The sequence below is a fragment of the Leucopleurus acutus genome (genome assembly GCF_964270905.1).
Source record: "Leucopleurus acutus genome assembly, chromosome: 18".
Lineage (NCBI taxonomy): Eukaryota > Metazoa > Chordata > Mammalia > Artiodactyla > Delphinidae > Leucopleurus > Leucopleurus acutus.
In genome coordinates this window covers 20,030,656-20,174,834 of record NC_139160.1, presented here as the reverse complement: position 1 = coordinate 20,174,834, position 144,179 = coordinate 20,030,656, and the positions used below count along the sequence as shown (strand labels likewise).

Genomic DNA, 144,179 nt, shown 5'->3' with positions numbered 1-144,179 from the left:
CCAGCAAGTAAAACAAAACTCTGTCCTGAGTGAATTAAAAGTACAGCTTGTCATGGGGAAATTTTGAAGTTTAGTACTTCTTTTCTCTCCAACACATCTTTAAATTTTCATAAATAATTTTAAACTTAAATGTTAAAATACCACACATTATTAATTTTTAATAATAAATACCCAAAAAACTGGAACACCATCTTTATGGTAAATACCTGTTGAGCAAAGAGAAACCAGACTGATTCTGATTTGTATCTCTCGAGGAAGGATTCCCTTCCCCTCCTTATTACAAATCACTAAATCGTACACACTAAATAAAAAATCCTCAGATACCAGGCACAAGTATTACCTCTCTGGTGGTCTTCTCAGTGAAATGTTCTACTGTACGCTAATCAGTTGTGGTGTTAAGGTTACTCTAAAAAGATACGTAGCAATAATCTTAGGAAGCTTATTTTGGAAACGCCTTTGCGAAATTCTAAATAAGATTAGTTTCAATCCTACGTTTAAGTAATCTCCTCAATAAATCCAAATACTGAGCTTTGCATTGGAAACGTGGGATGTGAACCAGAAAGTCTGACATCAGAGCCCCTACTCTCCTGTTATGCTTTCCTGCCTCCTGAGAGGGTTTTTAAATACTCACAAAAAAATTTTTTTTCAGAAAAGACTGACTAATTTTATAGCATTAGGGTATTACAATTATACACAGAGGTAGAATTACCTTCTATTCACAGGTGTATGCTTTTAACCTTTAAAAGACCAATTTTTAAACAAACTGCCCACAAAATGTTATTAATTACTGAATATTAACTTCAGCTATTCTTGTTTATGACACTATCTTAAATAATGAATTAACAGAGATAGATGTATACTTTTAAAATATATACACATGAGACCAAGGAAAAAAATTTACCTGAATTATTCTTAAAGGAAATCCTATTTTTTTAGATCTAGCAGGGACTATGTCTGCTTTCCCAAAACATGGTACACTGAGCATATATCTAGTACGTGAGAGGTACCTAATAATTATTTGTTGAATTAATGAATAAATTTTTAACTTCTAACTACCAATTATGTGAAAGTTTTTAAAATTAGCTTATTCTTTACCTCTATTGTTTTTATACTTTGTTATTCATCTATTTTGGTAATCCGTAAGTAGTCTATTTCTTCTGCTCTTTGAATGTTCTTAATTAAAATTCAAAATCAAACACTTTGCATTGGGCCAGAGAAAACAAAGTTAAAATACTGTTTTTTAAATTGGTAGAATGAATTAATAAAAATAAAATCAAAGCTTTTAAAGTTTTTTTTCCCCCTAACTACCCATTTTAGGAACTATCTTCAATTGTCAATTAAGAAAGTTAGGCTCAATAAAAAATAAGACATAAGCTAAGAACTAGATATGATATACTATGATATAAGAAATGATATACTAGGTGATTACATTTTTCACTAAAATTTTTCTATGTAAAAAATAGCATATTTTAAACCAAGTTACTAGATTTTTCATTCAACTTCCAAAGTAATACATAAAAATAAAACTTTAATGTACCTGTCCAATTGCTACTTGCTTTTTTATCTGCACCAAAGGGTAGATGATCCTGAAAAAAAGATCAAATGGTATAGAAATGGGACATACTTTTCACAACAAAGGTTATACAAACATGTATAGTACACTACACATTCTCAACAGAGACATTTTCCTCTTGTGAGGTAGATGACTACCTACTCTGGGTATGGCAGTGTCAAAAGGGCAGCTGATGGGACAGCACCATCGCTTTACCTCGGCCCATAATCTAAGTACCTTAACACCTATTTTGCCACAAGGCCTTGTGTTTGGTTAAAAACTCCTGGAATAAGAGTCCTATGAAGAAAGTTTTTTTTTTCTTTTAAATAAATAGAAAAAGTTTTAGATTGTAATTTGAAAGTACGAGATACAGTCAACTGCTGAGAGTGAAGAAAACAGGAGTGGAGACTAGAAAAGTAGAGAAAGATAAAAAGAAGCCTAGACTCATCAGCTAAGAGCTGTAGGTCAAACGTGTAATGCAGGGAGAATAAAGAAGGGAAGAGATGACGGCTTAAGGACTACTGGGCTGACTGGCTAGAAAGGATGAACTGGTGAGAAAACTGACTGGGCTTATGAATGATGGTGAAGTTACTGATACACAGAAATAAACAAACAAATAAATAGAAATGTACGTAGTAGTGTGCACCAAATGACACCAAATGTGTCATTTGTCTGACACGTTTCATTTCGGTTCTAGAACATATTTTGGGGGAGAAACGAAGTTACAGAGTAGAATAGAATAATAAAAAACACCCTCCCCCAAGAAAAACCAAAAACAAAGGCAAAAAAATTTCACAGTGCCAGTCTTCCTAGAAAGTCAATGAAATGTACATCAATATTCTTCAGAGAACAAAGTTTCTCTCAATGCATGGTGCATGGAAAGCCAATGAGGTAAAAAGTATCAAAGTCATCTTTATTCACAAAGCATCCATTTCCCCAAAAGGCTAAACTGTCAAATCTTACTTTTCTTCCCTTTACTTACTGAAGTTAAGTGTTATTTATCTCCAGCAATCTGTGTTCTTCGTATTTCACCCATTCTTTCCTTCTTTCCATGAGCCTCAAAAGTTTTCTATCTATCTCTACCTGGGTTTTTGTTCTCATTCTCTCATGGACTTTGATCCATTTCTCCATCTGCAATGTGTCCCACCCCACTGGCTCTCAATGACCTACACAGGTCTTCCCAACATCACCCGATTATGGAACTGCTGACCATCACTTCCTTGTTCAAATTCTCTCCTCCATGAAAAAACAGGATTTCATTCCCTAAGTTTCCGCTCTATTTTTGCGTTGAAACAATATAAATCTGCCTCTCTTTCTCAGGCATTGGTGCCAGAATTTAAATTTCTTGCTGGACCCTTCTCACAGGATGTGCCACAGGCTAGTAAAACTCAACGCATCTAAAGTCAAGCTTCTGTCTCCTACCTTCAAACCAAGTGTTTCTATTCCTTTTTTGCTTCTCTTTTCATCTATGCCTGTCTTGCCCAACCTACATTTGAAATGTCTTAGTTACCCCGTCCCTGAATTCCCACTGCCACCATCCTAATTATACACAAGAAATTAAATTTTCCTTCCTACTTTGTTTCCTTCTTGTGTGTCTCACTAAAATCAATCCTGCATTGGAGGCCTAGGGCTTTAATCCATTTAACTTACTGCTCAATGGATCCCTATACACGACACATCTTCAGGCCTAACATGGTCTACTTGGAATTACTAGTCATTTAAATTTATTTTTAATTTTATTTTAAAAATTGTGTTTAAAAAACACATAACATAAACTTTACTGTCTTAACCATTTTTAAGTGTATAGTTCAGTAGTGTTAAGCACATTGTCAATTTTAAAACATGGTTAGCTTGCCCACATTAACTAGCAGATGAAAAATGCTTGCCCACTTCCAGGATGCTGCTACAGGTTTCCAGAACTAATCCCACTCTGCTGTCAGGGCAGTAGTTGAAAACCAATAAGTCATTGAAATGGAAGATAGTGTCAGTAATTATGCAATTTTTTAAAAGCTTGATGCCATTAAAACTTCACAAAATTGAAACTATGAACTGACAAAAAGGATGAACAGAACTCCATATATACTTTGGTCACATTATTAACTGTACTATGCATAATCGCTTTTCCTTCATAATTCACATGGCTTGTCCATACATGAATTTTTAATCCACCCTGGGGAAAAACATAGCACCCATGAACTCCAAGCACCTTAACTTAGCTCTCAAAATTGTCTTCAGTGGTCCCACAGTGTTTTTCTGGACTTGTTTTCTGTTATCTTAATTTAGTCAAACTCAATTATGTATAATTCTAGCATAGCCTGGATGTTTCTACTGGGTGCCAAGGTACAATGGTTTTAGAGCAGGTTGTGGAGCCAGACCCTCCAGGTTCAAATTCTGGCTTCACCACGTACTATACACGGTAGTTCTTTGGTAGTGGTCGTGACTTCGGGCAAACTATGTCATCTTTCTATGCCTCATTTCCCCATCTGTAAAGTAAGGATATTAAAAGGATCAGTTTGATAGGGTTGTTCCCGGGACTGAGTTAATTCACGTACTTCGAACACTGCTGGCCATGATACGCACACAAATGTTAGCTATTATTATTCTTGCAACCTCGAATGCCCTCCAAGGTCCGCGCAAATGCCATCGCCCTGACGACCCACTCACAGACGACCGCCAGACCCGTACACAACTGACAGCGCATTTACAAATACGATCAGCCTTCCAAAGTGCTTGCAAGCGTGTGCGGAGAAGCGGGATCCCCAGGTGCCCGGCCCCCTGACCCAGGCGCCCGTGGAGGCTGCGAACGCTTTGGGGTCTGTTTCCTCCATGAGCGAGGTATCCATCCACCGGACGCAGGAACAGCTACGCAAACGTAGTGGGGTATTTGATAAACCGGCAGATGCCCTCAGAGACCGCACGCCCGAGCGCCCCGAGTTACACATTCTTGGAAGCTCAATGAGGAAAAGGGATCCGGGAAGAGGCCGAGCCTCGGGACAAAGTCCTCGGCTCAGCGCCCCTCCCTCGGCCTCCTGCCACGGCTCGTCGCGCTCTGGGCCCGGGTCCGCGTTCTTCGCGATCGCACCCACGCGACTCGCCGCAGGCCTCAGCGTGCGCCCCGACCGGGCCCCGCCGTGTCACCGGGGCAGCACGAGACCCAGACGGGCCGAGGACATCCGGGCCTCTGTCCAGACCTAGTCTTACCTCGGGCCGCGTAGGGAAGTGGAGCAGCAGCCGTAAGGGAAAGGCGTGGCCTCATCATGGCCGCCAGGGCCACGGCCTCGGCCCCGCCCCCCTAGGGTCCGCCCCCTCTAGGCCCGCCCACTCCTGGATCCTAACTCCCGAGTCCCTTCTCCTCAGCCCCGCCCTTCATCGGCCCCGCCCCCACTGTCCCCGCCCCCTCCCTCGCCTCGCACTTCCCCGCAGCGCTTTGTGAGCGGCTCGTCCTTTTCTTGACGCGAGTCCTACGTCAGGGAGCCGCCAGCCGCCTTGGCCCAGACTCTTACCAGCGGGCGCGGGATAAGGCGCAGCCTAGAATGAACGTGAGCTCTGGCCCCGCTTAACTCGTGGAAAATGTTTCCACGTAGTCTTTTGAAGTTACTTAGCGACCAGGACATAATTTCAAACCTCCTCCCCCTCGCCTCCCCAGTCGTTCCAGTTCACCTACTTGGTAGCTGGAGTGAAATAGGAGCCATTTAAAAATCTCCTGTGCTGGAAACGTAGAAGCTTCCCCAGTGTCCTCTTTTCTCCCTTCTCTCAATGTTAGTTGAATTGAGCAATACAGTTGTTGGTTGCTGACTTACAACAGATGCTTGCCCTTTTGCTTCTGTTGCTTGATTTAACGAAATTGTTAGTGTACTTTGACTGTTGAGAAAATTAAACATGATTACCAAAAAAAATTTTTTTAACCAACAGCTAGATAGACATATTGTAAATGACATCTTCTGAAAGACAAGGCTGGTTTTGTGGGCATGCGACCTGTCCAGTGGAACAGGACCTCAGAAGGACTCTGAGGTCCTAGTTTCTTTCCTGTGCCGCATTATTAATAAATTCTGAAAAAGCCCACATATTTCCGTTTTGCACTGGGCCCTGCAAATGATGTGGGCGATCTTCTGAAAGGAGTGGTAGGGTAAGTGACCTCTATTGGAACCTATGTTGTAAATATAGATGCCACTCAGGAGACTACCTGTCAGCATTTGTCCCCGTGGCCCAGGCCTATTTGGCCATAGTGATCTATGGACTGAACTAATCTGTGGAGCTGTGGATCGACTGGAATTCGGGCTGAAGGTAGCATTTATTTAATCAAAATAGTATTTTTATTCTGAGGAAGCATTGAAATGAAAAATTCATTTTACTTTCTACTATTTTTTAAAATTAATTATTTAAAAAAATTTATTTTATTTATTTTTGGCTGCGTTGGGTCTTGGTTGCTGCCTGCGGGCTTTCTCTAGTTGCAGCGATCCGGGGCTACTCTTCCTTGCGGTGTACTATTTTTTAATACAAGTCACTGAAAATGGAATTTTCTTCAAACTGAGTTTCACAACTAAAATAGAATACTCAAGTTTGCAAGTTATTTAGAACTGATAGGAAATATTTGGAGAAGCTTAAAGGGGATTTATTTAATAAATTGATTGCTCTGGGGTGCAGACTAGCCTAAGAACTGTGAGATCAAGTCTTTTACTGAATGGTTCTTATGTTGATACAGTGTGATGATAACCGGAAGTAAAATTTAAAATTTATTTTACTCAACATAAATACAATTATAATATATAGCTCCAATAAATTTCTGTTTCTTCTTTAATATTATATATATAATTTTGTAATATATAATTTGAAAAGATATAAGTATGCACCCCCCCCATATTCATTGCAACATTATTTACAATAGACAAGACATGAGAACATCCTAAGTGTCCATCGATGGGTGAATGGATGAAAAATGTGAGATTTTATGTATATTTGCACAATGGGATATTACTTAGGGATATTACTTTCTTATCCTTAAGAAAGAAGAAAACCTTGCCATTGGTTACAAGATGAATGAACCTGAGGGCATTATGCTAAATGAAATAAATCAAAGACAAATAGTGAATGATTGCATTTATATGTAGGCTCTGAAAAGCAGTTCAACATGATGACATAAGAAGAGCTTAAACTCACCTCCTCCTCACTCCTTTCGGAGTGCAGTTCACTCCGAAAAAGACGTGAAAATTAGCTGAGTAACTCCTTCACGTCAGCAAACACATCAAAGCAGGTAGGAAAGGCTGAGACAGAGTCTCGCCATAAACCCAACCCCGGCATGGCAGCCCGCAATCCCAAGGGACCTCACAGACCCTGAGCTTCTCCCCAGGAATGAAGGGTTATCCCCTGCTTCAGGCACTCCAACTTTTAAGACCTGCATCTGAAAAATGAATCTCTCAAACATCTGGCTTAGAAAACCATGAGAGCCAAAAGGCTGTTCTCCTCTCTTTCTTAATATCGCAACATCCCCAAATTGATACCACTTTCACCTTACTTGTCTTTCACTAATTTCAAAGCTTCACAAAGTAAAAATTACGTATTCCCACTTTCATGATTTCAGTTAGATTCATCCCAAGGTCTAATAAATTTTAATTATATTATTAAATACAGTATTGATTATATTAATACAAATATATATTTGAAAAGAACACTTAAAATATAGAAATTAATAAAAATTAAATCACCAATAATCCTACTATTTAAGAGAGAACTTCATTTAATTTTTCTGATAGGTTATTTTGTTACGGACCAGGTTTCTTGGTCTTCTTTTTTTTTTTTTTTTTTTTGCGGTACGCGGGCCTCTCACTGCCGTGGCCTCTCCCGGTGCGGAGCACAGGAATGAGAACATACTGTTGAGCATAGGGAACTCTACTTAATGCACTGTGGTGACCTGACTGGGAAGGAAGTCCAGAAGGGAAGGGATATATGTATATTTATGGCTGATTCATTTTGCTGTACAGTAGAAACTAACACAACATTGTAAAGTGACTATACTCCAGTGAAAAAATAATTTTAAAAAGTTAGAGTGTGAGTTATTTTGCTATTCACCTTTCTGTGCCTGGCAAAAGAATATAGGAATTTGGGATTAATAAAAGGCTTTATTTTAGGTTTAATCTAATTTTGTTTTCATAAACTGTATTTAATAAAACATCTAATGGATTCTTTTATAACACAAAACTATCTGTAGAAGAAAGTTTTGCACATTTTAACATTTTGCATTTATAACAGTGATAGATCTAGCAACCCTAGGTTGACATCTTGAAATATATATTTTTGAAACATTACTGTGTTTGGAATTTTATCTTTCTATTAGTATGTATTAGCTTGGAGCAGACCAAGATCTACAAGAAAGGCAAAATCAATCCCACAGAATGAAACCTGCTAAGTGTTTGTAAATGACCATTGCTTTCAGCCCAGACTAGCTCAGTTGAATTTGAGAAGACATAGCCAGTATCTCCTGATTCTTTTAAATTCTGATTTTTTCCAGTCTACCTCCAACTAAATTAAACCATAGAATATGGAAGTCAACAATGTTATATAAACACTCTAGGAACATTATGTTGTGAATAGGAAACGGGGATTGAGCCAGTTCTAAAAATGTTTTTATTGGGATCAACAAGGGAAGAAGAGAGGAGTTTTTAAAACTGTGAGTAAAATAGGTGAGTGGAGAATAAGAATAATAGGAGAATAAGACGTGTGAATAGGAGAGATTTTTATAGATTGAAACCTGATTCAAAATGAAAGAACTAGAAAAATGCCAGGACCATTTTGAACTTATTATAAGTAGTAAGGAAAACAGTGATAATTTTATTATTACATTTGGATTGCCTGGTATAGAAAAGACTATTCCTGCAAATCTGACAGATTTCTGGTATTTTCACAAACCAGTTATATAAAATTATAGGCTAGGATGTTTCAGGAATACACTTAGGTGAAGTCAGAGCTGACATAAGAATTTATATCTCACTTTAAATTTTATCATCACTTGATAAAACTTGGTTAATAAACAGACTTTCTTTATAAATCTGGTCCCACATTTCTCAAAGTGACATTAAGAAACTCTAATTCTATAGGATTTTATTTAGATTCATGTTTCTATGATTAACTATGTGAATGGTAGGCTAGACAAGGGAGGCTTCCCTGAAAAGTTGAGGTGCTAGTGTGCGTTATGAATCTCCCATTGAGAGCTATGGGACCATTTTTGTCGCAGAGCATTCTGACAGATTTGTGTCATCTGGAACACAGTTTGGGAAATATTGATCTAGTTTAGGGTTGGTCATTTTTCCATTGAATTAGACCCAATCATAATCTTTTTCTGTTAATAAAGTCCTTAACTCTTTACGTTCCCTTAATCATTTGAGGTCTCTATCTTAGTTTTCAATACCATAGTATCACCCATTTCTCAAACAAGAAACTCCAAGCAATTTTACATTTGACTGCTTTTGATTCTATCAATACCTCCCCCATCAATTGCCAAGTCATGATGCATTTTTTTTCACAGAATTTCACAAATATTTCTCACTTTTTATTTTTCTGGACTTACATCCTCATCTGGGGGCTTTGATCAACACATGCTTAGGCTGTTTCAGCCTTTTCAATAAGCCTAACTTCTCTGCATGGAAATTTGTTTTTGTTACTGTTAAATGTGTCACCCTTCCTTCTTCTTTCAACCATGCTGCTGTCCTTGGTTTCCTTAGAGGAAACACTTGTTACCTTATAGTACTTCCCATGTAATTTTAAGAAGGTTATGTGCATGATTCCTATACAAATAAAAACTGCACATGAATCAAAGATTTTATTCAACTCATTAAATGAGGGACCAGTAAGATGTTAAAACTGTTCAAATGGGAGCTTGAGTTACAGAGATTTATGTTTTCTGCTAGATAAAATCAATCATATTAATTACTATGAACAGAAATCATTTGCATTGCTATTAACTGGAATTCTTTGCATTGCTATAAGTTTTTTATAATTTAACTTCTACCTCTATAGGGTTAACCTCTACTCTACAGTGTAGTCAAGAGAACATCAATCACAGATGCACATCCCCATGAAATAGGATAATACCCAGAGTGTCCTTAGACAATACCCAGTTCCCCTGGGTTTAGCTTGCCAGGGAAAAGGCCTAGCACAGTACCACTAGATTTAAGAGTTTTAAGGCTTTTAATGAGAACTCGCAAGAAAAGACTTTTTCTAGTTAAACAAAATTAAAAATAAATTTCCATGTAGATTTAAATAGTCTATGATTTTAACCTCTGAACAGTACCCCACTTCCCATTCCTCAGGCCCCCAAATACTGAGCTAAGTATACAGTCCCCTGATAATAACTGCATATGGCTGTAGAGGTGTGCGTACATTTTGTGGTCTTGAACGATATCTCTGTGAGCAAGGGTAGCTGATCCTTTCAAAGATGAAACCCGGCACTTCCCTGGTGGCACAGTGGTTAAGAACCCGCCTGCCAATGCAATGGGACACGGGGTTGAACCCTGGTCCAGGAAGATCCCACGTGCCGTGGAGCAACTAAGCCCGTGTGCCACAACTACCGAGCCCATGTGACACAACTACTGAAGCCCATGCGCCTAAGCCTGTGCTCCGCAACAAAGAGAAGCCACCGCAATGAGAAACCTGTGCACCGCAAGGAAGAGTAGCTCCCAGTCGCTGCAACTAGAGAAAGCCCGTGTGCAGCAATGAAGACCCAATACAGCCAAAAATAAATAAATAAAATTAATTAATTAATTTTTAAAAAAGCATGAAACCCACACATTTGAGCTCTTTTAGCACCACTGTTTAAAATGGACACTACTGACAGCATAATTCAGTTATAGTGGGGATACTTGTTCAAATCAAGCAAATAAACAAATAAAAATCCTTACCAATTCATTGGATGCTTTGTCCTTTTAGTGAATGAGATCAGGTCCTTTCAGAAAGCAAATACCCCTGAGAGCCTGGCTTGTTTATGCATTAATCAGCCGTTTAACCAACCAGTACCTCTGAAACTGTCTGTGGTTAACTATGCATATATAACTTCCAGTGTCATTGACCAATATAATAAAAATGACTTTCTAGTAAAATGAGACCAAAAACCCCACAAAGGCCAAAATACATGGTCCAATTTTTAATTATTATATTCAACGATGTAAATTACATTTCAGTAAATATAATTAGAACAACGAAGAGCCCAAAAGAAAATAATCATGAAAAATGGTTTTTTTTGAATGTTGCTATAGGTGGATAATAGAGAGAATCACTAATAACTTTTTTTTATTCCACAATCATAAGTAAATTAAAAGTTGAGGGCTTCCCTGGTGGCGCAGTGGTTGAGAGTCCGCCTGCCGATGCAGGGGACACGGGTTCGTGCCCCGGTCCGGGAAGATCCCACATGCGGCGGAGCGGCTGGGCCCGTGAGCCATGGCCGCTGAGCCTGCGCGTCCGGAGCCTGTGCTCCGCAACGGGAGAGGCCACAACAGTGAGAGGCCCGCGTACCGCAAAAAAAAAAAAAAGTTGAATCAAATAGTGATTTCCATATATAAAATGCTTATATGCATACTTTGAATGAACATAATGCATATCAATACTAAAAGTTTCAATGTGGCAAGTGAGTTTGCTTCTTGTGTGTTACCTTATTAATCTAGGAATTGATAACCATGTTACCCACAGGGGATAGTGGATGTCTAAACTATTTCTGCGTTTTGTTTTAATGGCACCATGCCGGGGAAACCAGTCTCAAGGAGGTGCATTGCAAAAGTGGCAGAAGAGATTTTAAAAGAATTTTAGCAACTTGGGATATTCATTTTTGGGTAATATTTTGTTATGATATAATTTAAAAGTTACAGAAAAATTGCAAAATTAATATAAGAAACCCCTGTGTATCATTTACTCCTTTTGCTTTATCAAGGACACTTAGCACTTAAATTCTGAAATAACCTAGTACCATTATTGAAATCAAGAAATTAACACTGATAATAACTCTATTATCTGATCCACAGTTCACATCTAAATTTTGTCAGTTTTCCCTTTGATTATTCAAAGTGTGTATGCATGTACGTATGTGAGTGTGTGTGTGTGAGTGTGTATCTACCCTTTGATTTTTTTTCCCTTTGATTATTCAAAGTGTGTATGCATGTACGTATGTGAGTGTGTGTGTGTGAGTGTGTATCTACCCCTCTCTATCCAGTATCATGCATTTAGCTGCCACATCTCTGTAGTATCCTTTAATCTAGAGCTGTTCCTTAGGTTTGTCTTTTCTGATCCTGATACTTTTGAAAAATACAGACCAGTTACTTTAGTCTTAGAATATCCTGTAATTTTGATTTTTTGATGATATCTCATGATTATACTCAGGCTTTTTTTCTTCTTATTTTCAGCAGAACTCTGAAATAATGTTGTATCCTCAGAGCATCATACCAGAAGGCACAGAGGCACATAGTGTTTGTTTATTCCAAACAATGTGATTAATGTTGATCATGTCGTTAAGTTGGTGTTCTCCAAGTTTCTCGATTGTAAAGTTAATAATTTTACCTTTGTAATTAAGAAATAATGTATGCCTTGTGACTATGTAAATGTCAAAGATTGAGTTCCCCAGGGAGCAGATTCTGAGATGGACACTAGCCTGCAAAAGTTTAACAGAGAATGCTCTTGGGATAATACTTGTGGAAAGGAAGGGAAGTATACAGGACTGGGCAGAGAGAAGTCAAACTGCAGTGCAGTCTCAAATGGGCCTCAGTGGATCCTACAGGATATTCTGAAGATGCGATGACTGTTAAGTGCTGTCCTGAGTTGATGAGAGGGCTGGGCTTTTATACACTTGCATTGAGTAGATATTGATTGTCAGGTGCCCAAAATAAAAGGTATGACCTTGGGTGAGATGGGTCTCTTTGGTTCGAGCAGTTTCCAAAAAGGGCTAATTGACAGCTGGAGTCGGGCCTGCCCACAGACCTCCAGCAGCTGGGGTAAAAAGTCCTTCACACCTGAAGTAGGATCTGAGAGGCACATCACAGCATCCACCAGAGTAGCTTTCCTCTTATTAAGCTTTTAGTCACTAGTTTTAGTACTCACTGATGCTTTTCTAACTCTGTTGCTTCTTCTCTATTTATTAGGTGGCATTCTACTGTAAAGAAAAGCTTTCCCTTCTCCCTTGTTTGTTTATTCATTCATTCACTATTTTTTATCATATTGTACTCATTAATTTTTATTTTTCAGTGGATTATGTAATCCACAACTAAGATTATTTATTTTAATGCTTGAATTGTGCCAGATTTTGCAAGCAGCTCCCATGTCTTTTTGATATGTTCCCATCAGTCTTTAAGCAATTCCTTACTTTCTGGAGTAACAAGATGTTATAGGCTTATCCCTGTCCCAGAGCTAGAATTAGACTTTTCTCCAAGGAGGCCTGTATCTATAAACTAAGATCTGGAAACTAAGTGTGCTTGTTGCTTCCGGTATGTAATAGCTTCTGGGTCCTTTCAGGAGACCAAACTAGGATGGACACACACACACACACACACACACACACACACACACACACTTTCCTGTACGTATATAGTCCTATATTTATTTCTATATTTTTCTCTATACATATTAAAATTAATGGGTTCATACTGAGATCCCCAATTCCTATCCGACATCATAGGTCTAGTCTTCTCCCCTTTCTGTACTTGTAATTCTCCTTTTCATCTTCTCTATTGTCATTGATTTTTAGTTTAATTCCCTTGCAGTCAGAGAACATACTGTGAAAAACTGCAATCTTTTGAAATTTACTGAGACATTTTTGTGACCCAGCATAATGTCTATCTTCATGAATATTCCATCTGCTCTTGAAAATAATATGTATCATTGGGTTGTTGATTGTACAGTTTATAAATATTCATGCAGTCAAGTTAGTTGATAATGTTGTTCAGATATTACATATCTTTACTAACTTTTGTCTAGTCTTAAAAGTGTCCTATTAATTATTCAGAAAAGAGTGTTTAAATGTATAACCGTGATTGTGGATTTATCTACTTTTTCCTATAGTTCTGTCAGTTTTTGCTTCATGTATTTTGAAACTCTGGTCTTAAGCATGTAAGCATCTCTTATTATTATACTTTCCTGATATTATTATTACACCTTCTTTGTCATTATGAAGTATCTTTGTCCTTTAATTGGAAGGTTTAGTCTATTTATATTTAATGTAAGTATTGATGTGATTAGATTTTGGTCTTCAGCTATCTATTTTCTATTTGTCCTGTTTTATTATTTCTCTAATTCTTCTTTCTAGATTTCTTTTGGGTTTGTTAAATATTTTTCAGTTTTCCATTTTCAGTATTTGGTCAGTATTCCTCTACTGGTCCTTTAGTTTTACCTCTTTATATTTTTCAAGTGGCTTTTCTAGGAATCACAGTATGCATTCTTTTTTTTTTTTTTTTTTGCTGTACACGGGCCTCTCACTGTTGTGGCCTCTCCCATTGTGGAGCACAGGCTCTGGATGTGCAGGCCTAGCGGCCATGGCTCACAGGCCCAGCCGCTCCACGGCATGTGGCATCTTCCCGGACCAGGGCACGAACCCGTGTCCCCTGCATCGGCAGGCGGACTCTCAACCACTGCGCCACCAGGGAAGCCCAGCCAGGTCTTTTATTCTCTTGACTCTTGAACCCTTTTGAATGAATTGTTCTTCTGCATGTTAGGTTAGCAAGAGAGTAAATAAATATACCAAGAAACTTGTCTTTTCTTATGCATAAGTTAACAATGGACTGTTGAGAAGAATGCTGGTTTGTGTGTAGAGACTCTCCTCCTCAACTCAGCCTTGCAGCTGGAAGCACTTTTACCACTTGTGTGTAGAAGGAGTGCTTTTTGTGACTACTATGAAATGAAGGGAGATTATGTATTAGCTTCTTATTACTTATGTAACAAATTACCATAAATTTAGTGGCTTAAACAACACAAATTTATTATTTTCCTGTTCTGGCAGTCAGACATCTGCAATGAGTCCCCCAGGGCTAACATCAAGGTGTTGGCGGAGATACATTATTCTGGAGACCCTAAATGGGTTCAGACCCTAAGCGGATTCGGACCCAGACCAGCAGGGAAGCCAGTGTTGCTGGACAGAGCCAGGAGAGTTACAGGAGATGAGCTCAGAGAGTCAGGGCTGGGGCAGATTGTACAGGAATTTCTAGGCCCCAAAGGACTGGGCCTTTTAGTCTGCATGAGGTGGGGAGCCATTGGACACTTGAGAGCAGAAGACTGTTTCCAGAAGGATCCCTCTCACTGTTGTGTGTGAACAGATGTTTAGGGTGGAGTAAGAACAGAAGCCAGGAGACCAGGAAGCAGATTATTGCAGTCATCCAGGTGACAGATGATGGTTTGGGCAAAGGTGGTAGCAGTGTGGGGTGATGGATATATTTTGAAGATTGAGCCAACGGTATTGCCTGATGGAGAAGATATTAAATGTATTCTTCTCTTTCTCTCTCTCTCTCTAAATGTAAATATAAAAGGAAAAACAATTGAATTCTCCCTTTGAACTACTCCTGGAGCATAGGAACAGGTGTGGAGGGCGTGGAGACTTGCACAAAACTATTGTCAATGGCGTGAAGTAGGAGAGCCTCAACAGCTGTAAAAGGAACCTTCCCATTTTGCTGTGTGCGGCTGTATATTTGAATCTTTTACAACAGTATAGCTTTATGTTACTCGCATAGGTTTTTTAAAAGTTACGGGTAAGACGGACAACTTTTACCAAGGACACATTTCTCTTCCTTTATGCAACATGTATGCCATTTTAACATGAGCTTTACAGAGATGCTGGTTAATCAAGAGAAATAGTTTGCATCTACAGTTAGCAAGGGCACTGCAAAGTGCCATCGAACCATCTGATAAATACAGCATTAGAAAGAAAAATTCAATCAAGAATGGAACAACTATATTTGTTATTGACTCAGGAGATTGAGATGTAAATACAATTGAGGTTAACAGGTACATGATTATAGATCGTGGTGCATTTGTTTAGAAGGGAGAAAAGTTTACTGATTGAAAAGAAAATAGTGGTCAAACCATACTGTTAGAATGCTTGAAGGGAGAGAGGTACAGGCTGCCCCTCCCCTTTTTTTTTTACAGCAGTCCCATAGTGCAGTATTATTTGATAAATTCAGTATAGATTTCCACATTTTTCATATTGATGTGGAAGGACAACTAATTAGAATGAGTGTGGCTCTGTAGATGCTTTTTCCCAGAATATCAAGCCTTTCTTTGAACAGAGAGCCTTTTCTGGTATTGAATATATTTTTTGAAACATATGTAAAAATAAACTGAATGCTTTTTTTGAAATTAAGATTTACCTAAGTGTGAGCACATGCATACAAAAATGCCTTGTGGTTCAGAGGACTCAGTGCAATAATTATAGGAAAGTGCTCCGTAAGTTCTAAAGCACTACAGTGATATAAGGCATTGTTTTCCTTCTCACTTATCTGCTTTTGAAGAGGTTTGAGATATTCCAGACGCGGTTTTCTAGATATGTATAATGATGCATTTAAACACTGTTTTTAAAAAAATGAATAATTTGAATTGGAAAATTCCTAAACTCCAGTGGAAGTTTCCTTAATTTTGGGAGCTCCTTCTTCCTCATTCTGGATAGTGATAATCTTTATTGTCTTAAACCCAAACCAGAAACAAAATTTCTTCCTCTCCATCATGTTCATGGCTAAGTCTTGTTGATCTCCTCTTCTCTCTGATGCTATGTATTTGTAAACTCAGATTGTTTTGGTTTTAGAAAGGTAATCTAAACCCTATAATTCCAGAACATATGTCTCCAGCAGGGTCTAGAACAGCTCCCAGGAATCATATACTTTAATATTTCTTCAGTGAAACATATGAATAGTCACACCAAGTGGGTAACTAAAAATTACGCATAGTTTCATAGCTCAGGGCAGATTTTGCCACAAAAGACTTTAGATCAGGTCAGGTATTGTTACCAAATCAGTTATTAAGAATTATTTTTTAGTGTCCAGAACTTTGGGGCTTTGGAATTGAGGATAAAGGATTTTGGAATTGAGGTTAAAAGATTGTGAGCCTGTTGTGTAATGGTTTCTGGAGGGCTTGATACTACAGTTCTCCCATCTCTGATTCATCCCTTATATTAGCAAACAAGTTCCACATTTTGTGCTTCTTCACTTCTGCTACCATTGTTTTTGATAAAACTGGGCTGTTCAGTTGTAACCATCATCAACTCCACCTTCCACAGAGGGCTTTCCACTGGCACCAATGTGTAGTTTCTCTGCCTACTTTTTTCAATGGCAGTCCCATACCTCAACTGTTCTTTATTATTATTATTTTTTAAATTTTTCTTTGAATTTTATTTTATTTATTTTTGTATACAGCAGGTTCTTATTAGTTATCCATTTTATACATATTAGTGTATATATGTCAATCCCAGTCTCCCAATTCATCAACTGTTCTTTAGATCCGACTTCCTCTCTATTTCCCAATCTCTTGTTTCTTACCTATTTTGTAACAAGGGACCAGTGGACTGTGACTATCCCCTGATCTTCACAACAATCTCGAGGTGCCTGAGACTTCAAGTTGTGGGTGAGAGAATTTTGCTCATTATCTCGATCGAGTGACTCTGCTTCAGGGTTTGAGGGCATTTTCTATGGAATAAAGGACAGAGTTGGTCTATGGCTACTCAGAAGTTCTTTTTAGTCATTTCTATTCATAGCCCTGTTCTAGAATGATGAGATTGCTGGACAGCCGATGCTAAGAAAGTGTCAGCCATGGTGTAAGAATTTCCTTGTTAGAACAGGATCGTTCTGCCCAGGGAAGGCTTACCTAGAACACAATGAGGCCGCCTTCTGCGCGGGCATGCAGGACTGATAGTCTATCATCAAAAGGCAGATCTGAAAAGGAAATGTAACTTTCCCTCATTCTTCCTTCTTATTACCGCTCTATACAATAACATTTGAGAGAAAAATATCACCTATTTTTCTAAATAAAAATAAATCTGGGCCTGATTTCCCCTGTCAGAAGTTGGTGAAAGTCCAGTTTTGTCACTGATGCCAGGAAGCAACAATCCCCGTACTTTAGAAGAATCCAGGTCCTAGTCCAGAAACTTTAAGATGCTCGTGTCTACGGCTGTGCAGTGGAGGGAGGCTGGGAAGCTCACTCGCTCTATGCCAGCATCAGGCTTGGAGTGCTCTTGGCAAGGTGCCTAACAGAGGCCTTACTAACTGGCAGATCTTTCGCACTTGTAGAAGTACTCACGCCTTTACTTTCTGAATCTCAGGAAAACCTTGGCATAAGCCATCACTCCCAACTGCAGTTTAAAGCATTCGTTCCCAGCCTCTCTGCATGTGACGTGACACACCCTCAGTGCTCCTGAAACAGGCCTGTGGACCAGCCCCTTTTGGAAGGAACCTCTAGACCTTTAGAGACAGGTGCAGGTAAGGAAAGGAGATGCCTCCTTTTTAAGTCCATATTGGTAAAAGAGTCCCAAACAATAGTAGATTGTTCTTGTTTTTTTCCTATTATATGACCACCAAGGGAAAACCAAGATGGGGATAGATTAGTTTGACAGGCTGCCAGACCTCACATGTAAATTTTGCCTATTTTTTTTTTAATTTATTTATTTTTGGCTGCGTTGGGTCTTCGTTGCTGTGCACAGGCTTTCTCTAGTTGCAGCAAGTGGGGGCTGCTCTTTGTTGTGGTGCGTGGGCTTCTCATTGCAGTGCCTTCTCTTTCTGTGGAGCACAGGCTCTAGGTGCACGGGCTTCAGTAGTTGTGGCTCGCAGGCTCTAGAGCGCAGGCTCAGTAGTTGTGGCACATGGGCTCAGTAGTTGTGGCTCGTGGGCTCTAGAGCGCAGGCTCAGCAGCTGTGGCACACGGGCTTAGTTTCTCCGTGGCATGTGGGATCTTCCCGGACTGGGGCTCGAACCTGTGTCCCCTGCATTGACAGGCAGATTCTTAACCACTGCACCACCAGAGAAGTTCTGCCTATGGTTTTTAACTCTGGAGGTTCCTTTGCCTACATTTTTCTCCCCCTTTCTGTGGGATATAGTCACGCAGTTCCTCCTAACAAGCAGTTACCTCTTTGCTCTTTAGCTAATAATGTTAATATTTGTCACGTGTTCTATAATTGGCCAAATCCTGTTCAAGGATCTACCTCTAATTCTCACAACTCCACAAGATATTATTGTCTCTGTTTAACAGATGAGGCTCAAAAAGTTTAAGTAAGTTTTTCATTTTAATATTTCCAGTAAATAGCAGGGGAATAATTTGTTCTTTTTAAATAAATATTTATTTATTTATGGCTGTGTTCGGTCTTAGTTGTGGCATACGGGATCTTTCCTTGCTACGTGTGGGCTCTTCGTTGTAGCACATGGGCTTCTCTCTAGTTGTGGCACTCCAGAGCCCGTGGGCTCTGTAATTGTGGCACAGGGGTTCAGTAGTTGTGGCATGCAGGCTTAGTTGCCCCACAGCATGTGGGATCTTAGTTCCCTGACTAAGGATTGAACCTGCGTCCCCTGCATTGGAAGACAGATTCTTAACCACTGGACCACCAGGAATGTCCTGCAGAGGCAGAATTTGAAGTAATGTCTATGTAACACTTGAAAGCCCATGAAATTCCAAGCATGTTCCTAAATCTTTTAGCATGAGATTTAAAATACAACCTTCCCCTAATGGCCTTACCATGAACTTTAACTCATTGCAAAATTCACTAAGATAAAGTTCCCAAGCTCTGTTATGTAACTTCTTGTTTTTGTGAACCTAAGGAGTATGGAACAACTCAAACAATTCTTGCTGCACTGCAGGGGGACGTATTTTATTAGATTATTTTTACTTATGTCCTATAGTTAATTCTCTCATTTCTTCTTAGAGTTTTGGTTTGTAGATAATTAAATCCATGCTCTTTTCTACTTACAGGTGTAAATTGAGCATCTTCCTGAGAGCTGCAGGTCCATGTATCATTCCGTGCCTTTCTTCTCCTAGGTATATCTTCATAACATTGGGGGATCAGGTGGTTGGATGCCTATGTCGGTCCCATGGCATAAATGTTTCTAATTCAAATACTAAATGATTTTCTTCTCTCTCAGGCTTGGCAGATTTTTCCTCCTGATTTGTCTAATTTTCTTTAGATTGTAACATGGCTATTTTAATCACAGTGCACTGTGATTGCTTGTTGAGGTCATCGAATCACGATTCCCAGGGCAAGTGTTGGAAAAGCGTCACCTGAGTTTCGTTTATTTCCTGTCCATTGTATTTCCTGGATTTCATATTTAAGCTTCTGTATTTTAAAGCAATGACTCTTTTGCAGATTGCCCCGTAAAAGAAAACTGGCTGGCTCACTTGGTGACATTCTTTAAAGTGTGAATCTTCTGTTTTATAGATTAGGTAACAGATAGGAAACTGGAAATAGTTGTACCGGAAGGAAAATAATGTAAAGTAAGAAGTAGGAGTGCTATTTGAAAGAGACAGCAACAATTACCAGAAGAGTGAGTCAATAGATTCTCTCTTTTTTTGAGAAGGTGTTGACTAGACACAGTGCTGACCCTTCTTAGCCCCTTGTGTGAAAACTCTTTCTGTCCAGGGATCCAGCAGGGGGAACATTCTGCCCCACTCACCACAGCTGGTTGGATTGCAGCAACTGGCCATAATCTGGTGAGAAGACTATGAGAGGGGCTCAGAACAAAATCTCTGCCCAAACCGAGAGAACCTGGACCGACCTGATTACCCTCTCTTAGAAATCTGAACAGAGGAGTATAGAAAAGATCAAGTAATGAGTGGCAGGTATAGAAGATGAATGAGACCATGGTGGACCATGAGTGAGGATGTGAAAAGTAAGGAGAAAATGAAGGAAGCCGATGGGTAGGAGCAGAGGAGGAGAGAGGGGCACCGAGAGGAACGGGCTGGAGAGAGGAGCTGAATCCCATGGAGAAGTGGGGAACTTGGGCCTGCGCAACCTCAGGCAGCCGTAGGTTTGGTGCAGAGCTGATTGTGGTTTTCTTTCTGGGCTTCTGTGGGGCCTCTTTGACATCAGTGATTCCTGCTTGCTCGTTCCTATGTGTATCCTGACAATAAACTCCATTTATCGATGGAGGAACTTGATGGAGATTTTTCAACAAATCAGCAGGTCAACACTCATTTTAAATGGTACTTTGTACCCTCAGCCCAAATTTATTCTTTTATTTGTTAGTGCAAGAAATAGAAAGGATATATAGAAATTTACTTTTGAACATAATTCTACTGGATGAAGGGCATAGAGTTTACTCATTTTTCCCTTCATTTAAGAGGAACTTAATGTTATATTCTCTGGGCAAGAAGGTGAATCAAGAGAAAAGACAGCAATCAATCTATCATGACTGTATGTTATAAGATCAGGAATGCTCCTTTATAGAGAGAATGAATCATGTTGACGGTGAACTATATTTATGGGTTGAAATTGTGTTTATTCAGCAAAGTCTAATTTAACCTGTGTTGTAAGTTAGGGACTTTGGGAGAAACTGTACCTTCACAAGGTTAGAGTTCTGTTGAGCTTGTTCTTCAGTTTAACTGAGGCAAAGCAGACTCAGACATAATGCAGGCCTGATGGTGATGTGCTCTTGCATTTCTGAATTAGGCAAGAAATAGGGCAAGGAACAGAGAATATGAATGTTGATTCAAAACCCGGCTCTAAAACTTACTACGTGTGAGCTTGGGCACATCACTTAATCTCTACTGTCCTTATATACAAAATGAAGATGATAGTAGTATTAAGCATGTAGTATTGCTTTGTGAGAATTAAATAAAATGATGTATAAAAGGACCTAACACAAGAATTGGCATCCAATAAGGACTCAGATACATAGTTGTGAAGGCAGTAGTTGTATGTGTTATAGTGTTGTATTAGTTGTCATTATTAGTGTAGTCCAGAGATTGGCTAACTATGGCCCATGGGATTTGTCTGGCCTGTTTCTATAAATACTGTCTTACTGGGAGACAGTGGCATCCTCTCATTTGCTTATTGTCTGTGACTGCTTTCACCCTACAACAGCAGAGTTGAATGGTTGTGATAGATCACATGGCCCACAAAACCTGAAATATATACTGTTTGGCTCTTTACTGAAAATGTTTCCTGACCTTTGGCGTAGTAGAAACAGGAAACAGTAAAAACTTAACAGTCATACAGATCTGCTCTTGAGTTCTGATTCTACCCCTTAGTTTGGTGAAATTGGGCAAGTTTCCCTCTGAGACTCAGTTTCCTCATTGGTTACAATGAGACATAAATAGATGTTACTGTGATTACATATGGTTGTTGGAATGTATATAAATATTTACATCCGTATCTTCCTTTTACATTCCTTCTGCATTTCTCTCCTATAGTAAGGAAGGTAGGCTGATGGTTCTGGGTTTAATTTGTTTCCAAAGAAAAGGTCAAAACATTGCTAATTTATGCTTTATGTACACATTATCATTTACCTATAAGTGGGTAGTTGTTCTTCATCTGAATTCTTAGAACCAAGTAGGATTGCTCAAAGCCATGAGCAACATTAGCTGTTACTAAATTTAAATTAAAAATATTCTTCTCCAAGGGGAAAATAATTTGTCTTTCAAAGTCATTAAAACAAATTTCTTAAGGAACGTTAGATAAATGCACCCATAGCTTCAATAGTTATTTATTATGCTTAATATAAATTGAGATAACTTGATATTTCCATCATGGTTATGATTAGAATTCTAAGGTTGACAAGACTTACTCCTTTTGAGTAGTCCTAATGGGTTACTGGACTTGGTCCGATCCACCTGGTGAACGGGTAGAGGAACAAATGTGGTCAGAGCTTCCACTTTCTACTGCAGACAAGTGCAGGGATGAATTAATCATAGTCGAGTTCTCTGGTGATTATATTTAAAGGCTGACTATAACGTGACATTTTCATGCAAATCACTCTTCTTTCTCTTCAGTATTAAAAATGTTTAGTTTTCCTAAATTTGTCATACTCAAAATCACTCATGAAAAACTACTTCCTATTTTCCTGCTAATTCAGAATAAAAAACATCATATTTAGAAATTAAATACTTGTAGATATATCCCATTTTTAGAGGTCAGAGAGGCATATTATTAAATGTGTGCATGCTGAGCAAATTAGTTTTGATTTTGTTATCATTGTTTTTTAATTTCTTTTTTTCTTCTATTTAAAAAATTCTTCTTGGTTTACTTTTCTATGTTGACTTAATTCCCGTCTTTTGGATATTCTTTTTTATATACCCCGTTGTGAACCCTGGGTCTTAGAACGCAGAACTTTAGTAGTGGAGCCTGGAGATGGTGATATTGAACATTTTATCTAATTTTTAATTTATAAAGAAGACAGGATAATTCCTCATGAAACATCTTATTTCTGTTCTTTATAAAAAGACTTCCCACATTCCCAGACTTCCCACATTTAATAATGTCTTAGGTATAACATGCACATAGTAGACCCTTGCTAATAAACCTGCTGAGAGAATAAGTGAATTTGCAATCCTGGTTTCTCAACCTGATTTAAATATATAGTTGGTGATATGACCAAGTAAACCATATGGTCCATAAACCAATGGGCCCTTCTTAGATCCATTTTTCATATAAGAGGAGAAAAGTAGAGATTGGGTACCATGAGGGAGGTCTGAATCCCATAGCTGACTTGGATGCTACTAGGCCATTTTTGTATAGAACTCATACAAAAAATGGGGCTAAATAAATAGAACTCATACAAAGAATTGATCATTTGCCTGTTCAGACTATACAGTGCTTTTTTTAGGTCTTCTACAGCTCCGGTAGGAATGATATTGGCTGACCATAACCATCTTAGCAGAGCTGAAAAGAATTATCTGCATCATGCTTCTGAGTTTGATTCTGTATGAAACATGTATGCTGGTCAGAGAAATAAGTTTAGATGTGATTGCGTTTAACGTGAGTAAGTTTAGGTGTGATTGTGTGATACGAACATATGTTTATTTAAAAATTGTTACTAACCATAATAATACCACTTGCTATTAAGGAAGCATAATGATTTTTGAGACCATGATTAATTACCAACTGGATAAAACATTCATGCAAGATCTTGGCCAGGTGCTGTTAGCTCACCTTTGATTTTAGTTGTACCCATGGTGCAGAGTTCCAGGTCATCTCCTACTGCTGGTGGAATTGGGTCCTAACTGTCTGCAGTAACCTTGATACCACACCCTTAATTAGGATTTTACATCTTCTTTACTTCTGTCTGCTTCCTGGGAGCACTTCCCACATAAAACAGTCTGCTGTCAAGTTCTTGTCTCAGCTCTGCACTTGGGGTCACCCCAACTAAGACAAGATCATCTGAATAATAACATATTATTACCTTTCAACATCTGAAATAAATGTAGGATAGGAAGTACAAATTGTACTGTTCTCTAGAAGCCAGAATAAACACCCCCTTTAAGAACTCATAATCTTAATTATAAATAAAAACTTAAATAACCTTGGCTCACTTTCAACAAAAATTTAGCTTTTGAAAAAGATTTTCTCTGCAGTGTGCATTCTAAATCTATTTGGGCTTTTAAATTTTAACTGCTCAAGGACTCAGATAGTGGGAGCATTTGTTCTACAGCAAACCTAGAGGCTATTAAAAAGAGTAACCTGGAGATCAGCTCAGTGCTTTGTGACTGCCTGGAGGGCTGGGATAGGGAGGGTGGGAGGGAGGGAGATGCAAGAGTGAAGAGATATGGGAACATATGTATATGTATAACTAATTCACTTTGTTATAAAGCAGAAACTAACACACCATTGTAAAGCAATTATACTCCAATAAAGATGTAAAAAAAAAAAAAAGAGTAACCCGATATCTTGGAGCAGCTAGAAACTACAAAGGGAAGGCTGACTTTGAGAAAAACGCCACAGCAGGAATCCTACCTGTTAATATCTGACTCTTAGTCTCGTATCTTAGAAACTCCTTAAATCACTAACAACTTGATTTTTCTCATAAGATTCCCATATAAAATTAAAGCTGTCGTTTATTTGAAATTCATCTAAAGAATTTAAGAAAATGTGAGAATTGTGGGTTCCAGAATATTCCTTGCACATGAAGCTGTCTTCATGTGCAAGGTTCATCAAAGCTGTCTTGACTGGACTCCCTAGCACTCAAAGAAGCATAGACTTAGACCCTGAAACGATCATTGACTCTCAGTCCTTCATAATACTCTTGAGGGAAAACAGGTTTTGACTTGTCCAGTGTCAGACAGTAACAGCAGACCTAGGTTTCTTGCCTCAATCTTCTGCTCCAGTGGGATCCCATCAAATCCTGAGGCTCCAACTGGATGTGAAAACTTCCCATAATGTGTTGGCTCAGGTGGACATACTGGTGTTAAATATCAAAAAGGAAGAACAGAGCTAAGATTGACATGAATACTATTCAGGGAAAATAAGGAAGCTATTTGTTTTTGCAAACTGCCTGCAAAGATAATCAAAAATTCACAAAGAAGTTGTGTCTTACTGCATATTTACTGGGGCAAATATCCATTGAAAGAAAGCTTAGTAATATTATTATTGTCCTCAGTTTAGAATGAAATCTTTAAAGTCACAAATATTTCAAAATCATCGTTATTATTGTGGATTAAAATTCAATGTTAAGTTATAAAACTTTATATAAATTATGAAGTGTCTGAAGGCGCCTGTTTTTTTGCAGGTCATTTGAGCAATACCAGGAGGATGTTTCTTGCCCCCCCCCCCCCCATTTCTTTCTCACTTGTGTCTCTGGTGCCTAAAATGTTTGCCTTTTGTTCCTGCCTTTTGGTTTATCTTCATGGTGGACAGCGAAAGGGATCTCAGTGAGAGACAATGGATTACCAGCTTGAATTACTTATTAGTGATCTAGCAAAGAGGAGGAACCTGGGGGAATGGCACATAAAGTAAATAGGTTTTGATGTAAGCAGCGGAGAACCAATGAAGGGAACTCTATGGTGAGAAGCACTCAGAGAAAGGACAGAAGCTGTTGAATAATAGTGTTGCTTATCCCACACTTTTGTTTAGAATTTGCTCTGATGGTTAATAATGCATAGAGGCTTTTTTTTCTTTTTAATAACAACACATTTACAACATTTATACAGTGTTTTACAGATTACCAAGCACAGCCATAGCCATGATCTCATGTAAGCAACATTGTTAGTTAGCCAGGACAGGTGCTAGTAGTTCCATTTTAGAGACAGTGAAATTGCGGCACAGGGTTATTCAATGACTTGTCCAAGTTCATGTAACCAGTGTACAGGGAAGCTAAGATGGGAACTTGCATCTTTTGGTTCTGAGCCCAGTGTTCTTTCTCCTGTACCGAACTGAGCCGGGGAAAGAGTTTATGCTTCAGAGTCAGGCTTGCACTTGTCACTTTTCTTGCCAGCTGTGTGACCTCAGGCATGTTACTAACTGCTCTGAATCTCAGTCTCTCCATCTATGAAAAAGAGTGAATAATAATACCTACCTTGTAGACTTGTGAGGATTCCATCAGGTAAAGTAAGCAAAGCAGCCAGCTTAACGCCTGGCACATGATAGGTACTCAATACATGGAGCTGTAAACACCTGGAAAAGATACATACTGTCCCTATTTCCCTTTCCCTACATTTAGAGGTGAGATGATGAATCAGAGCAACTTTTCTGTTTATTCAATGATATAGCATCTCCTTGGTTTACTTGAATTCTTGAAGCTAGCTCCTGCAAAAGTGTGTGTGTGTGTGTGTGTGTGTGTGTGTGTGTATAACTGTATCTGTGAATGTCTTCAGGTACACCTGTACACGTGTACCCACAGGTGGAACCAGACATAGTGATCAAACATGGAACATTTGTCTGCTACAGATAACTAGAAACGGGATCATTACTATAAATCTAACTCAACCAGGTAGGTCCTAGCTCTGTGACCAAGCCCCAGAAGCACAGGCTTTGTACTCTCAGAACACCTGGATGGTACCTGGAGTTCCCAGCCTGATGACATGGGAGGTTTCGGGCAACTTTCTTTTAGCAGACACAGCTATAGACTCAAAAAGTTGCATTTATTTTTGAGTATACTTTATTTACAATTATTCATTCTTTCGTGAAATCTTTTAGAATAGCCTTGATTAAAATCATGACATAAAAATCTTCGCTGTATTTGTTACATATGGCACAGAATAATTTAACACTTTATAATATGTTTCATTGATGCACAAATGGAAGAAGCACCTTGTGCAAAATTAGTACAGTAACTTAGTTCAATTTGGCTATGGTAGCATGTTAAAAAGTGACCATGAGATGGTGCTGTGCCCAAGTAGATTAAGTGTATGCTTTAACCTGAAAGTTTTCCCTAATTATGGCACTTAATTCTACTCTTTAAACTTAGAAGAATCTACCATTCAACTTAAAGTAGAGTAAGGTTGGTCGCTTTAACAATATTGACTAGGAGTGAGTCCTTTGATCACAGATCCATGAATAATTCAAGGACTGTTTCACCGGAGTGAGGGGTGTGTTAAAAAGCCTTAGTGGGACTTCCCTGGTGGTCCTGTGATTCGGACTCCGCGCTTTCACGGCCCAGGGCGCGGGTTCAATCCCTGACTGGGGAATTAAGATCCTGCAATCTGCATGGCGTGGCAGAAGAAGAAAAGAAAAAAAAAAAAGCCTTAGAAGAAAAGAAAAAAAAAAAAGCCTTAGTAATCAGAACGTCCCCAGACTAAACAAAGGGCCCAGAGGTACCATTTTATTTAGGATCAATCAACTATGTAAAAGGAGCATTGTTTTCACCACCCTCATAGAATTGTGTTAAAAGTCTTCCCACAAAATTAGGTCAACATCCAGTTTATTTAAAGAGCTGACATTTCTGTTACAATCTGCTTTGACAGCAATGGAAGGTCATAGAAACATTAGAACATGAAATTCACATTTAAATTGACATGATACAAACATGCACACGTGTATATACTGTGTTTTCATTAATGACTTGCTTTTCCTCCATATAAATATATAAATACTGAATAAAGTGCATGGGAACATGTCTGTACAAGAATACAGATACATGTTTGTCTATATACACTTGAATAGATAATTATGGAGAGAAAAACATAACACATTTGTAATATATATGTAGTCAAAAGACTTATCAGGCAGTATTTATGTTCATTCTCATCAAGATTGAGTATATGGGTGTAGAATCTGTAGTCTTTTCTCTAATATGTAATGATATGGGCAGAGTTATAAACTAAGGCAAAATACATTAGAGTAGAGACTTTTTAACATTTGTATCAGTTAGTATGGTATAATCATGAAAATAGTTTAGTTCAAATGCAGCCTAGATACTAGCAGCTTATTATAAATTCTAGCTTTGAAAAAAAACCCTTTCAGTGTACCTAAAAGGACATAATTAGGACAGACCTAATGCATTTCCAAATTACACAACAGAATCTCCCACATTCTTTAGTTTTCAAATATATAGTTTTTTCTAATGGCATACAGCAAAAACTATTCCTCATTCAATAGAAATGCTTCAGTATTGTCATCACATATCTAACATCCATTTCCAATAAGAATGTGCAATTTAACCTAGAGTAATAATATCAAGGTGAATTAACTGCTGTTAATCTCTGTCTCCTTAACAAACTTTTCTATGAAACATTATATTACTGCTTTTTGGGGGGTAGGATGTCCAGTGTCAGTGAGTAATAAATGAGTTTGTTTTCAGGAAAGTGGAATAATATTTTGCTCAAAACTATGGTAGTCATAGTTGGGGTCCAAGTTGAAGCTCATATTCCTAAATTAATTGCAGATTTTGACCTCAAGTGGTATTTTCCCCCTCCTTTGTTTGGTTGGTATTCGTTGGCAACCAGTCAGGAAACTTACTGAGAAAACTACCCTTGGGGTGGAAATAAACTTGTTTCTAAGCCAGGTGAGAAGGAAATAAATTGAACAGATTTTCCAACTGTCTGTTAATTACTGTTTTGATAAGTGCCATTCAAATTAGGTCCTTTTCTTTAAAGGCAAAGATCTTGTTTTAATTATTTTTATATCCTTAGTACCTAGGAAATTTCTTCACAGATGGTGTACACTCAATCAATGATTGTGAATCCAAAGCTGAACAGTTTTAGTAAATAATATAGATTGATCTGAAAGCATCGATTTATCTGATGGGTGCCAACAGGTGGGTCACCTGCGTTTTACAGAGATGTCCTAAGACTCTACTGCTGTCAGTAGCCAAAAACCTGACTTTATTCCTCAATCCTGACACAGTTACATCAATACCTCTTACTGCTCAGAGGAGCGCAGGCATGATGCAGTCATTAAAGAGCAAGTTACCAAACGCTTCTGTGGTGCTCTTAGGAGAAGCAGTTTCTAGAAATGTATCTGGTAATGTTTGATTATCCTTTTGACAGTTTACCTAATAGAGCAAACACTTAAACAAGACCACACTGGAAATTCAGAATAAAGCACAAGTAGTAGAAGAGAAAGCAGCAATAGTTATTAAATAACACTTAAAATCTTGTTCACTTCTGAGAAGAATTAATTTGAAGTGCAGCAAATGCCAGCAACTTTGTGAATATTGCAAAATGGCATCTATGAAAAAGCAGGATTGAAAAAGTTGTCAAGTATTTCTTTTAAGTATCTTAGCAATACAGATTTCATAACACTGTCTTTAGTGTCTTTTTGTTATTGTTATCCAAAACGTGTATTATGGTAAGTTTTAAAGAGAATTTTTTCTTTATGTAAGAGGCCATTATATTCATCCAATGTTTCACTATTTAGAGCTATTTTTGTTTACAGCGACAGGTAACCAACTCATGCCATCAATTAACAACATAGTAGCAAGTTTTTCACTTGCAAATAGAAGAAAATTTAGATTTATTTATGGCCTCATTGTAATTATACAATAAAAGCTAATTATTTTAAAGACATATAATTTACAATGTTAAAAATAATATCATAAAGCTCACAGCGGAAATGCTGTCAGAATATTTTTGAAGTGCATGTTTTGTGGCATTGAACCCTGCTTTCAACTGACATAATAAAATGAGGCATATAGATATTATTGTTGGTTCCATTAGACTGGCCTAATCTTTTCCAGTCTCCCTATTTTCTTTTCTTTTTCCTTTTTCCTCCCAGATAAGGGGAAAATTGCTCAGTGTGCCCTCCGCAGTTGCCATGGCAACCAGTCCATCACACACAGCTAACCTTTTCATTCACTGTGTTGATATTATCTGTAGGAGCATCTTCTGAATGTTGTTTTCCTAGAGCAACCATAGTGCAGTCGTTATCTGTCGTCTTGTCATCTTCCTTTGAATTCTTTCTTTGTCCCATTTGGAGTTGACTAGACTTGTAGGCCAAGGCCGGGATAGTGTTCACTAAAATTAACTGCAATGGTTTTTTATTTTCCTTGTACTGACACTGAATATACCTGGAAAAGGCCGACCTGTAGGTCTTATTGAACAGTGTGTACACTAGAGGGTTGACCGCTGAGGAGAGGTAACCGATCCAAACGAACACGTTGAGCAGGGCTCCGATGACATCCTCGTTGCAGGACTCTTTGCAGATGACGGCCATTATGTTGGTGATGAAGAAGGGGCACCACATCACCACAAACAGAAAGAAGACGATGCCCAGCACCTTGCAAGCCTTCTGTTCGTTGCTGATGGACTGCATAGTCCTCCTGCCGTAGGAGCCTGGCTCCCTGTGGATGGACCGCTGGAAGAGCTTTTCTGAAGACAGGGAGCTCTGAGGCAGGAAGCTGAAAGAAGCTAATTTGGCCCGTGTTCCAAGATCACTCACACACAGAGTAGCTTCTTTCTGGAGCGACTTGATGGTTAGAAAGTAGGTGATCACCATGATGGTTAAGGGAATGAAAAAGGACACAAAAGAGCCAATCAGGACAAAGTTATCATCGGCGAGTAAGCAACTCCCTTCCTTAAAGACCTTCGAATCATCCTGGAGCCCAAAGACTGGTATTGGCATAGATATACCTGGAGTTGGACAGAAAATGAAACATGATTATTAAGGAATTGAGTATATGAAGGCAGGAGCATCACCACATAATGGCTGTTCACAGGATTTTATATTAGCATTGTTCAAAACTTAACACAGGGACTTCCCTGGCAGTCCAGTGGTTAAGACTTTGCCTTCCAATGCAAGGGGTGCAGGTTTGATCCCTGGTAGGGGAGCTCACATCCCACATGCCTTGTGGCCAAAAAATCAAAACATAAAACAGAAGCAGTATTGTAATAAATTCAATGAAGACTTTAAAAATGGTCCACATTAAAAAAAAAAAAATCTAAAAAACCCGCTTAACATATGCTTTCAAAGAGAATTAAAATTCCCTTGACTTACTTATCTGTTTTATAAATATATATTACATGGTTCCTTATATTTACATTGCCCTATATAGACAATCCTTTACTTATAAAGAAATACAATAAATCTAAGTTTAATTTTTTTCATACTATATTTTTCTGATTGTAACATTATACTTATTAACTGAAGAAGAAACATAAAAATGACCAAATGATGCCACCACCCAGAGATAATCATCATTAACAATTTGATGATGTTTATTTTAGGTACACACACACACATACACACACCATGCATGCACATTTAAAAACAAATTCAGATTCTATTTCATATACAATTCTATAACACTTTTTTTCACCTTACGTATCATGAGCATGGCTTATACAAATAACTTCATAAAATCAAAAACAAAATATATTTTCTTTCTAGAAAATTTGGAAAATGCAAAAAAGTAACAACAAGTAAAGAATAATAACATGTATTCCTGCCAGTCAGGGGCAACCATAATTTACTTTTTGTGTAGTTTTATTCTTCCAGTTCCATGCATATATATATATATGTGCATGCAATATTTTATGTGCAGTTTTATATCTTCTTATTCGATTTAACATTAAATCATAAAATTGCACATATCTTAAAGTATTTTTGAAAAACATGTTTTCTAATGTGAATTTAAATTAACTTTAACCAATTTTGATTCTTTTTAAAAAATTTTTATTATGGAAAAATTGTAACATATACAAACAACACAAAACAAAACAAAATCCAGCACAATGAACCTATTGCCCAGCTTCAACAATGATCAACTCAAGGCCAATCTTGTTTCACCCATATCCCTACTTGCTGCAACCCTCCCATGTTATTTTGAAACAAATCCCAGACATCAAGTCATTCAATCTGTAAACATTTTAGTATATATATATGTATATATATATATACACATATATATAAGCTATTCACTCTTAAAAATCCTAATACTATCACAATACCATTCCTACTTCTAAGTAGAAATTTAATATTTCCTTAATATCATTAAATATAGAGTTGGTGTTCACATTTCCAATGTCCCATAAAAGTCATTATATATTTTTAATAATATTTTTATAAGTAGCACATTCCAAAGGGTGGATTACAAACAAATAAGCAGCCAGAGACTTTTCTTACTGACACATACAAATTTGGGTATGTAATGAGACAAATATATGGGAACGTGAGCCGTGGTCAGTTGCTTTGTCACTCCCATTTGGGGAACCTGTAAAGGTCTTAGGCTCAGGCAGAGGAGGGAGCAGAGGGAATGAAAGCAACAGTTGGCCTCTAATCATGCTAATTTCTCCCCCATGATGATAGGACCAGCTGGCCACAACTACCATTGTACAGTTCGGGGGAAGTGGGAATGTCTTCCTCTACTGGCCTGGGACTGGTCAGGCCAGGCAATCATGTGTTTGTCATGAAGGAAGAATCAGGATGATGGAGAATGGAGAGGAAACATGAATCAAATACTCTTTATAACTTAGTTTAAGGTTGCTTCCTTTGTGAAGGGTAGATACCACAGGGGCACCCTGGGAGAGGCAGCAAAATTGTCTTCCTAACTCTTGCCCATGTTTTCAGCTCCTTCAGAACTGTATAATAGGGAGTGTCCTGGTCCCTGCTTCTGACCACCCTTTAGAGTCTAGTAAGTGGTCACAATCCAGCCAGGAACACAGGTTCATTCCAGAGGTGGGAGCTACCGCTTGCTTGACTCTTGCTATCCGTGGAAAAACTTCCTTTGAGGATCTATAATCTAACTTCTGCATACTCAGAACAGAGCTCATCTCCATCCAACTATGGATCGGACTGTCCTAACCTCGCGTCACCTCACACTGGCCATCCTTGCAAGGAGGGTACATTAGCTTGAGTTAATGTAATGCTTAACACAAATCTCCCCCAGTGACATTCGCCACTATCTTCACAGACTGAGTTGTCAATATCTGTCACTTGTCTGTGCAGGGCCATCTCAGGATTCGTGGAAGGTGGAGGCAAATGACGTCAGAGCCATTCTTAAGGGCACTCAGTGTGGTTGATGACTCTTCATTTCCTTCATTCCTCTCTGTCCCTGGCCTGTTTCTGGGAACATTCTGTGGGCCAAGGAGAGACGGAAGAAATGTGGCTCCGAGAGGGACATCCTCTGAGATTCAGTTTTGCTTATCCTTCAAAAAACTCTTGATTGTAAAAGTTAAGACACGGTTTCCAAGAAGAGTGTTTTGTTGTTCTAATGTTTGAACATATTATCTGTGAAAGGTGTTGCCTGTACTAATCTACAGGATCTTTGTTAGTGTAGTTATTCACTAATTAGAACGGATGCAACCAGCATGCCTCCCTGGATGTGGTGAGGATAAAATGATTGAACTATGCGGAACACCTAGGACAGTGCTTAGTGCGGAGTAGATGTTCTACCAATGGTAGGTAAACATGAGAGTAGCTTTCTTTGCAGGATTATTCAGATTAAATGCACTAACTTGATTTTTCTCTAATTTTGTTCTATTTTGCTTGGCTTGTGTATGCTGGACTATAATGTATAACAGATCTTAAATCAAACGAAGTTAAAAAGACTTTTGGCTATTGTCTCTATAGTTAATAAATAATGATGTAATTATTATCTTCTGCCAGGGTGACAAAGGGTCTCAATCAATTTTAGTTTTGTACAGCTACAACTGTAGATTGCTTTTCTAAAGTGATGAATTATAGCCATTATGATTAGTCATGATATACAGAAACAAAATATCAACTGTCCAAGAAAAAAGTATATGATTTTGTTATTCAACTCTTGGGTGTGCATTTTCCTGATTAATACAAAGGAAGTCACCACCTTGAGAGACTTTGGCCCTATTTGTTTGTGACCTGGTAATTTATATAAGTGGCAATTCTCAATTACCAGAAGATAGGATTACCTAAAACACCAAATTTCAGTCATTTGGAATTCATATATGTACCGTGCCCTTGTTTGAGGAGAAGACATACTTTCTCTCTCTCTCTCTTTCACACACACACACACACACACCCCTCCAGAATGGCCCAACTTCTGTGGTCAGGGAGGGAAAGGGATGATGGAGCCATTTCACTGAAGTGCAGATTCCTCCATTAGCTCCTTGGGATGAAGAGCCGTTTCAAAGCAGCTGGGGCAAGAGGACACAGATAGGTCATCTACTAGGGAGACCTTGGTTTGGAGGGGCAGAATCAAACTGATTAGGTCTTTCAGTGGCCCATTCCTCTTTATATGTAACAAAAATATCTTGAGTGCTCTCAAATACCGTTCTTTTCAGTGTCTTACTCATAGTAGATGGTAAGCAAGGGTTTAGGGAAAGAATACCTAGACAGTTAAAGCAATACTCTATAAAAGAGGGGGAGGGATTTATGGCAAAGAACATTTAGATAGACTTTGTGGGTACAATAAGCAATTCAGAAACAAGCTCCTACCAAGAGAGACGAAGACACTCCCTGATCGCCAAGATTGTGGTCACAGCCATCTCCAGTGCATTAATTTTCTGATTGCTTTGTTTGATAATAGCTGCTTTTGGAGACCTGAGATCTCCTCTCACTTGAAATTTCTGCATATAAAGCATTTTCCTTTATGAACAAACAGACAGTAGCTTGAGCTACGTGACTCTGCATTTTGTTCAACGTATTTTTCTGAGGAGTGGAAAACAGCAATCAAAATTCAGTATGAGTATTGGATACTGCTTACTCATTTTTATTTTTTTTAATTCAGACTAAGACAATGAAATAATAGGAAACATTGACACCCAGGAACATGAAGGCTTTGGCTGGTGTCTTTCTTTTAGGGTAGCCCTGCCTAGTCTTTGTGTATAAAGTTTGCACTTCTGGTTAACATGTTACCACAGTCAGGATAAATGGCTCTAACTCTGTAGCACTGGCTGTGAAAAGCAAGCTTTATTCTTAATCCTAGATTTTTACACTTTAATATTTTGGGACTGAAGGTACTTCTGAGACAGTGTTTCCTTGGGAAATAAGAAGGTTGATTTACTAGGGAGAGATCCTCCGATAGGGAACCAGTGGGAATCCCCAGGTCCTCAGGTCAGGTAGGAGGTGGAGAGGAAAGAAACAAATACTCAGGACTCCTGTGAAAAAGACCAAATTTTGGTTCATAGGTTTAATTTCCCCTGAAACTACTACTTTCCCTTTGCATTTTAACACATGCTGAATTTTTTCAAGTTATAAGTACGGATTTACTAGCAGTTTGACAGAAAGTGAATACTAAAGGCTGGTCATCATACCACAGGGAGAGAGAGATTGAATATATAGGCCAACTGGGGCTGGGACTCACCATCCATCTAACACAGAGTTAGCTCTGAGTTAGCTCAAGAGTTGCTGAATTCCTTATAATTGATGGTCTGCTGACAGGGCAGGTGTACATAGCAGTGAAAGCGAGACATACATCTCAGTTACCCAAGAAATTGTATATTTCTTCTTAGACTAATTCTGAATATCTCTGACAATAAATCGTAACTTTTCAAAGTACTTTTACTTGTATTCATTTACTCTGAATTGATTTTTTTTTTTTTACAAAATTGTAAAAATACTAACCACACTGCCCTATAGGCAGATAAACATTTCATTATATAGAAAAACTGAGGCTTAGCCAGCTTAAGTAATTTATCTAGAATCACACAGCAACTTAGGGGGAAAAATCGAGACTCAGTCTTAGGTTTCTCAGTTCTTACGGCTGATTATTTTTATCTGCTTATTTGTTGCTTTAATGGTGGTTATAAACATCTATGATTATATCAGAGGTCCTTAACATCGGTTTTAGGAAGAGAGTGATAGTCCTAAAATCTGCAAAATTTGCATTATGTACACTGTTTTGGAGAAGATAGAGCCCTCATCAGATTGTCAGAAAAGCTTCTGCTCCCAAGGCTGTTAATAACTACTGAATTATATCAACACCCTAACTATAGAACGTACACACACTCACACACACACACACACACACACCCCAATGATTCTCTACATCTTGATACTTTCTTTTTCATTCTTTCATCTCAAAGGCGAAATTTCCTCCAGTGAGACATTATTTTTGAGGCCAGACAGATATTTTAAAACTGAAATCCTTATAACCAACACCTGTTTTTTTTCTTTTTTCAATATAGCAGTTATTCTCAACTATGGCTGCATATTAGATTTACCTGGGGAGCTTTTGAAAATTACTTTGCCTGGGCTCCATTCCCAGAAGTTCTGACATTAGTACCTTAAACAATACTAATGTTCAGGTCCCACAGGGACATTATTATCAACACAAAAGAACACCCAGCTGATGCTAATCTACAACCAGTGTCGAGAACCTAAGAGGTATAGGATTAAAAGTGTAGTAAAAATGTGTTTATTTTAAAATAAAACCAAATCAAGTAAAGTTTTACAATTCTGCCCTTTGCCTTCATTAAACACATCTATGAATTTTCCAAGGGGCTCAGGCTAACTTCCCGCAGCAAACAGCAAAGGAACATGGGGAATTGATGGAGAGGAAAAGAAACCTGCCCTTTATCCCTCCCCCTTCCTGGGCAGGAGTTGTCCGGGTGTGGGGGGAGGGGGAAGTGTTGAGTGAGGTTATTATGTTAAGCCCCAAGTCCTTGTTTCAATTCTTTGACTGTTATGACTGAATCTCCAAAAAGCTTTTAAAGTTTGTGTTCTGCCCTAGTCCATACATGATACTTGGAAGAAATGCTCAAAGTCTCCTTGTGGTACAAGCAGTCGTGCACTCACTGCCGCAGCTGGTGGCCTTGATTCCCGGTCCTTGCTTCCTAGAAAGGCGATTTCTTGCTCTTCTGACCCTCGCTCCTTTCCCATCGTGTTTCATAGCCCAGAAACTGTGCTTTTTTAAAATTTAATTTTTATTTTATATTGGAGTATAGTTGATCTACAATGTTGTGTTAGTTTCAGGTGTATAGCTGAAGTGCTTTAGTTATACATATACATATATCCATTCCTTTCAGATGCTTTTCTCATGTAGGTTATTACAGAATATTGAGTAGAGGTCCCTGTGCTATACAGCAGATCCTTGTTGATTACCTATTTTATATATAGTAGTGTGTATATGTTAATCCCAATCTCCCGATTTATTCTTCCCCGTCCCCCCCTCCCCCCAGAAGTTGGGCCTTTAATGGGACGATCTTGCACTGAAAGGTAAAGGAATTGAATTCTGACTCGTCAAACATGGATTGTCAGCTGTCACTGGGACACCTGAAAGTCCATCCACATCTCTCATCCCAGGCAGCTTGGTGACCACCCACCACCTTCTTCCCCTAACAATATGTCATGAAACCCAAATAGAATCTGAATGATACAACGGAATTTGAAAAAATTATCAGAGCCTCATTTTGTTGTTGGAATCACAATAAAGCTACTTTTCAAATTCTTCCATTCAACTTGTCATCTGTAATAAGTGGATATCATCCTATCCATCAACAGAAAAGTGTTCTTTTCTAGACTGCATATTTAGCAACGTGCTCATGAGCAAAGGTTTATTTGCCAAAAAAATTCATCTCTGACCCACATGATGGAACCTCATCTTTAAAGAACTACATCCTTCCATTTGTTTAAAAGGGGGTAGATTTTGGAGTGATTCCTTCTGAAAGCTTGGAGAATGAAACTCACATGTGACACCTCATTTCAGAGTCTCTGATCTAGAAGATGTGTGTAGAAATGGTTACAGCGTCTGAAAAGTGAGCTTGTAGCAGGTGCCTTCATAATCCAGGCCTATGGGGAGTCCGTTATTCCCCCAACCTCTCTCATCCACGGCTTCACAAAGCACCACATTTATCACATTACGTTATGAAGAACTACAGTGTCCCTAATGCTCGAGCCATTACCAACGACGGAGCCCACCTTACCCTATGAGGTCTCTGTGATCTGTTCTTAATGTCATCATTCAACCTTCTCGATTTTGACATAGCCATGTGGCGTGCTCTCTCTTCTTTATGTTATATCTTGAACTATTCAGGAGGGTGTTACACGTAGCTTGACTTTCCAGCTAATCACATAGTGTGGTCTGGGTAGCTCCCGAGATCCCTCTGTCCCCACTGTGTCCTCCCCCAGTGGCGTGCTTGGTATACTGCAGTGTCCCACTGCTACAGTGAAGGGTCCCATTTTGTGTACCTATAGTACCTCGGTGGGTCAACTATTAATCCAAACTTGAGTTGTAGAGGCACAGAGATGCACAGCAGGGGAAACTCCTGAGGGCATGGGCATCGGAAAGAAGCCCATCATAGGAGAGAGACACAGAGAATAGCTTGGGATGCAGGTCAGAGAGGAATGTGGTGTCCATGGCATGTTGAGTTGTTCCTAAAAGACTTGAGCACCATGGGGGAGGGAAGATGCACTGTACATAGTATCTGGGAGGTATGGACTCACTTTTTCATTTTGCCCTGGACCAGTTCTGATGCCACCCATTCCCCTGAAATGCTCTACCAGCCCATGGGGGGCTCCAGAATTTCTCTGTAGCAAGGACCTAGGGGTGGCAGCTGGCTGGGTGTGGGGATCCAGGCAACCTGTCTTGTGGCTACATTTGTTTTTAATTTGACTGTTTGATTATTTGGGGGTGGTCTGGAGGCTGTAGATGGAGATCATGTTCCCAGACCATATTCTACGTTTCTTTTGAGACATATCTCATGACATCCTTCTTTCAAGACATCCCTTGTATGAAGCGTTCCCCAAATTATTTCTCTCTGTAATAAGAACTCCTTTTTTCTTACTCTCTAGTCCTTCATCACCTCCATAAATAATTTACACTGAGCTAACTCACACTTCTAATGCCTTAGAATTTTTCTCTAGAAATGTCATTTCAACCATGTGATGATAATCTCATAAATGGCAGGGATATCATTTCTTTTACTTATGGCAGGTCCCTCCAGCATCATGCAGCTCTGTTCATACTTGGAGCTTAGTAAATGCTTGTGGGATTAGTGAGCAAATGAATGAGAAGAAGAGAAAAGATAAGGAATTATAAAGGTAAAGTATAATCAATTTTATAGACACAACTTGCATTTCTGGATTATCTCAGAATATTTTCCTTCATTTTTGCCCAAAAACCAAATGAGTAAATGAGGTTACCAATTAGCCACATAGGGCAGAAAGAGGGAAAACTGATATTTATGTGACACTTAACGTGTATACCTTGTGAGAGAACTATGTATAGGATTAACCAGCACATGTGCTGACGACCTTAACAGCTAAAATCACAAGGGAAAAGATGGCTGTGAAATGCAGCACCTGAGAGAGAATCAGGAGGCCTGGGTTTATTCCTGACTGTCCTAACTCATAGATCTAGAGCTGTTGTTTTTCTCAAAGCTCTCTTTCAAGTAAATTAAATAGGTATGTATTAGGAAACTAGAGCATGATACAGTGGGGAAAGCACAGACTAGGGCATCACAAGACACAGGTTTGCACCATCACTAGCTGAGTGACCTTAGGCTGCTGAATTTTAAAGTCTCCCTCTGGAAGGTGGAGATAATAAAAAGAAGCCTTCCCTAATTTACCTACAGGGCTTTGGTGAGAAAACAGTGAGGTGATGTGTCAATTATTTTGTAAACTCTTAAGTTCAAAGTGATTATTATTAACTTGGCACTATGCTTGGTTCTGTGGGTACCACAGAAGACCTTTGAGAACCTTCGTGAAGTCTAAGATCTTGTAGGGAAAATGAAATAGACACAGGTGATTTAGAAAGACAGCAGTGCAGGATAGAATGAGATCAACAGGCAAAACAGGTGACGGGGATAAACACTCCTACACGACGTCAGAATGTGATGATCATTGTGGGTTAGTGTCTCCAGGAAAGAGTTGTGTAGGGGACAGGATGGCTAAGCTGGGTCTTTTGGGTGAATAGACTCTGGACAGGGGTCAGGTCCAAAGGCACGGAGACAGGTATACGATCGCTGTACATCCGGGGGCGAAGTGCACTTGGCCTTGCTGGGGCTGAGTTGAGCTGGGTTTGGCAGGCAACTGAACTCAGGAGTAAGCGCACACGCTCATCAGAGGCCTCAAGAAGGTCCTCTGTCTGTGACAGCAACCTGTTTTAGTCATTCATCCAGTGATCAAATATTAATCGAACATACAGTGAACTAGGTACTTTAGGAATTGAGAGGAAGAAGCTGCTTGAGTCTATAATCACTACAGTTCAAGATTTTCGGCTGTCGTTCAACAACTCTTCAATCCAAAGCAAGACTAGGAGGAAGAACATACGAGGTGTAAACAGAAAATCTAGGTTTAGCACTGGCATCAAATTGTTAAAATGCAATCAAGGTAAATCTGTATCTACCCTGGATATTTTTTTTTTAAGGCAGCTATAATGCAGGATAGCAGTTCTCAAACATTTAGGTCTCAAGACTCTTTTACACATTGAAAAATTATTGGGGACTCCAAAGCGCTTTTGTTTCTGTGGGTTACATCTATAAATATTTGCTGCATTAGAAATGAAAGCTGTGAACACTGAAGATAAGTTATCAATCCATTTTAAAATGAAACGAATAAACCCATCATATAGTAACATAAATAATATTTTTTATGAAAAATACTTATGTTTTCCAGAACAAAACAGTGAGAAGAGTGGCACTGTTTTGCAGTTTTGAAAATCTCTTTAATGTTTGGCTTAATAGAAGACAGCTGGATTCTCACATATGCTTCTGCTTCAGTCTGTTATATTGCATGTCAGGTATCCTCTGGAAGCTTCCCCTGCACCCTCATAAAAGGATGAAACAGAAGAGGGCAAATGACATTTTATATTTTCCCAGCTTTACTGAGATATATTTGACATATGCCATTGTGTATGTTTAAGGTGTACAGTGTGACGATTTGATACACATATATTTTGCGAAATGTTTACCACAATAAGGTTAGTTAACACATCCTTGACCTCACATAATTACCATTTTGTTGTTGTTACAGTGAGAACATTAGAGCTCTACGCTCACAGAAACACTCAAGTATACAGTGAGTATTGTAAACTATAGTCACCACGCTGTACCTTAGAGTCCAGGACTTATTCGTCTTAGAACCAAAAGTTTGCACCCTCATTTCCCCCAACCCTGGGGTTGCTAACCATCATTTTACTCTGTTTGTATAGATTCCACATATAAGTGAAATCATACAGTATTTGTCCTTCTCTGTCTGATTTATTCACTTAGGATAGTGCCTTCAAGGTCCATCCATGTTGTCACAAAAGGCAGGACACAAATATATATACACCATATTTTCTTTATCCATTCATCAGTGGACACTGAGGTGTTTCCATATCTTGGCTATTGTGAATAATGCTGTGAAGAACATGGGGGTGTAGATAGCTCTTTGAGATAGTGATCTCCTTTACTTTGGATATTATTATTACTATTATTATTATTAAAATAGTATTGACCTCCTTGGCTTCCTGAAAGCATCCCGGAGATCCCTGGAACCCACATTGCAAGCCACTGACGTGTAGAAGAAAAAGCCACCAGCTTCGAATCAGAAAACTCAAGTTTGGATCCCCTATGACCTTAAGCAAGCCACCTAATGTATCTGAGCTTTTTCTCCCATAAAATGGGGGATTTGGGCTATCCCTGGTGGCGCAGTGGTTGAGAGTCCGCCTGTCGATGCAGGGGACGCGGGTTTGTGCCCCGGTCCGGGAAGATCCCACATGCCGCCGAGCGGCTGGGCCCTTGCGCCATGGCCGCTGAGCCTGCGCGTCCGGAGCCTGTGCTCCGCAGCGGGAGAGGCCACAACAGTGAGAGGCCCGCGTACCGCAAAAAAAAAAAGGAGGATTTAATAGTATCCCCATTAAAGGATTCTCATGAGGACTATAAATGAGAATTGCTCTACTGGTTATAGTAAATACAGAATTGTCTAGCAGACAGAAATAACAGAGAAGAATGTTCGACAGCCTTTCTTAGTGTGCAGACCAGCTTGCTGGCATCCTTGCAGCTTAGCTTAAAATCTGTCTTGCTTGCCTCTTTTGCACAGAGGTCTGAGAAGAGGGAACCAGTTCACTAGTCACTACAAGGGCCATGTAAAGCAAGACCATCTCCTAGACTGGCTGAGAACAGACTCCTCTGCTCTGACATTTTCCACAACTAAGTAGCAAGTGGTGAAAATTTAATGACCTCTTCTGCAGATGGTGACAATTAAGTCAACTGCCACGAGTACTGAGTAATGGGTGTGCAATGTGATATGACTTCAGAAAGTACATGTTAGGATTCACAGAGCAAGGATATAAAAGAGTTTTCTCCTGTGCACTTCCTCTGCGGGAACAAGGGCGGCCTGATGACATCTGGGGCTTCTTTCACAGGTGCCGGGATTCGTGGAAATCAGCACGAATGGCTTTCTCCCAAGGCAGCCCCAGTGAAAGGTTCTCAAAGATGGATCTACCACTGCTTGCTTTATCAGTCATGGATTTTGGTTTCAAGCCATAGAAGCTGATTGGGCTGATTTAGCAGAAAATGAGTTTAATAAAATGATACTGAGTAGTTCAAAGAATTCTTGAGAGGGCTGGGCTCCAGGCTAAAATTCCAGGAGTAAAATTGCATTGCCGACCTGGTCTGATGCGGAAACTTCTGCTCTTTTCTTTGTCCACTGAGCATCAGAGCCTCCTGCCTCGTCAGTGTCACTTCTTTACTAGGGAGTCAATCATGCAGCCCCTGGGAACCTGATGGCCCAGCCACCTCCATGCTGGCAAAGACATCATATTTGTTCACTTTGCCCTTTTCCACATCACAGTTTTGCCAGGAACCACAGTTTTGCCATGGTCTTTGGAGGAACCTAGACCATGAGCCAATGTCCTAGCTACCAGGAAGGCTGGGAATTTGAGTTCTGCCTCTCGGGAATTTCTCCAAATATAGAAAGGCTAGTTGAAAGAGACAGGCAGCTATGACTACGGCGGGTACCCATTTCACTGGACCTAGGTATGGCCGATTTGCAGCTGTTTTAATTGGGCTGGGTGTGGGGAGATGCCTCGTCCAAAGATGGCAAGGCTGGAATTTCTAGCCTTTTCCTATTTTCCTCTTTTCCCTACGATTGTTCTCTTTCTCTGTCAACCCTGCAGTCGGCATATGTTCAAGTATCTAATACTTAAAAGTAAATCAGTCTGGAAATTACATACCAGTAGCTGTGAACCTGAATGCATACGGGACCAATGTAGTCATATAGCTGGGTTATGGGTTGGGGTATAAGATGACAGGAGAGTGGTGCTTGGAAAACTGAACAGGACAATTGGGTTCAATTAAGAAAAAACACATTGTGCAAGTCAAACCAAACAGATCTCTGGGCCAGACCGAGTTTTCATTTTTCAATTAGCTTGGCATAGGTTTGAAGCTTTAAAAAGTGTTTTGCGGTGGATTCTTCTATATTCACATCTCTTATAGGCTTCTCATCTTGGCCTCGTCCTTGGGGTCACTGTCCCTGTCCTGATAAACCGACGCTGTTTCTACCATAAGGCTCAAACACATTTTAATTTTTGTTCCTAAGTCCTTTGATCAAGCAGCGTCTTTCTCAGCGTGGTTGCAGATGCACTCCCCTTGGACTCAGATCAGTGCTGCTGCCACACAGGTGGATAAGCTCTTGTTCTGACAGGTGTCCCTGGAGGAGGGGGACACAGAAAGTCCCTAACTAGTGACTCCCGTTTTTAACCTGAGCTGGTCTTCTGTATGGCCCTCCTGTCTTAGCCCCTCTCTCTTTGAGCTGGTAGGATACTAGAAGCTTCTTAACAGCTTCCCACTCTTATCCCCCATCCATCTGGTTGGCCCAGACCTCCAAACTTCCCATCCAGTTTAAGGGAGTCTGAGATGAAGAGCTTTGGGTTTTGATTCTCCTAGACTGTGTTTTCAGCAAGTGCTACTAAAAGTACCACTCTGTGAGATTTCATTTACTCTAACTTCTACAAGGTTATTCCTAACCTGAAATTTTACTGATGTTGGGGGAGATAAAATTTTTGTAACAACTGTTGGTGGGAATGTAAATTGATACAGCCACTATGGAGAACAGTATGGAGGTTCCATAAAAAACTAAAAACAGAGCTACCATACGACCCAGCAATCCCACTACTGGGCATATACCCTGAGAAAACCATAATTCAAAAAGAGTCATTTACTACAATGTTCATTGCAGCTCTATTTACCATAGCCAGGACATGGAAGCAACCTAAGTGTCCATCGACAGATGAATGGATAAAGAAGATGTGGCCCATATATACAGTGGAATATTACTCAGCCATAAAAAGAAATGAAGTTGAGTTATTTGTAGTGAGGTGGATGGACCTCATGTCTGTCATACAGAGTGAAGTAAGTCAGAAAGAGAAAAACAAATACCGTATGCTAACATATATATATGGAATCTAAAAAAAGTGGTTCTGATGAACCTGGGGGCAGGATAGGAATAAAGAGACAGACATAGATAATGGACTTGAGGACATGGGGAGGGGGAAGGGTAACCTGGGATGAAGTGAGAGAGTAGCATTGACATGTATACACTACCAAATGTAAAATAGGTAGCTAGTGGGAAGCAGCCGCATAGCACAGGGAGATCAGCTTGGTGCTTTGTGTCCACCTAGAGGGGTGGGATAGGGAGGGTGGGAGGGAGACGCAAGAGGGAGGGGATATGGGGATATAGCTATACGTATAGCTGATTCACTTTGTTATACAGCAGAAACTAACACAACATTGTAAAGCAATTATACTCCAATAAAGGTGTTAAAAAAATTTTTTTTGCAACATTTGGAGAGACATTTCTCTGGTCTAATGCCTGCTTCTGAACGCTGCATCTTCCCTAATCTAAATGTGACCAAAGCTTGCAGAAAGATGTACTAATATTGGGTTAAAAAGTAGCTTTAACGGAGAAGTTTATCCAGTTGTTATCAAGAGGATGGTTTACTGGTTTTTAAAGAGCTGAAATAGAGCTTAATGATCATCTAGCGAAGCATCTTCTTTTTACATTTGATGAACCAAGGTAGAGAGATAGTAAGTAAAAAGAGTGAGAAAAAAACCTATATTTACAGATGTCCACCATAGATAGTATAGGCACTGTGTAGGTGTTCACAGATGTTAGCAAATTTCATCCTCACAAGGCACAAATGAGCCAGGAATTATTATCCCCATTTTACAGGGGAAACAAGCTGAGGTTCCAAAAGATTCTATAATTGGCTCTAGGTTTTTCAGTTAGTAAAGGAATGAGCCAGGAGTCAAGCCTAGGAATCATTTGTTTTCTTCTGTACCTTTTTTTCTTTTTTTAAGTTTTACTTTTTAAGAACTTTAGATTTACAGAAAAAATGTGCTGATAGTACAGAGAGTTCTCATATACCCACACCCAGTTTCCCCTGTTACAGACACTACATTACTGTGGTATGTTTATTACAATTAGGGAATCAATATGGATACATTATTGTAAGTTCATGCCTGATTCCCATCTTTTCAGTTTTTACCCACTGTCCTCTTCCTGTTCCAGGATCCCATCCAGCACCCCACACTACATTTTGGGGTCATATCTCTTTGGCTTCTCACGGCTGTGCCAGTTTGTCAGACGTTCCTTCTATTTGATGACCTTGACAGTTTGCGGAGTACTGGTCAAATATTTTGTAGAGTGAGTTTCAATTGGTATTTGTCTGATGTCCTTCTCATGGTTAGTCTGGGGTTATATGGGTTTTTTTTAATTAATTATTTTTTATATAGCAGGTTCTTATTAGTTACATATTTTATACATATCACTGTATATATGTCAATCCCAATCTCCCAATTCATCCCACCACCACCCGGCACCCCCTATACCTCACTTTTTGTCATGACCTTGGCCTCGTGGTCCCTAGGCTAGTAGTCCTTTGACTACATCAGAATGTTTGGTTAGCTCCTTCACTGCTTTCACTTTATAACTAATACTTTTTTGGGTTTTAGGGATTAAGAATGTTCATGGGTCAAGAGCCTTGAGACGCAAATGAATATTATGTGGGATCTTATACACTGGAGGTAGGAATAGAAACAGGAGATAGAAGTGAAAAACAAACAAAAGGGTTGTGCATTGCCACTGATATAACGAGACTTCACTCTCAGGGCTCTTCAATACAAGTATCCTATTCAAGGTCACAAATAATTCTTTAATAAGCAATAAACAAATATGTAGTTGCCTACTTGGCCTTGCAACGTGGATGTCTCTAATAGGCATCCTAACTTTACACGGCCACAACAGAGCTCTGGACTGCATCCCTCACCGCTCCACCAACTTTCTCCACTTTCCCCGTCCTAGTTAATGGCACTACCATCCATCTCTACACTCCAAGCCATTAAGATTCACACCTGGATTACTGCAAGAGCTTCCCCACTGCTCTCACTGTGTCCACCCTTACCCATGTAACCCTTTGCTTGAACCCTTCAGAGATCACCCATTGCACTTAGAATGACGTCTACCTCCTTACCTTGGCTGCAAGGCCTTCTCTTATCAGCCCAGCCTCCCTCTCTTTCCTTGTCTCCTAACACTCATCTCATCGCTTCTTGATGAATTGCCTGAGCTGTACTGGCTTCTTTCTGATCCTTCAACCCCATCAGCTGGTTTCCACAGAGGACTTAGGACTTGCTGTTCCCACTGCCAGGAACGTGTCCTCCATGTTCCCATGGCTGGCTCCTTCTTTATCATTCAGCATCAGTTTTAATTCCCTCTCCTTAGTGAGCCCTTTCCTGACACCTTAACCTCAATTAGCCCTTGCTCACCCTGCCTGAGTCACTCTAGAGCACATTTCCCTGATTTGTTTTCTTTATAGCACTTGTCATTATGTGAATTTTTCTATTGGTCTATTTATTTGCTTGTTTATTGTTTGTCTTTTTCCATGAATGTAAACACCATAAAAATCAGGGACTTCTCCCAAGATAGTGCCTGCCACACAGTATCTAAGCATTAAAAAATAAAGAAAGATTCGTGGAATAAATGAACAAGCAAATTCAGAGGCCTTTGGGACATATGAAGAAGAGCAGAAAGCAATTATGATTAGATAATAGAGTTTCTCATTACCTTGGTTATAGGGGTAAGGGCAAGAGGTTGCCCAAATATAAGTCATTTGGGGCACTAGAAATTCTAGTCAAATTAGGTCTTTGTAGGTGATAAAGGCAAAGCTATTAAATATGAAGGCTTCCAAGAGATAGTAGCCTTTCTCTAATACCCTGCAGTTAATAAGATCCGTCATCTTTACAGCCTAACGCTTCTTTAGGGACACTATGTAGTGGTGGTAGGGATGGTAATAATAATAATAATGTAATAGTAGTAGCAAATAGTTGTATGATATTTTCTATGTTCTAAGCACTGTCCTAAGTGCTTTACACAAATTAGCTCACTTAATTTTCACAGCAACCCTGTGAGATACGTACTATTATTATCTCCATTTGCTGATGAAAAACTTGAGGCACTGAGAGGTTAAGTAACTTGCCTAAGGTCACACAGTAAGTGGCGGAACTAGGATTTTGAGATGCAGCCAGTCTGGCTCCAGAGTGTGTATGTTTCTTTGCTCTGTGGTTTCAGCACAGTTCAGCCCTCAGGCATGCAGGCTCGAGGGGTCAAACTACCTCATTTCAGCAAATCTGCTACTTAACAAATCACATCACTCCCGGATTCTGCATCATCAGGTCTGGATCCTGAAATTCATGCTGGGCCCTATGAAACATGCTGATGAGTGCAAGCCTCCTTCTCTCTTTGTATATCAGTTTCACATTGAGAGCCATTTACATGCTATTCACGGGAAGGCCAGTCATGGCTTTCCATAAGAGAGAAACAAAAATGAAGAGATACGATATGGAACCGGTCGTTCAGGAGCTTAAAGTTAAGGAGGAATTATCTACTATAAGTCTTTAATGCACATCTCCCAGTTTCTTTAATTTGACATTTTTACATTAACATGAACAATTTTAACATTTTTAAAATTACAATTTCCTCCACTATTTTTTTACACTCATTCTCTTTCCCTGGTTCTCAGCTGATTAATATCCTGCACCTGCGCTGAGGTTGAATGTTTTCCTTCGAAGTTAACCTTTAGATGATTTCATGGATGGGGGTGGGGCAGAAATCCTCTGAAAATGAATGCAAAAGTTTATGTCCTTCTGACTATGTAAAACTTTCAGGGGAAAGGTAATCTCGCAAAACTCTGTAACACAAAAATGATTCTGGACCATTGAACCTGGATATACAAAGGCTACATTTGTGTGTGTGTGTGTGTGTGTGTGTGTGTGTGTGTGTGTGTGAGAGAGAGAGAGAGAGAGAGAGAGAGAGAGAGAGAGTGTGTATGTGCCTCCTGATAAAATCACAGCTTCACAGCTTCATAGTTCCATATCTCCTGGAGAGTGCATTTCTTAGAACATGGAAGCAGTTTATACTTTAAAAAACATCAAGAGACACAAGTCATAGTCAAAAATTTAAGGAGCCAGTTAATTTTAAGGAAAAGCAGGAAAATGATAAAAGGGTGAGCTTTTTGATGAATTGTGTATTCAGGTTAAAACACATGCACACACACGCACGTGCACACACACACCACAAAACACATTAGTATTCTGGGGAGAAGGTAATTTGCTAGTTACATACGTGTTAAAATTGAAGCAATTCTTAGAATAAGTCCGACCAAAAGAATACTTTCACATAGACAAAAGACAACTTTCATACAAAGGAAACAGGAACTTCTGAAAAACTGCTCAGTTGTCCAGTTTAGAAGAGTAGGATGGTTTTAGAGCAAGTGGGAGAGAGAGAGACCCTCCTTTTAACAACATTTTGGGCATGTGGGGTAGTGGCGGATCCGGTTAAGTAAACTGTGAACTTCTTGATGATACGCTCACTGCTTTTCTAAACTTCGTGACCGTAGCAAAGGTACTGTTTAATCAGCTCCAGCCCACTAAATTCTTAAACTGATACATTTTGTGGGGGACAGAATAATGATCCCCTGAAATGCTCACATCTAACTCCGGGAACCTGAATATGTTGTATTTCACAGCAAAGGGTACTTAAGGTTGCAGATGAGAATTAAGGATGCCAATCAGTTGACCTTCAAACAGGGCGGGGATCCTGGCTCATCCAGGTGAGCTCACTGTAATCACAAGCGTTCTTAAGGAGGAAGAGGGAGGCGGGAGGGCCAGGTCAGAGTGATTCAGTCTTGGAAGATGGCGGCCGGTGGACTCTGGAAGCTGGGGCAAGGTGGCGAGGTGATGCTTTCCCGCAGCCCCTGGAAGGAGCGTAGCCCTGCTGACGTCTTGACTTGGCCCGGTAAGACCTAATTTGGACTTCTAACTAGACTTGAAGGTAACACTTTTTTTTTTTTAAGTTGGCAGAAGTGTTGCGTAAGTTTGTGATAATTGTTACTGCAGCAACAGGAAGGGAACACACGTTGCCTGGCCCGGTTCCTTCTCTGATACTTGGGTGTTGCTGTAAGTAGGCACATTCAGGGGGTCAGCCAGAGAGTGGGGCCTTTCCAGCCTTTGCTTGTCCACAGTGCCCTCTGCTCCCACTGTTTTGATGGTACTGCCTTTGTTCATTTGGAGTGAGATTCACCCGGCAAACTCGTCAAAACTTGATGAGTTTCGATGCCATCCAAGCTCATGTATGAACTTTTAAACCTTCCTGTGCGGAAGAAAACTGTTCCACAATATGAAAAGCAGCCTTGCTTTTCACCTTTATTGTTATTAAAGTGCAATTCACAGCTGTAGCCCCCTGGGGTGAAATGAGCATGAGACTGGGGGACCGAACCCTGCCTTTTGTCCTTGGTCCTTCCTCTTCCTTATACAAGCTACGGATGTGATGGACTTGTTCTCCCATAAACATTTACGATAACTTTGTCAAGTTCCTCAAATCCTTTTGATATTTGAATTGAAACTGTGGGTTTAATTTGGGGGGAAACTAACATCTTAGTTCTGCAATTTATGATGTCAAATTATCCCAATATGAACATGTTATATCTTTTTAACTGGCTAAGTCTTATTATTTTGTCTATAATGGTTTAAGGCTTTTTTGTCATAAAGGTCTTGGGAATTCTTATGTCGTTTGCTTTGCATCCAGTATTGCTGCCTGTGTCCATCTGTGTGGTTGTTATTGTTCCCTTGTATGGTGTGTTACTTCTGAATTGTCAGGTAAAGGTTGGGCTACTAGTATTTCCTTTATAGATTTGCTTCTCATAGGCCTAAGTATTTTTTTCTGGAGTTTGTTCTGAGGATTTAAGCTGCCACAGCTGATTGTGTACAGCAGGAGAAGGGGTTTTACAGCTCACGCCCTAGCCTGTGGGCCTCCTGGTGATTCTATTCCGTGTGGGGGGGAGGATGGACCTTAGGGCGGAGGACCTCTAGCATTAAAATGTGGGCTCGAAGATCCCCCACTTGCCCACATCTTGCCTGAATGCCTCCACGGCACCTGCGTGGGCTGCTGCTCCAGCCCCCAGTCCCCTATCCCTTGGGCTGGGAGGGGCAGGAGGAAAGAAAGGTCGGGGGGCCAGCTGGCTGCTGCTCCCCTTTCCCTGGGCTCTGATTCGGCGGTTCTCGACCTTGGAGCACATTGGAACCACCTCGGAGCTTTAAAATACTGACACCTGGACTGAACCTATAGTCTGACTTTGAGCCCCAGGGGAGGCCTAGGACAGAAGGTTTTTAAAACTCCACAGGTGATTCTTATGTGCTGTGAAGGCTGCAGCCCTGGCCTGAACTTAGCCCACCGGCTGGAGGAGGTACCAGCCAAGGTTGCTGTTTCTCTGTTTGGTCACCAGGCAAGCAGTCCCTGTCCCTGCCGAGGGCAGTGGTTCTAAGGGGGAGCCCACTCCACTGTCTGTAGCTCTCGGCGCTTTTCCCCTCTGGGTTGTGTGTGTCCCACGTGTGGACCTGATCACCTTCTGTTTTCCTAGAGCTTTTTCATAGCTTTTATGCTAGTTCTACGATTCCCCAATTCCCCTCTTCTGTTAGGTTTAGAAGTAGTAGTCTGCAGTCGCAGTGAATCTGCCTTTGTAATAGCACCTGGAGGTCCTTCTTTTAAACCTGGAAGACTAAAGGGAAACCAGCCTGAGGAACTAAGCCAGAAGGGCCTGGTCATCAGTAGCACGTATGTTTTCCTCCAGAACATTATCAAATTGTAGGGGGAGGGCTCTGGACACAGTGTCAAGTCTGGGATTTGATTCTTTCCTAACGAAGAAAGTTTATCCCTCAGAGTTGTGAGGATTCAATGAGAGAAAGTGGCAAGGCCCCCGGTGGCATCTTTTAGGAGATGCTCACAGATGTTAGCCGAACTTGAACTCTTGTGGTGTGAATAGGACAGAAACATTCATTAACTGATGTGTGACGGGAGGATCAATGCTCTGAGAGTAAGAGAATCATCTAGCAGGTGGTATTACAAATATCAAAGGCTTAGGTATTTCTCCGTGGCTGTGAGCCATACCTTCAGTACTCTTTTGTTACGATTGCTTTTAGACTCTGTTAACACTTAGTTAATTAGACTCCTCTGTTAGCCTATAAGAGGGACACGTAATGAGCTCATACAATTTAGCTCATTTCAGGCTTGTACTGGCTTGAGGTAGAAGCTGCTAGAATTGACTTTTATTGTCAGGAATTCCAGTGGTGGTCTGTTTTTCTTTTCTTTTCTTTTTTTTTTTAGCCTCTATTAGAATAAAATATCACTATTCCAGGTCTGGCCCTACCTGACTTCAACTCTTTCTAGGCTGAAATTTTCCCAGGGATTTTATGGTGTACGTCACTAATAAAAGAAGTCAGCAGAGACTCCCTAGGTTCAGGGATGTGATCATATAATTAACATTTGATTAAGGGAAAAACAGCACAGCGTTTGGTTAAGATCACAGATTACATCCCACTCTCCCCGCCACCCATCTGCAACCCCTGGCTTTAGTTGGAGAGTATTCCTGGAAAAGATGTTGAAGTCCTAATTCCCAGTATCTGTGAATGTGACCTTATTTGAAATTAGTTTTTGTTGATGATCGAGTTAAAATAAGGTCATGAGAATGAGCCCTAATCCAGTATGACTGGTGACCTTATAAAAAGGGGAAATTAGGGTGCAGAGAGAAACACACAGGGATCACATTACATGAAGATTAAGGTAGAAACTGGGTGGTGCATCTATCAAGACGAGGAATGCAAAGGATTGTCAGCAAAACGCCAGAAGTTGGGAGACAGGCATGGAGCAGACTCTCCCTCACAGCCTTCAGAAGGAACCGACCCTGCCGATGCTTTTATTTTGGCCTTCTGGCTTCCAGAACTGTGAAACAATACATTTCTGTTTGAGTCACCCTAGGAAACTAGTACACCCTCTTCCCTTCACTCTGCCTCCTCGGAGAAGTGATGGATCGGTCAGATTCAAGGACACTCATTGAATTATTAGGTTGAAACATGAAAAGGTTGATAGTTAGCCACCTTTGACCTTCAGAAAGTAGTTTCACGTGATCAACCTAACATTTTTCTTGTGTGAGACCCTAAAGAAACCTCATTAGGGTGGGATGGGGGGCCTGTCTCTATTTCCACTTCTTCCCTCGTCTGGAGTGTGAAGGCCTCCCAGCTGGGAGATATCCTGGCCACCGTTTTCTCTGGCCTTTGCTTATGCTTCTGTAGATGCTCTTTATGACATGTAGCCAAACCGTAACAGAGACGGAACTCCAAATTGCTTTCCCTCAAAAGGTCTGAGGTGGGGTGGCAGGTGGGGACCTTTTGGTGTTCTGAAGGGCCTATGAAAATGTTAAGATCTGGAAAAAATGCAAAACACGTGTGTGTAACCTTTTCAAAATAAACATCTAAGTGTCAATACAATGTAACATCTAACGGGGCTGACCTGGCTACGTTAATATGCCACATTGAACATACATGTTTAAGATGATGTGGGTGGAGGCTCTAGAAATAAGAGTTACCAAAGGTCTTAAACAACCCTGGGCACTGGGGCAAATGGTCTTTCCTCTGGCTACCACCATCTGATACTTACAACTCTTCCTTGCTGGTATATTCTTGACATTCAAGATAAGAGACTGGATTTAGGACAAAAGGGGTAGAACAAAGCAATCCTTTGTCCTGCTTCATCCTCTGGTTATACATTTCGCTTGGAAAACTGACAGTGTTCTAAACAGTGGGTTAAGAACAAGATTCGGGCATTTGTGTCCTGCTAATACGATTCTCATTCTCCTTATAAGAGTACCCAATTTGAATAGTTTTTCTCTGTAAAAATCCCTCATTAAAATAAAGCAAAACAGTAATCCCTCATGGATTTCTAATCAACCTAATAGGCAATTTAGAAAAGACTTGAAATAAATGCAAACACTAGGTACAACTTTATCTCTGCAGTGAATTCTCAATAAACCTAATTACTTAACCTCTCTTTTTCCCAACCAAGACGGACGGGAAGTAAAGACGTAGGAATGTTACTTCACTCACTATGAGCTTATGAAACTCAAGAGATAAAAATTGCAGCAGGGTTTGGAATAGAAATGAGTCTTTTAAATGGATATGGGGCTTGGCTAGACCTCTACCTTATGGAATATCGATCTGTTAAGTCAGTACGAGTCTTATATATACCTTAAACTTCGTGAAAGGTAACTTCAGCGTGCGTTTCTCTAGTGGAGCCTGTTCAACTCTTAGTCCAAAATACTAGGGCGAACGGGACTACTGGTATATCTAGTATGGTGGTTCTTATATATGCTCTCTCACAGTACTTTCATCCTGGGATCAGGGTTTCTTATGAAAAGGCTTATAACTTAGGTTAAAGGGATATCATTAACTACTTATCATTCATGGGGCAAATAATTTTTGAATGTCTCCTAAGTGTCGGGCATGGTGCTCAACACCAAGGATACAACCTTGGCCAAAACAGCCCCTGACGTCAGAGTTTACAGTTCCGTAGAAGGCATTACTAACAGGGTAATACATCCTAGGGTAGCAGCAGTTTCAGGCTACAATGAGGGGCACAGAAGGGCACTTGGATTTGGGGACAGATCAAGAAAACTTTCTGTAGAAAGGGATCAAAAACTGAGACCTCAAAATTAAGGCTTTATCCAGACAAATTGGATACATTCCCTAGAGACAAGAAAGCACAGCACATAATAAGAACGGAAAGTAATTCAATATGAGGTAAGGATCCTCCAGCGAGAGATGAGCCTGAAGAGAGATGCAAGAGCTATATCTTGGAGGGCCTTGTGAGCCATTTGGAGCAGTTTTAACTTTATCCTGAGGGCCATGGGCAGCCATTAAATGATTTAAGGCAGAGAATGGAAATGATCGGATGAAAGGTCTGGCAGTGTGGAAAATGGATTAGAAGGGAACTAGACTGGTAAAGAGGCTGACGCAGTACACAAGGTGAGAAAGTGACAGACAGCAGTGGGGACAGAGAAAAGTGGAGGATTCATAAGACATTAAGAGAACTGGTAGAACTTCTTGATTAGGTGTGGGTACAGGAAGAAAAATGAAGACTGAAGGTTTTTAGCTTTGTAGAGTGGAGCCTGAAATAGAAAACAAGTTTTAGGGCTTCCCTGGTGGCACAGTGGTTGAGAGTCCGCCTGCTGATGCGGGGGACACGGGTTCGTGCCCCGGTGCGGGAGGATCCCACGTGCCGCGGAGCGGCTGGGCCCGTGAGCCATGGCCGCTGAGCCTGCGCGTCCGGAGCCTGTGCTCCGCAACGGGAGAGGCCACAACAGTGAGAGGCCCGCGTACCGAAAAAAAAAAAAAAACCCAGAGAGGAAGAGCTTTATGGAAAGAAGTCCAACTTATACTATGTTGTCTCTATGACTATATTCTTAAGCAGAGAGATCCTGAGTGAGCCTTTCTCCAGAAGCTGGCTTAATTGGATTCCAACCAGGCAGAATGAATTCTTAATCAGAACATATTTTATTTGCTTAAAATGAATATTGTTGCAGTTACCCCCTATTTATTAACAAAGTGGTTATTAACAGCTATCAGTGGCTGACCTTGACAGATTCCATTACTGAAATAATGAAGTCTGATGGGTTACTACTAACATTTGCTAATGGTTTTACATTTGCCGAGCAAGAGATTGGAGTGAAATAGAGCTGCTTACTCAGGCAGGTTGACCCCAGGGAGATGGAAGGAAGTAATGAAAAGCACAGGGAGCTTGATGAAAAATGAATGGCTCCCAGGAAGAATTTCTACAAATGAATGCAAATTCAGATATAGATCTTTTAATCACCATGCTGAAAGGTTGATTACTTAATATTAGAATCACCAGATGTTTTTGTTGTAGGCAGAAATGGGAAAATAGGAATGTATCCCTTTAAAAGGTCCTAGTCATTTCATAATAGCTGGTAGGAAACTGAACCAAAATGATAAAATGAAGAAAGCAACCAGGTTCAGAGCCAAATGGAGGAGAAAAGCTTAGCAGCAAGAAAAGGAGAATGAGATGAAATCCTATAGAGTGTTAGCCTTTCTGAAACTTGGAGTTTGGGATTCCAAAGGATATGATTTTATTTTATTTTTTCTCCTAAGCAGCTTCCTTCTCACTGACATACTTTTAGATTGTGAAAAATGTCCTCCCCTTATCCCCAAAACCATTATTAAATTTTCAGTACCTCTAGACACATGACCCAGCAACAAATACCAACACAGCTCCTTCCACCACCCCTCCACCACCCCCAATCAGCTGTGGGCCAAGGAGTAAACTTGGCCTTGTGATATAGTTTGGGAGACATAGAAAGGTCTGTTTTCAAATTGTCTCTCCCACCTTCCCCAGATTTTCCCATCACAGATTAATTTCTTTATATCGCACGTCTTGATCTTTCTGGCACTCTCTACTTAAAATGCACCCATTTCTGGAAGGCGTGATAACTTAGAACCCATTAGCTCTTATCAACTAAAACCTTATCCCAAATAGAAGCCCTGTAGGGGCTGAAGCAGATGGAATGAATTATTTTGGAGAAATTTCCCCTCCTCCAAGTGCTACTTTGTAGAGGTGGAAAAGCCTATTTGCGCCTCTCTTACAACTCTGAATGGGAGGTTCCTTCTCTGGCTTAATCTCTATTGGCCAGACTTCCTGGATCACTAATTACCGAACTGAAGTCAGTTTGTTTTATGCTTTTACCTATTGCCAAAGAGCCCAAGGTAATGAGGAATACTGGATCCATGTGGGAACAACCCCCTTTTAGAAGACAAAAAGAGACTGTCTTGCTGTTGCCTGCCCTTTAGTTCCTGGGAGATTGGGGCAGGATCCTACTAATTTCTGACGTAAGAAATTAGCTGCGGACTTCAAAATGACCTCTGTGTGAGCATGCAAGATAGAGAACCACACGACAGTGAAGAAGTTCCTTGTCAGATTTGACTCTTACAGAAGGTACAATAATTTGATTCATTGTAAGTATACTTCAACCCAGCAGTTGGTGCACAGTATATAGGCAATGCATATGGTTTTGAACCAATCAATTTAAGCATTTCACACTTCAGAAGAGGTGACTCACAGAGAGTAGCTCCTTGAAAAAAGTTTTTTCCCCTATGTGTTCAGTCATTAAGGGCCTATTCTGCAGGTACCACAATCTAAGAATAGAGGTAAGCACTGTATAAGATATGTCCTATGCAAATTAATGTATTAGGGAAGGCAAACTATACTATCAAGTTTAATAAAATATAAGCAGGACAAGGAAAATTAGCAGGGAAAAAAGTACTGTAGAACTTTGGGATAGATCCAGGGTGGCTCTGAGGGACATAGAGGCCCCCAAAGAGAAACCACCCTAATAGGAAAGAGGAACGGGGAAATAAAAACTGGCTGACCCTTGATTGGGAGATGCAGCTGTTAGTGACTCCTATTAAATGAAGTCTTTGTAAGACAACTTATAACATCTGTTGGAGCAGTTAACTCTAAGGGTGTCCTCTAATTGGTAAGAACTTCGCTGGTAAAATACTCCACTTTACAGAACTTGGAGGCAAGACCTACAGGAAGAGTAAGAAGTGAAGGGTGGGTGGGATCGGAAATGATATTTCAACCCTGAAGCCAAAGAATCTAGTAACTGGGGGAAGAGTAGGCAGGTCCTAAGGGAGATAAGGTGCAAGTGAGGTGAAGTGAGGGTGGAGAAATAGGCAGGTGCTTGAGGGCAGAAGGACTTATTTAGCATTTAAGCTTAACAAAAGCATTTCACAGTCATCCTAAGGGAGATGGGAAGCCATTGAAAAGTTATTAAAAGGTCTTTATTTACATAGCTCATACCTCTGAATTCTGTTGAATAATGAATGAAACCTGTGGTGGTTTAAACACTCAAGTGTTTATCTACAAATTAACCGGGTTAATAGGTGTATGTATTAATGAGTATATAAACAATTTTGGCACCTTTGTGACCAGTTGATTACTATGAAGGCTTTTATGAGAATGAAATATACAGAGTACAGGGACCACAGCTGACTTTGCCTTGACGTAAATAATGGTATGACTTTCTTGATTGTGAATCTTATCAAGTACTGAAATCCAACTTTTTAATAAAGTAGTATAGGGGGTTAGTTTTCCTAAGTTATAATGGAAGTTGGTGAGAGCATATGATTGTTATATGCAACACTTTCAATAACACAACACGTGAGGCAAAGAACTATAGTAAGGCAATACACCCACGGAAAATTAAGTAAGTTCTTTGCTTTGTTCATTATAACACTTTATTTGAATAACCCTATTTTGGACTATGTAGAAAAATACTGGTACTACTTATAAAATGACATTTGTTCTACAAATAAAACAAGTTATTGGTGGAAATATTAACTTAAAAGAGTAGAATGCTTTTAAGCACTTGTTGGTCATTTCCATGTAAATGACTTAAATCACTAATTATACAAGTTTTCAATTTAATCCTCAAAGAAAATATCAAGGGCCTCTATACTGACAGTCTCTTTGGTATAACCCTGTTTTACCATGTACGTTTGAGAGTAAAAGTTTCTTTTAAAATCTGTAACTTAGGTTCTTTAACTCAGACTTATTTTCCCGGCAATTAGTCAAAGTCACATTATAAATGGTTATACAACTTTGAGTTAGCATATTACTTGTATAGACTTTAAGGGCAAATACAAATTAAAAACAAGAGGATAAATACTCCTTATTACAAATAAGGGAAGAGGCCTTATTTCTTCTTTCTTCTTATCCCTTCCCTTCTCTTAGAGCATTTTCTTTTGTAAAGTTGTAAATTCTTTCTTTGGCTTTGGGCTTTAAATCTTTTATAAAAGCCTCTTTCAAGTCTTACAACTAGGAATGTCTTTCCCAAGGACCAGGGAGCTAACTCTTTGAAATGCCATCAAGGGAGATTGGACCTTTAAATAGCAATAGACAGGTCTAGTGGCTACAGTTCAGAACTATTGGATTCAAGGCAAAAACATTTGTTGGTCACTTACTTAGCGTATATGTATATATGGGTACGTGTATGTATATACACACTTGTGCTATTGGGGGCAGGGGGAGGATGAATCTGAAGTATGGAATGCTCAGCAACATTTATCACTGACTGGAGGATACACAGACTGAAGGTGAAGCACTCCTAACAGTTGTTAGCAGCAATGGGAACGTGTGGACGCTCAGAACAAGGTAAGCTTTTCTGGGCTCCCTCCAGCCATCTCATGAGACCTTTTTGCTGTCTTCATTATTTTCGAGTTCTGCTGTCTTTATCTTGCCTACATCCTGGGAATCCTAAGAGGATTCATTTGTAAGAGTTTTATAAATTGCTTTGTAGATTAAAATTCTCTATAAAGTGTTTATTACTCTGAGCAGTCCTGACTTGGAGAGATTAGACTTCTGACAGTTCACATTTCCAGAGAAATGCATCTGTGTTAACCCAGGAGGCTGGCTCACACAGGCACAGTTGGATCAGGTGATCCGCTTCCCGATGTGCTTATCTGTGAAGATGACCCGTCCTTCAGCCTTAGCCTGGCCTCACAGTTCTCCCTTCTCTGCTTCCTTCTTTTTCCTGGGGTCTCTCAGCTCTTGGGCAGGGCCACCCTAGACCTGCCTAAAGGCCTTAGGGTAGGGAGAGGCTGAGGAAAGACAGTGGTGCACAGTGGAAATAGTCATGGACTTCAAGTCAGAAGATGTGCATTGGACCAATTCTGCCTTAATTATGAAATCCTGACTAGCTACTTAGTCTCCTTGAGCTAGTTCTCATTTGACAAATTTATTGAGCACCAGCTATTGGGCTTGGTATAGTATGTGGGGCTGGAGATTCATCAGAGAAGTAGACTACAAACCCCTACCCTCATGGAACTTTCATTTCAGCTGAAGATAAAACATAAGTAAATATATAATAGAAGCTAATAAAATAAGGTAGAGGGGGAAAATGGATGGGGAATAGATGGGAGAGAATGTGATAACTTCTCTGGGGAGATCAGGGTAGGCCTCACAAGAAATAAGCATTTGAGCAAAGGCTTAAAGCAAATGAGGCAATAGAACATGTACCTAATAGAACATGTACCTAATAGAACATGTACCTAATAGAACATGTACCTGTCTCGGGAAGAGCTTTCCAAATTGAGTCCAGAAACAGGAAAATAGGAAAGTAAAACCTAGTTGTTGACCCTTGCCTGGAACTAATAACAATGACAACAGCATATTCTTAAAATGCTTACTGTATGCTAGTCATGTAGTAGACATGAGTTATCTGGCATATATCTTATATCTAAAATATATCTATTCTACAAGCTGGTTACAGCTGACCTTCATCCCGGAAAGTGAAGGCTAACCCCCAAATCTTAACAAATTCCCAGTCTCGGGGAAGGGGCCATTTTCAATTTGAATGTCTTATTCTACAGTCTACCATTTATGAATTTATATCAACCTTATGACAGAGCCTGGTACTAATGTGAATACAATGTATTATAAAATTGTGGAGACAATTCTTCCTGGAACGTTGAGTTGCTATTTCTCCAGAGTATCTTTTCAAAGATGTCTGAATAGTGAACAGCCTTGGAGGATATAGTGTATCCATCTGAAGCAAAGGGGGAGGTTGCTTACTGCTTATCATAAAGGATTTGGGTTCGTGACACTCAGATTCCTTTTCTCTGTGCAATCTACTGTGGCTCCCTTGGCATTGCCCTGTGTGAAACGGGGCTCAGGCAACCAGCACAAGAAAAGGATGATACGCTGGCTGTTACTGCCGGGAATCTCTGGTCCAAGAGTCTCACGTCATCTGCCAGCATCCATGAAACTGTGGCAGGCTAACCTGTTAGCTTGCAAGTAAAGTAAAATCTAAGATGCACCCTTCAATCTTCATGTGCACTTTTAGAATGAATTGGCAATTTTGTTAGACCAAGGGAATAGTTAAAGGAATGTAAGAAATGATGATATACCTTATAAACAAATTATTGAAGAATTTCCTGAAGTCTAAATGTGAACTTTGTCCTGATTGAGTACAAAATACCCAGATAACGTAGGAAATAGTTCATCAACTGTCTCAGCACTGCTGCAAAGAGGGGGTCAATTCTTAAGTAGCTGGTTTCCTTAAGCAACTGGGAACCTAGTCAGTTAAGTTCACAAGTTTATATTATCAGTGGAAATTCTGTTTCCATATTCAAGCAAATTTTTCCCCCATCTCTCTAAAGGTATGGGGATGTGTTTTCCCTAAAGAGGTCAGACTTCAGGGAGCGCATAACATTTGAGTAATCTGAACGCTCAGCATTCTTGGATGTGCGACGCTACCACAGCCAGGGCAGAGTCGAGCTGAATGGAGTTACTGAACGTGTTTGTGTGGCCGGAAATGCAGCTTGAAGATGAAATGGAAGGCAAAACTCTGACAGCTTGGTATTGAGATTTAACGTTTGTACAAGGTCTTTGAGGGTGAAGGCATGGCTAAGAACAAAACTATTCAGAAGATGATGTATTTGGAGGAATTGACCATATGACCAAAAGCAAACTCCTACTCAAGGAATTACAAACTAACACTTCCCTAAAATATCATCATTGGATTTTTTTTCCCCTTAATTTAGGGAACTGCACCTTTAAAGATGTATAACTATTATACCTAGTTCTTTGAGAGAGACTACTCACAGGGGGTATACCTTAAATTCCCTATATTTGACTGAGTTTCTATTTTATCCTTTATACAGAATTTACATCATTTATCTTCAGGCACTTCCCCAAGGAAGTCTAGGGTGGCTATTCATCCTTCAAATATCCAAAAGGGCTTATAAAGGAATCTACATTCCCTAACAACTGGAAGATTGCCATTTGTAAAGATGGAAAAATTATTCTCAGCTTTTAACATTGTCACATAGAAATGTCAATACTTTAAAATAATTATAGGAAAAACATTTTTTGCAAGTCTACTTTTTTATTCTCAGATAACTTGTTGGATTATAATACTTGAGGTGATAAAGTCACTTTAAGGAATTGGAAGGGAGTAAAATGGGAAACTAGATCGAAAGAACAGCGATGACACCAAAAGCACAAGCAACAGAAGAAGAAATTAGACTTCATCAAATTAAACTTTTGTGCATCAAAGAACACTATCAAAGTAAAATGACAATCCATAGAATGGGGGAAAATGTTTGCAAATTGTATCTGACAAAGGTTGAATATCCAGGATATATAAAGAATTCCTAAAACTCAAACATTCTAATTAAAATGGACAAAGGACTTGAATAGATATTTCTTCAAAGAAGCTATGCAAAGGTCAATAAGCATATGAAATAACACTAATCATTAGGGAAATGCAAATCAAAGCCACAGTGAGATAGCACTTTACACCTAGGATGCCTATAACCAACAATAACAAGCTTTGGCGATGATGTAGAGAAATTGGAATGCTTGTACATTACTGGTGGGAATGGAAAAATGCACAGTTACTGTGGAAAATAGTTGGGCAGTTCCTCAAAAACTAAACATAAAATTACCATATGACCCAGCAACTACATTCCTCAGTAGATTCCCAAAATTGAAAATGGGACTCACAGATCCTTGTATGCCAATGTTCATTACAGCATCATTCACAATAGCTGAAGGATGGAAACAATCCAACTGTCCAACAGAAAATGTACATGCAATGGACTATTCAGCTATAAAAAGGAATAAAGTTCTGATAACGTGCTATAATATAGATGAACCTTGAAAACATGACAAGTGAAATAAACCAGACAAAAAAAGGACAAAGTTTCACTCACATGAAATACCTAGAATGGATAAATTCATATCCAAAGTAGATTGGAGGTTACCAGGGGCTGGGGAAGGAGGGAATGGGGAATAATTGCTTAATGGTCAGAGTTTCTGTTTGGGGTGATAAGTCTAGAAATAGATAATGGTAATGGTTGCATAAGATTATGAATATAATACTGCTAAATTGTATACTGAAAATGGCATATTTGTTATTTAACCATAATTTGTTTAAATGTACATACCTTTCATTTGTGACTTAAATAATTCAGCTTCTAAATTGGTCAAGGGAGTTTTAAAACTGAAAAAGTAAAATTGGGACCAAAGTAAATATATCTGAGGTAATTATAGGTAAGTGAAACTAAAAGGACAAATAGACTACTGTAGGGGTAGAATCAGATCAAATTATATGCCAAACTACTGTTTTGAATACACTACTTTATTAGTCAAAACTAGTTGGGAAATTAGTTGGGAATTGGGAAAATGGCTAATAGACTATATCAACATGAGGGAATAACTTGTAGCTATTAAAATCATAATTATGAAGCCCATATGGAAAAATAAAAGCACATTAATACAACATTATATGATGTATCAGAATATAGAATAGCATATAGAATACCTTTGCTACAATACATTTTATGTGGGAGTCAAAACAAAAAGTTCTAGGAAAAAAATATTTCTAATGCTGTTGCTTTAATTTTTTCAAAAAAGGAAAAGTGAAACATATTGGTGGGCTCAGTACTTTCTCTCTAGTAATTACCTATTGTGCAAAGTAATGCTGGTGTTTTGAACTAGATTCCCTTTATCCTGGAGGTGTATCAATTATATTCAATTTTAGTCGGAAGACATGTCTAAATTGGGCTACAATTAACGACAGCAGAGTTAAATCAGTGGTTTAAAGGTGTTATAAGTTAAACTCCAAGTAAGTGTTGCTTGGGATCTCATGAAATATTCTCATTTAATGCCAAGACTTCAGGGTTCCTTTTATATAACTCTAGGACTATAGAGTTAGGAAATTGGTAGTCCAAACTCATTTTACAAGTGAGGAAACATATACACAGCCTGTATTCTGAAGAAAGCCGGATAGTAGCCCAGGTTGCCTGGGTCTTCATACTCTGCTCATATCCAGTGCTGTACGTGCATGACAATGCATTATAGCCAGAGCAGCTTAGTGCTGGAAGATTCATCTTCAAAATGTTGTTAGCGTATTGCTGTTAATACTAAATTAACCAAACCCGTCATCCCTTCTCTCCTCCTTCAACTTTTAGGATATTTTACATTGTGAGAATTATTTCAGCTTATCAGTAATTAGGCTTTTCTGCATGCTAGAAGCTTAATGCAGAAAAAGCTTTCTAAAGAAATATAAATGCAACCTGATTCATATTTCATATCTTGTGAAAAATCTGTTAAAAGCCCATAAACTAAACAGGTCCATTTTTGATCTGAAAAACAAAAAAGGAAATCAATCGCAAAACCCTGTCTTTTATCTCTTGAAGCTGGATTAAAAGAGAACCCCTTCTGGTCCATCAGTCCCCTCCTGGCCTGATTCAGGCTGCTGAGCCACTGATCGGGTTGCTAAATAATCAATTGTCTGCTCTGCATTCAACCATTACGGAAAAAGAAAAACAAGCACATCATCCTGAAAATAGACTTTTTAGCGTTATTCTCTCGATAGGGTCTGTGATTTATTGACCCAAACCAACTCTATTTCAAAATATCAATAATTACAAAGTGTTAGCAGACTCTCCAGGTAGGCAAATGGATGGGAGTTGGAGATAACACCACCTGTCTTGGTCAGGCCAGTAAGAGGTTTCGGTGCCTTTCTCTGTATCTTGGTACCCAACTTGCTCTAAGCGTAGTCCTGAAGGTCGAATAGAATCCCTCTGTACCAGAACAAAAGCCTGTTTGTTCAACGGCTTGCTGACCATCTTAGGTATTGAGACCTAACAGTAGAAAATATTATAGAGCTGGAAGGATTATCAAAATGTGATTTAATTCTAGACAAATCCCACATAAGTCTTATGATTTCAAAAGACCTCCAGGGAAATCACTTCAGTCGTATCTTTTATTTCTTCCTCTTCAATTCAGGTCATGTTCATGATGTGCAATGATAGCTTTAAAATATCATGGTGCTCTTTGAAATGTGAGAAGGTACCTTGTTACCTTGACCAGTTTGGAATGAAAACCGTTCTTAAATTTAGATTTTAAATCAAAGATAAAAGATTATAAAGAATCGAGCCCAATGCACCTGGTTGAGGAAATCAGGATTGGCTCATTAATGGTCAGTTTTGCCAGCGTTTATCAAGTGCCTACTGTGCTAGTGATGAGTGAATCAAAGACAATAAGACATGACTCCTCCCTGCACCTGAGGTTAAAAACCCAGTAAGCTCTACTGCACGGGTTGACAGCTCTGTGCAACACTATCATTGGTTCGTTGCAAACAAGGGTACGTGCAATGTACTTATCTGAAATTTTAGAAAGTGCATATGTGAGGCAATCTCTGAGAACAGACATTAAAAAGTCCATCCCAATTCTCAACTGATAGTTCAGACAGTGCTGCTTGGTGCACACCAATTCTTGGGCTTCCCTTTGGTTTCTCCCGAATCAGATTATCTGGGAGTGGGCCCTAAGAATACGCACTTTCCTGTGATTCTAACACACTTCCATTGTTTCCTTAGAGAAAAGTCATCCTTCACAGCAAGTTTCTCATCCAAGGGTGAAACGGTCTTCAGTGATGGGTCATTGTTTTTGTGTCTTTCACATTGTTTCAGAACCTGGTCTGAGAGTGGTTATGAGGGATGCTTAGAGAACTAGTTCACTGTTTATCTTTGAGTCTCACTCAGTTTTCTCTAACACTTATAAACGGTTTAGCCAAATGTGAAGAAAACACAGGCAGGTGAGCAAGTGCTGGCTAAGACCATTCACTGAGGAAAGGGTGGCTGGTGGAGACCTCGTTCTGAAGGCCACACCTGGTATCCCAAAGTTCTCCACTCCTCCGAGGACATTCCCTAGTAACACTGCTCCTGTAATGGCTTTCACTTTTATGATATACATAAACAGTCAAAAATGAAACCCTCATTAATGTAATGAAACTATTTCTTAATAAGGCTCTCTGATGCTGAGTTTAAAGCACTGTTATTGAAAAGACAAAACCATGAGTTAGCTTTGCTTGAAGTTAGAAAGTGACATTTTCATGGTATGTGTCTCGCATTCTTAGCTTCTATGACAAGCCTTGCCAAACCTGTTTCTATGGAAACAGACATTAAATCTGTGAAAATACTAGAGGAGCTACAATCGAGATGTTCTTGTAAATTTTTATTTGCTGTCCTTTGCCAGGTGACGCCCCCAGATGCAAAATGGGCGCAGGTGGACATTCTAAAGATGACTTGCTATCAGGGAAAAATTACAAGGGCTTCTAGGAAACCGTTTCTCCTCCTCCCTTTATTTTCCTATCCTCTTCTTATTTCTTCCCTCCTTTTTTTGTTCATTCATTCCTTTTATTTATTCAATCAACAAGCATAATTGAGCGCCTATATGTGGTTAAATCTAGACATTTTTCCCATCTTATATGGGTCAGATAGATGTCTTTAGGAGACAAAACCAACCGGGATACTGTCTTCAAGTATATCTGGGGAGCATGTCAGTTAAACACACTGATAGAAGGGCAGGGTTGTTGTCTCTGCATCCCAACCGTCCAAAGCATGATGGCTCAGTGCACATCCAAGAATGCTGATGCCTGAATAGAATGGTTGGAGCCACAGCAGAACGCTGACAGGCTCTTGTATGGGAAGGCGTTGGCGAGTTGGGGTAGCTGAGAAACATAAAAGGCATCTCTCCTTTCCCTTTAAGTAGAGAAACCACAGGTACGCGGTTTGTGGTACATCATGGACATCTACCAGGGGTTCAGAAGCCAGGGCCTAAAGCAGAAATAGACACAATAACCAGTGTGCCGAAGACAGACAATAAATGGAGATCAGCTTTCTTCCAGACAGGCTTGAATATCTTTCATGGGATGAAACAAAGAGTTGAATAAGCAACAGCCCTTACCCAATAGGTGGGTTAATTGCTGTATTAGAGGAAAAAAGAGAACCCCTGAGTAGACAGACTTTTGGTTTCTATATCAACTGGGTGTGGTTTCCAAAGTTCCTATATCAAATGGAAAAACTGGGTGGTTTCTTTGAATAAAACACACAGTGGGCGTTAGCTTGGTTATGTTTTAACCATCTGAGTACAGCCTGTAAACAAGGTCACCCATATAAACCTTTACAATGGTTCATCTGGGAGTTAAAAAGGAATAGGAATATGAAAAAAATCCATCCTATGGAATATAGAGAAATGTAACTAATTTTGGAAATGTTTTAAAAATCTAAGATAATGGCAAGCATTGATAACTTATCATAAAGGTTCTCATGGGCATATTCTAATAGGAATTGAGCAAAAGTTTCTATCCACCGCCACACCCCACCATAGCCAACAGTCCTAACTCCTGAAATCAGGCTTTAATTTAAAAAATAAGAAATAAGAGGCTAGATTAGAAACTAAATTTAGGAAGACGTTTTAAAGTACCAGCATACTTCATACTTCCGGACTCTGTGGCCAAAACTGAAGGCTGTTACCCCTCACTAAGCAAGAGAGCAGAATACAGGGCAAGACCAGAAGGGTACCACCTTCTAGAATTAAAATCAAGAAGGATCACAATAAAATGGATGAAACTCTTCATCTGCAGAATTCTTCCTAGAAGCAACTCTGTAGAAGAAAGTTTTGAAAATGTTTCTGATAAAAACATAACTTCCTGTTTATCTGAGACTCCAAGGTGCCTCTCTTAGCACCTGTAGCATGACTAATGCAAGCAATCTTAGAGCCATAACGTTTATATATAATGGACTATTTTGATGACTGAGATGAAATACTGAAAGAGTCCGAGAGCTAAGAAATCTTCAGCATTCTTATTTAAAGACAAATATCCCTAGAGCGGAAAAGGGCATCCAACTCATCAGTTAGTTAGATGAATTTAGACATCCTTTAAAGGATATTTTGGTATCTCGATCCTTTGTTTATCAAGCTATATCATGGCTTTTGCCTGCATTATTCTCTTTCTGGAGAGTCCTGTCTCATTCTCCATTTTCCCAACTTTTTCCCCTTTTTCAAAGCTCAACTCAAATGTCTGTTTTCATACAACCTTCTCTCATCCCCAATTCTGCTGAGTTCTTTTCATTTTTATTATAATGGCAAATTCTGGTTTCTGTTATAGATCTTCCTCCATTAGACTGTAAAGCCCTTTGCTGTGTACTCACATTTTGATTCACATTTTAACAAAGCTCAAATGTATGCATCAAACCCTTTGCTACATGCTTGTATATTTGTTCGGTTCTCACTGTGTCCCTCACGTGCTTGTACTGCCTCTGGCCCATTACGGATCCTCCCTTACTTCACGTTGCTATTTTGTACGGCCATCTGAAAGGATTGCCCTGCCAGGAAGGAGACTCCCAGACTGGTGTATGGGTCCAGGAAAATGGGTATATATTACCTATGTATTAAACAAGTCAGCTTATTGGAATTTGACTCTTGTAAGTCAACTTCCCAGAGTGTGATTATTCCTGGGCAAAGCAGGGGAAAAATCTGAACTTGCAAAGTTGATGTCTGGACTGTAGAATGTGGAGACCCCACTGATGTCCAGCTGCAACAGTGAGGTTCTTCCTGGGAGACCCATGAGGCCTCTAAGAGACACATTACCTGCCTTCTCATAATGAGTTAAAAAAAAGCAGCCAATGGAAAACTACCCTGAGATGCTATGTAGATTCTGACTTGAGAGAACTGGGCTTAGGAGTGGGACGATTGTCCTACACTTTGCAAATAGGTCTTAAAATCTCAAACTCAAACTCACCATCTGGTGGGGAAAAAATTCCACATCTTTCTTACAGGCCCTACTGATTAGGCATTTACAATAACCACAACATGATTGGTATTAAGTAGAAACATAAAAGTAGTTAGATTATGGGGAAAGCAATCTAAAAATAGGTTTTTGAAACCAAGTGCACGAGGAAATAAGTTTCTTAAAGATGCTTTCAGCCTCTGACTCTAGAAATTAATTTTTGGATAGGCATTATCTATTATATAACTTGGGCTTAAGAGGAAGTATATATTTTTTTGTTTTCTCTGGGAACTCATCTGGTGAGGGAATAAACAGATGATTATAATATGTGAAAAGATAATACATGTAGAGGTTGTGGAAGACTCCAAGCAGGGCAAGTACCTAATCCTTGGAGAAAAGGGAGAAGTCAAGAAGGCTTCCTGAGCCTGGCAGCTTCCACTCCTTGGAACACAGTCACCATGCTGTGAGGGGCCCAAGGCTCCTTGGAGGAGAGGAGAACGGAGACACTCAGTGTCTGTCCCCAGCTCAGCTCCCAGCCGACAGCTGGCGTCAACCAACAGCCATGTGAGTTCTCCATGGCAGATGTCCAGTTCAGGTTGTCCACTAGAGGCCCAGCCAACAGCACATGGAGCAGAAAAGCACCCAGTGGAGGCCAAGTCAACCCACAGAGCTGGAAAGATAATAAAATGTTGGGTGTTTCCAAATAAAAAAAAAAAAACCAAGAAGGCTTCCTGGAGGAGGTGGTGCCAAAAGAATAGTAGACATTAGCCAAGCAAGGAGATGAGAAGGCATTTGAAGCAGAAGATGCAAAAATTAAGGTGAAATGACGTGGGAATTAGGGGCAGTGTACTGTAACTGGAGAAGAAAATGTGAGGCAAAGTATGGTGAGAGATGAAATGGAAGAGTGGACAGGGACCATACTTACAGGGCCTTGTGTCTCTCACTGAAGAATCTATAATCCATTGGCAGCAAGGGCATTCAAGGGTTTCCAACAAGAGAGTGATTTAGTTAAACCTTTATTTCATATGGTGACTTTGGTGACAATGTGGAGACTGATGGCAAAAACAAAAAAAAAACCGGAAAACCCCAAACCCTGTGGACAGGGAAATGTGTGCAGTGACACAGGACAGATGATGGGGCTGAATGAAAGGAGAGAAGGCTGATGTATGCAACAACTAGCAAGTGACACCCAAAAAACCAAAGGACTAGTCAATTGCTTAGATGTGGAGGAAAGCAAGGGGAGGACTTTTGGGTATCGAGTGACTGAGCAGATATTAATGCCGTGTTCTAAGATGGGGATTTTAGGAGGAGGAATGGCAGACGATGAGCACAGCTTTTGATCTGGTAAGACTGGGGTTCCTGTGGGCCTTCTGGCTAGAAGCACATAGTTGGATGCAGGAGTCTGAAGCCCTGGGGAGCACTGTGGGCTGAAATACAGATTTGTTAGTCCGTCAGTGTTCTGCTAATAGCTGAATCCATGGAAATGGAAAGGACCCAGCAAAAGCAAGGAGGAGAAAAAATGAGAAGGTAGAGAATGGATCTCTAGGGAACACTACCATATAAGGGATAAGAGAAAAAGGAGCTTACAAAAGCAACTGATCAGAGAGGGAGGAGAAGGTGATGAGGAAGGAGACAGTTTCAAAGAGGAGACGTCAATACACACAAATAAATGCATAAAAGAATAGTAGATAAGGTATATGTATAAATAAAATTTGGATCAAGGTAGTATCCAAGCAGTGTCCATGTGTCTCTACTCCCTCCTAAAATTCCATTTAATGATTAGAAAAGATAAAGCACATTGATCAGAATAAATTATAACCCATGAAAATGTCATCTCGTTAGTATTTCACAAATGATGGAGGAATCTCTGGAAGACAGCAGATGGGACCTGGTTTAGAGAGAAGTAGAAGTTGAAGAAAGGGCCAAAACAAAAGAACAAACTGCCCCAGAGGTCAGCAGGGTCTGGAGGGCATAGCTTGACATGCAAGCCCAGAGTCGAAGGACATACCAGTAGAAGGGGACTGAGGGGGCTTTGCTTGGCAAGACTCCCTCCTCTCCTGCTATGCTCCACATTGAACGGTCACAGAGAAGTTCAAGGTCAGCATAGTACCTGTGGGTGCTGGTCTGGAGACACAGGGAGCGATGAAGGGCCAGTTCACTTCTATTTCCTGTAGTGGGAGCCGTTTGACTTTCTCCCTTTGAGGATGTATTCATGTATTACTTGAGTACATTATTAAAATAGAAACAATCTTTTGGATTTAATTGGGAATCAGGAAGGTTTTGGTGACCTTGAACAGTAAAAAGGAGGAAGGTCAAAGCTGGATGGTGCTTGGAGGTACAAACGAGAGGGGACAAAATGGAGCAAATGAGTAGAATCTTCAGAGGGAAGTAAAATAAATCAGGGAGGGAGATGGAGAGGAGTCAGGAAAGATTCTTCTGGGACGGATAGGAGGTAGAGACAAAGTACGGAAGAACCTGCGTCTTCTTGGGATACCCATTTGGAAATTGAGAACTGAAAGTGGAATTGGCACGTGGGAGTAGAAACAGAAAACGAATTGTGCCTGACGGCCCCTTCTTAGGGCAAAAGGGAGTAAGCTTGTCTGCTTAGAGAATGGCACCTCGGGTTGCTAAGAAGACTTGAATAGGAAAAAAAGACTTGGAAAAAAATCCACTAAGGACAAAGCAAAAGGATTGATAGCAATGAGAGTCGAGGCAAGGTTGGAAACCACAGATAGGTGGTGTCCGATTCACAGCATGTGACTTTTTCTCCAGGAGCGCTTGGTTACCGAGCACAGCAACAGTCAAGTCTGGTTGTGCAGGGTTGGCGTTTTGTTAGGCCACTGAAAGAACAGGTACCAGGGCACAAAGGGTGCGGGTGATAACAAATGGATCAGATTATCTGCTATCGCTCAGGACTTAGTGAAGATTCCTACCTGCGGCCCAAAAAGGATGGATAGATTTGGAGCAAGTGTATGCCTCTATAGCCTGTGAGTCCCTGACACGGTCCAAGGGCAGGAGGGGGCCATATGTGGATGGTAGTCCTCTGCTTTAAGTGGCCAGAAGCAACAGGAGTCCCAGTCCTTTGCTTCCTCCTCTAACTTCTCCTTGGGAGAATGATGAGCTAAAAGCCAAGAGACTCAGTCTATGACGAAGGTCAAATTAACAAAGGATAAAGCGGTTCTTTTTCATTGGGTCACTTCTTTCTTTTGCCCACCAGTTTCCCGTGGCCGTGGAGAGTGTATGCTACTAAGTGCTGTTTTATTCAGCACGTAGTCCCATGGCTATGGCTAGAGTCTGCCGTGCAGAGAGGAGTCAGCTGTCACTCTGGAAGGCTCTGAGCTGCCCAGGCCAGTAAGTCTCCTCTTACCCACGGGATGGTGTCCTGAAGGACAAGCAAGGACACATCCTCCAAGAGCACAGTCTTTTTTGTGAGGTTATGTGCTTAAGTATGAGTAGAGGTGGTCTGGTGGGGGAGGTGTCCCTAAATTCCCTGCACCCATGTACAGAAAGGGACAGGACCGCTGCACTCAGGGTTTAAGAGAAGGAGATGGGCTGAGTGGCGACCCTGCAGAGGCTTTGCTTCAGGGCAGTGACAGTGACAGCTGGCTCGTTGGCAGCTCTCTGGTGCTGAAGCACCCTAGGGAAGGCCAGCAGCCCCCTCTCACCATGGCTGTGAGCATCCCTGCTCCTGGACACCAACCTGCTCACCTGCAGGCTGCGGCAGTGCCCAGAGCTCCTTCCTGGACCTCTGATGCGCTAATGCATTGTGGCAGGGACAAAAAAGATGGGGAAAAAGGGGAGGCGATTTTACTTCACCCAGGAGAGAAATTAGAAGATAGAGAAACTGAGGGAAAGGCGACTTAGACTAATTCTTCACAAGTTTCCTTTTGTATCTCGGTAGATGCTCACCTACAATGGGAACTCTAAGCAGTGGGAGAGAGAACAGGTAACCCAAGTCCTTTCCTGTCCTGGTTGCATGAGTATCTGAAACCCAGTTCCTAGGCTGACTCCTGGCAGTAAGGGACTCGGGCCTAAACCTGCAAGGTCCTAGAGGAGAGACTCCAAAGTGGGCTCCTCAGATATATTTGTTTCTGACAGTGGAGTTAGGGATGTCCCCCACTCTAAAGGGCAACAGAACACCATCTGGTTTTGAGCCCATTTTATTCAGCTAATTTATTTTGTGTTTTTCCAAGCCATTTTTTTCCCCCAGAAGATATGGTATGATAGGAATACTCAACATACATATTTCAATATTATTCCTTTTGGACCTAAACATGCATTCAAAAATTTTTAAACCTAAGTGCTAAAACTTACGTTTTATTTGGTTATATACTTTCACTTTATTCCATATAGAATTTGAGGTTGCTTACAAACCACAAAAAATAAACAAGACCAAAAATAGTACACAGGTATGCCAGGAAAAAGGTCTAGAAAGTTGACTTAAAAAGTTACACGCAGCTCTAATAAAATTTTCTTTTCTGGGACTAGATAGAAGCTCATTCCTAAAAAAACTCAAAGAAGCAAATGAAAATGGTCAGGAAAAGTCTGAAAGAAAGCAATGAAGGAATACTAGATTTAAGAGATAATAAAAGCCATATTACATATCCTCAATTAAAAATATACTGCAAGTGAATGAGCAGACTGATCAATAAAGTCCAGAAATAAACCTAAATACATACATGAGAACTGAGTGTACTAAAGGTGACATATCAAATCAGTGGGGGAAATAAGTGATGTAATGAGTAGCTGTGTAGAAATAAGATTGAACCACAGGTTAAATCCTGAATGGGTCAAAGACTTAAATGTATAAAACCATAAAAATAATGGAAGAAAATATGGAAGAATTCCTCTTATAACTTTGCAGTGGGAAAGGCAATTTTAGTCGTGATTCAAAACTCAGAAGCCGTTAAGGAGAAAAGAACATTTACAGATAAAATTACATAAAAGTCCATGTGGGGGAAAAGAAAACCACTATAAACAATGGCAAGTGACAACACACTGGGAATACACAAATCGTGAAAATACAGACAAAAAGTTAATTCTTCTATTTCATGTTAGGAAAAGTCCAAGAACCTCACAGAAAGGAGTTCAAATGATGTTGTCAGCTCTTAACATTTATGAGACAAATGCTGTATTTATTTAATCATTAAAGCAACCTCACCAATATATGTACTGTTATCATTTATTCATCAGGAACTGAAGGTGCAGAGAGGTTAAGTAACTTGCCCAAGGTTACACAGCTTATGGGGACAGAGCCAGATATTTGGCTCCAGGCTTTTGCTTATAACCACCAAATTCTACCGCAAAAACTAAGCAGCCAGCCATAGAAAACATAATATACATTTGCTCACAAACATGAAAAGATCCTCAGAATACTATATGATCAGATAAATACAATTTAAAACTATAGTGACATATATCATTTTCACTCTCCCTCAAACCTGCCTTATTCAGCCGCACTGTCTAGGAAGGTAGGTTTTTTGACCTGCCTGAAGGCATGAGGTTGGACCCAGTGTTCTAAGCATTTAGTTTAGGGTTCTATGTGTGGTGTCCCAGTTTGTGAAGGCAAAGGACAAAATAAATGGACACAGCTTGTCTCTCCTATTATAAAAGTAATAGTGCATAAAATATAAAGTCATGCTTAGCCTTGAGGAAAAAAATCTTATTTACACTCATGATACTTCAAAATTACTCTGAGCTGCAAATATATTTCTGCAATGAAATGAGCACAAGAAAAAATGGTGTCTTTGCTTGCTTGTCAGGATATGACAATGTGAAAATAGTCATTTTCACATTTTCTATCTAATATGTACTTTAACCTGCTAAGGATGGTCAAGGAATAAGTAGCATTGCTTTCTCTTCTCACATGGCATTAGCAAGGCAATCATCATGAGGAAAAGGTTTGCTCATTTTATATGTTGTAGTTGAAGTCATGGTTTCCCCTGATCAAGGGAACTGGGTTTATGAAGGCGAAATGAAATCCAGAGAACCTCAGGATCATTCTTAATCTAATGCTTCAATCTTTACTCTTATCACTTCTTTACTCAGAGAAGCTCACAGGTAGAAAACTCAATTGATTTGTAATTATGTTCATTTTCCTCAGAGTTAGATAGAAGCCTTGGCGAAAATAAGATGACCAAGCCGGTTGCAGTAAGGAGGGGAAAGAAGAGGCTAATTTCAGAAATACTCAGTGCAAGAAAACTTGAGTAATCTATGATGTGGTCACCAAGGTTGCCATCTGTTAGATCCTCGCAAACTTTGAGGGTCAGCCACCTCCTCCATAGAGCCCTCCCTCCCATGATGCAGGTGTAACTGTTTCATTCTTGATCATCTAAAGCACTTTCATCATCATCATACTTGTGGCAAAACTCTACAGAAATATATAAGGGAAAATATAACAATCCTATCATTCTAATTTTACCTTTTTTATGTTGTATACATTTCTTTTAAATTTTTATTGGAGTGTAGTTGATTTACAATGTTGTGTTAGCTTCAGGTGTATGGTAGGTCCTTATTAGTTATCTATTTTATACGTAGTAGTGTGTATATGTCAATCCCAATTTATCCCTCCCCATCCCGTACCCCCTGGTAACCATAAGTTTATTTTCTACATTTGTAACACTGTTTCTGTTTTGTAGATAAGTTCACTGGTACCCTTTTTTAGATTCCACATGTAAGCGATATCATATGGTATCATGTCTTTCTCTGTCTGACTTACTTCACTCAGTATGACCATCTCTAGGTCTATCCATGTTGCTGTAAATGGCATTATTTTGTTCTTATGGCTAATTTTACCTTCTTGACAAGTGTGAAATCTTTCAGTAGTTTCTCAGTGTTAATATATAAATGTATCCATATATCATTACTATTTATCTTACCCGAATGGGCCCAGACCGTGCATACCACACTGCAACTTATTTTATTTTTTTGCACTTAACATTCCTCCGGTGGAATATCAAATAACCCCAACTCGATATTTTTAAGAGCTGCAAAATATTCCATAATTTAGGCAAAAATAATACATTCAGCCATGACCTAGCCTTTCCACTTTTCTGCTATTTCCCCAAATTCCCATAGATTCTTAAGTGTACTTTTGTGTTTCTGTAGAACAGATTCTCTCAAGTGGGATTGGCAGGTCAAATTTTAATATTGAATAACTCTTGCTAGATTGTCCAAGAACAAACAATTCAAATTCACCCAAACAGAATCTGAGTACATAGGGCACCATATCCAAAACTGCAGTGGGTGTTTTCACTCATTTTAATGTTGCCAATCAGATGGGTGATAGTACTGCATTGTTGTCTTAAATTACATTTCCATGACTGTAAAAAGGCCGAGCGTTTCTCATGAACTTTGTCCATTTAACTTTCTGTGAATTGCCTGTTCATATAGTTTGCTTATTTCCCTGTTGGGTTGCTTGTCTTTTCATTTTTTATCAAAATGTGGGTGCTCTTTGTATGCTAAGGGTAGCAACCCTTGGTCTGTTATTCACAGACATTGAAATTTTTCTTTCAACTTTGTTTATATTGATTTTAGCCACATAAAATGTACTATTTCTAGTGTAGTCAGCTATGTCTATATCGATCTTTATGGTTTCTGCATTTTTTGACTTGAAGATCTATTGTGCCACTAGGTTACTTTAAAATTATAGAAGAACCTATGAATTGGGACTCGGGGCGAATGAGGAAATAGAACGATTTAGTGGGGTTATTTATTTTGTATATAATAATAGAAATATCAGTGTAATGATTATTTGGGATGGGACTATAATCACGAAGGAGTGGAAAAGCCAAGTAGAAATTCAAACTAACGGGATGGGGCGAGGGAAATGAAGAAAACATTGTGTAAGTCAGCAAACATGAAATGGGGAAGAAAATGAACTCTTACAAAGAAAGATACATGATGAATGTAAAATGGGAGGAATAAAACCAATTATGTCAATGGTCACAGTAAATGGAGACAGGCTGACTTTCAATAGCAAAAAGGCAGAGACTGTCAGATTTTATTTTAAAAAATCCATCTGTAAGTTACTTGTGAAAATATGTTTATTAAACAAAAGAACAAAGCTATTAAAAATGAAGAGGTGAGAAAAGATAGCCTGGAAAGATGCAAACGAGGAGGAGGTATGGAATATTAGTGTCAAATAAAGCAAAATTCAAGGCCCCAAACTGTGTCTCAGCGGGGATTGGGAGATCGAAAACTGGTGTTAGGGCTGTCTGAGCAGTCAGGATTTCAGGGGTTAGGATTCTGGAGTGAAGGGAAGAGGAAAACAGTAAGGTAATAGTATGAGCCTCCTTTCCCTTTAAGGCGCTTACCAACTTGTTAGAAGAACAGTTGGAGAGGTTGAGTAGAGACATATACACACTACTCTAGAGAAGGGAAGTCTACTCAATTCTCTAATGACCTATATGGGTAAAGAATCTAAAAAGGAGAGGATATGGATAACTGACTGACTTTTTAATTAATTTATTTTTGCCTGTGTTGTGTCTTTGCTGTGTGCGGGCTTTCTCTAGTTGTGGCGAGCGGGGGCTACTGTTCGTTACTGTGCGTGGGCTTCTCATTGTGGTGGCTTCTCTTGTGGAGCACGGGCTCTAGGTGTGTGGGCTTCAGTAATTGTGGTACACGGGCTCAGTAGTTGTGGCTTGTGGGCTGTAGAGCGCAGGCTCAGTAGGTGTGGTGCGCGGGCTTATTTGCTCCGCGGCATGCGGGATCTTCCCGGACCCAGGGCTCGAACCGGTGTCCTCTGCACTGGCAGGCGGATTCTTAACCACTGTGTCACCAGGGAAGCCCCTGATTCACTTTGCTGTATAGCAGAAACTAACATGACATTGTAAATCAACTGTACTCCCAATTAAAAAATTTTCAGAAAGAGTTAGCAGCCTTATAGGGCTGAGGAGACAGAAACTGCAGTTGAGGGCTCTTCAAAATGGAGAACACCTTGGTCCTCCATCTGAGCTCATGGAGGAATATATCCCAGGTGTAAGGGCAAACTGAAAACAGACCAGTGGTTACAAAAACTCAGCCTAAACCTAGCTTAATCCCTGATTGGATTTAGGGGACCTATTCTAACTGCCTGCTAAAGTTAAAGGACCCCTGTCTGAAGAATGAGAACATCAGTGGAGTATCCACATTTTTCTCCCCCATTGTCAGTGTTTAATAAAATTACCAGGCTTACCAGCTGACAGAACCAAGCAGAAAAAGACCCCAGAAAATAGAAATTCCCAGGTTACTCAGATACCCAGATACCTGTGATTAGTATTTAAGAAAATAGATGAAAACATGGAGAGTTACTCCAGAGAACCAGAATCTTTAAAAAGAATCAAGTGGCAATTCTAAAACTAAACATGCAGTACCAAATTAAAAATAAAGTATATAGGTTTAAATAGCAAATTAGAAATAGCTGGTGAGAGGATTAGTAACCCAGGAGAAGAAAAGTCAGTAAAATTATCCAGACTCAAGTAAGAATTGAAAAAAGGTGAAAAATGTAGAAAAGCATTTAAGAGTCATAAACATGGGTAAAAGTTCTACCATACAAGAAATTGGAGTCTAAGAAGTGGGTGGGGGAAGGGAGAATGGGGCAGAAGCAATATTTGAAAAGATAACGGTCAAGAGTTCTCCCCAACTGACAAAAGGCATTGAGCTACAAACTTAAGAATCAGTACAAACACCATGTAGGTTAAGACCAGGACTAACCCACATCTAGGCACATTATAGTAAAATTGCTAAGATACAAAGAAAAAATCCCAAAGCAGCAGAGAGTGGTAAGAGATGGTAGTTTCTCAGGCAGTGGTCCCCAAACTTTTTGGCACCAGGGACCAGTTTCGTGGAAGACAATTCTTCCACGGACGGGGGGATGGTTCAGGCGGTAATGAGAGCGACAGGGAGCAGCAGATGAAGCTTCGCTCGCTCGCTGCCCGCTGCTCACTTCCTGCTGTGTAGCTCGGTTCCTCACAGGCTGCAGACAGGTACTTGTCTATGGCCCGGGTGTTGGGGACCCCTCTGTTCTAAGGAACAATAAGTCTGACAGCAGAGTTCTCACAAAGAAGCAATATAAGCTAGAACTTTAGAATGTTACCCATAAATTGCTGAAAAAAGATAACTGCCAAATTTGAATTCTATACTGAACAAAAATATGCTTAAAATGAAAACAAAATAAAAATGTTATAAAAGTTTCTTTTAAAAAAATAACTATTGAGTTAAATATTCTAAGGTTTTTGCATCAGTTAAGAAGAGATAAGGGGCTTCCCTGGTGGCACAGTGGTTAAGAATCCCCCTGCCAATTCAGGGGACACAGGTTCGAGCCCTGGTCCGGGAAGATCCCACATGCTGGGGAGCAACTAAGCCCGTGTGCCACAACTACTGAGCCTGTGCTCTAGAGCCCGCGTGCCACAACTACTGAAGCCCGCACACCTAGAGCCCATGGTCCGCAACAAGAGAAACCACTGCAATGAGAAGCCCACGTACCTCAATGAAGAGTAACCCCCGCTCGCTGCAACTAAAGAAAGCCTGCGTACAGCAGTGAGGACCCAACACAGCCATAAACAAACAAACAAACGTGATACAAGTAATTTGTATTAGCCTCCTTTAGGTCAAAAATGAATGCTGTAATCACTAAAAGGATTTAAAAGAATGGGATAACTTAACAAGCTTATAAAGGGGAATAATGAATTAACACTTCTTGATTAGTCTAAAAGAAGGCAAGAATGGAGAAAATCTGGAATATAAAATAAATGGGAAATAAAAAGAAAATTGTAAGAGGGTAAATTTAAGCCCAATATATCTGGGTTACATTAAATGTAAATGAACTAAATATTCCAATTAAAAGACGGATTGGGGACTTCCCTGGTGGTGTAGTGGTTAAGAATCCGCCTGCCAGTGCAGGGGACACGGGTTTGAGCCCTGGTCCAGGAAGATGCCACATGCCGTGGAGCAACTAAGCCCATGTGCCACAACTACTGAACCTGGGCTCTAGAGCCTGTGAGCCACAACTACTGAAGCTCTCGTGCCTAGAGTCCGTGCTCCGCACAAGAGAAGCCACTGTAATGCGAAGCCCATGCACCACAATGAAGAGCAGCCCCTACTCGCCACAACTAGAAAAAGCCTGCACACAGCAACAAAGACCCAACAAAGCCAAAAATAAATGTATTTAAAAAAATGGCAATCTTCAAAAGTTTAAACGGAAAAAGACAGATTGACTAGATAAAAACAAAACAACTTTATATGCTTCTTACAATGTACTTAATATTAAGTCAGAAAGGAGTTTGACGGTATATAGGATGGAATAGGATATATCCAGAAAATGACAACGTAAAAAAACTGGCATAGCTATACTAATATCAGATGAAGCAGAGTTTAAAACAAATAGCATTACACTTAATAAAGATAAAAGAATCAACACAAAAGATAACTTAAACTTTGTTTTGGGTCATTAGCTGCATACAATGTAGAAAATGTAAATGAAAAATTTTGAAGAGGGTTGTGATATAATTAAAGACACCATTTGAAAAGTCACCAGGACGAGAAAGATTTGAACTAAATTCTATGTAACCTTTAAAGTACATTCCTACTAAATATTTCAAGACCTTAGGGGAAAATCAGAACCCTCCCAAATTTAATAAGGCTACAGAAAGAAACCTTATAAGAATAATAAACCAACTAACAAAGTCATAGAAATCCAATTTCATTCATGAATACATTCCAGGCATGAAAGGGCAGTTTAATATTAAAATCTACAAAGAAAATGAGATACATCAGGAAATTGAAGGGGAAAAACTGATATCAATAGATACCGAAAAGGCTCTAATAATTGGTAGAAGAAAACATGTTAGACCATATACAAAAATTCTACCCTAAGGATTTAAATGTACAACAACAAAAAAACAACAATGGACATAGAAACACTAGAAAAACAATTCGGGAGGCTATCTATGCTAAGCCCGTTCACTAGAACAGACATTATTATCTTAACCTTCACCAACTCCTCAGACACACATCTCACACACATTACAGCCTACGTAACTTCAGCGTTTCTTATCTGCCTTCCCCGACCACATGGTCAGAGATCTCTGAATGCATACCTTAGTATATTCAGTGCCAAGCACATAGTAGTTATGCAGTAAAAGTTTGGCCAAATGGATCATGACCCCTGACCATCACCCCACAACTATTCATTCCAGCCTGCCTGCTTCCTGGGGTGACGGCTGGAAGGAGAGGAAGCAGACTGTCTTACCGGGCAGCAGGAAGGGTGTCAGGCTTTCAGATAGGTTTGACCCAGGGTGGTTTCTGGTTATGAGCTGTGTCATCCTGTGCAACTTATTTCTCTGCAGCTTATTTTCCATAAGGTGCTTTGAGCATGACTGCGTCTCTGGTCGTTGCTCAGAAACAGCCCTTACCACCACCGCTCTCATTAAGCTTGACTAAGGGAGGGAGAGGGGTGGCATGCGGCTGAGGGTAAAAGATTGGGTGACGCTCCCAGCGTCTGTCTCACCAATGGGACAGTGTCCAGGGGTAAAGCTACGTAAATTTGACAATAGCCTGGCTCGCTTCATTCACGTTATTCTTGCCCCTCTAATTGCATTTCCCTCAGCAACTGTCTGTCTCATTCCTCAACCCTGGCTGCACCTCAGTCACCAGGCCCTGCTATGGACCAATGAAATCAGAACTCTCCCCAGGGCTTTTATGTGCAGCTGGGATGGAGGACCACTAGTCCTTCATTCTCTTGATCCTAGTAGGATGAGTCTAAGATTGTACAGGCCCAGAAACTCCAAGCGTATTTTGGGAGCGACCTCTGTTTCCCAGGAAGGAACTTATTAAGTTCAGCAGTGCAAGCAGGGTTTGGAGTCCTTGATGTCAAGCCGGCCACCAAATCCGTTTCTCATGTTACTAGATACTGGCACCCATGTGGCCGTAAGCAGGCACATCGTTCCCACTTGGCAACTTTAAAACAAATCCCAGGGAATTTTTGGTTATGAACCAAGCCTGCTTAGGGGACAGGTGCAATTGACTTAGCTGCCTGGGAGCTGTTCCTTTAGCTTCCCCTACCTGGGCTTTCCTGTTAGGTGTGTGAGAGGAGATCAATACTGGCAACAGGTGAAGGTGTGTAATCAACCCGAGTGAAGTGGGTTGAAATCCTCTGGCATGTTTTATCATAAGAGGAGGAGGAGGAAGTTTACAGTAAGTGCTGGGTACTTCTGCCACCATCCTCTGTCCTCACTTTCTTTCTCCCTCTGACTTACGGCACCTGGTACCTTCTCTATCCCCCAGAAGCTGTGTATTCTCCAGTACAGGGCTCTGTATTCTTATACTGACCACAAGTCCAGTGATTATAAACACTGAGGTCTCTGGGAAACTCAAGATCTGGGAATTTAGAAACTAGAATTGAGTGAATTTGCAAGTGTGAGATGGGGAATGTGTTTGGAGGTGGCCATGGCACAGTTATTCTCACGTTTGGCTCTATCGGTGTATATGTTTTTACCTGTGCAGAAAAATACAAATTGATGTTGCCAGCCAGTGACATGAACAGATTTTTCTTTCCTAAAGCAAATCTAATAATTACTATAACACGTCTTGCAACAAGCAAAACAGCACATTCAGGATGTCAGGGTTCAGTGCAACAAAACAGGACAGGTCTACTTAGAAGGCATGACCTGTCATTGCAAATGAGATTCCAAAATACCGTTCCTACTTACCTACTGATATAGTCCAAACAGCAATTATTTTCAGAAATGCCTTAGTTCTGGAGTTGAATCGGCTGTGATGGATGGGGTTCTGGATGGCAACATAGCGATCCAGGGAGATGGCACAGAGGTGCATGATGGAGGCCGTGGAGAAGAGCACGTCCAGGTAAATCCAGACAGCACAGAGCTTGCTAGGCAGAGGCCACCGGTACCCTAAGATGCAGAAGGTAAGCATCAGTTAGCGACCTTGACCGTCTCTGGTGTGTGGAATTTACCCTGCTTGAACAGTTTCCATCCTGGGAAAAGGCACAGGTAACAGCAAAGGGCAACCCAAGATATTAACATTTTCAATATTTCAAAACAGCCTGATGGTAACTGTACTTAACTACAATAAGATTGCAGTGGGTGAATACAAGGTTTGAAAACTTCTTGCGGCTGGAATCATGCTGGTGTGTTGTAAACTCAGGGTGTGTCTCCCTGGGGTGTCTCTCGTTCGGTCTCCTCTGCCTAACAAAATCTACCTCCTTTTTTTTTTTTTTTTTTTTTTTTTTTTGGTGGCGCACGGGCTTAGTTGCTCCACGGCATGTGGGATTTTCCCGGACCAGGGCTCGAACCCGTGTCCCCTGCATTGGCAGGCGGATTCCTAACCACTGCGCCACCAGGGAAGGCCCTCCTTTTTGTTTTTGATGACTTAGGTCAGGAGCTATGAGGTACCATGGGTTCCTCTACTGAAGCACCTCTTGCAGTGTGCTGTCATTATTTATTCACATATCTTTCACAGATTGTGGGTTCCCTGAGGTTAGGCCGTCTCTCAGCCATTATTACAACTGCTCAGTCTTGCACAGTGATGGCATCTAGTGGTCTCTCAGAAGTGCTACTGGTGTGAATGAAGAAATGATTAAAAAGCCAGATTGGGAATTTCTTTGTGAAAACGAAAAATTATTACCTAATAATACTTTGGGGGTTAAACTCAAACTTGGGGGGTGTGGGGTGAAAATGAAGACAGTGGTAAAGAAAAGCATAGTATTCTTGTCCTGAGAACTGTTTCAGGGCAGTGGTGCTCAAACTTTAACAAGCCTCCGAATCTCTGAGGTGGCTTCTTACAATGGGACTGCTGGACCCCATCTCCAGGGGTTCTGATTCTGAAAGTGTGCAGTGACGCAGGGGGATTTGCATTTCTAACAATTTCCCATCTGGTACTGATGCTGCCGGTCCAGGGACCACACTTGGGTAACTTCTGCCTAGGGCAGTGGTTCTCACCCAGGGCTGCACATTAGAATCAGCTGGACAGCTTTTCTGTAGGTCCTGATGCCCAGCAGGGGGGGGGGTGGAGGGCGCCCCCCAACATTAAAGTGATTTAAAGCTACCCAGAGGATTCCCCTGTGAGACGCACTGCAGGAAGTCACCTGCTGCACTAGGAAGGCAGGGTATGCCTTATGGACACAGTCTCCTGTTTCTGTTTGTTTTAGAGGGAGATCAAATGGTTATATAAACCTTAATTAGTTTTGATGACAATATAAGCAATGGTGTTAAATCTGTGCACATGTGAGAAGGAAAATTATGAAGACCACCTTTCTTTCACGGCATTCTAGATCCACAGAGCTGAACGAACTCTCTAGTCACAAACACACTCTCTACCAAAATGCCACCACCGATATTTAGAAAAGTAAAGGGTGCAGGATACAGGTTGGACTTGGTGCCTTTCACACCATTTGCAGAGAGCTTGAGCTAAAAGGAGAGAACTTTTCTTAGCAGTGCCTGGGGGGAAGCCATGCTTTGCCTGGTCGGAACTGATGTTGACCCTGGGAGGAGTTTTCTCTGCAAGGAGGCAGCCGCGGGCCGTAGTTTGGGTTTCCGTGGTGGGGATAAGGAGGGGGCATTTCCTCAGCCACCCAGCGGTGTCCGGAGGACCAGTTCAGGGACAGGACCAGTTCAGGGACAGTTCAGATGCCTGCCCAGGCATCTCTGGGCAGGAACCAGCTGTGCGCAGAGCGGTGGCCGCCAGGGGGCGCCGTTGCACCCCGAGCCGGAGGCTCCGGGTAGATGTCGGCTTTCTAACCCGGCTGGCCTTTGCTCGTCCCCACGGGCAACTCGGGGGTCCACCTGCCGCTCGGAGGTCCCTCCGCCCACCCCCCACGGGCTTTTGGTTCCCGGACAGGCCCTCTGAGAGTCATCTCCCACTCCTGGAGTTTGCCTTCAACGCAGCGGGGTTTTAGGAAGCGGGAACCTCTCCAGGATGTCTGGGAAATGACAGGCGAATTTAATCGAATCATCCTGGTGTGACATTGTGAGTGGCCACGCGGAGGCTGGCCTTGCAAACAGCACTATCGACCTTGTGTAAACCGGCGCTCCTGCGCTCCATTGCTCGCCTCCTTCCTCCTCCATATTCCTTGGGGCTGGGTTGATTTTTTTTTTTCGTAAGACTTGGCCAGAACATCCCTTCTAAAAGACAGCGCTCATAACTTGTTTCTAGCCCTGCGTGACTGCCAGTGTGCCTGTGTCAGCAGTCTGAAGATTCTCTGCCCCCTTTTAAAGAGAGAAATCCAGCTGTATTACTCATACTTTGTAAAGAATATCACATTCTGCTTCCCGCTGAAGCCATCCCAGTGTCTGCCTACTTGCTGAGAGGTCTGACTCTTTCAGACTCTGTTGAGAGAAAAGCAAGATTAATCTCTTCCCATGTGTTTCCCACCCTCCTCCAAACCGGACCGGAGGAGTTCATGCCTCTGCATGTTTAAAGAGTTGAGGTTCTAATTCAAAGGCACGCTTCCAAATTAGCTTCTCTGGGCAGGGAACAGTTTAAAACTGGTATAATTCATTTATTCTAATGGAGACTCCATATTTTAACAGTAAACCCACTGCACCACGAATATTCTCTCTGCAAATGTTCCAAGGTAATTGGGAAAGTTGTACCCCTTCATTAGAAGTGCTGAAAACAGTGCGACAAACATAAAACTGTCCTGTCTTGAGGGCTGTGATATTTGGTTGAGAATATAAAGGAGCGAAAACCAAGTGGATTCAGAGCGACAGATGCCATTGCTTCATGACTGTGTTGGGACCTTTATAATTCTACATAAAATGTACATGTTTTTCAGCACAACACCTTATCTCCCTGCATAAAATATACATGTTTCAAAGCACAAAACTCTCCAGTGATCACACATGACAGGTTGTCTGATTTCTTAAAATGTGAGGTCTCATTTTAAAAGTAAAAGTTAAGCAGTATAACATGGTAGACCCTCCTGTATAAACAAAGCCCTGCTCTTAGTTTGTCCCGTGAGCCCTGACTCATCTGCTAATAACATGCACATGCTTTGTTACCAGTGTGGGTACAGCTGGGAAACCAACGCCACTCACCATAAAGGATGGTTAATGTGGACACGGGCATGACAAGGAAACCCAGCAGCATATCAGCTATGGCAAGTGACATCAGGAAATAGTTGGTGGCATTCTGCAGCTTTTTCTCTAGGGACACTGCCATGATGACGAGTATGTTTCCAGCAATGGTTAGAATAATCACTACAGTTGTCAACAAAGCAGACCAGTTCTTTTCCTGGAGATGAAGTAAGGAGAAGCAGGGTGGTGACAGGCAGCCCTCACAGGAAAGGTTGGTTCGATTTTCTGAGTCCACTGTCCAGTTAAACGCATCCGAAGTGTTAGCTTCTCCGGAGTTAAAGTCGTTGTTGTAGAGCCTTGTGTCGTCATTTAATCGCATTAAGGAGTTTGTAGTTGAGCTCAGAGAAGTGTTTTCTTCACAGAGAATATCCATGTCTAAGCTGGAACTTGTAGCAGATGAAGTACCGAAAAACCGAGTTACAGGCTCTGCTCACCATTCAGCTTTACGTCCCCATGCTCTGTCACAGGCTGGCGTACGTGCTGGGCTTCTTTGGTTGGCTTTTTTTCTCCCATTATTACAATAGTAGTTAAAGAACTGCGGTGGCTTCCTTATATTTCCTTCCTTCACAATTTCAGTAGAATCCTTTGTCTGGTTTGATTTTTTTCTCCAAGGCAAGGGCAAAAAAGCAGAATGAACTTTTAACATAGAGGTTGCTGAGTTTTTAGCGATCAGGGAGAAAAAATGTGATCCCGGCCAAAAAAAAAAAAGTTTTGTAACTACCGGGAATCTCTCTTAGCTCTGTCTCATTCGGTTGGTTATGCTGATAATACTAGTTGAGCCACGGCAGCGTTAAAACAGCAAGCAATCCAAAACAGTGGGGCTGGAGGTACTCTACGCTGACAGTCAATTAAAAATACAGCCAGGGTTAATTCCATAGTAATTGGATGTACTTTGGGTTATAGATCTCCGTCAGTCTTAGGCTGAATCGCCACGGCTGCCGGCAGGAATGTCAGCTTGTATCATGTGGCTTAGTTAATCAAAGAAAGAAAAAGTCTTCAGCAAAGATCAGCAGACAACTTTCCACTCTAGAGATTCTCACTGAAACGATTCCATTTCGGCCAAGCAGCCTTTCAAGCCAGAAAGAAAATTATACAGCAATAAAATACAGCAGCCTGACTTACATAGGTCGGTCTTCAGGGTCCACACGGTAGACACACTTGGCTGTTCTGTGACTCGCTGCATCTCTCATGGCGATTAAGCCGGCAGAAAGCCCCTTTTTCCCTGAGCGTCGTCCACCAGCGTCATAGTAATTCGATTTCTGTTTTGCTGACTTCAAAAACTGCCTGGGAGAGTCGAGCCAGTTCCAGCGCTGCAAGGTCCGCGGCGGCTCCCTCTGCCCCCGCCTGGCTGGGTCCCTCCCTCCCTCCCTCCCCGCGGGGCTCGCCTGGGCCGGGCGCGCGGTGAGACATCGTCCCCAGCCCCTCTCAAAGTCGCACAGAAGACATCGCAGGGCACAAAGTAGGCAGAGGCGCCTGCACACGGGCGCTCGTGGTTTCCCCGGGCATGGACTTGCTGCCGGGCCGCCTCGTTCACTCCGGCAGCCCTCCCTCTATCTGTGTGTCATAAACTGCAAGGTAGCAACAGCCAGGGAGGGCGGACCAGACGGGCTTTATTTATTTTTCTTCCCTCTTTTTGCTACATATTAACAGTGGGAAGTTTTCCATTGTTTTTTAAAAAGAGAGAAACGGGAGAAATCGCCCTTTGTACAGATTCCTAAGGCAGGTAAGCCCCACTGAGACGTTTTTTAGGGTGAAGGGTGAAGAGAGAACGTAAATAAAGCCAGAGAACGGTATATCCTAGGAGCGTCGGGGCTTCCACGCAGAGCCCACCGAGCTTGTGCCTGAAGTGGAATTACTGACTTCGGTGACTTGGGCTCAGGGTGGCCGAGCAGATTTTTGGTGCTAACGCTGATAAACTATCAGTACTGTTTATTATTAAATACATACGTCATTCAACTAGCTTATTTTCTTCGGCAGAAATACACCCCCTAGAAGTAATTCAATACCTCACATGCGGAAGAGAATAAGTTGGTTTCTCCAGAGGTAACGCTAAAGGACAACCAGCTTTACTTCTAAGAAAGCTCCTCAGATTTTTCAAGAAGGTAGATATGTCAGGGGCTGTGTGTGTGTGTGTGGGTGCGTGTGTGTATCCTTATTTTTACAGGTGGGAAAATGGATTTTTTCCTGAATAGTTGTTTTCTGGGTTTCTGTCCATCTTCTTCTTCTTTACATTTTCCCTAGACAAATTAACCTCCTCCCATGCCTTCAACATGTTTTTGGCCAAATCTGTACCTTCACGGTGGGTTATTTTCCTCAGCTCCCAACCTAAATATCTAGCTGCCCAGCAGGCCCTTCTATCTCTAGCCTAGGTAGACCTTGACCTTAGCATCTTTTTTTTTTTTTTTTTTTCCCATCCCGCTGCCCACCTCTCAGTGCTTATTTCCACCCGTTCACTTGGTTAAAGGATTCACCATCTCTTTCCACATCTATTCCCTCGTTCTCACGGCCCGATCTTAAGTCTCCAGTGCCGCCTCTGCGTATGTATTTCTCAAATCTCTTCTCCAGCCCCCAGCTCTCACTTCTTTGGTTAAAGGCGGCTGCATCATTGTCTCCTGGGCTGGAGCATGAGGTCCCTCCTCACTGCCCCTCTGCTTCCCGAGTAGGGGTTGGGTGGGTGAGGGTAAGGGGTGATTGCCACGTATTGTAGACCCAGCAGCTGAGAGAGCACAGGCTTTGGGGTTAGAATTCCCTAGTTTTGAACCGCAGCTGTGTAACTCATAAGCAGCAGAACCCCGGACAATCTAGTTGCTCCCTTTGATTGTAATGAAGCTGAAATGCGATAACGAGTAGAAATATGTAGCCCATGTCTGACTGCTCTTGAAGAATGTTAGCCAGTTTAATTCTTATGAATATTCTTATTGATATTACTAAAAACCCCTGCAGTTTGTGTTTGCATTCCTTCAGTCTCTGTAGGGCACACGGATTCTGTCTTTGCCCAAGCCCACCGCTCCCCCTTTTCAGGCCTGGACTCCTGTAACTCTCCCACCAGCAGCCTACATGCGGATGAACTTGGAAGTTTCTGATGATTTTTAAGCATTGGTACTTGCAGTTTCCTGTGTCTGGAATACTCCCACCACCCCCCTTTTTGTGTCCATTTGGCAAATTCCTACCCAGCTTTCAAGGCTCAGTTCCAGTGTTATGTCCTCTGAGAATCCCAGGCCACCGCTTACCACCTGTGTGACCTTGATTAAGCTGCTTAACCTCTCTGTGCTGTGATTTCCTCACCTGTAAATAGGGAATAATAATAATACCTACCTGAGAGGATTGATGTGAGGGTTAAATAAACTTACATATGTGCTTGGCACCTTTTACACCTTCAGGAAAGGTTAATTGTTATTGTTGTTGAGCTTACTGTTAGAAAGTTTTCTGTGGCACTCCTTCCCTGTGTAGGCAGAGGCTATAGCACCTTCTACAGTCTTCTGCGTGAACACTTCTCACACTGTGTGTAAGCCCCATGAGGGCAAAGGCTATGTTTTTGTTGTTCAAGGTATGGTGCCTAGGTATATGTGAATGAATGAATGATTTATAATGACATGTCTGTCATCTTTATTAGATGGTGAACTTCTTATTCATCGCTATACCCTCAATACCAAGCATGATGTCCTTTAATGGGATGTCCTTGGTAGATGCATTTTGAAGGAATATATGAATTGATTGTTAGCATATATTGAAAAGCAGACTCAGGGAGACTCCTCTAAATGCTTTTTAATTATTTTGTCTAATGGGATACTAAATTTTATTTTTTTTAAAAAAGGCAAAGGAAACAACAGGTTCCTACTGTATAGCATAAGGAACTATATTCAATATCCTGTAATAAACTATAATGGAAAAGAATATGAAAAAGAATATATATAACTGAATCACTTTGCTGTACACCAGAAACCAACACAACATTGTAAATCAACTATACTTCAATTTAAAAAAGTGAAAAAAAAGGAAAGGAAAATATGAAAAAAGAACACTTCAGTGTTGGAAGGTGATTCTAAAGCTTTTTGATGCTAAATCTTGTTTTACTGATTGTTGTGTTTTAGTTCTTAAAGATACCTGATGTTCTCAGGCCATTCTTCTTCCTGAAGAACAGCTAGGTTTCCAGTCATGGCAAAGCTAGTCATATGAGTTTCTTGGTGTATAGTTTATATTGTGAGAGAATTTTTTTTAGTAACCATCTAAGATTATTTGCACTTTCTATTGCGGTTTTGTGAATGCTTGTCAAGGACAAAGCAATATGGGCAAAATCTCAGTCCTTGACTCCTGGCACTTGAACAGAGCTTGACTATTAATAGCCTGAGAATTAGATTTGGTCCGGAGGGTTTCTTGCAGATCAGACACCCCTTTGAGCCTGGTGAAAGGGGTGTGTATTGGCTGCTGTAGTGGACACTGGTGTGTGACGCCTCTCTCCCTTCAAGGCTGAGGCACTCACTCTCTCTGCTGCTGGAAGTGTTGGTAGCTGATGGCTCTCAGCTGATCCTCCCTGTGGAAATTACCCTCAAAGAGGCCACCGTGCCCATAGTTGTGCCCCTTTCCTAGGGCAGCCAGGATACAGTGATTGGTCTGTTGTGAAGATATAAAAGTCTGGCCCCCTTTGCCTCAAGGCTGGACAACACTTAAGGGCTGCCCTGGTTCCAGAGCTCCCCACCTTTGTTGTGGTTGTGTCACAGTTACACTCCTCCCCCTGCCTAGTCGTGTTTCCCGATAGGTGTTGGTCTGGAGTTTTCCACAGTAAACGGGTACACAAGGGTTCCCAGGGAAACCAATCTAAGACTTCTATTTTTAAATTTGTGTTTCAATGACTTGATGCTACCTCTGGATGAGTTGCGTGTCCTACAGAGAACAGAGAGATAAGTATTGTCTATATCGTTGCATGCTTTCTTGACACAAACTTGGAATTGTTTGACAGACGACCGGCTTTACTGTCTAATAATTGCGAGAAGGAATTTGAGGTCAACAACTCCAAAATGAAATTTATTATTTTGGACAGAATTACTCCAGTACTTAATTGGACTTTCTTTAAGGGTACGTTTTGCAACTAGTTTATTCCGGGGGATTCACTAAAAAATGTTGATTTTATTTTTTCAGAGACTGCAGTGGTATTTATAGCTTCTGTTTGAATTTTTCCAGACTAAAGTTACTGGGTTCTGAAACATTAGTGCCTTAGAGATGTTAATATACGTAAGAAAAACATAAAGTTCCTTGAGCAATTGAACCTGGAACATACAGCATCCTGTAGCCTCTCTTAGAGATTTACAGTGCACAGAAGCATGTTCAAGGCTCTGAGACATCCTGCAGTGAAGGCATTTTAAAAAATTTTTCCCACTCCCCCTCCAGCCCCCAGAACACTCATTGCAGGAAAATTTATTTGTTAAAATTGAGTTATATTTTACATTCATTAAAATATTAATATCTTAAACGGTTCAATGCATTTTGATATATTATACACCCATATAACTATTACCCAATCAAGACATCTACCATTTCCATAATTTCTGAAAGTTCCCTTATGCCCTCTTTGGACCTTCACTTAAATGGAAACATGTAGTACATGCTCATTTTGTGTCTGGCTTATTTTGCTTAACTGTACGTATGTAAGACTCATTCATGTTGCTGTGAGTAAATTTTTTTTTTAATGGATTGCAGTCTGGGAAACTTAAATGGCCTGGACATTTGGGGTGTCAATCACTTATTTTTATTCAAAGAAGCATAGACTAGATCCTTCTTCTGTCCTTTTTAGGCTTTGTTTTTAAAGATAGTGGCCACCTTAACCTCCACTCAATTGTACCTGATTTTCTTCTAAATTGGCCACATAGAATTTGTTTATTTCATGTTCGTTCTTCACAATATGTCCCTGAGACTTCTATTAATCAAATCTTACTAATGGTCTAAGAATGAGAAAAAGAATTTCCCAGATTTCCTGAATGATGTGTAATCCATCATTTCCTCTGGGTGTTCCAGTTCTGAGGTTTGGAACAAGCCTGACCGCTTGACCACTGCATGCTTGGAAAGCAGTGTCTTGCATTGCCTTCTGTTAATGTCATTGGCATGTGTGAAAAGAAACAACTACTTGAAATTAGCTAATGACTGTCATCTGTCTTTTCAGTTTTCCCACAGTGGTGTCTAGTTTTAACAATATTCATAAATTTAATGGATAATTACCAAGTGCTGTGTCAGACACTGTTTTAGGAGCTAAGTAATACCGTGAAGATGGACAGTTTCTGTTTCTGCCTTAATTCATTCACTTAAGGAATTGTTGGCGGTAGCAAGTGTGAGTATAGGGTTGAGGTATAAACTGGGCTGTCAATGGCCTGTTGATGGTATTTAAAGTCTGAAACTGGGCGAGGTCATCCAGAGAGTGAATGGGGATATGAAAAGAAAGAGGTCTGAGGACTGAGCCTTGGATTACTCCAGTCAGGGAGCTGTAGAGGGACCAGTCAAGTAGATGGAGAAGAAGCAACCAGTGAGTAAGGAGGGGTGCAAAAAGAGAGTGATATCCTGGAAGTCAGGTGAAGACTCAAGAATAGAGAGTGCTCAACTGGGTCAAATGCTCGTGATAGCCTGAGTATCATGAGAACCAAGAAATGACCATCAAATTTGTCAAAATGGAAGCCTTTGGTGGCCCTAACTGGAACTGTTCCAATGGAGTGGTTACAGTAAAAGTCCAACTAAGTGGGTTTAAGAGAAAATGGGAGAAGTTACAAGGAATGTAAAGAACTACTCTGAGGATTTAAAAAAAAAAAAACCACAGCAGAATAATGCAGTAGTAATTGAAGGGTGATAAGAGGCAAAGACTTGTTTTTCCAAGATAGGATAAATTATGACATGTTTTTGTGCTGATGGGAACAGTCCAGTAGAAAAGGGGAAATTGACGGTGCAATAGAGGCAGGAGATAATTGCTGGAATGATGTCCTTGATCTGATGAAAAGGGATGGGTCAAGGACACAAGTGGAAGGGGGGGTCCCTCCACCATAACAAGAGAGAAGACAGAATATTGTGGGCTCAGGTACAGGCAGCTGGTAGATGTGTTGATGTCAGATGGTGATCAGAGTCCTTTATAAGGTTTGTATTTTAGTTAGGGGAGAAAGTAAATATATTTGTCATTTAAGTTCTGTGAGGAAGTGGTGTTGCGATAGAAAAGAACGAGGGACATTTTTTATAAGGGGATCAGGGAGGGTCTCCTGTGGTCTTCTGATCAGAGGTGAGATCAGGAGGATGAGAAGATGGGGGAAGACTCGGCAGGAGCAGCACGTGGGGAGACCCTGAGGCTGGACCAGGCTTGGTGCGGCGGGGCGAGGCGGGGTTCTGAGGACTGGTTGGGATTGGGGGGGATTGGTGCGGGATGAACCCTGAGAGGTGGCCAGGCATCATTAAGGCTTTTTGGGCCAGGCTGAATAGTCTGGATTATATTCCAAGTTCAGTGGGAAGTCACCTAGGGTTTCAGGCAGTGAAATACCGTAATTGAAGTTATAAAATGTGATGCCTATTTAGATGGAGGCATTGAAGAGTCCATTGGATTTGGCAACATGGGTTGGTTGGTGACCTTGATAAAAACCAGTTTCATCGAAAATGTTAACATCTGCAAGAGCAACGTGGTGGTGGTGAGCAGGGTGAGTTCTGAGGGTGTGAGGTGGAAGGATATAAATTATATAGTGTCTCCAAGTGATAGGTGTTGTGGAGAAAACTAAAGCATGGGAAGGGGATAGGCACTGGAGCAGGGGTTGTAATAGTAGGTGGTCAGGGAAGGCTGTATTTGATCAGTGACTTGAAATAGGAGAGGGAATGATCCAGGCAGATATAGGGGGAGTGGGGTGAAGATTGTGTGGCAAATTTCTCTCTGAGCAAAGGGCTTGAGGGGCTTGACTGGGGTGGGTAAGAAAGAGCAGTGAGGTCACTGTGGCTGCAGCCGCATGAGTGGGCTGGGAGTCCTGTGGATAACCTTCCACGGGTCACTATGGGCAAAGGATTTGGCATTTGGCCACAGTGACGTGGGAAGCCATTTGATTTGGGCGGAAGTGCGCCATGCTCTGACATACGTTTTTTTAAAAATAATTTTTATTGGGGTATAGTTGCTTTACAATATTGTGTTAGTGTCTGCTGTACAGCAAAGTGAATCAGCTATATGTGTACATATATCCCGGTTTTTAGATTTCCTTCCCATTGAGGTCACCACAGAGCATCGAGCAGCATTCCCTGTGCTCTACTTATTATCTTATTAATTATCTACTTTATACATAGTAATGTATATATGTCAATCCCAATCTCCCAAGTCATCCTCCCGGCCGCTTTCCCCCTTGGTATCCATAAATTTGTTCTCTACATCTGTATCTGACATACATTTAAACTGATCACTCTGGCTGCTTTGAGAACAGAATGAAATGAGGGGTGAGGAGCGGGTAGGATGGAAACAGGATGTTGGTTGCAAGGTGAGAGAATGGTGGCTTGGATAAGGTAGTGCTAATGGGTTCGTGAGAAGTGATCAGATTCTGTGTATATTGAAAATAGAGCCAACAGGACTTGCTGATGGATAGACAGGATGTGGCATGTGAGAAAGAGAGCGGTGGCAGGACGACTGAGGCTTCAGACCTGAGTAACTGGAAGGATGGAATTGCCCTTCACTGAAGTGCTTCAGTGGGGCAAGTTTGGGGAGCAAGGGCGAATATCAGATCAGTTTCGGGCATGTCAAACTTGAGATGTCTATGACAAACAAATGACTATGCTGAATCCAGGGCAGAGTGGAGAGTCCAGGCTGCAGATGTAAATTAGGAAATTGTCAGTGTATAGGGGGTATTGAAAGCCATGAGATAGGATGAGATTTCCCAACATCTGAGGAGAGAAAGAAGCAGTTGGAGAGCTGAATCCAATGATACCTCAACATTTAGAAGTGACGAAGAACCAGCAGAGGAGACTGGTGTGTAGGCGTGGTGAGGAAGGGGGAAACACAGAGAAATATTTTCTTCCCTTGGTCTTAGAAGGAAATATTTCAAGGAGGAGAGAAGGCAAATGAAATACCGTGAAGCTTTAAGATTCATAGAGTTGAGCATTTCATTATGTGGGAAGTTACTCAAACATTAACTAGAAGCAGGATAAAAACTCCAAAGAGTATGACCTCAACTTTAAAAACCACATGTGCATGGTCCTAAACTGAGAGGAAATGCATGAAAGCTTTCACAGAAATCACCTGGGCCAAGGAGTTATGGTGATTTCTTTTCTTATTTATGTTTAGTTTGGATTTTATAAAATTTCTGAAGCATGTATGTGTTATGCTTATAAACATAAAATAATTTTAAAATATTTAAACTAATTAAAGGTCATAGGAAGAGAGCCAGGGATAATCTTCTGTTCTGACCATGACTGGGATACACTGGGTTCAAGGTGAGATGTTAAAAAGAGAAAAAACCCACAGCTTGTTCTCTTTAGGCATAGCAGTTGTATTATTCAGGATACTTATTGGCAAATGGTAGAAATCCAAGACGAAGAAGCGTCAAAGGAGCTTCTTAGGTAATTGACAAGTCCAGGAATGGAACTGGTACTTCAGGCATGGCTGGATTTAATGGCTGAAAAGGTGCAGACTCTATTTCTATCTCTGAAATCTGTTTTCCTCTCAGTTGACCTGATTCTCTTCTACTACACATGGCTTTCTTCATGGGACTGGGAAAGATAGCTGTTGGCAGTTCTGATTTTACATAAGCTTGAGAAACAGGCTTTAACTTTGTGACATTCCTTTAGCACATGCAGGGAAGACCCTGACTGGACCTGCGTGGGTCACTTGCCCGTTTCTGAACCAATCATGGTGGCTGGGAGGAATGGAGCCCTCGAATTGGCCAGTCTGGGACCTGCCACCTGCTCATTCCCGGGGGGAGAGGTCAAGGCAAAGTGATTGACTGCTTCCTTGGGACTGTATGGAATGGACCCCCCTTTCCCAAATAAGGATTTCTGCCCAGACTAGTAAAACGATGACTATCCACTCTGTTACTGGAAAGTCATACTTGGCTTATCTATTTCTTTTGCCATGTGTTTTTATTCAGTCATATAGGCTCTGGTGCCCGAGTCATACTTAGGTATTACTATGTCTTAAAATTGGTTTTTATTTTAACTAATAAAATACACGCATATTATTAAAAAACCATGTAGAAAAGGATCTCCCTTCCAATCATACTGCCCATATTTTAGATCCTCTCAGATACTTTCTTTGCATATGCGAGTGCGTTTGCATGAGTGTATGCATACATGTGATATATAGACGTATATATAATATATACGCATACATGTGATATACGTATATATAATTATATTAACTTTTTAATTAAATATATAAATTTTAAAAATAGGCAATAGAATTCTTCTGAAGGACACGCCATGATTCATTTGACCAGTCTCTTCTTGATAAACAGGTAAATAATGTATTAGGATTGAAAATACTAAATTTCAAAGATACCACCAAATATCTATTCAAAATAATGTTAATTTATATTTCCACCAACAATTTAATAATATTTTCCCCACATCTAACACAGGGTTCTTTAAATTGGCAGCTCTAACATTTTCACATCTTATGAACCAGCATTTGATTATTCTAATAAAATTTGACTCACTAGAAAACAAAATTATTCTAATTAAGATACGTATGAATATAAATGTTTATGAAGTATTGTTACTTAGGAAAAATTTCTTTTCACTTATGTATAAACTTTCAAGGCCTAAAAAAATGTAGCAATTTTTGGAAGCCACTGTCTTAGTAGCCACTTAAAAACCTTGACTTTCACTTGGAGTATCTTCATCCCTCATTTGGAGATTCTCTGCTTTTATCATTTCCATCAATGTTCATTTTAACTGCATTTTAGTAACTTGGTGCCAGGTAATTTCTCCACAAAGATCAAGTGCTTTTCTCTGGATGATTTGCCATTAAAAAAGTCAAAGGCTGTAATGTGTTTGGAGAAAATACTTCACCTACAAATGCGCTGTGAAATTTTAACACATAGGACTTGTGCAGAGCTGTGTCTGTGATCACGGTCTTTACAGTGTTTCTGACTTAAGTGTATGTGTACCTTTACTTATCAGCATTACATAAGATCTATAAAGGAAGAGAAAAATCTTCATGCTCACATTACTTCTTGCTTTCTTTCTGATACTTCCTTCCGGTTTTGTTAATTATATCATTTCGAAACAATTCTGGGGCTTATAATGTTAAATCCATTTTGTGATCATAATCTTCACAACTGCTCTAGGCTTAGTCCTGCAGTTTGCTGGCATGAATGCTTACCAACATCTGTTTGGCCGTTGCTGTCTAGTTATTCTTGGTCGATTGATTGTTCTTTAGCGGGTTCTTAAAAATGAGTCATGGAACTGTATTCCCTGAGTGCTTAATAGTTCAAAACCACTTCTCTATCTTTACACTTTAGTCTAAAATTCTTGTCCCATTTTCTTTGCTTGAACACTGTGTGCATATATATATATACGTATATATGTGTGTATCTATGTGTGTGTGTATATATATATATATATAAAACCATTTTCAGGTATGATTGACATGAAAGAACTGTACATATTTAATGTATACAAGTTGATGAGTTTGGAGATAAGTACACATTTGTGAAGCCATCACCATAATCTATGTCATAAACATATCTATCACCTTCAAAAGATTCCCCCTGCCTTCTTATCATTTTTTTGGTGATAAGGACACTTAAGGTCTACCCTCTTAGCAAATTTTTAACCATGCAACACAGAATTGTTAACTGTAGGTACTGTGCAATATAACAGATCTCTAGGACTTCCTCATGTTGCCTAACTGAAACTTTGTACCCTTTGACTAATACCTCCCCGTTTTCCCCTCCTCCCCAACTCCTGGCAAAGACCATTCTTTCTGCTTCTGTGTTTGACTATTTTAGATTCCTCATGTAAGTGGCATGAGCTAGTATTTGTCCTTCTGTATCTGGCTTCCTTCATTTAACATAATGTCCTCCAGTTTAATTCATGGCACAAATGGCAGGATCTCCTTCCTTTTAAAGGTTGAATAATATTCCATTGCATGTGTATATCACATTTTCTTTATTCACCCATCAGTGGGCGTTTACTTCCATTGCTTCCGTGTTTCGGCTGCTGTAAGAGGGCATTGTGCATACTGTCCGACCGTCCTCTGGGGTTGAATATGGCTGTGTGGAAGTATGAGTTCAGTGAGATTGTTCCCCCTTTCTGTCTTGATGCTCAAAGGACTTTTCTCATTTCTTTTAAGCTTTTAACACACAGGACTCGTGCGGAGCTGTGTCTGTGATCACGGTCTTTACAGCGTTTCTGACTTAAGTGTATGTGTACCTTTACTTATCAGCATTACATAAGATCTATAAAGGAAGAGAAAATCATCATGCTCACATTACTTCTTTCTTTCTGAAAGAAAGAAATTACGTCTTGCTTTCTTTCTAGTTAAGTTTATCAGGAAATGTATTGTTCCTGCTTGTTCCGTGCCAGTTTTTCTTGAAACATAATGTGCTCTTTTAATGTGTGGATTAAATTCTTCTTGAATCCCTGTCTCTGTCTGTCTGTCTGTCTGTCTCTCTCTTTTTCTCTCTCTCTTTCTCTTTCTCTCTCTCTCTCTCTCTCTCTCTCTGTCTCTGTTTCTCTCCATCTCTGTGTGTCTGTGCTTGTGTCTGGCTCTCTGTCTCTTGGCCAGATTCAGTTAAAAGGTTGTTTGATGTATTCCACTCAACAGGAAGGTGGTCTTAGTGATGCTGGCTAGAGCAGGGGTCATCAAACTGTGGCCCTCAGGCTAAATGCTACTTGCTGCCTGCCCATTTTCTCAATAAAGTTTTATTAGAAGACAGCCATGCTCATTAACTTGTATATTGTCCATGGCTTCTTTTATGCTACATGGCAGAGTTGAGTAGTTGTGAAAAAAATCATTTGGCCTGCATATTCTAACATATTTATCTGGCCCTTCACAGAAAAAAAACAAAGTCTGCTGATTCCTACTGCAGAATAACTAATTCTCTGTCACCTCACAATTGTCTCATTTAATTTTTCTGTGGTAGCGACTCTAAGAATAAGCCAGAAACTTCCATTTCTCACGTCTGTCACCACAGTAGAGAGCATGTGAAAATTTGGCATGTAAACAGGCGTTTCATGTTATTTCTTAGCCATGGACTTGACCACACTTTGGTAAGCCATCAATTCACTTTTCGGGAGACTTTAAGCTTTTAAAGGTTTAAACGTAAAGAGCAAAGTTAGAATATTTTACTATTGGTCGTCCTTTTTGATATTCAGAAGTCTGCCATGTAATAGATCAATCTTTCATGACTGTATAACTGCCCCCAAGTTTTGTTAGTATCTGTTTGGGGAGCTGGTCATGATCCATGACGTTTAGAGCCATTTACAATGGACTCTACTGGCCAAGGAACGTAATGGGAGATTGGAGGACATAAAACAAATGTATTCACCCAACCACCCCTTTCTTTTCCATCCTACTTTTTGGCTTCCATTTCCAGGCACATTTTTCATTTTTGTAATCAGAAGTTACAGTGATTATACACTGTACGTGCTTTTCTGAAAACAAAGCCAGTAGGGGAGGCATCATTTTTGCCTGGGAGAACTGTAATGGAACCAAGAGGCAGGGCACTAAAAACATGCAGCATGTTTGTTTTTGTTGACAATGTACTTGTTGTTTTCCCCCTAAATCCTTGATTTTCTTAACTCAAAGACAATTAAAGATGGTTGTTGAATTGTCCACTACTTTTCTCTTCTTTGCGTGAATGATGCTGGGTGATTTTAAGTTTTGCTCGTTTGTCTTTGTTTTCAACCTTTGCTCCTCTCAATCTTCTCCAAAGTCCACCCGTTCTGGAGCCCAGATGAGAACTGGCTGGTGAGGCCAGAGGCTCCATACACAGTAGCTGTTCAGTCAGTGCACCATGTCAAACGATATGCCAGCTCTCACCGAATCTGATGATGATCTGCCTTTCAAATGGAAACATGCTAGCACTGATTGCCATGCATTGCAAAATCTTTCAATACTCAGGTCATTTTCTTTTTTTCCTGCTGCATTTGAATTTGGGTCCTGGAGTTTCATCACTTCTTCCTTCAATGACACTTATTTTAGTGACACCCCACTGAGTCAGGGTCCCAGCTCCTGTATGTTAAAAACAGTGTGTCCCAGCCAGTATTCTTTCAGACAGCACATTATACACCCATATCTGTCTGCAATGGTAGGTTAGTCACCACCTACCATTTGCTTTCCCACCCCAGAAAAGCATGTAAAATTGGAAATATTTAAAAATCCTCTGGAATTGTCTAATTCTAAGCTGGCATGAGCATTCCTTTGTAATATGCTTGTCCACATTGATGTTGAGTTATACTACTGGTTATGAACTCTTGCTACATTTAAGAATAATAGCAGAGGCTTTTGTATGAAACTTATAGTCATATCTTGTTCTAAAACCAAGGAAGAGAAATGAATGCTTATAGAGCCATGTGCCAAGTATTATGCTTTACATACCTGTTATATGATGCTGGCAACAACTGCGAGAGAGGTGAAGTTTAAGAGTCTGTGACACAGATGCCCCCAGAAGTCAAGAGATGTGCCCAAGTTTAATCTCACAGGCCCACTGCTGGAGTTGGAATCTTAACCCATGTCTCCATTTTTCTTTCTTTTTTTATTACATCATATTTTCTTTGACTATATATTTTAAATTTTATTATGTCTTGGCTTTTAAATTTTAAACTGTGCAGTAACTGCTATTAATTTTGCTATGGACACTTTAATTTTATTTTACCCTCATTATATCGCTATATAATAGATTACAGTAAAGTTCACATATTGTAAGTCTGCAGCTTCATTAATTTTTCCTAAAATGAACATACCCATGTGGCCAGAACTTAGGTTGAGAAAGAGAAAATTCCAGCATATAAGAAATCCACTTTATTTTTCCCTTTCAGTCGCTCTCTATCCACTCCAAGTGTAACCGTATCCTGACTTCTAACAGCAAAAATGAGTTTTATCATTTATTAAATTTTGTTAGTAGAATTATACAGTATGTACTTTTTTGTATAACCTAACGATACTTTATAAATATTAGACAAGCACATTATTTATACTTTGCTAATTTTCTGGTTTTAGCTGTCATTTTCTTTTTTTTTTAACATCTTTATCGGAGTATAATTGCTTTACAATGATGTGTTCGTTTCTGCTGTATAACAAAGTGAATCAGCTATACGTATACATATATCCCCATATCCCCTCCCTCTTGCGTCTCCCTACCACCCCTCTAGGTGGTCACAAAGTACCGAGCTGATTTCCCCATGCGATGCAGCTGCTTCCCACCTACCTGTCATTTTCTTGAAGAATAAAATATTTTAACCCAGTTCAGTTTTGTCTAGTAATTACTTAGTGCCGACTGTGTTTTCAGCACTCAAGGGATCTGATGTTTTCATACAACAGGTGTCTTATCAGATCAAGGAATTCAATAGTTTTTTTATTATAAAAATCCATTCTCATTTTAAAAAAAAGCAGTAGATATAGAAAATAAGAATAAAAGTATAGACATAAGAAAATAAGAATAAAATAAAAATAAAAGAATACTTCCTCACCCACCACCTCTCACGCTCACTTCCCAGGGGCAGCCACTATCTTTCTCCTCCCTTTTTCTAAGCATGCATGAGATATTTGACTTCCCTTGGTGGCAGCCTGGTATTGTTTTGTGACCTTAGGCTAGTTTAATCGTTCTGAGCCTCCGTTTCCTCTTCTAACTCATAGGATTATTGTGAGGATTAAATGTGATGACACCTGGAGAGTACCAAGTAGAGGACCTGGCATGTGATGGGCACTCAGTCAACAGAACAATTAGGATTATAATTATGAGAGTTGTTAATCCTCTTTCATAACAAAGCACTTTTATGAGGTAAGAAAGGAAGGTGCTTTGTATGATACTCTCAGATAGCATTGTTCATCTTATTAAAATGTCTGTTCCATTTGAATCCTTATTTGCACATGAGCAGAAGCAAGTTGGAAGCTTGTCCCACTCACAGAAAATGTCAGGGATAATGGTTTTGTAATTTGCTGAGTTAAAATGTCAAGCTGCCTGAAGGGAACATTTCTGGGGTTTAGACTTCTCTTACCAGCAGCTATATAACAAAGTTCTATCCTGGTATTCAGAGCTTGTGTGAGTCTAACACATTTTTGGTTCATACCTCCCTATTTAAAAGCACTTCTAGTGTCATGGTACAAGGTCTCTAATTTCTAAAATATTGTATTGCTTTTTGGTTTGAGGTTTTTAATCTCGATGGAACTAGTTCATGACACTTTCCTAAAGGCTCCAGCTTACCTTCAGCTGTCATACCACAAGCTGTGAGATAGGTCAGTGCGATTAGATTCACACACAAACTCATCAATACAACCACACTAGTTTCACTTTGAATGGAGTAATTTTTGCTGCTTACCTTTGCACATCCCAGAATACTTACTCATGTACTGAAACAATCCTGAGGTGCAGTTCACAGACCCACTGCAGATGTGGTACACTTACTGTCTGTGAGGGTCTTAAGGACTAGCTGTATTTCATAGATCTAGCTCAATGTGTAACAGGGTGAGGATCACGACCGTGTTAAATAAATGCATACCTGGGTGGGTGAGTGCTCCTCGCTATGTATAACAAATAGGTTCTGAAACAGTTATGGCTAATTTTTGTAAATCTGGATTTTATGAGAGGGAGGGATAATTGCTATTTTAAATAAACCTGAGAAAAACGCTTCTGAGAGGATTACGTCTTAAATTGAATCATTTCTTTCTAAGACAGGATCAGAATCACCTTTTGCAATTATTTGTGGGCACATGGAGAGCGTAAGAATGACCATAAACATACAAGCATAAAAATTAAGTTGCACTCATGGTCCACACATCCCAGTAACATAAATATAAATAAATTGATTACCACTTATGCTATCCAGCTTGAAAAACAGATAATCCTCCAAACAATCATGTTTCTCTTAAATATTCTCCTCTTTTTCTAATTATTGAGGATGAACTAATTTAATGATGAAAAGTGAGGTAGAATCAAAACAGCTTGGTTCAACTACTGGAAAAACGATTTTCCCACTGAAATGGAACATCTCAATGCCATTGTATAGTTACATCACAGGTTACTATATAGGTTAATTAATCTGGGCAGGTGCATGTTTACAACTGTAATCAATACGGGTAATATAAACATTTATGTAAATTGACTACGTCACCCTATATTAGCCTTAAAATTAGTACACTGGTGGAACTAAAACAATAAGGTATGTACCTGTGGTGTATCCCACACATTTTTAAAATATTCCACTTGGTTCTGAGTGTTGATGTAATTGTGAACATGGCTGTCTTCTTTAGAAATTGTTTGGCAGTAGGAAATAGAACCCGCCTGTACTAGCTTAAGCCCAAAGCAACTTGAACTGGAAGGGCACAGGAGTATGTGTCTCACAGATCTGCCAAAATATGATCCGAAGTATCTGCAGTATTCTACGTTCACACTAGCTATGCACGAGTAGTTTGGGTTTTCCATATCCTTGTCAGCACTTGGTGCTGTCACTTTTTAATTTTAGCCATTATGATAGGTATGTAGCAATATCTCATTGTGTTTTTAATTTCTAATTCCCTAATGCCTGACGATATTGAAGATCTTCTCATGTGCTTCCTTGTCAACTGTATACCCTCTTAAGTGAAATGTCTGTTCACATCTTTTGCCCATTTTCAAATAGAATTCTTATTGAGTTTTGACAGTTCTTTGTATATTAAAGATACTGTCCCTTTGTTATATGCATGGCTTGCGAATACTTTCTCACTCCATAGCCTGTCTTTTCATGTTTAATAGATCTTTAACAGAGCAAAACTTTTGATTTTAATGAGATCAAATTTATAAAGATTCCCTTTCACGGATTGTGATTGTAGTGTCTAGTTTAAAAACTCTTTACTGAACCCTAAACCCCAAAGATTTTCTATTTTGTTTCTAAAATTTTTATAGTCTGACATTTTACATTTGTCTGTAATTAATTCTGAGTAATTTTTGTAAAGCTGTGAGATTAGATAGAGGTTCTTTTCTATTTTTTTCTCTATAGATGCCTAGTTGCTCTAGTTACTATTAGTTGAAAAGGTTATTTCTTCATGGAAATATTTTGCACCTTTGTTAAAAAAAAATGTTGAGCATGTTGGTGTGGGACTACTTTTGAATTCTTTATTCTATTCCGTTATCTATGTGTCAGATCTCTCCCTTTATTTTGATCTTTGATTTCTTTCATCAGTGTTTTGTATTTCAGCATACAAGTCCTGTGCATGTTTTGTTAGATTTATATCTGATTATTTTATATTTTATGAGTGATTGTAAATGATACTGCATTTTAGAATTTGGTGTCCTTTATTCATTGGTAGTATATAAAATACAACTTATTTTTGCATCTTCATATCCTGTGACCTTGCTAAACTCATTTCTTTATCTAGGATTGGTTTTCGGAGATGCACTGGGAGTTTCTGCATAGATGATCATGTCATTTGCAAATTGGAACAGTTTTGTTTCTTCCTGTCCAATCTGTATGTCTTTTATTTCTGTTGCTTGCCTTATTGCACTGGGTAGATCTTCTAACACTATGTTGAGTTAGAATGCTAGAAGTGGACATCTTGGCCTTAATCCTGTTTTTCACCATGAAGTATCTTAGATGTAGGTGTTTTGTAGGTGTGCTTTATAAAGCTGAGGAAATTTCCCTCCATTCCAACTTTTTGAGAGTTTTTAATCATGAAATTTGTTAAATGCCTTTTCTGCATCCACTGGTCTGATCTTGTGATTTTCCTTCTTTAGCCTGTTAAAGGAAATTACATTGATTTTTTTCTAATTTTAAATCAGTCTTTCAGCCATGGAATAACCCCCACTTGGCAATGGTGTTTAATTCTTTTTATATTGCTGACTGTATTTGCTAATATTTGGTTAAGAATATTTGTGTCATATTCATGAGGGATATTGATCTATAGTTTTTCATTTTTGTACTGTTTTTGTATGGTGTTGGTATTGGGGTAATACTAGTTTTATAAAATATGGAAAATGTTTTCCTCTTCTATTTCTGGAGTAGATTGTATAATATTGATGTTAATTATTTAAATGTTTGGTAGAGTTCTGCAGTGGACACATCTGGGGCCGATTTTTTCTTTTTTTTTTTTTCAGTACATGGGCCTCTCACTGTTGTGGCCTCTCCCGTTGCGGAGCACAGGCTCCGGACGCGCAGGCTCAGCGGCCATGGCTCACGGGTCCAGCCGCTCCGCGGCATGTGGCATCTTCCCGGACCGGGGCACGAACCCGCGTCCCCTGCATCGGCAGGCGGACTCTCAACCACTGCGCCACCACGGAAGCCCCTAAGATTTCTTTTTTGAGGAGTTTTAAAATAAAGAATTCAATTTACTTAATAGTTATAGGGCTATAAAATTAACTATTTGCTATTGGCTGAATTGTGATAATTTGTGTTTTCCAAGGAATTGGTCCATTTCATCTAAATTGTCAAATGTATGTGTTTAGAATTATTCATGGTAGTTATTTATTCTTTTGATACCTACAATGTTCGAGTTATATCCTGGGTTTTATCCTTGATGTTGGTAATTTGTCTTATTTGTCTTTTTTTTCTTGCTAGTTTGTCAGTTTTTTTCTTCTCAAAGAATCAGCTCTTTGTTTCGTTGATTTATCTCTTTCTTTTCATTTCCCTTGATTTCGTATTTCATTCTTTGCACTGGGTTTATTTCTCACTTCTTTGCTTCATTTATTGACTTGAGACTTTTCTAACGTATGCCTTTAATGCTGTAAATTTCTCTCCCAGAGCTGTTTTCACTGCCTCCTTCAATTTTTAATATACAGTATTTTCATTAATTTTCATTAATTTTCATTAAGTTTCATTAATTTTCATTAAGTTTCATTAATTTTCATTAATATACATTATTCATTCATTAATATTTAATATACAGTATTTTCATTTTAATTAAGTTCAATTACATTTTATATCCAATAAACCTCTTGGACCCATGGATTATTTAGAAGCATGCAGTTTAGTTTCCAAGTGTTCAGATTTCCTTGTTATCTTTCTGTTATTTCTAGTTTGAATCCACCGTAGTCAGAGAACAGATTTGGTATGGCTTTAATTCTTTACAATCTCTTGAGGTTTGTTTTATGGGCCAGGATACGCTCTACTGTGGGGAGAGATGGCCTTTTAGTAGGTAGTGGTGAGCATCCTGCCTCTCCAGCTAGGCCTCCCAGGATACCACCTCATCAGGGGAGAGAGAGGGCAACTTGTTTCTGCAGGTGTGGTAGAAGTCCGGTTCCTGTGTGGTTTCCACTGACACTAAGGTAAGGATAAACGTCCTAGAGACCTACTCATTCTTCTCTAGCACCACCTTAGAGTGCCTCACTACAGCCTGGCTAGGGTGGAAGTATAGTCTCTTCACTCAGCCTTTGCCGGGTGGGAGCACAGTTTATTTTGCGGTGTGCGAAGTAGAGTGGTTATTATCTAAATTTTCTGTTTTCCTAGGCTGTTGCTTTTCTGATCCTTTGGCTAGAGAGAGGCTCTGGTTGAGGCATTTCTTGGTTATCCCTGTTGGTGTTTCCAGGTTGCTGATTCTCCAGCGCCCAGTTTGGGTTATATGAGACCAAAATAAAACCCAGGGTACTCACAACTGTGGTGTCCCACTATTGGGTCTCAAGGACCCTAGTCATTCTGCCACCCACTTTCTACCTTTCAGAGTCTTACGTTAATTTTATGTGTAACATCTAGGGCTTTTATTTATGCTTAGTGGAAGAAATAGGGAGAAATATATCTATTCTTTATTCCTGGAAATGAAAGTTCTCTTGCTGGAATTTTTGAAGACCATCTCAGAATTACAGGCAAAGACCATCTGAACGGCCCATTTTGGGGTCGGTTGTCCACTTCTGTTCTCTTTATCTGTAGGGAGGTCGGCAGCCCCATGGCTTATTACCTACTCAGTTGGGATGGTGGAAGCAGAGGCTCTGAAAAGGGAATTTGAATAGGCTGATATTCTGGGAGATGGTTACTGTATAGACTCTTAAGGTTTTTAAGAGCTATTACCTTACTCCTCATGCGTTCCATTTTTGAGAAGAGATGCCAGTTGCTAAGTTTAGCAATACTTGGGCCGTCCGAAAACTGTGTATAAATGAACAAATTAAATATGAAGTGACACGAGGTGATAGACTGAATGTTTCTTTTAGATTGTAAGAGCTAAAGTTTAAACTATCAATAAATCATTGATATTAATAATCTTTAATAGTAAATGAGGAAGAATTACCACATAACAATCTTAGTAAATCTTTGAAACTGGATGCAAATTCAAGTTCCTTATGCCTTACTTCAACATATTAGTTCTAAAATACAGTCTATTAATCATAGCCTACTCTGTCAGAAGATGTTCATTACATATTCCTGACAAATTTCAGCTGTCATTTTCGTGTCAGGAGTTTGACATTCTCTACAGTGTTTGCTGTGCATTTTTAACAGTATTTAAAAATCAGTTCAATTCCTGCAAATGTAATTAGGTTAGAGATGTTCTGTCTCTGCTAAAAAAAAAAAAAAAACAAAAAACAAAAAAATTGTCTAATTGAACAGAGGGATGTTTTCTGTAACCTCTTTCCAGTTCCAGTTACCCTGACAGTTCCTCATTCCCACCCTCCTGGCCCCGTTTTTCTTAAACAGCTTCTGGCATTTTCCTCATCCATTAACTATTTCTTAAGGGCCTTCCATTTCCCAGGTAGTGCTCTAGATGTTGGGTATACTTATGTGGATAGGGTGGAATTATGTTTCTCCCTTTTAGAGCTTCCATTCTATTTGGGAAGGTAGATCACCATATACATGCTAGTATGTGAGGTTGGGCCAGGTGATGATAAGTGCCCAAAAGAACAATGGTACAGTGTTAGAGGATAGAGAGTGAAGAGTGGGGGGAGTATTTTAGATGGTATTCTTAGGAAAGATCTTTCTGAGGAGGTTATATTAGAGTTAAGAGCTGAATAACAAGGAGAATCCAGCTCTGATGAGAACTGGGGCAGGAGAGCTTTGCAGGCAGAGGGAAAAGCAAACGTGAAGCCCCTTGATGTGTGATTGACTTGGGATATTTGGGGAACAACGAAAAGTCCAGTGTAGCTAGAGTGTGGAGGGGTGAGGGGAAGAGTCGTGGGACATGAGGTTGGAGAAATAGGCAACTGGCAGATCATGTGGAGATATGCAGGTCCCGGTAAGAAGCTTGAAGCTTAAGAACACAAGAATGCTTTGAGCTGTGTAGAAACTGACTGAAGGAAGCAAAAGTAGTAGAAGAAAGTCCAGATGGAGGTTGTTGCAATAATCTAGGCATGAACCGGCTGGTATGGGTGGACATGGTCAGGCGTCATTGGATTTGGAACATATTATGAAGGTAGGTAGAGCCAGTGGGACTTGCTGATGGCATGAATGTGAGGTGTGAGAGAAAGATAGGAGTCAGGGGCACCTCTGACGTTTTTGACCCAAATAACTAGGATGGAGTTGCCTTTTACTGATAAGTGAAAGATTATGGGCGAAGCATATTTTGGGGTGGAGGGCAAAAGTTACATTTGTTCAGTCGAGGTGCTTCTTAGACACTCAAACGTAGGTAGTAAGTAAGCAATTGAATATGTGAGCCTGGAATTGAGATTAGGACTGTTGTATAAATGTGAGGGTCCTCAGCATTTACGTGATCTTTGAAGTCATGGGATTGGAAAAAAATGCCTAAGGAGTAAATCGAGATGAAGAGGAGATATGACTGAGCTCTGGGGTGCTCCAGAGGAGAGAAGTCACTAAGAGAAGGGGAGGGCTAGCTGGCGAAGGAAACTGAGGAGGAGTGGCCACTGAGATAGGAGGAAACTCAGGACAGAAAAGTATTGTGAAGTCCAATAGAAGAAAGTCCTCCAAGATGACCAGAGAGCAGCCAATGTTGAGAATTACAAAAGAGATATTGTTTTATGACCTTGTTGACGAAGAAGGGTGTCAGGGATGTCAGTGGGATGAAAGTGTGGTTGGCATAGATAGAGAACAGAATGAGAGGTGACGGAAAAAGAAACATGAGGTTGGAGAAATAGGCAATGATCAGATTGCGTAGGGCTCTGTGGGCCGTGCTAGGAAGCTTGGGGAGTATAAAAAGGAGCAGAGAAACTATGCAGTAGCTGGAGCATAAGGAGGGGTGAGGGGGACCTGTTTCTGATGGAAAATGTTGCAGTATGTTTGTATGAGGATAGTAATGATTCCACAGCAAGGGCACTGGAAGTGCTAAGAGAGAAGAGATAGTTGCAGCTGCATTAAACATACTCTACGTATAGTAGAATAAGATGGGGGTTAGAATAGGATAAAAATAAAATACGGCAAAATAAAATTAGATTAGAACGGCATAGAAAAGAATAAAATATTTATATTTTATATGCATTGTAAACTGTTAGTTTTTTGAAAGTGTTTTCTTTCACTGTCTCTTTTAACACATGCTTCCCAGTTTAACCAAACACAGGACTGATCACGTGACATGGACATGTGTTTTTTGTGTGCCCATTACCCATCTTTCAGTGGGGGAACTGCTCTCTCTTAACCCTAGGGTTCTGATGGACCTGTTTTACTGCCTGCTGGCCTCTGGGGTGAGCTCAGGACCCAGCCAGGCTGGTTGTGGGACTCCATCTCTCTCACTTCTATGCTTGCTCTAGAAGGTGACATGGATCCAAGAACACTGAATTAGAATCTTGTGAGGTTTTATTTTATTTATTTTTATTTATTTTTATTTTTTTTTTGTGGTACGCGGGCCTCTCACTGTTGTGGCCACTCCCCTTGCGGAGCACACGCTCCGGACGCGCAGGCTCAGCGGCCATGGCTCACGGGCCCAGCCGCTCCGCGGCATGTGGGATCTTCCCGGACCGGGGCACGAACCCGTGTCCCCTGCATCGGCAGGCGGACTCTCCACCACTGCGCCACCAGGGAAGCCCTGTTTCTTTTACTTTAAAAAAATTTTATTTATTTAGTTTTGGCTGTGTTGGGTCTTTGTTGCTGTGCACGGGTTTTCTCTAGCTGTGGCGAGCAGGGGCTACTTTGGGTTGCGGTGCGTGAGATTCTCCTCGCGGTGGCTTCTCTTGTTGCAGAGCGTGGGCTCTAGGCGCGCACGCTCAGTAGTTGTGGCTCGTGGGTTCTAGAGCGCAGGCTCAGTAGCTGTGGCGCATGGGCTTAGTTGCTCCACGGCAAGTGGGATCTTCCCGGACCAGGGCTCGAACCCGTGTCCCCTGCGTTGACAGGCAGATTCTTAACCACTGCGCCACCAGGGAATCCCTCTTGTGAGGTTTTAAATCTAGATCATAGGAGAGAGAATGTCTCTTGCCTTTCGGGAATAACCTGTAAGCCTCATATAGGAAAGAACGGGATAAATATACAAACAGAAGTGGAGACAGACAAAGCCCAGAGGTGGAGGAAGCGTGAGCACCACTCAGGCCTCCAGATCCGTCTGCTTGAGCGCGTCCTCCCTTAAAATTTAGCCAGTCATTTCCGCTTTTTCCTTAAGGTAGTTTGCTTTTCGTTTCTGTCAGCTGCATCTGCAGGAGTCCTAACAGTATATTATATCATGCAGTGAACAAATGACATGTTTTTAAAAGTGCCAAGGTCATCAGATGATCAGAAAGGTAATCAAGAAAAATGTTCTGGTTGTCATACGGGATTTCCATTTCTGTGTGGAATAGGGGTGGATATACTAAGAAAGGAAATTAGTGGAAAACTATGTTGGTTACATTTTTTTTTTCCCCTTTAGTGTCTCCCCTCAGATGGTTATTTCCACCCACCTCTAAAAGAAACAGTACTGTCAGGCTGGCTGCCGTGTGCCCAGATTTCGGTCATGATGCTGAGATGTATGTAGAGTAATGGAGTCTGGAACTATGGAAGCAGGCTGTGTGTGCTTAGTGAGGGTACCCACATTCATCTTGGGAACCCACCAGGGTATATTCTCATGAAAATAAAAGAAAATCTCCTGACTGGAACAAGAAACTCTATATCCCTAACAACATTTTACTGTGATATTTGAATAGACAGACTGGCAATAATGCCAAAATATGGAAGAAAACCATTATTCTCTAGGAATGGCTTACTTCTGTTCATACGATGTGTACAAGCCCACATGAGTGCTAACTTGGCTTCTGTGTGCTCAGTAGGACATGATCAAGGTCACGGGGTTCTAAGCAATGGTCCTATGCTTAGAAGTGCATTCTCTGACCCATTCTCCACCCACAAATTCATCCCCTTTTCTCTGAGGCCCTGGGGTTGCAAGACACCTTACCTGTGTGAGGGAATGTGGTAGCCATGTGGGGTGACTGTCCCCTGCCCGCCTTAGGCTGTGATGCAGAAGGGAGGCTCAGGGTACAGGTCGCTCCCAGCTTCTTCCACGTCTGACGTTGACAAGACACTCTCCTTCAACCTGGGTTATGTTTTATCTTGAAGTGGAGCTGTCGGTCTCCTCAGTTTTCTGTAAACACCCTGAAGACGTTCTTTCATGCCCATTCTGCTCTGCAGATCCCCTGCGTAAAAATCAGTGTGTACATCTGGCTGGTAGGGCGGTCTGAGTAGCACACATTATACGTATTCAGAGTATCCTTCTCCGTGGAAAACACCTAATTGCCCTTAGACTAAACTTGTTTTCTTTGGTAGCAGATTAACGATGGCCCCATTAGGAGTTGGATCTTCTTTCCTTGAATGTGGGCTGCCCTGTGATGGCTTGACCAGCAGAGCGTAGGGAAGTGACACTTACCAGTTCCAGGCTTGGCCACGAAGTTTCCATTTATTGTCTCTTAAAATGCTCACTTACGGGGCCCTGGGCCACGTGTACACCGTCAAACTGCTCTGCTGGAAGGCCCATCGGGAGACTCTGAGATTACGCGGAGAAGGTGAGGAACCCTCACCTGCTAGGCATGTGAGCACAGACATTTTGGACATTTTTTATCCAGAACAGCCACCAGCCAGTTACCACTGAGTGATCCAAAGTGGTACCATCGCAGTGCAGAAGAGTTGCCCAGACAGGCCTTCTCCAAATTCCTGACCCACGAAATTAGGAGATGGATACAGTTGGTTTAAACCCCTGAGTTTGGGGCATAGTTTGTTAGGCAGCGGTAGCTAGAAAAGCACAATAGCTTCTGACTTTTCTCAGTGTTTTCTCCTGAGACCCCTTGGTTTTCAGGCAAGTAGAGAGCCCCCCACCCCCGGTGTCTGTGCACATGCCTGAACTTAAGGGCAGCACCAACGTGAGCTCGCCCTCTGCCTGCGACCTGTCTGGTATTTTCTCACTGGTCCACGGAAGGACCTCGCGCAGCTGCGGTGTGGCTGCCTCCTGTGCTCTACCTTCCCTGCTCCCTCCTCCACAAACAGCCCGGAAACCCCATACTCGGTAGTTTTTCCGGAAGTATTTTTGGGGGACGGGGGAATTGGAGGAGAGAACTACCTCATACACCATGTAACAGAAATGAATCAGAATTCCCCAGTAAACAAATCTGTTCCTTTTGTTTGTGCTCAGCCGTGCATGTGTCCTTCCATCTGTATAAGATTGCCCCATTATCCCTAGGAATGCAGCTGTTCACCGTAGCCTGCTTACCCCTGTGAGCCCCCAGCAGAATACCTCTTGCTCCTTAGCATGTCCCTTGGTGCAGAGTAGGGAATAAGGGACATATATTTGTTTGAAGAGGGGCCTATGCGCAGGGAGATCAGCTCGGTGCTTTGTGACCACCTAGAAGGGTGGGGTAGGGAGGGGGGAGGGAGACGCAAGAGGGAGGGGATATGGGGATATATGTATACATATAGCTGATTCACTTTGTTATACAGCAGAAGCTGACACACTCCTGTAAAGCAATTATACTCCAATAAAGATGTTAAAAAGAATAGATTGGTTTTTTCATGATCTTCCTTTTGACGAAAATTCCGAATTCAGCTCCATGTCTTAAGCCCTGCCACGTACCTCCGCAGCTCCTTCGGGGCTGAGCAGGGCTGATCTAAGGAGCTCCATGAGGCGCCCTTCTTCAGTCTCGAAAGTTAAGATGCTAGGAAGGTTTGTGCTCTCGCCTTCGGGTACAGCTCTCCTGCTACAACCCGGGCAGGTGTGTGGCCCTGTGGGTAAGCCAGTACCTTGGGGAGCTTGAAGGACTGGAGATTGAGTTTTATTTATTTATTTTTTTGAAATGAGTGAGTATTAAGTTGAACTCAGTCACATTAGCAGGTGGGCAGAATCCCCGTCCAGGCTGCCTTTTGTATGTCTTTCACAAGAAGAAAACTACCTTGTTCCTGTCTGTTCCAGTGTATTCCTTCTCATCACATTTGAAACAGGTAGGTGGGCATTACCACCTCCCAATGTCCTGGACAGCCCCAGGGTGGATCTAGAATCTGCCCCGCGTGAGTTGTGTCTGAAAGGAGCTGGGCGTTAGTACCTACTTTGTCATACTTTTGAAGCTTGCTACCAACACTGTCACGGTGGAAGTAGGCTGTGGGGCTTGGCATCCTCCCTGACCCCAGGCAGGTTCCAAGGGCCTCACTTGCCAAGGATTTGACTTATAAGGATCTAAGCCATCTTGGTCTCATCACTAGTTCTTCAAGGCTGACCTTATACTGCTTGTTTTATTCCCTGAGGGCAACCAATTTTGCGCTCATCTTTTCCCTCATTTGCTCCACTAATAGTAAAAATTCAATCGCTGAAATCCAAGTTGTTTCACATAAGCTTTCCTAGGAATGGCAGCATCTTCTCTGAGTGCTTCAGCTGTGCTCGATTCTGCCAGGTGTCCTCCTTGTGGTCTCCTGCGAAGTTCTCTGGATATTAAACCCCTATATGGAGTACCTCTCTTGTATTATTGAGATATACTTGGCATATAACATGGTGTAAATTTAAGGTGTATAATGTGTTGTTTGATACATTTGTATATTGCAATATAATCACCACACTGTTGGCTAGCACCTCCATCACGTCACATAATTGCCATTTCTTTTTTGGGGTGAGAACAGTTAATCTAGGCTCTTAGCAACTTTAAAGTATACAATAGTCTTGGCTATAATCAATACTGGGTATTAGATATACAGAATTATTCATCTTATAAGTATATGTTTGTACCCTTTGACCAACTTCTCCCCAATTCTCCCTCACCAACCTCTGGTAACTACCATTATACTGTTTGTATAAGTTCAGTTTTCTTAGCTTCCACGTATAAATGATATCATACAGTATTTATTTGTCTTTCTGTCTATCTTTTTTCACTTAGCATAATACCCTGCATGTTTTTGCAAATGGCAGGATGTCCTTTTTTCTCATGAATTCAATAATATTCCATTGTGTGTAATGTACCACACCTTTATCCATTCATCCATTGACAGGCACTTAGGTTGTTTTCATATCTTGGCTACTGCAAATAATGTTGCAATAAACACGGAAGTGCAGATATCTTTTTGATATCCTGTTTTCATTTCCTTTGGGTATATACCCAAAAGTGGGATTGCTAGATCATATGGTAGTTCTAGTTTAATTGTTTGAGGAACCTCCATACTGTTTTCCATAGTGGCTAAACCAGCCTACATTCTTGCCGACAGTGCACAAGTGTTCCTTTTTCCCCGTGTCCTTGCCAGTAGTTACGTTATCTCTTGTCTTTATGATGATAACCCTTCTAATAGGTGTGAGGTGATATCTCATTGCAGTTTTGATTTGCATTTCCCTGATGGTTAGTGATGTTGAGCATCTTTTCATATGTCTGGTGGCTATTTGTATGTTTTTCCTTCAGTTCCTTTGCCCACTTGAATTTCATATTTTGAGTTGTGTGAGTTCTGTATTTTGAATATTACCCCCTTATCCATATATATGGTTTGCAAATATTTTCTCCCTTTCCATAGGTTGCCTTTTCGTTTTGTTGATGGTCTCTTTTGCTGTGCAGAAGCTTTTTAGTTCGATGTAGTCACACTTGCTCATCTTTGCCTTTTTCTGTTTTTTAGTGTTACATCCCAAAAATCATCGCCAAGGCCAATGTCAGGGAGATTTTCCCCTATGTTTTCTTGCGGGAGTTTTACAGTTTCAAGTATCGTGTTTAAGTCTTTAATCCATTTCAGTTAATTTTTATGAGTGATGTAAGATAGGGATCCAGTTTTGGTTTTGTTGCATGGTACCTATCTCTTGCTGTTTCAAAGGAGACTCTTGACATTGTTATGCGTAATCCTTCAAGCGTCATTTGGTGTCTTGCCAGAGAAATGGAGGCTTTTGTGGATTTGAGAGCACATGTAGTTTCTAATGTCCTACTCTGCAAAAATTTACCTGATTTCCAAGAATTTGTGCTACCTTTAAGACTAAATACTCCAGGAACAATTCAGTGATACAACGCAGATCTTATTTATTCCTGGCTATGTTCTTCCTGAGAAGGTTTTTGATGACACGTAGCTTTGCCATGGCATGGCTCCTTTGTCTGCTTGCTGGCTGGCCCCAGCAATAGTTCTGTCTTTAAGCAATCCGGTCTCAGTAGGTGAAAAAGGGTGGGGATGTTGGATTAGCCAGGACATATCTGCTATGTTCCTCCTCTCTCCTTCCTTAAAGTCTCCATTTCTTAGGAACCTGTGTTCTGTTGAGGTTCGGTTACACGTAATTTCCTGCCTGCACATTCTTCTGAGACTTTGTCAGTATGGTAACTCGCACAGTAATGCATGTATCTGGCTCTCCATCTGAAACACTCAATACCTAATAGCACATTTCCCCAACAGTTGTGATGCTGGTGATAAAATAGCTGTACAATTTCCATCAAGCTTGTAGGTGATGCCCGGGGGGCATCATGACTTGATTCGAGTTGATTTCTGGGTATTTTGAGTTTATCTGCTTGACAGTCATGGTGAGGATGTATTTTTGGTTCGTGGAGGTCTGAGTATGAGGCATAGCTTAGGAATTATATCTCAGTCACCTGTGGCCAGATCCCTGCTAGACACACTTTTTAGGAATGGGAACTGACAGATTTAATACAGAGATTCTCAAAGCCAGTCTGGGACCCTCTTAGAGGAAAAATTGCACAGGCAATTTATGACAAACAGAATAATAACCTTGAAGCAGGGAACTACAATTCCAAGCAACAGAGAAGACTGGGAATGAGAAGAAAGCTAAGATGCTATTATATCCATAGCCAAGAACACAGATAGGCTGAGAAGACTGGAAAAAATGGCTAAAAATTAGAGGTTTGAAACTATATAAATGTAAGGTGGAAATTGAATTCTGTCACTTAGATTTACCTTTGTAAGCTCCAAATTACTCATCTGTGAAATAGGGTAGTGGTACTGGCTACCTCATAGAGGTGTTGAGAGAATTAAAGGAGATAATACCTGTAAAGTGTTTGGCATGGTGCCTTCCTTGCACATAATAAATTTACATGTTAAGAATTATTTATTGTTATAGTTATATCAAGGCTGATTTGCTAGACATAGTCTAATGATATGGGGGCTTGGTTGTAGTGGAGCATTGACATCTGTGTACAATAAAGATAGACTCAGAGTAGGCTTTGGAGTTTTTAGGAGATGCTGGTAATCACTTACTAAAAGTTGATGGGTTTAAATATGACAAGGGTCTCTTGCTCTATAGCTGCAATGGAAGAAGGTGAAAGATCATGAAACTTAGAAACATGTTTGAGGGAATTTGTGCCATTTAGTAGCCACACATATGGACGTGTTACTTAGCCTCTGAGCTGTAATTGATTCCTTTATAAAATGGGAATTATAATAATACCTATCATAGAAAATCAAATTAAGCATTGATAAATATAATTTTATACATTGAAAGATAATACGGACAGGCACAGAATTAATTTGCAAGTAGATTCTCTTAGAAAGGCTATCCTCAAACAAAGAATTTTCTGTTGAAACTTAGCTTCCCTTTGAAACCCTTAGAGAGGATGCCAGTGGAACATATCAGCAGTTATTATATGAAGGTTAAAATGAAGACCTTGAGCTAGATGTCAAAACGAATGTTTCCTTGCTAAGCTGAAGTACTACTTATGTAACTTGATGCAAGCATCTGACTTATTTGCAGTACATGTGGAGTTTATTCTTTCAACAAACATTTATTGGGGTTATACCATGTGCCATACACTAATAGTAGGAAAAGTCTCACAGAAAAGGTAACACTTAAGACGCTTTTCACCAGATTAAGACTTAAGTACTTGCTATGTGGCAGGTATTACATTGATTGCACAGCATTTAATTGTCCCAACAACGTTATGTGTTAAGTACTACGGAAACAGAAACACAAAGGCTGAAATAACTTGCCCAAGGTCGCACAACTAGTGAATTGCAGAGTTCACGCTCCATGCTTTTAACCCCTACACTCCTTGGTGATGACCCCCCAGACTAGAAGTCCCCTTTATACACTTAAATTTTATTCTATACTTTTTCGTTCATAGCATTTGTCAATTTGGGTTATCTTTACACGAAGGATGGACTGTTTGCTTAATTTATCCTCAGTGCCTAATAAGGTCCAGCACATGGTGTCCAAAAAATACTAGATGAATGAATGAACCAGGTTGACGAAAGGGAAAGACTTTCCAGGCAGAGGAAATGGTGTGGCAAAATCATGGAGGCATGAAATGACACAGGTATTCTGGAAACAATAATAGCTACCCATTGTTGACCACAAATCATATGCTAAGCAATTTGTCAGTGTATCACATACATAACTTCTCACAAAGGTCCTTCAGAACAGGTACTATTATTATTATTCCCATTTTATAAATGAGATCAAAGTTCAAATAGATGACTTAACTTGTTCGAGATCATATAGCTAGTAAGTGGTAGATTTGGGTTCAAATGAAGATCCGTGTAAATCTCAAACACAAGCCAGTTAAATGGTAGTATCTCCCTGTTGGTAGTTCAGAATGTCATCAGAGATAGATTTGTTCTTTAGAAACTAAAGCTCTCAGAAAACTTGGGAACTGATATTTAAAGTATTTAATTCAATAGAAACTAAACTGAGTTGTAGTGAGGTGGATGGACCTAGAGTCTGTCGTACAGAGTGAAGTAAGTCAGAAAGAGTAACGCAAGTATCGTATGCTAACACGTATATATGGAATCTAAAAAAAAAGTTCTGATGAACATAGGGGCAGGACAGGAATAAAGACGTAGATGTAGAGAATGGACTTGAGGACATGGGGAGGGGGAATTGTAAGCTGGGATGAAGTGAGAGAGTTGCACTGACGCATATACACTACCAAATGTAAAATAGATAGCAAGTGGGAAGCAGCCGCATAGCACAGGGAGATCAGCTCGGTGCTTTGTGACCACATAGGGGGGTGGGATAGGGAGAGGAGGAGGGAGACGTAAGAGGGAGGGGATATGGGAATATATGTATACATATAGCTGATTCACTTTGTTATACAGCAGAAACTAACACAACGTTGTAAAGCAATATACTCCAATAAAGATGTTAAAAAAAAAAAAGGCTAAGAAAAAAAGTATTTGATTCCCATAGGGTCTATAATCAGTTAAAGTATAAACTACAGAGTAGTTTTCACGTACATGTAGTAGATGCATATCTTTAATTACCTCTCTACTCCTGGATGCTCAAATATTTATTTGCATTATGTTTGATGTATATAGAGAACATGAAATGTTTTTTCTAATATTCTAAGTGTCTCATTTTGAAATGTTGAAGTTACTGCATTGAGGCAGATTCTGATATAATTTCTACTGATATCTTTGGGATAAGTTCTCTTCCCTATGAGTAAGAAGTGGGGTCTCTCAAAATGAGGGTGATACTCCTGACATCACCCATCTGTGGAAGGCAAATCATTAGAACTTGGAAGGCACACATGAAAAGGTAGAAGAGGGAATCTATCACTGTCTTCATTCTTATTCCCTGGGATTTTTCAGCATCGAGGTATGCTTGTGGGTATTCCTGGCATGCAGGGGAAAACATGGCCCATGGCATGTGAAGGCAGACAGTGAGATGACTTAGAAGACCCCTTTCTGGAAATGAACATGGTATATCTTGTATTTAAACCATATCGTTCATTGGTTCTCAACTCAGGCTGCACTTAGCATCATCTGGGGAGCTCTTAAAAAAAACTGATGTCCAGGGAATTCCCTGGCAGTCCAGTGGTTAGGACTTGGCACTTCCACTGCTGGTTCAGTTGAACCAGGTTCAATTCCTGGTTGGGGAACTAAGGTCCCGCAAGCCAAGTGGCAAAACAAAACAAAAATACTGATGTCTGGGTCATGCCGTATTCTAGACCAATGGTTCTCAAGCTTGGCTGCACGCTGGAATTCTCTGGGGAGTTTTAAAAGCTGCCGATGCCTGGCATCGGCCCCAGAGTTTCTGAGTTAATTGGTTTGTGGTAAGGTCTGGGTGTTAGGAATTGTAAAGCTCCCCAGGTGATTCTGTTGTGCGACCAAGTTTGCGAATGATTATCATAAACCAACTGAATCAGAATCTCGAGAGATGATCAAGTTCAGTGATTCTTGTACTCACAGAAGAATCACATCAACGTTTCTTGAAACAAGGATTCCTGGGCTCTAGCCCCAGATTTTCTGACTCAGTAAGTCTGGGGCGGGGAGTCCATGAATTTGCATTCGTAACAGACACCCAAGTGACGCTGGTGCAGCTCCGCTGTTTGAGTAGCCCTGATGTAGTTTTACGTTACTCCTAGGGCTCATTTCCTTTTAATTATTCCCAAATTTTAACTCAAATCTTGTGTAAATGTTTCAGTATTAACTCAGTTTTGCTTGAGGATAGAAGAAAAGGGTCCTACGTTGTGACCTAGGCCAGAATATTAAACAGGAGTGGCAGTCCTCCTTGAAGCAGCTGTAAGTGATCCGAAGGTAAATCTCTGGGTGAACGGGATGGTTGTGAGGTCCAGGCGTCAGGCTTCTCTCTTCCACCTCACATTCTTTGCCATTATCAATTCAGCATCTGGGGTTTGATACTTTGTAAGAGATACGATGATTTTACCTTGGAGTAAACAGTAAGACTTACTAAGACTACAGATAAAATTGACTGCATTTTAAAGAAAACACATTAGAACTTCTAACTCAAAGAGTTTTGCTCCTTCTAAACATTCACCTTGGGAGGGCAACCACATATTTGAATGAGGGTGCAAATGCACCCAAATCTTTTGTTCTTTTTCAGAGACGTTTTTTGAACTTAGCTGACAGACTTTGTAATATCTTTATGATATCATCAGTAGCAACTTTTCTTGAGAATATATTTTTTTAATTAATTAATTATTTTTTGGCTGTGTTGGGTCTTCGTTTCTACGTGAGGGCTTTCTCTAGTTGCGGCAAGTGGGGGCCACTCTTTTTCTTTTTTTCTTTTTTTTTTTTTTTTTGCAGTACGCCGGCCTCTCACTGTTGTGGCCTCTCCCGTTGCACAGCACAGGCTCCAGACGCGCAGGCTCAGCGGCCATGGCTCACGGGCCCAGCCGCTCCGCGCCACGTGGGATCCTCCCGGAGCGGGGCTCGAACCCGTGTCTCCTGCATCGGCAGGCGGACTCTCAACCACTGCGCCACAAGGGAAGCCCGTGGGGGGGGGCACTCTTCATGGCGGTGCACGGGCCTCTCACTATCGCGGCCTCTCTTGTTGCAGAGCACAGGCTCCAGACGTTCAGGCTCAGTAGTTCTATTTTTTCACTTGTTTCAAGAATGTTTACAGTTGCTTGCTGGAGCATTTTTATAATAGCTGCTTTCAAGTCTTTGTCAGGTAGTTCTAACATCCATCTCATCTCAGTGTTGATGTCTGTGGGTTGTCTTTCCCATGTGACATGGGGCTGGAGGATTTTCTGGTTCTTCATAGGCCCAATAATTTTGGATTAAATCTGACACATTTTGAATATCAGGTTGTGAGATTCTGGGTCTTGTTAAATGCTATGGTGAATGTTGATATTTTTGTTTTAGCAGCCTGATTAGGTTCAGGTTGAAAGTTTAAAACGACCTTCAGTGCACTGTAGTTCCGATGTTAACTCAGTTTTCAAAACCTTTGCAGCGTTATTTGAATGTATTTTATGTGTGCATCAGCCAGTGGCCAGTCTGGGATCTGGGTGGTGGTCAGTTAGTTCAGTTCTCAAAATCTTTTATTTTCTGATTAAGATCTTATCCATATGTACACAGGTCAGGGGGTATCCCAGGAATCGGTAAACAACTTTGTGAGGTCACTTTCATAAGCTTCTTCACCACTACAGGCTCTTCAGTACTTTCCAGCTTCCTGGGGAATCTTCTTTTTCAGTCTTTTTGCCAGAAATACGGGGCTTTAGTTATCCTGGTCTACCATGGATGTCCATAGCTGCGTTCACATATGGGACAAACGGTGGGGATTCCAAACAGAGGGGAGAAAATGGCAAACTCACCACTGGTCTGGTACTGCTTTGACTTGTAGTCTATACCCCAATCTACCTGTCATTACTTGACAGAGTTTCCCAACAGTTTGCTCGTGCATTCTGTCCAGGCTTTAAAACTGAATTCAGTGGAAGAGACAGTGAGCAGTGTGTTTACTTCATCTTACCCAGATTTCCTAAAGGGCCAGATAGTAAACATTTTAGGCTGGTAGGTCATACAATTTCTGTTGCCACTACTCAACTCTGCTGTTACAGCACAAAAGCAACCATAAACAATACACAAATGAATGGTATGACTGCGTTACAATAAGACTTTATTTTAAAATGGGTGTCTGGCCTGCAGACCATAGTTTGCCAATCTCTGTTTTAGATCATGAATGCAATGCTTACCGAGTGAAGGATGTTTAGTAGGGATGTGGAACGGTAGTAGGAAGTGTAAAAAGTTTTATCATTTCACTATCAAAATCTAGCATGGATGCTGAGAACTCTCAAGAGTTACCAGCTATTTTATTTTGATTGATTTAAAAACTCTGATGCTCCCATTTACTAGGCATTTAAGTGCTAAGGGCTTACGTGTTGGATTGTAGGCTAGGTTGCAGTCTTACACCCTTCATGACCTCATTACTTGGCTTTGTTCTTTTGAGCTATTTGGTGTTCTTGGCTGAGATTTAATTACCTATGTCTTTGCTCAGTGTTGATTTTTGATGGTTAGGGTGGGACAGTTAATGGGCTCATTATCTGAGCTGGATGCATAAGCATTCTTGAGTGGTGCTATCTCTGCAGTTGTCATCCAAGAGAAAGACAAGCAACGGTAATACTTTCATAGCGCAAGACTGACATTTCTAACTAACTCATGTAGACATATCAGCACAGTATTTACTATTTACCATAGTAAAGACTGCTGGTATTAGTCCTGGTTAATCAGAAGCATTCTTTCACATTTGTCTCCAGGCCACACAAGTCAGTTAGACGTATATTTTGACCAAAGAAACTCAGCCGCTGTTCAAGTGTGGAAGCAAATGTGTATGAGGGTCTACTTCGGTTGCCTCTCAGGCCTAAGCATTATCCCAGTAACTCCATTTTTCACCACGGGAACACAAACAGTTTGGTAAGATCCCAAGAACCAAGGAGAACTGGCAGAGCTGTACTGTCTTGATTTCAAGAGGAGATCTGTCAGGATAACGGTAATTTTCAATTTTATATTCTAGATTAAAGTCTGGTCAATCTTGTGCAAAGCGGGCATCCCTCAAGGTTCTGAGACATCCACCTGCCTAAGATTTCACATCTAGTGGAAGCTGATAGGAGGCTGTCTTCAGGGGCTCTCATGGATGTGTCCAATGGGCCTCTCCTTTAACCCTGCTTTCAGCAAGTCTCATTTGAGGAGCAGCGGGCTTTGCTATCCTCTCCTCTTTGAGGAGCTGATAATGAGGAGAACAAAAAGGATAGAAAGGAAGGAAAGAAGAGTAAGAGAGGAAATTATCAAACCAAAATTTCTTGTAAAAAGAATAGCTTAATACTTTCATACAAAAGTATATCATTTAGGGCTTCCCTGGTGGCGCAGTGGTTGAGAGTCCGCCTGCCGATGCAGGGGACGCGGGTTCGTGCCCCGGTCCGGGAGGATCCCACGTGCCGCGGAGCGGCTGGGCCCGTGAGCCATGGCCGCTGAGCCTGCGCGTCCGGAGCCTCTGCTCCGCAACGGGAGAGGCCACAGCAGTGAGAGGCCCGCGTACCGCAAAAAAAAAAAAAAAAAAAAAAAAAAAAAAAAAAAAAGTATATCATTTAATCTCCACAACCACTCAGTAGAATGTGTGGGCTTGGAGGAGTCCTGGTGGGACTCAGTGATGTTCCTCAGTGCCCTTGACCCTCCAGAGGGCTGCAGCATTTCCCTGATCTTCTGGCAGAAGCTCTAGGCTTAGTAAATGGATTTTCTTCCCATATAGTCTAGGTGCCTTTTAAACAGCTGGGTTTTTGTTTGTGTTTTTCTTTTTTTGCTATATCCCAGGTGCTGAAGCCCCTCAGTTATATCCCTTCCCACTGCAGGTTGGAGTAGGTTTCCCATGGATACCATGTCTGTCTTTTCTACTTGTTGCTATGTGGTCCCTCCATGTGCAGTAGCTGTCCAGTCAGCCCTCAGGTCTTCCGGAGGAGTTGCTCTATATGTAGGTACAGATTCAGTCTGTCAATGGGAGGAGGTGAGCTCAGGGTCTTCCTGTGCTGGCATCTTGCCCTTCCCCCTGGTTTATTTTTTTAATTTATTATATTATTATAGAAGCTCTCATGGATATATAAGAGGGAGATTAAATTCTAGAAGAAACGACATTTCTGCTGTGGAATCATCTACCTACCCTGTACTTTGTGATATTCTGTCCTTCGTGAAAACTTAACATCCTTGGGACTTCCCTGGCCATCCGGTAGTTAAGACTCCACGCTTCCACTGCAGGGGGCGTGGGTTCGATCCCTGGTCGGAAACTAAGATCCCATGTGCCACCCGGCACGGCCAAAAAGAAAAAAAAAAAAAAATTAACATCCTTTATTAATATAACTCATGCAAAGGAGATAGAAAAGAGGTAAAGTTTTTGTTAGAGATGCCTAATATATTGAGACAGGTCATAATTCAACAATCCCTAGTGGTACATTGTGGGAGTGAAGCCCCTACAGCAGGTGTTCAGTTTTACTGTTAGAAAGGTTTTCCTCCTCAGTAGAATGAGATGAAGAGTATTGATGTGTGATGGTCCCAAACACATGAAGAAGGTGAGTTACTTACCCAGAAGGTATCTTAGAAGAGACAATTAAGAAAAGGAAGCAAGAACATACATGTCATTTGAAGATGGTATGAAGAGAGGCAGAACATGTATAAGAACTTAAATTTGAGACTTGGAATTTTGGTTAGGACAAATTCTGGGTACTTTTATTTGAAAGGTCATATTTACATTCTGGGATGGTGCAAAATAAATTGATGTGATTACCCTAATTTAGCTGTCACTCCTACAGAGATTCATATTTTCAGGGATCAAATGGCCTAAGTTTTAAAGCTAAAATTTTCTTAAGGTTCTAAGGCCCTTCTTACCTGCTACTGACGTGTAGCAGAGACAGTAGTTCAGCTGATAGAACATTGATAGAACATCAACTTTGGGGCATTGCCTTTGGGTCTAAACTTTACTTCCTCCCCCTAGGATGTTACTCACTGTTAAGACTCACTGTGACTTTAGTAGTAGTGTTTTGGAGTAAAACAAAACATTAAATATGTGTACAGATTTTTAGAATTAAAACAACTACAAAAATAGTAAAACAGTGAAATATGATATTTGATTGCATTTCATGCCTGTGTGGCCCAATTACATACAAGTGAAGGGATGTTCAGGATTTTAAGTATCTTTCTCAACATTGTATAACTAGTTAGGCAATAGTTGTTTGAACCCATGTATGTTTACTCTTTCCACTGACTAGTTCCAAATGGCAGTACATGCCAGAATCTTGCGGGAGCTTTTAAAATACGAACATATTTGGCTCTAGTAAATCTCCAGTAAATCTGAGTGTCTGAGGGTATGTTCCAGCACATGTGCTTTAAAATATCTTCCTCGATAATTCTTTTTTTTTTTTTTTTAGTAATTTTTAAAAATTTATTTATTTTCGGCTGCACTGGGTCTTCATTGCTGCGCGTGCACTTTCTCTAGTTGCGGCAAGTGGGGGATGCTCTTCCTTGTGGTGAGCTGGCTTCTCATTTTGGTGGCTTCTCTAGTCGCAGAGCACAGGCTCTAGGCACGCGGGCTTCAGTAGTTGTGGCGCGCAGGCTCAGTAGTTGTGGCTCACGGGCTCTAGAGCGCAGGCCCTTAGTTGTGGTGCATGGGCTTAGTGGCTCCACGGCACGTGGGATCTTCCTGGACCAGGGTTCGAACCCGTGTCCCCTGTGTTGGCAGGCGGATTCTTAACCACTGCGCCACCAGGGAAGTCCCCCAGATAATTCTGATACACAGCCCCATGTAAGAACCCTGCGAATCCAAGCTGAATGCTAGGTAGAGAGTCTTGAATGAATGACACTTATTTACACTCAAGCAATAGACTTCGAGAACAAATGCATTTTGCTTTTAGCAAGGAAACATCTACATATTTTGTGGACTTAGTAGTTAACACTTGGATTTTTTTTTTTTTTTTTTTTGTGGTACACGGGCCTCTCATTGTTGTGGCCTCTCCCGTCGTGGAGCACAGGCCCTGGACGCGCAGGCTCAGTGGCCATGGCTCACGGACCCAGTTGCTCTGCGGCATGTGGAATCTTCCCGGACCGGGGCACGAACCCGCGTCCCCTGCATTGGCAGGCGGACTCTCAACCACTGCGCCACCAGGGAAGCCCAACAGTTGGATTTTTATGTAGAATTCTGTTTGAAACATACTTGGAAGTCTATTTTAAAATATAGAGCCTACTATTAGGATAGTGTTTGTTTTGATTTTCTGGAAAAAGCGCAAATCATTGCCTGTTTTAGGAGCTGGCTTTTCTTCAGGATCCATTCCCAGATTGCAATCATTCCTAAATTTCCTGCAAGGATAATTGGCTTTTTTAGCTTTCTTTTCATAATTCCTATAAATTAATGTTTCCTACAAGTAAACATTAACTCCATTATTATTCTTCAGATTTGATTAGAACAACAATAAAAATAATCAGAGTAATCCAGAAGGTTGTTATGGCCTATTGACTATAATCTTGGATTTCTGCTGTATTTTATTGATTTATTTACAACTTTATCGGGGTATAATTGCTTTACAATGGTGTGTTAGTTTCTGCTTTATAACAAAGTGGATCAGCTATATATATATAAATATATCCCCATATCTCCTCCCTCTTGCATCTCCCTCCTACCCTCCCTATCCCACCCCTCTAGGTGGACACAAAGCACCGAGCTGATCTCCCTGTGCTATGCGGCTGCTTCCCACTAGCTATCTATTTTATATTTGGTAGTGTATATATGTCAGTGCCACTCTCTCACTTCGTCCCAGCTTACCCTTCCCCCACCCCGTGTCCTCAAGTCCTCAAGTCCATTCTCTACCTGAGTCTTTTTTCCTGTTCTGCCCCTAGGTTCTTCAGAACCTTTTTTTTTCTCTTAAGATTCCATATATATGTTAGCACACAGTATTTGTTTTACTCTTTCTGACTTACTTCACTCTGTATGACAATCCCTAGGTCCATCCACCTCACTAAAGATAACTCAGCTTCTTTTTATGGCTGAGTAATATTCCACTGTATATATGTGCCACATATTCTTTATTCATCTGTTGATGGACACTTAGGTGGCTTCCATGTCCTGGCTATTGTAAATAGAGCTGCACTGACCATTGTGGTACATGATTCTTTTTTTAACATCTTTGTTGGAGTATAATTGCTTTACAATGGTGTGTTAGTTTCTGCTTTATAACAAAGTGAACCAGTTATACATATACATATGTTCCCATATCTCTTCCCTCTTGCATCTGCCTCCCTCCCACCCTCCCTATCCCACCCCTCCAGGCGGTCACAAAGCACCGAGCTGATCTCCCTGTGCTACGCGGCTGCTTCCCACTAGCTATCTACCTTACGTTTGGTATTGTATATATATCCATGCCTCTCTCTCGCTTTGTCACAGCTCATCCTTCCCCCTCCCCATATCCTCAAGTCTGTTCTCTAGTAGGTGTGTGTATTTATTCCCGACTTGCCCTTAGGTTCCTTATAACCTTTTTTTTGTCCTTAGATTCCATATATATGTGTAAGCATACGGTATTTGTTTTTCTCTTTCTGACTTACTTCACTCTGTATGACAGACTCTAGGTCCATCCACCTCACTACAAATAACTCAATTTCATTTCTTTGTATGGCTGAGTCATATCCCACTGTATATATGTGCCACATCCTCTTTATACGTTCATCTGTCGATGGACACTTAGGCTGCTTCCATGTCCTGGCTATTGTAAACAGAGCTGCAGTGAACATTGTGGTACATGACTCCTTTTGAATTACGGTTTTCTCAGGGTATATGCCCAGTAGGGGGATGGCTGGGTCGTATGGTAGTTTTATTTTTAGTTTTTTAAGGAACCTCCATACTGTTCTCCATAGTGGCTGTATCAATTTACATTCCCACCAACAGTGCAAGAGTGTTCCCTTTTCTCCACACCCTCTCCAGCATTTATTGTTTGTAGATTTTTTGATGATGGCCATTCTGACCCGTGTGAGATGATATCTCATTGTAGTTTTGATTTGCATTTCTCTGATGATTAATGATGTTGAGCATTCTTTCATGTGTTTGTTGGCAGTCTGTATATCTTCTTTGGAGAAATGTCTATTTAGGTCTTCTGCCCATTTTAGGACTGGGTTGTTTGTTTTTTTGTTATTAAGCTGCATGAGCTGCTTATAAATTTTGGAGATTAATCCTTTGTCAGTTGCTTCATTAGCAAATATTTTCTCCCATTCTGAGAGTTGTCTTTTGGTCTTGTTTATGGTTTCCTTTGCTGTGCAAAGGCTTTGAAGTTTCATTAGGTCCCATTTGTTTATTTTTGTTTTTATTTCTATTTCTCTAGGAGGTGGGTCTTGCTGTGATTTATGTCATAGAGTGTTCCGCCTATGTTTTTCTCTAAGAGTTTGATAGTGTCTGGCCTTACATTTAGGTCTTTAATCCATTTTGAGTTTATTTTTGTGTATGGTGTTAGGGAGTGTTCTAATTGCATTCTTTTACATGTAGCTGTCCAGTTTTCCCAGCACCACTTATTAAAGAGGCTGTCTTTTCTCCATTGTATATTCTTGCCTCCTTTATCAAAAATAAGGTGACCATGTGGGTGTGGGTTTATCTGTGGGCTTTCTATCCTGTTCCATTGATCTATATTTCTATTTTTGTGCCAGTACCATATTGTTTTGATTACTGTAGCTTTGTAGTATAGTCTGAAATCAGGGAGTCTGATTCCTCCAGCTCTGTTTTCTTCCCTCAAGATTGCTTTGGCTCTTTGGGTCTTTTATGTCTCCGTACAGATTTTAAGATTTTTTTGTTCTAGTTCTGTGAAAAATGCCATTGGTAATTTGATAGGGATTGCATTGGGTAATATAGTCATTTTCACAATATTGACTCTTCCAATCCACTGACATGGTATATCTCTCCATCTGATGGTATCTTTAATTTCTTTCATCAGTGTCTTACAGTTTTCTGCATGCAGGTCTTTTGTCTCCCTAGGTAGATTTACTCCTAGGTATTTTATTCTTTTTGTTTCAATGGTAAATGAGAGTGTTTCCTTAATTTCTCTTTCAGATTTTTCATCATTAGTGTATAGGAATGCAAGAGATTTCTGTGCATTAATTTTATATCCTGCAACTTTACCAATTTCATTGATGAGCTCTAGTAGTTTTCTGGTGGCATGTGTAGGATTCTCTATGTATAGTATCATATCATATGCGAACAATGACAGTTTTGCTAGTTTTACTTCTTCTTTTCCAATTTGTATTCCTTTTATTTCTTTTTCTTCTCCGATTGCCATGGCTAGGACTTCCAAAACTATGTTGAATAATAGTGGTGAGAGTGGACATCCTTGTCTTGTTCCTGATCTTAGAGGAAATGCTTTCAGTTTTTCACCATTGAGAATGACGTTTGCTGTGGGTTTGTCGTATATGGCCTTTATTATGTTGAGGTAGGTTCCCTCTAAGCCCACTTTCTGGAGAGTTTTTATCATACATGGGTGTTGAATTTTGTGAAAAGTTTTTCTGCGTCTGTTGAGATGATCATATGGTTTTTATTCTTCAATTTGTTAATATGGTGTATGGCACTGATTGGTTTGCCTATATAGAAGAATCCTTGCATCCCTGGGATAAATCCCACTTGATCATGGTGTATGATCCTTTTAATGTGTTGTTGGATTCTGTTTGCTAGTATTTTGTTGAGGAGTTTTGCATCTATGTTCATTGGTGATTTGGCCAGTAGTTTTCTTTTTTCGTGATATTTTTGTCTGGTTTTGGAATCAGGGTGGTGGTGGCCTTGTAGAATGAGTTTGGGAGTGTTCCTCCCTCTGCTCTATTTTGGAATATTTTGAGAAGGATAGGTGTTAGCTCTTCACTAAATGTTTGATAGAATTCGTCTGTGAAGCCATCTGGTCCTGGGCTTTTGTTGCTAGGAAAATTTTTAATCGGAATCTCAATTCCAGTGCTTGTGATTGGTCTGTTTATATTTTCCATTTCTTCCTGGTTTAGTCTTGGAAGGTTGCACTATTCTAAGAATTTGTCCATTTCTTCCAGGTTGTCCATTTTATTGGCATATAGTTGCTTGAAGTATTCTCTCATGATCCTTTGTATTTCTGCAGCGCAGGTGTTACTTCTTTTTCTTTTCTAAATCTACTGATTTTAGCCTTCTCCCTTTTTTTCTTGATGAGTCTGGCTAATGGTTTATCAATTTTTATCTTCTCAAAGAACCAGCTTTTAATTTTATTGATCTTTGCACTTGTTGCCTTCATTTTTTTTCATTTATATCTGATCTGATTTTTATGATTTCTTTCCTTCTGCTAACTTTGGGGGTTTTTGTTCTTTTTCCTCTAATTGCTTTAGGTGTAAGTTTAGGTTGTTTATTTGAGATGTTTCTTGTTTCTTGAGGTAGGATTGTATTGCTCTAAAATTCCCTCTTAGAACTGCTTTTGCTGCATCCCACAGGTTTTGGGTCATCGTGTTTTCATTGTCATTTGTTTCTACGTATTTTTTGATTTCCTCTTTGATTTCTTCAGTGATCTCTTGGTTATTTAGTAGCATATTGTTTAGCCTCCATGTGTTTGTACTTTTTACAGATTTTTTTTCCTGTAGTGATCTCTAGTCTCATAGCACTGTGGTTGGAAAAGATACTTGATATGATTTCAATTTTCTTAAATTTACCAAGGCTTGATTTGTGACCCAAGATGTGATCTATCCTGGCGAATGTTCCATGAGCACTTGAGAAGAAAGTGTATTCTGTTGTTTTTGGATGGAATGTCCTATAAATATCAATTAAGTCCATCTTGTTTAATGTATCATTTAAAGCTTGTGTTTCCTTATTTGTTTCCATTTTGGATGATCTGTCCATTGGTGTAAGTGGGGTGTTAAATTCCCCTACTGTGATTGTGTTACTGTTAATTTCTCCTTTTATGGCTGTTAGCATTTGCCTTATGTATTGAGGTGCTCCTGTGTTGGGTGTATAAATATTTACAATTGTTATATCTTCTTCTTCTTGGATTGACCCCTTGATCATTATGTAGTTTCCTTTTTTGTCTCTTGTAATAGTCTTTATTTTAAAGTCTATTTTGTCTGAAAAGAGAATGGCTACTCCAGCTTTCTTTTGATTTCCATTTGCATTGAATATCTTTTTCCATCCCCTCACTTTCAGTCTGTATGTGTCCGTAGATCTGAAGTGGGTCTCTTATGGACAGCATATATAGAGGTCTTGTTTTTGTATCCATTCAGCCAGTGTTTGTCTTTTGGTTGGAGCATTTAATTCATTTACATTTAAGGTAGTTATTGATACGTGTGTTCCTATTACCATTTTCTGAATTGTTTTGGGTTTGTTTTTGTAGGTCTTTTCCTTCTTTTGCATCTCCTTCCTAGAGAACTTCCTTTAGTATTTGTTGGAGCGCTGGTTTGGTGGTGCTGAATTCTCTTAACTTTTGCTTGCCTTTAAAGGTGTTAATCTCTCCGTTGAATCTCAGTGACATCCTTGCTGGGTAGAGTAATCTTGGTTGTAGGTTTTTCTCCTTCATCACTTTAAATATGTCCTGCCACTCCCTTCTGGCTTGCAGAGTTTCTGCTGGAAGATCAGCTGTTAACCTTATGGGGACTCCCTTGTATGTTATTTGTTGCTTTCCCCTTGCTGCTTTTAATATTTTTTCTTTGTATTTAATTTTTGATAGTTTGATTAATATGTGTCTTGGCATGTTTCTCCTTGGATTTATCCTGTATGGGACTCTCCGCACTTCCTGGACTTGACTCTTTCCTTTCCCATGTTAGGCAAGTTTTCAACTGTAATCTCTTCAAATATTTTCTCAGTTCCTTTCTTTTTGTCTTCTTCTTGGACCCCCTTATAATTCAGCTGTTGGTGCATTTAATGTCATCCCAGAGGTCTCTGAGACTGTCCTCAATTCTTTTCATTCTTTTTTCTTCATTCTCCTCTGCAGTAGTTATTTCCACTGTTTTTTCTTCCAGGTCACTCATCCGTTCTTCTGCCTCAGTTATTCTGCTATTGATCCCTTCTAGAGAATTTTTAATTTCATTTTTTGTGTTGCTTATCATTGTTTGTTTGCTCTTTAGTTCTTCTAGGTCCTAGTTAAACGTTTCTTGTAGTTTCTCCATTCTATTTCCACGATTTTGGGTCATCTTTACTATAATTACACTGAATTCTTTTTTGGGTAGACTGCCTATTTCCTCTTCATGTATTTAGTCTCGTGGGTTTTTGCCTTGCTCCTTCATCTGTTGTGTGTTTCTCTGTCTTTTCCCCGGACTCCCTCCCAGCTAACTGTGGCGCCCTAGCCCCCTCCAGGCTGCGTTCATGCAGCCAACCCCAGTCCTCTCCCTGGGGTCTGACCTCTGAAGCCCGAGCCTCAGCTCCCAGCCCCTGTCTGCCCCGGCGAGTGAGCAGACAAGCCTCTCAGGCTGTTGAGTGCTGGTCGGCACCAATCCTCTGTGCGGGAATCTCTCTGCTTTGCTCTCCGTACCCCTGTTGCTGCGCTCTCCTCCATGGCTCCGAAGCTTCCCCCCCCCCCCCGCCCACCCCCCATCTCCACAAGTGAAGGGCCTTCCTAGTGTGTGGAAAGTTTTCCTCCTTCACAGCTCCCTCCCAGAGATGCAGGTCCCATCCTTATTCCTTTGTCTCTGTTTTTTCTTTTTGCTTTTTCTTTACTCAGGTACGTGGGGATTTTCTTGCCTTTTGGGAGGTCTGAGGTCTTCTGCCAGCGTTCAGTAGGTGTTGTGTAGGAGTTGTTCCACATGTAGATGTATTTCTGATGTGTTTGTGGGGAGGAAGGTGATCTCCATGTCTTACTCCTCTGCCATCTTGAAGGCCCCTTCTTCTGCTGTATTTTAAATACCTGCCATCTATCTCCCTTGGGGAAGGTGATCCCAGATTGGAAAAGAGAGGCTCATTGTTTATGCAGGCAGATTTGATAGTGTAGTAAATCTTGAAATCTTAACAACAGCAGAAACCTTGTCATATACCTTTGTGGAGACATATCTAAGGAATGAAACCCCTGTGTGAACTGATTTTGTGAACATCACAGGGTCAAGACTGAACTGCTGGGCCAAATTCTTGATTTGACATCAAATATGAGTAGGTCAGGCCCTTGTATCTTAGCCTGTTGAAGGCTCTACATACTACGTTCGCAATGAAATTGGTCTCTCTTCTTAAATGCAGTGGTCAAGCTGCTGAATTCTGCGCCTGTAGCAACTTGTGGCTGATTTTCAAGAAAAGCCCAGGGAATCACAAATTGTACAGTAACAGGCCTTGTACAAAAGTTTAACAACATGACCTCATGTAGTCTTTGCATTAAACATATCAGAAATTAAAGAAAATAAAGACAAATTAAGCAGCAAATATTAAAATTTCGTTGTTCTCAGCATGTATGGAGTTGGGGTTTGTACAATCATTTGTTTAGTGTTTTCGCTGTCTGGACAAAGCCCTCTTTTTCAGGTATTTCGTACAGATATCTAGAATCCTAATACTAATTGTCAGGAATAATGAGGTTCTAGTTTTTTAAAGGAAATTATGTTTATCCCTATTAAATCTAATAATGAGATCTTTGCAAAAAATTCAGACAGCAGTGCTGTCAGCAGAGCTTCTGAGAGGAAAAATAATTGCAGTGGTGCAGTGAGGTGTATGGGGGAAGCGGAACATTTACACAATTTCTAGCCTAATGTCTAGTGTCTGCCTAGGTAAGGTGGCTTCTAACCTTACTGAGGACTTGTACTCTCACATTACAGTAGTTATCCTAGCTATTGATTGAGAAAATGTTATGATATGTCGGTACATAAATGCATAAAGAAAAATAAAGTTAGAAAATCACTCTCTTGGCACTTGCAGCAGAATAATATCAATAGATTTTTAAACTAATGAGCTAAGGTTGTTGGGAACAGGAAATTTACATGGTCCTGAAGTATAGTCCCTTAGATCGCCTACTATTTTTTTCCATTTTGAATTTTTTAGAAATTGAGATATAATCGACATATAGCATCGTGCAGGTTTAACGTGTATAATGTGTTGATTTAATATATTTGTATTTCCGTCATAGCATATGCTAACACCTCTATCATGTCACATAATCATTTCTTCTTTTGTGGTGAGAACAAGATGTAGTGTCTTGCTACTTGGAGGATGCTGTGTGTTAGATCTTCAGAACTTATTTACTGGTTCCAAGTTTGTACCCTAATGATCCCCTGTATTTCCCCGAAACTCCAACCCCTGGTAACCACCATTCTACAGATTTTATGAGTTCAGCTTTTTACAAATAGATTCCTTACATAAGTGAAATAATACAGGATTTGTCTTTCTTGTCTGACTTACATCACTTGGCATCACGCCCTCAAGGACCATCCACATGGTCACACTGTCAGGATCTCCTTCTTTCTCATGGCTGACTCATATTCAATTATATATCTAAAAACACACTACATCTTTATCCATTCATCTCTTGATGGACACTTAGTTTTTGCATCTTGGCTGTTGAGAGTAATGCTGCAATTAATATGGGAATGCAGATATCTCTTTGAGATACTGATTTCAATTCTTTTGAATGTATACCCAGGAGTGGGATTACCAGATCATATGACAGTTGAATTTTTAATTTTTTGAGGAACTCTCCCATACTGTTTCCCCTGTGGCTGAACCAATTTATATTCTCATCAACAGTGTACAAGGGCTCTCTTTTCCCCACAACCTCACTAGCAGTTTTTACCCCTTGTCTTTTTGATAATAGCTATCTTAACAGATATGAGGTGATATCTCATTGTGGTTTTTTTTTTTTTAAATGCAGCTTTTATTGGGTGTAGGATTGCTATAAGAGCGCCATATCTTACAGACTCTGATATGATTTCTCTCCCGTTGCGGAGCACAGGCTCTGGACGCACAGGCTCAGCGGCCATGGCTCACGGGCCCAGCCGCTCCGCGGCATGTGGGATCTTCCCAGACCGGGGCGCGAACCTGTGTCCCCTGCATCGGCAGGCGGACTCTCAACCACTGCGCCACCAGGGAAGCCCTCATTGTGGTTTCTATATGTGTTTTCCTGATGATAGTGATGTTTAGCATCTTTTCATATACCTATTGGACATTTGTATATCGTCTTTGGAAAAATGTGTTCAGGTTCTTTGCCTATTTTTTAATTGGATTATTTGCTTTTTTGTTATTGAGTTATGAGTTATTTCTATAGTTCTGAATATTAACCCCTTCTCACATGTATGATTTGTGAATGTTTTCTCCCAGTCTGTAGGTTGCCTTTTCAATTCATTGTTTCCTTTGCTGTACAGAAGCTCTTTAGTTTAATCTAGTCCCACTTATTTTAGTTTTCGTTGCTTGTTCTTTTGGTGTCTTTTCCAAGAAATCTTTGCTAAGGCAAATGTCAAGAATATTTTCTCTTATGTTTTCTAGCAGTTTTGCAGTTTCAGGTCTTACATTTAAGTTTCTGATCTATTTTTTTTTAATTTTTAAAATTTTATTGAAGTATAGTTGATTTACAATGTGTTAATTTCTGCTGTACAGCAAAGTAACTCAGTTATACATATATATATATTCTTTTTCATATTCTTTTCCATTATCGTTTATCACAGGATATTGAATATAGTTCCCTGTGCTATACAGTAGGGCCTTGTTGTTTATGATCTGTTTTGAATTAATTTTTTTCAGTGGTGTAAGATAGGGGTCCAGTTTTATTCTTTTTTATGTGAATATCCAGTTTTCTCAATACCATTTATTGAAGATTCTGTCCTTTCCCCCACGGTGTGATCCTGGCACCCTTGTCAAAAATTAGTTGACCATATATATGTATTGCTTATGTCTGGGCTCTGTATTTCACTGCCTCATGTGCCTGTTTTTATACTAGTACAGTACTGTTTAATCACTCTGTAATAAGGCTTAAAATCTGGTAATGTGATGTGTTCAGCTTTGTTCTTTCTCAGAGTTGCTTTGACTCTTCAGCGTCTTTTGTGGTTCCAAATAAATTTTAGAAAAGTCTTTCTATTTCTGTGGACAGTGCCATTGGCATGTTGATAAGGATTGTGTTGAATCTGTAGTTAACTTTGGGTAGTATGGACATTTTTGCAATATCAGTCATTCCAATCCAAGAACATGGGATATATTTCCATTTATTTGTGTCTTCTTCAATCTTCTTTTCATCAGTGGCTTACAGTTTTTGTTGTCCAGATCTTTCACCTCCTGGGTTAAACTTATTTCTAAACGTTTTATTGATTTTGATGCTATTATAAATGGGATTGCTTCCTTAATTTCTCATTCAGGTAGTTCATTGTTAGTGTATAGAAACACAACTGATTTCTGTATGTTGATTTGGTATCCAGAGACTTTACCGAATTCATTTATTCTAGCAGTATCATTTTTAGTGAAGTCTTCAGGGTTTTCTGTATAATATCAAGTCAGATACAAACAGGTAAGTTTACCTTTTCCTTTCTGATGTGAATGGGTTTTATTTCTTTCTCTTGCCTAACTGTTCTGAGTAGGATTTTCAGTACTATATTGAATAGAAATGGCAAAAGTGGGATTCTTTGTCCTATTCCTGACCTTAGAGGAAAGGATTTTAACTTTTCACCATTGAGCACAATGTTAGCTGTGGAGTTGTTGTGTATGGCCTTTATTATGCTGAGGAATGTTCCTTCTGTACCCAATTTATTGTGTGTTTTTAACATGAAGGGACGTTCTATTTTGCCAAATGTTTTTTCTGTATCCGTTGAGGTGATCATATGCTTTTTATCTTTGATTCTGTTAATGTGGTATCATATCGATTGATTTGTGTATGTTGAACTATCCTGAGATAAATGCTACTTGATCATGATGAACGATTCTTCTAATGTGCTATTGCAGTGGAGGCATATGCCTGTGATTCACTTAGCCAAGTGATCAGATTTAGTGTTCCTTATGGTGAGACAAATGAGTATTATGTGTCCTGATTCAATGAAATAAGAATAATACAATATCACCCCTGTAGCATTTTTTGCAAAAAATATATTAGCTGAATCTTTTAGTTGATAGATTCATCAGTCAGACAAATTAATTACATGACATATTTTACAAGACCACTGGCCTGGCCTCTGGCAAAAACTCAATGCCATAAGAAAAAGAGAGGGTACAGTTGTGTATTAAAAGAGACTCAAGGAAAAACAACCAAATTCATTCTCTGACTCTTGTTTAGATCCTGGGTCAGAAAAACCCTAAACTTTTAAAATATTTTAGGATATTACAGTGTTCATTGCAGCTCTATTTACAATAGCCAGGACATGGAAGCAACCTATGTGTCCATCGACAGATGAATGGATAAAGAAGATGTGGCACACATATACAATGGAATATTACTCAGCCATAAAAAGAAATGAAATTGAGTTATTTGTAGTGAGGTGGATAGACGTAGAGTCTGTCATACAGAGTGAAGTAAGTCAGAAAGAGAAAAATACCGTATGCTAACACATGTATATGGAATATATTTAAAAAATGGTTATGAAGAACCTAGGGGCAGGACAGGAATAAAGACATAGACCTACGAGAGAATGGACTTGAGGACACAGGGACGGGGAAGGGTAAGCTGGGATCCAGAGTGAGAGAGTGGCATGGACATATATACACTACTAAATGTAAAATCGATAGTTAGTGGGAAGCAGCCGCATAGCACAGGGAGATCAGCTCGGTGCTTTGTGCCCACCTAGAGGGGTGGGATAGGGAGGTGGGAGGGAGGGAGACACAAGAGGGAAGAGATATGGGAACATATGTATATGGATAACTGATTCACTTTGTTATAAAGCAGAAACTAACACACCATTGTAAAGCAATTATACTCCAATAAAGATGTAAAAAAAGATATTTGGGGGTATCGGTGAAATTTAAATATAGTGTCTCTTTTCTCCTCCCCCCCCCCCTCCTTCAGTAGGTATGGGAGTCATATTGTGGTTTTGTAGGAGAATGTCCTTAATTTTAATCTTAGGAAATGATGCTAGAGTACTTAGGGGTGAAGAAGTGAAGTCTGCAATTTACTTCAAATAGACCAGGAAAATATTAGAAACAACATCACAGGTGAGCACACAAGTGAGTGAGAGAGAATGGGAATATATTGCCAGTAATGTTAAAAATTGGTGAATCTAGATGAAGGGCAGATGGTTGTTCGTGTGCTGTTCTTCCAACTGCTCTGTAGCTTTGAAACTGTTCAAGATTAAAAGCTGGGGAAAATCTGCTTATTGAGTCAAACATACATGAAAATCTGCTAAATGTGAGAGAAAGCTGAGTTCATTAATGTTTTTGAAATAATTTGAATTTTATTCAACATAAAATCAATTACTTATCTTTGAACAGTCAGAATGTTTTATGTGGATGACATATTCTTTCAGCCTATAAGCATTGCTTGCTAACATGTAGACTTACAGATCTCTTGAAATAACTGTAACATGGTCAACTCTTGTAGGTACCTGTCTCCTTGGAAGGAAGTCTCTTATCTATAGAGGTTAGCTTCCTTGTAATCAAAGCTAGTCTGATGGAACTCTGTGCCAAGTGTAAAGCTACGCTTCATTTCAAAAATAAAAATTACACCCTGTGCAGCTGCTTCGGAAGATACTGTTCGTTCTTGGGATGATTGTATCTGCATTGTTAGGGTGGCTGCTCTGATTCTGATCTCTGTCATGTGAACATTTCCAATCCTGTGGAGAGAAACACCAGAAACACTTTAGTTCTGTATAAAATCAAAATTGGTTTGATATATTTATCTTTCCATGGGTATCCTGTTTGCTCTTCAACTTCCGGGTCTCTTATTCTAATGGGGGCACATTTTACTGTGCTTTGTAACCACGCCCTGAGTCCCTGCTCTGTGCCCTCTTCTGTTCTAAAAGTGGATACGGCTGTAAATGTAGTTTTCCAATAAAAGGGTAACTCCAGAAAGGGGAGTTCTTATTTAAAAAGCATGCTCATTAATTCAGACTAATAAACAAAGGCAGGCTTGAAATATAAAGTATTTAAAGTATTTTTTCAATTTTTAAAACCCATCTTTATTATAAAATATAACAAAGAACTGCATAACACACGTATAACAATGAATCAAAGCAACTACCTTTGTAAGTTAACCATTTGAAGAAATCGAGCTTTGTTGGTTACCTTAGAAGCTTCATGCACCTTTATATTTGCAGTTCCTCATTCCATTCATAGCCCCTTCTGTTTTTTCTAAAAGTAACCAGTGTCCTGACTTTTAATGCAATCACTGTTTTGCTTTTATTGTTTTATCACCCGAAGCGTGCAACCTGTAACTTCCTGCCATCATCTCTCCCTCCCTCTCTTCTTTCTTTTATATATAGTGCCTACGTAATATAGTATAGTGTAGTCCCTTTACAGTCTCCTAAATGTGCAGGTTTTCCTTCTTTCCCTACCACCACTTTCCCTTGCAATGTGTTGAAGAAACTCAGATCTTTGATCTGTAGAGTTTCTCTCACTCTGAATTATGCTAATTGCATCCCCAACATACGGCTTAGCATGTTCCTCTGCACTTTCTGTTTCCCGTATATTGATATCTGGATATAGAAGCTTAATCGGATACGAATTTTTCGCAAGACTATTTCATGGTGGTGTGATTTTTACCCTTGTTGTTAGCAGCCGCTGCTGCACACTGCTCAGATCCAGCCCTTCACTGAGATTGCAAAGTGAGGCCATCTATCATTCTTCATTTGTTGTAACCGTCTATAAGAAGAAACTTACCCTCATCTACTATTTGATTATTCTTAAGTATAACCAGACTTAGAAAGACAGGGTAGCTGTACTTCTTTCCCAGTAGTTACCGGTTATAATCCTTATTAAATCTCAAATTGGCCCTCTTTGGCTGTGGAGGCCTCCTTAGGTTAACTCCCGAGTCCTTTGCACATGCCCCTAGTAGTCCTGGACAGCTTCTCTGCTCTCTGGTAGGTGGTACGTTCTGACCTATCTTGTACATTTCCTGTTCCAAACCTCTAATCGGTCATTCCCCAAGAGTCCCTGGTGTCTTAGTGGAAAATAGTTTTTCAAGCCCATAACCTTGGTGTGAGGGGGTACTCACTGCTCCTGGGTTGGTCACTGTTTCTAAGCCTTTTCAGTGGAGTTAGGAAAAAAAGATACAACAATAAAAATATTTTATGCTGAGAAATGATACTTCAAAGTCAAATTTATGAGTACGGTGTTTCTGTGTAATAGTTTCTATCTTACATCTGACTCTTATTTCTTCCAAGAATTCTGACTCTTACGGACATGAGATGATTGAATTACAATATCACTTAATTGCTTATTTACTTTATTTCATGTTAGTTACACAACAGACTCAGAATTACACACTGATATTACCATCACCAAGATAAAAACAGGTAACCTTTCTTTATGTATGCATTCTCCTTATTCTTCCCCATTAAAAAAAATAGTTGCATGATATTTTTGTCAGAATATAGCCACAGATACTGTATTATCACTCTTTTAACCATCATCCAGCCCTAGTTCTACAGTTAAGTGTATATTTAATGTTCATAGCTCCTCTTTGTGATAGTGTTTCACTGGTTATATTTAGTTATCTGAAACTTGTTCTCTAGTAGATTTCCCAGGAAAATCATGGGAAAAATACTGAATTCTTGTGTGTTGATATTAGTTTGATGTGGTCATTATATTTGCAAGTTAGACTGGATATAAAATCCTTGACTTGCTTTTGCTTTCCTTAATATCTTAAATGCCACCCCATTTTCCTTCGGCATAAAGCATTGCTGTTGGAAGAGTCTGATAAAAACTGCTTTCTTTCCTTTATAAATAAGATAGTCTTTTTGCTTGGACATGGGGTTTTCTTCCCTTAAATTCCATTACTTTGCTAGAATTTTTCTGGGTGTTGTTAATTTCTATTTTCTCAGATACACCTTTTGTTTCAATATTTGGTTTCAATTTGTGGTTTTAATGTTTCTAATTAAAGAAAAAATATTTTTAATCAAATTGATTTTATCAAGTAAGTTTTTATATTCTGTTCCCTCAATCTGATTTTCTCTTTGAGCACTCGTATTTATGTATATTGAATCTTCTCTGCTTACTTTCAATATTTGTCACTCTCTCAAATCCTTTTTACCTATTTCTTCAAACCTCTGTTTAATAGACTTTATTTTTTTAGAATAGTTTTAGGTTCAGAGCAAAACTGAGCAGAAAGGACAGAGTTCCATATAGCACCCGGCCCCTCCCACACACATTCTCCCAATCATCAACACCCCACACCAGAGTGATGCATTTATTACGATCGGTAAACCTACGTTTACACACCATCATCGCCAAAAGTCTGTCATTTACATTAGAGTTCACTCCATTGTTGTACATTCTATGGGTTTTGACAAATGTACAATGCCGTGTATCTACTTTTGTAGTATCATGTAGAATACACTTGTAGGGCACTGGATACCGCCCTAAAAATTCTCTGTGTTCTATTTATCCCTTTCTCCCCACTAACCCCCAGAAACCACTGATCTTTGTATTGTCTCAATGTTTTTGCCTTTGCCAGATTGTTACACAGTACGTAGCCTTTACAGATTGGCTTACTGCACTTAGCAATATGCATAGAAGATTCTTCCATGTCTTTTCATGGCTTTATAGCCCAATTCTTTTCAGTGATGAATAATATTTCATTGTCTGGATATATCACAGTTGATGTATCCACTTGCCTTACGTCTAGGTTGCTTCCAAGTTTTGTCAATGATGAATAAAGCTGCTGTAAACATCCATATGCAGGTTTTTGTATGAACTTAAGGTTTTAACTCGTTTCAGTAAATACTAAGGGGTTCAACTGCTGGAATCATATGGTAGGAAATGTTTAGTTTGGTAAGAAACTCTTCCAAAGTGGCTGTACCATTTTGTATTCCTACCAACAAAGAATGAGGGTTCCTGTTGCTCCACATCCTTGGTAGCACTTGGTGTTGTCCATGTTTGGGATTTTCGTCATTCTAATAGTGTGTAGTCGTATCTCATTGTTACTTTAATTCCTTTTTGATTTAAAAAATTTTTTTCTCCCTTTTACCTTCTATGTGTTTAGCGTCCACTTCTTTTTCTTTTATTCCTTCTAGTTTAGTGTTCTTTTCTAAATTCTCCCCTATCACGTCATTTGAGTTTCTCTACTTCGGACTTATGTTGATCTATTATGTCTTATCATTTTTAAAAGTATTTGGCTCATCTCGAAAAACATAATTTTCAGATTTTTTTGAGGATGGCTTTATGTCATGCTTTTATTCTGGTAGTTCAGCAACATGATACTGAAAAAGTCCATTCTCTGTGAGCCTCAGTTTTCCCAGTTATAAAATGAGGAGAATATTCTTTCTTTCTAACACCAAATACTGGAGAGAACTTTAAAATTATGAGGAAGTGCAAATCCTCTATTATTTTTAAATATACAATTTTTTAAAAGTCTACAAACTCATTGTCTTCCATATAATGAACATACCCTTCAGGTCACTTGGAAATTCCCCAGAAAACGCTTCCTGGTGTATAATGTTGACCTCAGTTCCACAGATTATGTTGTTTATTTTTTCTTTTTCTTATATTAACTTGTTATGAGATTAACCTCACTCCTTTTCCATTGCTTATTTTTATATGAAATTAGTTTTGTTAAACTTTTAGGAGTTATTGTTCAAGATAAAGTTTCTAACTTTACGGTCTACAGCTGACTCTTCTACTCCTTTGTGTAGCGTTACAGAAGTATGGTGGTTTACCTCCTTGATCTCCGTGGCCCTGTTCTCACGTCCAGCTTTTATGTGAGCCTCCTCTTTCCTCTCTCTCCACTGTTCTTGCGTTTCTCACCTGGATTTTATTCCTAGCACTTCACACTCAGTGTGGGGCTTTGTCCTGGGAGGGAGCTTTGGCAGCTGGCTTTGAATCAATGGGGCACAGACTACTCCAGTCTCTTCAGAACTTACTGCAAGGGCCCTCACTCTCATGCACTGCCAGATTACGTAAAATTCACGAGTTCCAGCTGCTGTTCTCCCATTGGCCCTCGGAAATTTCCAGTGAGTTCCTGTTGGCTCTTTTAGGAGTCTTAGGACTGAAGAGGATACCTGATTCTTTCTTACGCTTCCTCTGATGCAGATGCTGTGTGTATCTTGTAGCTATTCAAAGTTCGTTCGCACCTGCCCATACTGTGAGGCATATGAAGATACTTTGTCACCTAAGTTTGTTGGAGATGTTGATCATCTCTTTGCTTCCCTGGCTGCCTTCTGCTTTGTATGGTGAAATTTAAGAAGATTGAAAAACTAAGCTGCCACTGATACCATCTTCCCTGAATCAAATTTTATTATGTTCAAGAATACAAAATGAAGTAGTACAGTCATGGAATTACTGTAAACAAATAGATGATTCTGAAATAAATATTTTTGTGATATAAGTACATAGAAATTTCCTTTGAGTAGTAATGAGTTATCTACCACCATTATCCATGAACTCTTAGGAAATTGGCTGAGTTGTTTTGTGACCATGTTTCATGTTTTTCTCTTCAGTTAGTCCTCCAACCTCTACTGCCCTACATTTTTTTCAAAGAAGGAAGAACAAGAGTGGTAATTATCTAGGACCACAGACATGGATTTCCCACTATTATAGTAATCCTACTTTCCAAAATCAGGAACCATACTCTATTTCCTAATTCTCTTCACTTCTGAGTTGTATTTTGCTTAAAAAACTCTTAGAGCTCAACTTCTAGTTTGTTATATGTCAATATTCTTTGGATGTATAAGCAATGCAGAATCTTAAACTTTCACTCTTTTGAGGGTTTTTTTTGTTGAACTATTGAGATCTTAGGTCATTGTAGGAGCAAATTCTAGTGGTTGATGAAATAGCATATTGTAAGGAAAGAAGGGAACGAAAACATAATACAGTAAATTGGAAAAAGTAGCTTGAAGTCATACTTTTAAAATAAATACATGTTCCTAGTTTAGACACTTCAAAAAAAAGTCCAACAGCATTTTGTCTTTTGCCCATGATCATTTCTATAGTGTATCCTTAGTGTCAAGATTTTGTTTTATGTCCAATTTTGTCTCTACATAAAAAGGGTCATGTCTCACTGGAGGTACTTGATTTGCTGCTTCAAGGCAGGAGAAAAATCAGGATATATATGGAATATCCTGTTGTCAGAAAGCAAGAATGCTTTGAGAGATGTAAGGGGCAGTAAAAAGAGTGAGTAGATCTGCTTAAGAGGACTCAAAAAATAACAATAATAATACTTAGAAATTAGCATCTGTAAAAACCATGAATTTATAACACACCAAATAAAAAAGTTTAAGTGTGCAAAAAGTAGGCATATAAGAGGAGCACAGATACACTTGGGTATTTTTAAAAATTTTATTGTTTTACAGTAAGGAGTATTACTACTATGTGGTATTTTGGTTTTGCTATTAAATATGTGTGTGTGTGTGTGTGCGCACATGTACACACACACACTTATTTCTATCTATGTAAGCAGGAAAGAAATCCTGTGTAAAGGAGGAGCTCTATGAAGAACAGGAAGTAGTGATTAGCATTTGTGGTCATATGAAATAACCAGCAAATTAGGTATAGAAGTTAATCAGACCTGTTGGTCAGGAAGATGGAGATTTCAAAAATTTGTTTCCAATAAAGTAGCCTAATCTCTAACAGCCTCATCTCTTGAGTCTAACAGCGCAAGAGGTGAGGTACTCATAGAGATTAAACCCTAGATAGCTCTAGTAATTAAAATTTTTAGACATCTAGTAAAAATATATACTTTTAATAATGCCAGTAGACTAGGCTCATATATCATAGTGACAGGCCAAAAATTAGGGACCAATAAATCCGAAAGCTTAAGAATACATCATTTTCCAAAAAGACACCAACTTTAAAAAATGAAACTTAAAACATTTATTATATAAAAGGACTCAGCTTATGATGCTCAGTGTCACTTGTGCGAATCACTGTGGCCATTACAGTCACACCCAAGGTCCCAAGCCAGAGTTTCCTAGCCAACAATTAGAATCTGCAAACTTGATTTGTGTGACTATGATCTTTTTCTTGATTGTGTCTGGTAAGATGAACAAAACTCTTAAGAGCATCTAAAGATAGCACTTGCAATGTGTCAAATCAAGGCTAATAAGAAACGAAGTTAAACATTTATTTTTAGCATTTTGATAACTAACTTTAATGTAAAGGTATTATAAATTTTTTAATCATTGTAATTTTATTATTTGCTGTTTTAGATGCTTAATACATTCAAAGGAATCAACCATACTAGATCTATAATTACAGTTTAAGGGAATTAATCACATTTCTAACTGGTGTCCAGGTGCTCAATAAAACAATTTTGAAAGTTTTTTTAATCAGATATAAGATTAATAAATTGGAATCACTAAATGAAGTACCATATCAGTGTATATTCCTCTCCTTGAATAAAAACCCCTTGGTCATGATCATTATCGGTTCTCTATAAAGGAGCTTTTTAAATTTAAAACCAATCTTCTCTTGTGTCTAAAACTTTAACTTGCCTTTCAGATTACTTTCCCTCTGCGTTAAGAAGCTGCAGCAATGAAACTAAACCATTATGAACCACCACATGGTGATTGATCATGGTGTCCACCCCCACCCCTCGGTCATCTATTTCTGTCATTGCTGAAATGGAAGCAGAAGATATCAAGCACAGTGAACAAGCTGGTTGTGTAGAAGCAGAATTGTCTTACTGGATAGTAGATTTGCAGACTGGGCTTTGTAACGGGGCCTTAAACAGTGGCCTGGAGGAGCGAAAAATGAGGCATAGAATGATACCGTTGAAGTATTTGTCGTGGGTATTTGTTGTTTTGTCTTCTGTCCTTTCTTTTGGGGGA

General features: G+C 40.1%; 2 protein-coding genes across 10 annotated transcripts in view; both read right to left on the bottom strand.

Annotated features, from left to right (window-relative positions):
• Positions 1 to 5,313, bottom strand: part of ESD (esterase D) — a 22,060-nt gene extending 16,747 nt beyond the window's left edge. Inside the window, exons 1-4 of one of the 9 annotated variants that reach the window (XM_082859657.1) lie at positions 5,217 to 5,313; positions 3,759 to 4,035; positions 1,538 to 1,586; positions 172 to 206 (exon numbers count right to left, since the gene is read on the bottom strand). In XM_082859657.1, the coding sequence (XP_082715783.1) occupies positions 172 to 191 (20 nt within the window). In that variant the 5' untranslated portion in view covers positions 192 to 206; positions 1,538 to 1,586; positions 3,759 to 4,035; positions 5,217 to 5,313. Of the gene's footprint in view, positions 1 to 171; positions 207 to 1,537; positions 1,587 to 3,758; positions 4,723 to 4,753; positions 4,821 to 5,216 lie in introns of those variants that run through there. The other 8 variants (XM_082859658.1, XM_082859659.1, XM_082859664.1 and 5 more) reach the window with 8 other exon arrangements.
• Positions 5,314 to 26,160: 20,847 nt separating this feature from the next.
• HTR2A (5-hydroxytryptamine receptor 2A) lies at positions 26,161 to 85,457 on the bottom strand. The gene is made up of 3 exons (XM_082859646.1): positions 84,759 to 85,457; positions 81,414 to 81,614; positions 26,161 to 30,478 (listed from the first exon to the last, which is right to left on the bottom strand). The coding sequence occupies exons 1-3, from the start codon at positions 85,168 to 85,170 to the stop codon at positions 29,679 to 29,681; spliced, it is 1,413 nt and encodes a 470-aa protein (XP_082715772.1). The 5' UTR covers positions 85,171 to 85,457; the 3' UTR covers positions 26,161 to 29,678.
• Between the last annotated feature and the right edge of the window lie 58,722 nt (positions 85,458 to 144,179).

Coding starts and splice junctions, on each gene's coding strand:
- HTR2A (XM_082859646.1), bottom strand. CDS start 85,170: ATGGATATTCTCTGTGAAGAAAACACTTCTCTGAGCTCAACTACAAAC. Junction 81,615..84,758: donor CACATTAACCATCCTTTATG/GTGAGTGGCGTT, acceptor TCTGCATCTTAG/GGTACCGGTGGCCTCTGCCT. Junction 30,479..81,413: donor TGTTTGGACTATATCAGTAG/GTAAGTAGGAAC, acceptor GTCCAACTCCAG/GTATATCTATGCCAATACCA.